At 41.1% G+C, this 142634-nt stretch overlaps 6 protein-coding genes and 3 long non-coding RNA genes across 23 annotated transcripts in view; 4 read left to right on the top strand and 5 right to left on the bottom strand.

Moving 5' to 3' along the window:
- Positions 1 to 33, bottom strand: part of bcar3 (BCAR3 adaptor protein, NSP family member) — a 79784-nt gene extending 79751 nt beyond the window's left edge. The window contains exon 1 of the mRNA XM_076875674.1: positions 1 to 33. This exon is cut by the window's left edge and continues 122 nt beyond it. The gene's annotated coding sequence lies outside the window, so the exon portion shown is untranslated.
- A 2558-nt stretch (positions 34 to 2591) lies between these two features.
- hps3 (HPS3 biogenesis of lysosomal organelles complex 2 subunit 1) lies at positions 2592 to 20464 on the top strand. 5 transcript variants are annotated; one of them, XM_076875486.1, is made up of 25 exons: positions 2592 to 2924; positions 3510 to 3587; positions 3680 to 3751; positions 4072 to 4165; positions 4356 to 4429; positions 5335 to 5547; positions 6256 to 6316; positions 6536 to 6624; positions 6847 to 6961; positions 7287 to 7440; positions 7521 to 7603; positions 8051 to 8225; positions 8478 to 8559; positions 8815 to 8972; positions 9161 to 9262; positions 11607 to 11715; positions 11827 to 12035; positions 12207 to 12384; positions 12650 to 12883; positions 13075 to 13272; positions 13406 to 13594; positions 13720 to 13824; positions 17321 to 17527; positions 17641 to 17728; positions 18624 to 20464. In XM_076875486.1, the coding sequence occupies exons 2-25, from the start codon at positions 3537 to 3539 to the stop codon at positions 18749 to 18751; spliced, it is 3168 nt and encodes a 1055-aa protein (XP_076731601.1). In that variant the 5' UTR covers positions 2592 to 2924; positions 3510 to 3536; the 3' UTR covers positions 18752 to 20464. The 5 variants fall into 5 exon arrangements, with proteins under 5 accessions (XP_076731601.1, XP_076731600.1, XP_004562118.3 ...); XM_076875485.1 differs by having other exon boundaries at positions 5335 to 5548; positions 6245 to 6316; positions 7290 to 7440; XM_004562061.5 differs by having other exon boundaries at positions 2593 to 2924; positions 6247 to 6316.
- A 6031-nt stretch (positions 20465 to 26495) lies between these two features.
- LOC101482349 (uncharacterized) lies at positions 26496 to 34649 on the top strand. 6 transcript variants are annotated; one of them, XM_004562067.4, is made up of 16 exons: positions 26497 to 26671; positions 26815 to 26871; positions 28663 to 28821; positions 29029 to 29070; positions 29803 to 29921; positions 30119 to 30293; positions 30383 to 30508; positions 30831 to 30874; positions 30999 to 31068; positions 31216 to 31430; positions 32027 to 32207; positions 32377 to 32460; positions 33174 to 33319; positions 33441 to 33682; positions 33768 to 33877; positions 34075 to 34649. In XM_004562067.4, the coding sequence occupies exons 3-16, from the start codon at positions 28669 to 28671 to the stop codon at positions 34222 to 34224; spliced, it is 1857 nt and encodes a 618-aa protein (XP_004562124.3). In that variant the 5' UTR covers positions 26497 to 26671; positions 26815 to 26871; positions 28663 to 28668; the 3' UTR covers positions 34225 to 34649. The 6 variants fall into 6 exon arrangements, 4 of the variants coding, with proteins under 4 accessions (XP_004562123.3, XP_004562124.3, XP_004562122.3 ...); XM_004562065.4 differs by having other exon boundaries at positions 26738 to 26871; XR_013093824.1 differs by lacking the exon at positions 33768 to 33877 and adding an exon at positions 33878 to 33965 and having other exon boundaries at positions 26496 to 26871; positions 34075 to 34213.
- A 329-nt stretch (positions 34650 to 34978) lies between these two features.
- Positions 34979 to 41190, bottom strand: LOC112432714 (uncharacterized). Of its 2 annotated transcripts, XM_076875925.1 has the most exons (4): positions 41065 to 41190; positions 36599 to 37495; positions 35955 to 36049; positions 34979 to 35838 (listed from the first exon to the last, which is right to left on the bottom strand). In XM_076875925.1, exons 1-4 carry the CDS (start codon positions 41126 to 41128, stop codon positions 35767 to 35769), a joined length of 1128 nt encoding a protein of 375 aa, XP_076732040.1. In that variant the 5' UTR covers positions 41129 to 41190; the 3' UTR covers positions 34979 to 35766. The 2 variants fall into 2 exon arrangements, with proteins under 2 accessions (XP_076732040.1, XP_076732041.1); XM_076875926.1 differs by lacking the exon at positions 34979 to 35838.
- Positions 41191 to 68150: 26960 nt separating this feature from the next.
- Positions 68151 to 73146, bottom strand: LOC143413289 (uncharacterized). Its single transcript, XR_013093919.1, has 3 exons — positions 72866 to 73146; positions 69474 to 69559; positions 68151 to 69338 (listed from the first exon to the last, which is right to left on the bottom strand). It is a non-coding gene; the product is annotated as an uncharacterized LOC143413289 (long non-coding RNA).
- Positions 73147 to 83565: 10419 nt separating this feature from the next.
- Positions 83566 to 88774, bottom strand: LOC143413365 (uncharacterized). The gene is made up of 3 exons (XR_013093999.1): positions 88546 to 88774; positions 83786 to 84067; positions 83566 to 83700 (listed from the first exon to the last, which is right to left on the bottom strand). It is a non-coding gene; the product is annotated as an uncharacterized LOC143413365 (long non-coding RNA).
- Positions 88775 to 96047: 7273 nt separating this feature from the next.
- Positions 96048 to 118729, top strand: LOC143413186 (uncharacterized). Its single transcript, XR_013093805.1, has 4 exons — positions 96048 to 96057; positions 99834 to 99878; positions 116138 to 116227; positions 117714 to 118729. It is a non-coding gene; the product is annotated as an uncharacterized LOC143413186 (long non-coding RNA).
- Positions 101278 to 107423, bottom strand: LOC112436293 (uncharacterized). Its single transcript, XM_076876131.1, has 6 exons — positions 107406 to 107423; positions 106996 to 107254; positions 106112 to 106907; positions 104500 to 104551; positions 101977 to 102238; positions 101278 to 101288 (listed from the first exon to the last, which is right to left on the bottom strand). Exons 1-6 carry the CDS (start codon positions 107421 to 107423, stop codon positions 101278 to 101280), a joined length of 1398 nt encoding a protein of 465 aa, XP_076732246.1.
- A 2764-nt stretch (positions 118730 to 121493) lies between the features above and the next one.
- On the top strand, positions 121494 to 136053 carry ttc14 (tetratricopeptide repeat domain 14). 5 transcript variants are annotated; one of them, XM_014408540.4, is made up of 12 exons: positions 121494 to 121693; positions 125182 to 125309; positions 125438 to 125637; positions 126181 to 126265; positions 126641 to 126770; positions 127142 to 127297; positions 127438 to 127509; positions 127645 to 127764; positions 128169 to 128291; positions 130145 to 130262; positions 134142 to 134248; positions 134375 to 136053. In XM_014408540.4, the coding sequence occupies exons 3-12, from the start codon at positions 125452 to 125454 to the stop codon at positions 135345 to 135347; spliced, it is 2070 nt and encodes a 689-aa protein (XP_014264026.2). In that variant the 5' UTR covers positions 121494 to 121693; positions 125182 to 125309; positions 125438 to 125451; the 3' UTR covers positions 135348 to 136053. The 5 variants fall into 5 exon arrangements, 4 of the variants coding, with proteins under 4 accessions (XP_014264026.2, XP_076731597.1, XP_076731596.1 ...); XM_076875482.1 differs by having other exon boundaries at positions 121494 to 121835; XM_076875481.1 differs by having other exon boundaries at positions 121494 to 122076; positions 125185 to 125309.
- Positions 136054 to 142634: the final 6581 nt, after the last annotated feature.

Below are 142634 nucleotides of genomic sequence, written 5' to 3'. Positions count from 1 at the left end.
TGCTCTGTCAGAAAAGGTACCCGTGTGCGTGTTATCCGCTGTGAAGGCTAGAGGCGTTTCTGTTTCTCTGCACCGTCATTTCTTTTAAATTATGATCTAAATAAACCCCCGATTAAAATATCATCAAACGTTTAGGTTACACGAGACTTTTCGGGGTTTTGAGTGTAAGTTAAATCTAATTATGGCCATTGGGTTGCAGACTTGATTACTGAGTCACTTGCAGGTGGTACAGTTAGCACCATTTGCGATGTATTTATTTTCAAGAGCAAAGGTAAGCAAAATTAAAAGTAAAATATTTAAACGGATACAAAACTTTCGAACGCAGTAGCTAGTTAGCATTCCGGCTTAGACATCCTGATAATTTACATGCTAATCAACCGGGCGCCTTTTCAAATTAAGTTTAAACCAATGACTGTAGAAAACTGTTTTCTATAGTCATTGGTTTAAACCTGGACAAAAAAGGTGAAACAAAATCAACCCACAAATAGTCATTAGCCAACTCTAAAGTTGTATATACCTTGTTCACATTGTAGACTTTATTTTTTTTTAAGAAAAATAGAATTAATAACTTAATTAAATGTACGTTTCCACCTGGTCTCCCTAACTTTCATGTTTCGTCTGCTACTTTCTGGCGAAATCGTCTTCCTTTCAAAATAAAAGACTTCCGTCTTCAAAATAAAGACTGAACTAAAACCTAAAACCACTTAACTTTATACGTGAGTTTTTGTTCTGCGTTGTTGTTTGTTTGTTGTATTTGTCACCTCACGTTACACTTTTTGATTGAAACTAAATCTGACGGTTTTTAAGTTACAAAATATAGCAAATCAATTCATCAAGAAACGTAAGCGAATCAGCAACAATCCCTCAAGAGGGGCTGATCCCAAAACGCATACGGCTCTTTGCATCACAATATCTAAGTACTGGTATTACTGGGCAACAACTGGGAATAATCGTGTAGTATTTAAGAAGGGACGATGCCATCTTGTGGAGGAAAATGGAAAGCCACAAATTGAAATGGTTCTTTCCAAAGTAGCACTACCTTTACTCCACTAACGTTGAGCTTTGAAAGTCATATATTTAAATGGCTATAGAAACATTATTGGTATACAGTCCTAATCTGCACTGTATGTTATGTATTTCATCTGGAAAACTGCTTTTCCAAATATGTGGAAATTATTTTGTTCTGAGTCTTTTGAACTGATGAAATTTGAATAAATAGTTAATAGTGTACCACGAGTAGTTCTCAAGAGTAGGCAGAGAGGAAATAGAAAAATGTATGTATTATCAGGTAAAATGGTGCCAAAAGACTTCTGAAATATTTTCAGCTGTCCCTTTAGAGATACAGTCACTATTTCACAGAGGTAATCAATCACTGATTCACTATATCTGGTGCCCCTTTGTAGGTTATCTACAGATACAGAGGTTAGAGGGCAGATATGATGGTAGCCCCCCTTTGGATATCTGCTGTCATGTTCAAATCTGTTAAATGTTTTCTTTTATTTAATTTTCATCCTTTGGAAGTTGATTATTGATTCTATAAAATATAACATCACCTTATTCTTTCCATTCACCTAAAACGGCAACATAAAACTGATCTGATCTGACAAGTTACAAAATAAATACATAATAAAATAATTCTGTCACCAATGTAAAAATAAATCCTTGATAATTACAAAGTGTGTCATTTGTAATGTTCTTTCAACCAGTGGTCTGAGTTACAATTTCACATAAATCAGCCCCAGTGTTGCTTCACATTTGACTGATGGGTGAATTGGTGCTGATGTGACATTCACAGTATAATTAGACTCTCTTTAGACAGCGACATTCCAGCTTTGGTGAAGGTGCTGTATTTGATACGTTAAAATAGTAGGGATCACTTGTGAAGACTAATCTGCAGTGTTAAAGTTTAATTTTAATTTTTAATTTGTTATTTTACTTTAATCGTTTAGTTGTTACTTTTATTGAAGTAAGATGTCTCTCTCAGCAGGGCAGCCTCCAGATTTTTTTTAATGGGGTGGCCATATGGGGGGTCACTAAAAATATTGGGTTGGCACACCAAAAACAGAAGAGTGCAGGGGTGCAGCAGAGGGGAGGGGGTGACGCCTGGAAATTGTGAGGAACATGCAAAGTGACACAATCCGAATGACAAAAATTGTATAATCAGGAATAAATAACAAGTTAATGTTTCAACTCATTGCAGGGTGCCTTCCTCTCTCTTGTGCTCACGTTTATTAAAATTATTACCAACATAAGACAATCTTACCGGGGCGACCTTCAAATTTTGAGGGGTGGCCAGTGGCCCCCCCTGGCCCTCCTTAGTGGTGCCCTGTCTCTCAGGACTCATACTGTAAGCTGGATGGAGGAGGCAAACTGCTCTGCGATACTATGATATATCATACTATCTGCAAAATGGTAATGGGTTACAAGAAGTCACGAAAGTATATGAAAAATGTCAACAAATATTTAAGACAAAAGACAAAACAGAACCAGCCCTTTACTTTATGACAGCTCGATAACCAATAAAAAAGTTGAACGCAATACAAGCAGGCTCGTAAGCCAATCAAAACCAGAAAAGGGCGGGCGCTGGATTGTTGTGGTTGACGTTTTACTTCCTCTTTCTTTGCGACGTGAAATCAATAAACTGCAGCAGCGAAGCTCAAGTAGGAAGAGAGGAGAATCCGCGAGAAAAGCGACTTCACGAAGGAAAACGTCTGTCGCATGTTTTATGTAGAAAGTCAAAAAAGTAAGAAGAACGAAAATAGTCGGTCGAAGAGCTCATGTGATGTGAAGTGAGACAATCGGGGGCTGCTGCTGCTCACAAGACTGCTGCATGTGATATCGATTACAGAAATAAGACACAGGGATGACCACAGCCCTGCTTCGGGCCCACATGGACGGCTAGAAATTCAGGCTTGAATGCAGAGGTTTGTAGTGTGTTTTTTCTTTTTCTTTTTACCTTTATTACAACCGTGTTGTTCCCGCAGGTCTCTGAGATTTAATTGCGATAGTTTCGCCTTCCCCCCCCTGACTGATGTTAAAGTTTGAGAGAAAGTCTGCAGAAAGAGTTTTTAGCCTAATTCACTGGTCAAAAGTAAGTTGAATTGTGACGCAGACCTGCAGATCAGTAAAAAAAGAACAACTTTTCCTAGTAAACGCCAAAAAATATCTACCAAAGAAATGGAGGAAGTACACTTTCGTGTGAAATTCATGTGTGTGTGATATGATGTTTATGTGTAAAAAGTAAAAAAAAAAAAAAACTGCACGAGAATTATATGTGCAAGTATGCAAATTAGTCCAATGTGTCAAATAAAGGAAAACTTTCCAGATGTCATCAGTCCTCATCGATAAACAATCCAGCGCCTGAGACTAAGTGCATCCCTTTTCTTGTAGTAGTCCTGTTTACCCTGATGGATGAAGCCTCTGAGAAACACAGATAAAGTAAGAATGAAGCACCTTAACTAATGTTTTGGGGGTTTTTTTTTCTTGTTTTAAATTTCCACCTTGTACAGAGTCCTCTTGCCAGAAGAAGACCAAACATGGTGCACGTCTACAACTGCCATCCTTTCTCCGCTCAGCAGATTGTGCAGGTAAAGTGAAACCTGACTGACGCTGATCCCGTGTCAGCCGTGTTTTATTACCTACGCTCTCGTCTTCACTGCTTTCCCACTCTGTGGCTCAGGTGGAGAAGGAACCCGGACTGGTCTGCTGTGGAGGTGGAGCTATTTTTGTGGTGGCGACTGGAGGATGCAAGGTTGCTTTAATGTGCTTATGTTTACAGTTTGTGACCTTTTTAAAAATGTATTTATTTTAGTAATGACTTTGGTGGTAGCGAGGCAAAATAAGATAAAATAGTCAGCTTTGTGTTAAGCCTCTCCCACCAGATGTGCAAAGGTATTTGAGGGCATATCAGTCCCGTTAACTCCACTGGGACGAGTTAATTTCGCTCCAGACCACTTGAATTACATCATGCTCAAAGGTTATTATTGATGTTTTGTCTTCCTCATCTTACTTAAGCATTTAGTAACTAACCCTTTGTAGTAGCCTGACACTGTTGTGCTGAACTGAATCCAGGTGGAGGCGTACAATGTGGAGGTGGAGGGCTGCCCCCTCATCTGCCGCTTTTCCACCATGGGCGCTGTGAGGAGCATCCAGCATAGCAAGATAGGTAAAGACATTTCCTGTCTTCCTCTACCCTCTGTACTGACATTCACTTTTTTGCTGTCTGTCTCCCATATGTGAGCAAAATGGCTTCAAGTGATGACAGTGTAAACTGGAAAGGCATCAAAAATAAAGACTCTAGACACTGAAAAATCTTGGGTTTTATCACTGCCTCCTCTGTGCTCACTCACTTCTAGGAGACTACCTGGTGACCATTGAGGAAAAGAACAATGCCACCTACCTGAGAGCCTACACCAACTGGCGTTACCAGGTACACAAGAACCATCTCGAGTCCAAATCACCCAAGAGTAAAAATAGGACAGAAACCTCCTTGTGGTTAGGGGAAAAAGTGGTTGCGAGGTGATTTTTCATTCGGCGGCAGATTGCAAGTAGTTGCAGTGACCAACTGGTTGGCCAGAGGTTGAATGCACACCACCTTTAACTAGGATTACCTCACTCTGGTGGTATGCAACCTGTCTCCAAGCAGTTGCAGTCCACCTAGAAATGACTGCGGTCAGTCTCACAAAGCGTAGCTCACAAAGGTTTGTAAATAACTAGCATCTAGATTACGAATGCAGATAGATGCTAACACATAATCAGTCAGTCAGTCTATCAGTCTGCTCTAATGGATGCAGATCATCTCCAATGTGTTTCATTGGAATGGCAAACTTGACTCGGCTCATTGTGAATTAGTTTAATTATGGTTCTATGCATAAATCTTATGTTGCTTTAATGTGATTAAACTAAGGAATATAATAAGCTTTTGTAAGAAAAAACTATCTCTCAGATTTAAACTGTGAATTTTTTGAAACTGGTAGTCAGATGTTGTTGTCAGATTGTTCTAGCTCTCTAGCTAGCTGTCTTAATTTGAACTGTACATCCTGTTATCTTCATATCACGGTATACTATACCAAACCTTCAAATTGAGGTCACGAGCACCCTCAATTAGTCTCAATGGTCATATGTCCAAGCTTACCTATGTTAGAGACAGACTGTCAAAGCAAATGGTATAAAGGGCGTTTAAACATGTGCATAGTTATGGATAAATTATGCTGAGAGCAAGAAGAAATAAGCAAATTATATTCCACCAAAGGCAGTCTGCAGCTGTCATGTATATTGCTGTTTTCTAATTACACACTGGGAAATATGTTAATGCCTTATTTGCTCTCTGTTCAGGCAGAGGAGAAAGCCCGCGTTGGGGTTCGTTTGTTGGGCCACTTGCTGGGTGGAGCATCTGTGTGGGGTGGAGTGCAGATGGAGATTATTGAGATCCCTCTGTCAGAGCGGCCCATTGCCGTGTCTTGCTGCCCGGTTAGAGGAGACCTGCTGGTTGGCTCTGAGAACACTCTGGTTCTCTTTACGTTGAGACAACACAACCAGCAGAACCTGGTAAGAACTCAATTCTTAATCAAAGTTTACCTGCTTTATTGACGTTATGGAGTTTATCTGCATTTAAATTTACAATTCAATAATGTCTTTAATTTGTTAAAGACTGTTTATTTAAGTTTTTGTTACTTTTTTGCGCAAACCGGTGTAGCTTCTCTCTGATAAGGGTCGATTTCAAGGTGCTTCAACCTTTGTCTGCTGCTCCACAATACCTCCCACATTAATTTCAGTGCTTCTTAAGCATCTCCGTTGGGCTTTGGTCTTCCTCTCATGCTGGACTCAGGACAGAATGGATGCTGCATTTATTCAATACACCATTTTGTGGTACTGATTTGTGATATGGTGCTTTGTGTGCCAGATGGGAGTCTTTAATGGGCCAATTCAGGCCCCCACGCCTTATGTTTAACATCCCTGCTTTAAATAATATCTCTTCAATATAATATGACGTCTTGGACATAAAGATTTTTTTCCCGCACATACTGTTGGTAACTTGCACTCTTTTTTAGAAGATTTTAAAGTATTTTCCAAATATGATGAGTACCTTTACAAGGTTTTGTTAAGGTGGCAGCTTAACACCATTTATTTTAATAGCTGGCTGTAAAAAGATCAAATGTTGTGGTAACGTCTCTCATCGAAAATGAGCAGACTCACTGATAACCTACACACTATGTTACACTGGAATAATGTTTGTTTCTTTGGGAGGAAAATCAGGAGAATCGGAGTCTTCAGAGCAGCTGGCCAAACACTCGGCAGCGCTGCGGTCAGAGTCAAGGTAACTAAAAAAACACACATTTATTAATTTATTAAGATATTTTCAGTCAAACACTCATTTTGTATCACAACTATCTATAAATCATCATCTGATCATTGATCAGAGAAGGATGTCTTACAATGAGCCGTGTGTATTTTATTTCATATGGCAAAGAGTTTACATTAGATGTGAATTAGGACTAAAAAGCTTCTGTTCAATAGGCCTGTTTTCTACCAACAGCTCAGTCTTCAAGTTCCAGCCAGAATCTTTCCGTCCTGGATTTTGAACGCTCCGTCATCCTGCACCTTCCAAAAATCACACCTAAGCAGGTGCTTTTCTTCACTTATTTTTATCTGTGACTGTGTCAAACTGTTATATCAACCATGTTCACTGCACCTATTTATATTTAAAAATGTAAGCCTTTTCTGAGTGGATAGCTTGCATTTACATAATGAGAGAAAGAGAACAATTTCTGTCGTACTGGGAAATTTCTAACTTAAGCATTTTTCCTTGTTTTTTTTTTTTTTTTTCCTAAATATTTTGACCGCTAGGTGGCACTGTGCGACACATATGTGGCTGTGCAAGGAGAGCTGGAAGTCTTGATATTAAAACTGGATGAAACCTCTGAACCCCAAACCCTGGAGGAACCACTGGACACAAATAACGGTAACGGCACACATGTAAATGCTCTATAATGTGTTTTAAGTCGTGGCTTTGGGGTGATTTTTTTTTCTATTTAACTAGAAAGGGATGAGTACAGAGACCTTTATGAATATGAATTACATTACTGAAGCTGTCAATTAGACATTTTTACAGAGTTCTCAAGCATTCTTTTTGGTTTTATTCTACAGATTTAATACTAAGAAAACAACATAAAAAATGCATTCAAGCTCATACTTTGAAATTGTCCACATGCAGCAGAGCATGAGACATTTTATCAAATGTAGGAGTGACCTGTGATATGCAATCTGTGATCTTTCTGCATGCACAGCAGAATATCTGGAAGACCAGGCTGACTTTCTGGTTGTTCCGAGACACCAGGAGTTACTTGGCGATCGAGCTAAAGACTGCGACATCCCAGTTAGCATTGAAAAAACCGGGCTGGAAGAAGGAAGGCAGTATGCACTTTCTTACGTTCTTTTCAGGTGTGTCTGCACTTCTGAGTTTGTTCCTTAAGAATATTTCTCCCAGCTGAGGTTTGACTGAACTCCCTCCGGTCCTGCAGGCACTTTTCTCCAGAGTTCTTCCAAGGATGCAGCATGGATGAGATGCAGCTTCACTCCCTGCAGCTTTACCCGTTCTTCACTGGTGAGTACAACATCAGTGTCGAGTTAACAGTGGAAGATGATCTGTTTTGAAATGAGGAGAAATGGAATTTTTTTTTTCTGAGACATTGTAGTATGTTCAGGAGTTTACATTCAGTCATCACAGGCATGAATCTCATGGTAATTTTGGACTTTTAATGATGTTTTGAACTCTTTGTTTTGCTCTAGTGTGAAATGATTGCACAGCACGCATCCTTAATGACTTTAAAAAACCATTGCATTTCAGTGAAGTGTCATACCATGACATTCATGCCCGTGATGAGTGCATGTAAAGCTTCATTGCTATAGAGATATCTCTGTGGTATTTCTACAGCACCTTCACATTTCGGTGCAGTTTGCTCATGTTGTAAAAAATAATCCTTTTTCTTTTTGTCCTTGTGTGCGTTTTTGCCCAATCATTGTTTTTGAGGGATTGTTACTCTCTCCCCAGGTAACCAGTCAGTGTCTCCCGATGAAGCGACATGTGTGTTCTGCTTCTTCTCCCTCCCCACCACGGGCTACCTGTACAGTCTGAAGGGTGGAGTTGAGCTCCTGTCAGCATATCAGTATCCAGAGAAGGTCCTGGAGGCGGCGCTAACAGACCACCTGTTGCACGTTATAACAAAGTATGTCTGCAGCCTTGAAGGAGCCTGCATTCTGTGTGTATTTACATTTTACACGGGTTTAAAAAAAATAGGGCTCTAAATTCAACAGTTCACCAAACATCAGATAGATTACCTTTTTCATCAAACCCATCAAGCCTTATTTCCATGATATTCCAATTATACCCAAATACAGAAAAGTTGGTGTGTATTTTTTAATCTGTGGTTCTTACTTTCTTTGTGGATTACAAGTACATTTCTCTGTGTGGCTGGTAGGAGTGCATTGCAGTGTTTTACAGTACGATGTGCAGCTCTAGCAGCCAGGATTGAAGACCCCTACATCGATACGACCATGAAGGTATGAGCCTGGCATTTACAATAAGCGAAGCTAATTTAAAAGAAAGTTCAGCCTCAGTGCTCCCCTCACTGCAGAGATCCAGTTGGTGGCGCTAATATCTGTATGGATTGTTATTACATGTCTGTAAATGAGAACACATTTAACATTTGTGTGTGTGTGTGTGTGTGTGTGTGTGTGTGTGTGTGTGTGTGTGTGTGTGTGTGTGTGTGTGTGTGTGTGTGTGTGTGTGTGTGTGTGTGTGTGTGTGTGTGTAAGGCCTGCCCACCCTGCAGCCTGGAGGTCTGTGCGCTCAGGATGCAGCTCTTCATCGGCCTGCGGTCGATGTGCGTGTACGGGCGCCATGTCATCCTGCTCTCTGCCGCCGACGCAGAGACACCGGAGGAGACCGAACGCGGCACACAGCGCAGGGGCCTGTAAGTTGTACGCACAAACACGCCGCCATGTTGATTTGTACACCTTTTGATTTTTAAAGGCTTTTTCAGGTTTGACCTCAGATACTTCCCTGCAGTTACTTGCATGTGCATGCATGTACGCACAAACATTTGAACATTTATGAGCCTGTTTACTGTATGTGTGTACGTGTGTGTTGTTGTTATTATAGCGAGTTGAAAGAACACAACATGCTGACTGGTATTTTCCTGGCGGTGGGAATTGATCCCGCAACCACGCCAGCTCTGGAGAGCCTTCTATCACGCCCCTTACTGTAAGACAAACCCAAAACCCATCCAACCCCCGTCCTTGTTGTCACTTTCAGGCCAAGCTGCAATGATGAGACCCTCAAAACACTCTCGTTCTCAAATGAAATCTTTATAAAGTCCCCTTCTGTAACCCTTGTTAATCTTATGTTACAAGACTAAATGATTCTTCTTTGCTTCTGTGTAGAGGTTAGAGGAACTCCATTAAAAACATTTTAAAAAACTAAAAGGACTCCAAGAACACAAACCTCCACCAAGGGAGGTCACTTTCTAAGCAGTATTTACTCTTTAAGGTAATAGTGTTGTATTTTCGGTACATTTGTATATCTCTGTTCTTTTTAAACGTACTTTAAGGAGTTTGCAGTGCAGCAAAAATAAGCAAAGCGTGAAGGTGTTTGTTATTTGCCCTGCTGAAACCTATTTTTTTATGTTAATATAGGACATGTGTGGGATTCAATTCATTTTTTAGTAAAATTAATTTTTGATCACAAGTTTATTTAAGAAACATAGTTTTTTAAAGCCGTGCAACCTTCAGATCAATCTATTGATTGAAGAGAGGTCAAATTTTACATATTTTAAATACTTATACGGTACTTTCTTTATGTTGACAATACACACCACACTTGTAAGAATCATAGTTTCTTAGTTATAAGCTTTTTGTCAACCAATAAATCATGGTGTTGATTTTAAGGACCTTGGTGGATGTAAGGCAGAATTTGAACGTATTGTTAACATGACCCGACTCTACTAACTTTTATCAGCATCCATTCAAAACTTGTCCAGCTATCGTGTTGACAGACAGAAAGAAATGCAAATATACCAAAAGCATAACCTAAAATCACAGACAACATATTATTTCATTGATAAGAACTTAGTGATCATGCCGTTTGATATAGAAAATAAAGAAAGGCAAATATAAAATTATATAAAAATTTAAAATCGCTTTTTTTTGGATTCATAAGAAATAAAGAACTAGCAGAAAAGGTCTTAAGCAAGTAAGTTGCATGTTTTGTGAAGAAGTTCAGAAACCCTGTGACAGTATGCAGTCATTTCTGTTTAAAAAATGGTAAATGGTCTGTATTTGTATAGCGCTTTACTTGGTCCTAAGGACCCTAAAGCGCTTTACACTATCACAATCATCCACCCATTCACACACTGGTGATGGCAAACTACATTGTAGCCACAGCCGCCCTGGGGCGCACTGACAGAGGCGAGGCTGCCGGACACTGACGCCACCGGGCCCTCTGACCACCACCAGTAGGCAACGGGTGAAATGTCTCGCCCAAGGACACAACGACCGAGACTGTCGGAGCTGGGGCTCGAACCGGCAACCTTCCGATTACAAGACGAACGCCCAACTCTTGAGCCACGATCGCCCCAAAAAACCAAATGATTAAAGTGTTTGTGTGAGTTTTGCAGCTTGGTCTAAAAGAGACAGCACTTCCTGTTTTAGTTTCTAAACCTAGCCATGGTAACCTGCCTAACTGCCCTCGGTGTGTGTTTGTGTCTTTTTTTTCTCACAAACTAATCGTGTTAGAATTGACCTAAAAAGACAATTTTATCACTGAGGTTCCTGGATTCCTGTAACTCTTTCTCTTTGACTGACACGGATGCACACACACAAGCCCCTCACCGTGTAACAAACACCTCAACATACCCTTGGTATGAAGCTCCTGTTACCCTGTTCACTAACTGTTTGTTAAAGCTGGGCAGACACTTAACAAACAGCTGAATTATGCTGTGAAGTGTTAGCCACTGATGTAGCACAGCGCATGTAGAGAGCTAAACGATCATAGTTGTCTATCTGTAGCTTCACGTGATCTAAATGTGCCAAAAAATTAGGTATAATCTGCAGTTTACCAGATGGCAGGGGAGGAAGACAGGACAAAAACATCATTAATAACTAATAATTAAATGGAAAGTGGTGTATCAATCTAGACCTACTGCAGTGTTACTAAGCGAGGAGCCAGGGGCACTTACAGTCTCACAGGCTACCATTGTACTCGTTGGTGTCAAATGATAAACCTGTTTAAAGATGAACAGGCAATAATTGGTTCTAAAAACTGAGAGCAAATGAAGCAGATCTTGTAGGCTAGATTATGTCCTCATGATCATTCTGACAGTTGTTTAGTGTGTGCCCAGTTTAACAGTTTGTTTGAATTTGTAAAATTGTGTCTGTACTGTCTTGTTGATGTCCTGTAAAGGCAATTTTTTTTTTAATAGTTAAAATATCTACAACAGATCACAACAAAGGTGGGTATAAGTACAGGATTCTTCCTGTGTATGTTGTGACTCAATGGTCAAAATCTTTGCTAATTTTTCTATATGTTGCTGTGTAATGTTTGATCTCAGGAGCAGGAGGTGGACAGTGTCTTCTACCAAAGAAAGCAGTGCAGCGGGACATGGATGGAACCTCTATGTTGTGGACACCGTCCCCCCCTTTACTCTCTACCAGGAGATGGTAACTCTCATTTGCCCAAATTGTGTGTTGCGCAACTGTTGATGATGAATATGAAAAAGTAAACAAATACAGATCTGCTGTGCAATCACTTGTGATTTGTGTGTTTTTCAGGTTGAGTACAGTCAGCGTTATGCAGAGACCAACCCACAGGCCCAGAGTCTGCGACACCTCCTCAGCGAAGCTCACCTCCTCCTGCGTGCTGCTCTACTACACGCATCAGACGAGCAACAGACGGGCCCAGCAGATCACAGGACAGATCGACAAGTGCTGGAGGAGGCGCTGAGGGAGAACTGTGCCCAGCTGGGAGACAGTTTCAGCAGGTAACACACAACCAACATTCTGTATTGATAATAACATTTTATGGGTTTTTAAATGTGTTCAGTCAATGAGATTTTACTCTGTTGGACACCTTTACCTTCAGTTTTTGTATTTTCTGGCTATTTTATTAAAATTTGTTTCAGCAAAACTTTTAATCTCTTCTTTTCTCTAAGGGGCGGTCAGAGGGAGTGTCACCTTGCTCTGCCGTACTACAGGATGTCTGGTCTGTCACTCACAGAGGTCATGTCCAGGAATCGGCCATTTCCGGGCAGCCCTTCCTCCTATGGCCCTGGCTTCCTGTTTTACCTGAAACATTTCCTGTTAGAAGACTCAGAGCAGACCCTCAGTCAGGTACACAAGATCTAAATGAGCATGATTTAACAAGTTGAGGAGATTACTTTTTCACACAGCTGGTCAGCTTTTTTCCCTTAATAATTTAAATAATGATTTTAAACCATTTTGTAATTACTTAGAATGTCTTTGTCAAATATTAAAATTTGTTTTAAACATGACAAATATGCACAACAAACCTTAAGAAATTAGTAAGGGAACAAAAAAATACAAAATATTGAATCAAAAGAGACGGGGAACCTTTTTAATCTTTCTTTCCCTGCAGGAAGCAGCTGATCAGGTCATTGACATTTTCAGCCAATCAGAGCCTGTAATGCTCATAAGCATGTGCACCAGCCCCTGCATGATAAATGTCAGTCCTGCTCGGACGCTGCAAATTTTACAAAATCTGGAGGACTCGGTGGGCGTGTCGGTTTCACTGACAATCACCATGGCTACCATGATGCTGCGTTTGGGTGACCTGCAGCAGTACACACAGCTGATGGAGAGACACGCTGAGGTCAGGATTTCACTTGTTTTCTTTGGTGTACTAACTGCTCAAGGTGCAGTGCAAGGTCAAAGTTTGCTACATGATATTGCTTCTTTTTTTTTTTTAAATTGTATGTCCATATTTTTTTTTTATATTATATACTTTTCCACACAAAATGGACCAAAATAAAGAAAGTTGGTCCCTTTCCATTCTGTGCGTAGATGCTGCTAGTGTACGGGTTTATCGAGGAGCCGAGGCTGCTGCTCTATGGTGGATGTGCAAACCAGCATAGACGTGTTTATCCCACAGCTTTAACCCGCCAGATGGCCGACTCTCAGCCTGGACTGCTGGTGGCTGCCATGGTGGCTTTACATGAGAACAGCAAAGTTAAGCTGGAAGAGGCTGATCACATATTCAAGGTACTATTGGCACCTGGAAGTGCAGTGCCTGGAGGATAGTATATCAACCCGCTGATTTGTATTACTGCCTTTCTACACTTGGATGTAGAATTAATTTCAGTTTTGCAGAATCTGATGCTTTCTACGCTTTTAGGAGCTGCGTTGTGAAAACAGCCTGCAGGTCGACTTCTGGGAGGCGATGCTCATGGCATCATCAAATGACGCTGTCATTCAGGAGCTTCTGTTTCGGCTGGCTTCTGTCTACATCGACCGTCTAACAAATACAAAGTCAGAAAAGCACACAGCTCCAAAGCGCAAGTCCCTGAAAAGTGCTGATGACCTGGTACGGCTACTTGGTGGTCTCTGTTTAGTAACCCCCCCCCCAATTCTTTTAATTTGTTCAATAACCAGATTATAAAGACACGAGTTTCATGCAATCAGCTGCTCCCATGTTTGTGTCTGTTCCAGGTCAACTCGTGCTCTCATTACGGTGCTTTGTATCCATGGCTCATTCTTCTAAGTCCAACAGACATTACCAGTTCCCAACACTTGGAGGCGCTGCACAAACTGCAGGTATTTTCTAAAGTCTGCTTTGACTGCATGGATTCAATACAGTTAAGTCCATAAATTTTTAGACAGAGGCAACTTTTTTTCTAATTTTGCTTCTATGTTACAACAATATATTTTAAATGAAACAACTCAGATGCAGCTGGAGTGCAGACTCTCAGCTTTAATTCAGTGGGTTGAACAAAAAGATTGTATAAAAATGTGAGGAACTAAAGTGTTTTTTAACACAATCCCTTCATTTCAGGTGCTCAAAGGTTACTGAAAATAAAATGTTAATTTCTAATACTTGGTTGAAAACCTTTTGAAAACCCTTTGCTGTCAATGACAGTCTTGAATTCATGGACTTCACCAGATGCTGGGTTTCCTCCTTTTTAATGCTCTTCCAGGCCTTCCCTGCAGCTGCTGTTTGTTTGTGGGATTTCTGTCCCAAGTTTAGTCTTCAAGAAGTAAAATGCATGATCACTTGGGTTAAGTAACTGACTTTTCCATTCAAGAATATTCCACTTCTTTGCTTTAATGAACTCCTGGGTTGCTTTGGCTGTATTTTTTTTTTTTGGATTGGAGCAGACAGTGTGTATCTGAATACCTCAGAATTCATTTGGCTGTTTCTGTCCTTTGCCACATCATCAATAAACACCAGTGTCACAGTCCCATTAACACCCATGCATGTCCAAGCCATCACACTACCTCGGATGATGAGCTGTTTCACACCTTCTCCATACATTTTTCTTTCCATCATTTTGGTAGAGGTTAATCTTGGTTTCAGTTTTCCAAACAGTGTTTTTCCTGAACTGGGCTGGCTTTTCTAGATGTTTTTTTTTTTTAAATCAAAGTCCAATGTAGCCTTTCTATTTTTGAGGATTATGAGTGGCTTGCACCTCGCAGTGAATCCTCTGTATTTACTTTCATGCAGTCTTCTCTTTACTGTAGACTTGGACATCGATACGCCGACCTCCTGGAGAGTGTTGTTCACTTGGTTGGCTGTTGTGAAAGGGTTTTCTCATCACCATGGAAATGATTCTGTGATCATCCACTACTGTTGTCTCCTGTGGGTGTTCAGGTCTTTTAGCGTTGCTGAGTTCAGCAGTGCTTTCTTTCTCCAAAAGTTGATTCTGTTCATCTGGATGTAGCGTTTTCAGTGGGAGGAACATTTCGTCACTCATCCAAGTGACTTCTTCAGTCTCAGTTAACTGCAGGTTTCCCCAATCTTATAAATAGTACGTTTGCATAATGACTGAAACTAGCACCACTGTAGGAACAATGGGCTGTGAGGTCAGTTCCTTCATCATAATTATGCAAATTCTCATGATCATTGATCAACAACTACTGATCAAGGCCCGCTGATCAAAGACCACCAATGGCCATGAGTACCATTCACCATCTTTCACCATCTTACAATGCTATGATTGCAGCCATTCCCCAACTCTCTGTGAATGGTACTCATGGCCATTGACAGCTCACTCGGCACTGCCGAGTAAAGGGGACGTGTCCAAATGAAGCCCATGTCAAGGCCTGTATGGTTCTTCAGAATATCACGTGACGAATGACCAATGACTCTCTGAAATGATGTGTCCGGTTATGTGATTGGAGCTGCTGAAAAGATGTGAAAATTAGTTTTTTGCATGAACTGGATCTGAGGTGATTCCGAGGATCATCACGAGAGCGCACGGAGATTGTTAGCGAATTATGGAGCAACCGAAAAGGTCGAATAATATTAGCAGTTAGGGGGCATTTTGACATGCTATAGCCCAATAATAAGTCTTAAATCAGTCTCAGAGAGGATGGTTAGTAAGAGGTGTGTGTGTGTGTGTGTGTGTGTGTGTGTGTGTGTGTGTGTGTGTGTGTGTGTGTGTGTGTGTGTGTGTGTGTGTGTGTGTGTGTGTGTGTGTGTGTGTATATTATACAGGACCTCATATCGGTATTCTCCAATTGATACATCTTTACATTTATATATCGACTGTTATGTCAGCCCCTTGCATTATCACAGTAGGGCTGCTGTACATGGAATGACCAGCAGATGTCAGCACATCCAAATGAGCTGTTAAACGTTGCTTTGTGTGATCTGCCTTTTGGTGAACCGATTGGCCGGAAAGATTTGACACATTCACGGGGCTTCATCACACCATCACTACTATAGTACCACTTTCTCAGATGGGTTTTTTCTGTTTACGCAGCTTAAGGATGGTTTGTTTCACCTGCACAGAGAGCTCCTTTGACTGCATGTTGTCGGTTTACAGCAAAAAAACAGGTCTATCAACTCCAGGCCTTTGATCTGCTTAATTGATAATGACATAACAAAGAAAATGCCCACACCTGCCCATGAAATGGCATTTGAGTTAACTGTCCGATTACTTTAAAAAGAGGGTGGAACATGTTAACAAGCTAAAACTCCTTAACCACCCTTCATCCAATCTTAATGTGGATATCCTCAAATGCAATCCATTGATCTCCATTATATAACTATAATTGGAAGATATTTCAGTAAACAGGTAAAATAAGAAAAAACACTTTGTCATTGTCCAAATATAGTTGGACCTTAGTGTATAACAGACTAATGCAGCCACTGAGACATCACTGAATTGCTGCCCAACCTGTGCAGGAAACACAATTTCTTCTACTCGGTTGTGAAGAGACCCCTTTTTTTCCTGTTCACAATAAAACCCTTAAATGCTTTTACAATAAAACCCTCAGTACTCCTACAGCAGTAAATGAAACTCCTGTTGAGAAAGTGCTGATAGTTGTGGTTTATGCCTTTTTATAAAACAAAACAAATATCCCCAGTGCATTCATTATGAAGAGGGAAATCTATTTTGTTTGTTGCTGTAAATGTTTCCTTCTGCTATAAATTTGGGAGCTGTTTTTTGGAGCCATCTTCAACTGGCCATTGAAGTAACTGCTCTTTTCAGCCCCCGGGGACTTTCAGTGTGTGACAATTTTGACAGTTTAATGGTTTTCAGTATCTTTATTACTAACACACACGGTTGCTGTTCTGAAACACACACAGCTGCAGCTTTTCAGCCACCAGCCAACTACATACCGACTACAACAAGACAGTCAGGAACTGCTTTTATGCCGGCGAGGCATGATTGCCAATGCCGCGTAGGTGTGTCCATCTCACCTGCAGAGGCACTGCAGACAACACCCCGCCACAGTGACAAATACATTTTGTTTGTGACAAACGTTTGACTTGTCTCAGCTGGCAAAGCACAGGTGTACAATTGATGGCTGCATTCCACGTAGGGTGATGCCCTATTCACGGTCATTACTGGAACTTATAGTAATACGGGGCCATCATGCATTCCATGGCTTGTGAACTTGTTGCAATAAATATGTAGGTCAGTGACATTTGAAGAGAAAACATTTTATCTGTGCTATCAGTAGTGGACTTGGTGACATATAGCAGTTTATTTATGTTTCTTTTTCTTCTCGTGGACTTTAATTTAAAATCTAGCTGCTGTTATTCTGTAATTGTATTTTTAAGTGTTCCTGTTTGTGTGTGCAGTCTCTGCTGTGTGGTCCATCTCTGTCTGTGGGCTCCGTCGTGCCTTTGTTGGAGCGCCTGTCAGACGAAACCTTATGGGGCTTCAGCCTGCACCTCCTTTGCGCTACCAGAAGGGGGCAGTATGATAGGAGCATTGAGAAGTTGCTGGACAGATGTCCTCAAGCGATCATACCCTACGCCAATCACCAGTTACAGGAGAAAAACATGGTCTGTACTGATCACGGGGCTTACATTTGAAGTCTGTAGCTACACTTTTTAGTTTATTTTTAATTTCGCACCTAATTCAACTCCCGTCTCAATCACATGTCTAATCTCCGCAGGCACTTTGGTGGCAAAAGCTCCTCCCAGAGCTTTGTGATCGCACAAGAGCAGCCTCAGACAACAGCATCCTCCTGGCTGCTCTCAAAGGTAGAGGTATTTTTCCAAAGAGCTTTCACTTTCGTTTAAAACAATTAGGATTTGCTGTGCTTTCGTCAGTCATGACTCACTAATGACCTTGTATTGTTCAGACTTATAATTTTATTACGCGGCAAAGCCGTCTGGCAGGTTTGAAAAATTTTTTGACATGAAATGAATTCACATTAAATCCCTACTTTAAGTCACATCCTCAGCTATTCAGAACCCTGTAATTAATAATGGATTCCGTGCTCAGGGAACAGATTTGAATCATTTAAACTGTAGAATACAATATTAAAATGACAAGCAATGAAGTCATCTTAGTCCAGATCTTCAAACAGTTTCAACAGTTTAATCAGTTTAATGGTCTAAAACTTAAACTGGTTCTTAAAAAAATAGCTGGATGTAATTTTATTTTACCATTTGGTCTTTGTTTTTGTGTGCCAAGCGACTTCATTCAGTCATTCATCTTGGTTGAAAAAGTGGTTCTCAAGAAAGCCCAAACCCCCTGTCTGTCTGTTCTGTGTAGTCATGTTTTGAACAGACACCGTCAATCGTCCTCTTTTCAAAAGCAAAATTGACTGCCTGCATGAAATGTGTTCAGGGAACATCAGTAAATTGTAACTTCAGCAACTAAATTGCTGTCATTGGGAAAGTGTTGGATATCTGTGCTGGGGAATGAATAGCAATTCATTACAATATGATTAAACAAAGTGAACTCTGAGGGTGTAGCAGGGTTGGGTAGACTGGGCACACCCCAAGCCACTTCTGTAAGTGGATATGATGGGAATTAAAGAAATATCAGGAAATTACTTACTGATACTGGCAAAGAAACTAGAAGTATGAGGAAGTAACATCTCCTGTGTGTGTGTACTTGAGTTTAATGAGACTTGTTTTTTGTCAACAGAGACGCTTGTCGTAGTTGCTATGGAGATGAGCCCCGCAGAATTCCTGGAGCTCATCCCTGATGATGGCACAGCATCATACTTCTTGCCACACCTGTTGACGTGCAGCCAGAGACAAGTGCTGGCCTGAAGTGTGCATACACACACACACACTGAATACTGAGAAAACATTTCAGAAGAGTCCTCAGAGTTGTGTTTTTTGGCCAGCCACTGTGGATGACTCAACTTGCAGTATTTAAACTATTTGTTTGATATCAAGCAATCATGTATTATAAGCACTGTGCAACTAAACTCAAAGGCTTTAGAGTACTATGGTGGACATATCTCCTATTTGATGTGATTGAACAAATACAGGAACAGGCCTGCCGGGGGTGTACTATGTGAGATTAATGGCTTAGTGAGGTGTGTTTAGAGTTTAGGTTTAAAACCACTTCCATTATCATAAATTCTGTTAATGAAAGCACGCACCATGGTTAGATCACTACCCAAGAGAACTTTATATATGCAGACCTGTTGGTTGGTACGTTAGTAACGCCACTTAACCTAAACCATGCAGTTAGGTTACTCATGCTTTCTCTCTCACATTGTCACTGGAATTTACAGGTGTTTGGTTACTGATGCAGCAAATGTTCACATACGGTATTCTTTTATGTTTGGTCACTTACCAGTTGTTTTTTTTAATTGCCGTTAATCAGTTATAAATTCACAAGAAAAGAACACTTTTCTGCACTCTGCAAAAGTTGATTCTGTTCGTTTTCAGTGGGAGAAACGTTTCGTCAGGCTTCTTCAACAACCACTGATCAAAGGCCATGAGTACAATTCAGATTTGGGGAATGGGTGCAATCACAGCATTTGTAAGATGTACCCTTCCTCGATTCAGAGATGGTCTTTCCCTTTTCACGTAAATGGCCTCCTTGACTCCCCGTTCAAACCAGCATCCCTTCCTCATCAGGATGTGTACATCCTCATCATGGAAAGAGTATCCACTGGCCTGTAGGTATAAAAAGACTGCACAGTCCTGGTATGAGTGGCGAAACGTTTCTCCCACTGAAAATGCTACGTCCAGATGAACAGAATCAACTTTTGGAGATTTACGTACCTGGATGATTGAGCAGGCATTAAGACACTTTCCTGCACGGTTTCTCTTTTGCTGGATTTGTTCCACCTCACTCATTTTGCTTTTTGGCATGATATTTTCTTGTATGTTATTAAAGTTTCTCAACCCTGAAGTGGAAAGCCCAGATTACTAGTGAAGCTGCGCTAGGTTTTCTACATCAAGCTCTGTTGGTAACAGAGGTTATCAACAATCTCATATGTCTGAGCGATGCAAAGAAAGCCTTCCTACACTGAAGTTGCTTCATAGTATCCCCTTTAGGTCATGGAGAGCTTTTAGCAATGTCCCTCCTCAGGGCTGAAGCCTGTTTATCTGGTTTTATGGAGTCGGGGTGGGGTTGTTTGCAGAACTGTCGATATGTAGATATCGTTTTGTTTTCCCGTTCATAATCTACTATCACTGGCCCCGTTGTTAGGTACACCTTGCTAGTACTGAGTTGGAGCTACTTCTCTCATCAGAGTGTACTTAGCATTGAACAGGTGTACCTAACAAAGTGGCTGTTGAGTCTATGTGTTTATGAAACACTTTAAAATACTGTTAGAACTGCAGAGGAACATTCAATTTATTTATTTATTTTTAACTAAAGTTCTTAAGTGTGGAGATTTAGAAGTGAGTGACCTTTGAGCACTGATTTGTCCACTGATTATTATTATTTTTTTAAACAATTGCATGGATGTCTGTTAAGTGATAATGCTGTTCAGATAAACGGTAAATACATACCTCAACACATACCGGCGTCTTCTTCCTGCTGTATTTACTGTGTATCTGGTTGTTCAGTGATGACGCGACGAATCCTACTTCCGGGCCTAAAGTAGTCTGCGTTTAATATGGCTTTTGTGTTGTTAACATGTTTAATGTTATGTATTTTCTTCTATTTAATCTCAAAAAGCTCCTAAAACAGTCAGTGATCACTGTTGACCTCCCTCGGCTTTTATTACCGCTAATCATTTATTTAAGCTCAGTTTTTAAAACCTTAGGATGTAACTACAGCCCAGCCCATGCAGCAGTATATGAATGACTAACCTCGTATTGTGGATGGATTATCTCAGTTGTTCTCCTGGCTGAAGTTTGGTCCTTTTACAGCATCTTGCCATGCGATTACATTTGTTCCTGACCACCGAGAACACTCACGTTAACTTTTATCGAGTGGAAAAAAAGTTAGCTTGTTTATATTATGCTAACATAGCTGTGTCGCTAGCGGTCACGTAGCACATCATTATATACCAGCTAGCCCAACTTCAGTAACCCTACAAACGTCACTGCTGTTTAGTTTTCTGTCTTCATTTATGCTGGAAGTGATAGCAGAGCTGTACGTTTTAATTTGTTTCCAAAACCCCGCAGTCAGGACATGTTATATTGTATTTAGATAGAAGCTAGCGAGCTAACTTCCTGGTAACTTCTAACTCCGTTAAATGTCATAAATTCAGTTTTCATGGATGCCTGGATGTTAAACTCAATTGTTACACCTGGTAGAGCAGAACGCTGATCATTTTATTAAAGATGAAAGACTTTAGACAGTTTTTCAACTCTCAGTAATGCCATAGTGATCGTTTGATATATGGACCTGCAGCGGAGTTTAGACCCAGACAGGCTAGTGACGTCAGACTGAACAATCGGATTGTCACAGAGTGTGAAAGTTTAGTTTTGGCCACAGAAAGTTTAAACCTGTTTGTCACAAACAAGTGTTACATATCATCTGAGTATGTAGCAGATATAGAGATACTGTATCCAAGCAGCTGCCAACCAGTCTACCATTGCAGCAGCTAACTTTCCATGAACAGCTGAAGCGGCCAGAAAGTGTTTGTGAAGTAGTTGGGTTCTGCAAACACTTTAGGATTCAGGTAAACAATAAGCACAGTAGAACAAATATTGGTTTCATGTGTCTTTGTGAACAAAATCATTTATCATAATCAATTACATCTTCTCCATTTAAAGCCTTTTAAAACTTATTTGAATATTTCATCGTGTAAATCAACAACTAAGACCCGAACTCCTTCATGGCATGCATTTTTAATTTTTCTTTGCTATTTGGGTTGATTGGGACCTAAAGAATGTAAAAACAAAGAATTACCAGATTTTTTTTTTTTTTTTTTTTTTTTTTTTACCTAATTTTTGTTTTTGAGAAAAATGAGATCCACATATGAGGACATTTGTATCAAATTTTGATAGAACAGTGGCAGTATAATGTCCTCGTAAGTGAATATCAGACCCTTGTAGAAAAAAAATTAAAAAAAATTAAGTATTTTGGTCTAGACGTCCCAAAATGTGATGTCCACATATGTGGACACCAGGTCCTAGGAGGTTAAGGAAGAGGAAATGTTGAGCAGAGGAATGCAGTCAAGTGAGGGTTATGAGGAATCTGTCTTCACACAGCTGATTCCTCATAACCCGGGGCGATCGTTATCGGTTACAGTTCGTCTTGTGTCCGGAAGGTTGCCGGTTCGAGCCCCGGCTCGGACAGTCTCGGTCGTTGTGTCCTTGGGCAAGACACTTCACCTACTGGCCTTCAGCTGATGGCCAGAGGGGCCGATGGCGCGATATGGCAGCCTCGCTTCTGCCCCAGGGCAGCTGTGGCTACAACTGTAGCTTGCCTCCACCAGTGTGTGAATGTGAGAATGAATGACTAGTGGAATTGTAAAGCGCTTTGAGGGCCCCGAAAAGCAATCCATTATTATTATTATCATAACCCTGGTAAGTAAATCCCCCAAAAAGTTGATTCTGTTCATCTGGATGTAGTGTTTTCAGTGGGAGAAACATTTCGTCACTCATCCAAGTGATTTCTTCAGTCTCAGCTGACTGCAGGTTTCCCCAATCTTATAAACAGTACTTTTGCAGAATGGCTGAAACCAGCACCACTGAGGGAACACTGGGATAGGAGGTCTTCGATCCTCAACCCGTCGGTAGACAGCTCTGAACACTGCATCCAGAACACCCTGGATTTTGTTGAGAAAGTGAGAGATGTCATTATGGAGGCAGATGAAACCGTGGTCTTGTACGATGTTACATCTCTCTTCACTTGCATCCCAGTCACAGAAGCGTTGGAGGTAGTCCTTAAGAGATTACAGGATGACCCCAACCTCAGCAACAAGACCACTCTCAGCATCGACCAAGTGTGTTTGCTGTTGGAACTGTGTCTTCATTCCACCTACTTCACATTCAAGGGTCATTTCTACAGGCAGAAACATGGGTGTGCCATGGGCTCCCCAGTTTCACCCACCGTGTCCAATTTGTACATGGAAGAAGTGGAAAAGAGGGCTTGCTATCCTACCCTGGAACACCACCAAGCCATTGGTTCAGGTATGTGGATGACACCTGTGTGAAAGTCAAATCTCAGGACGTACCACATTTCACGGATCACATTAACTCGGTGGACCAATACATCAAATTCACCAGGGAGGATATGAAAAGTGGCAGGTTAGCCTTCTTAGACTGTGAGATTTCCATCAGTAATGGGGGACATCTAAAAGCTGACGTGTACTGTAAACCTACGCATACACATCAGACACAACGGTTCGGGAGGCAGAAGAACATCGCATCAAGAAAGCCCTGAGTAAATGTGGTTATCCCATCTGGACATTTGTCAAAGCTGGAAAGGCACCTAAAGAAAGCTCCAGCCGATCCAGGAGAGAAGGACAACCGCTGACTAAGCAAAAACCTGTAGTGATCCTGTATGTATCAGGAGTATCAGAGCAGTTGAGACACATTTTTTCTAAACACCGTGTCTTTGTAGCCTTTAAACCCCAAAACACACTGCACCAAAAATTGGTCCACCCCAAGGATCGGGTCCCCTGACACAAACAGAGTAATATAGTGTACGCTGTTAAGTGCATGGGGATTGCCAGGATTTATACATCAGGGAAACCAAACAACCTCTGGCGAAGCGGATGGCACAACACAGAAGAGCTACCTCGTCAGGCCAGGACTCTGCAGTCTATTTACACCTACAGGCCAGTGGACACTCTTTCCATGATGAGGATGTACACATCCTGGACAGGGAGGAACGCTGGTTTGAATGGGGAGTCAAGGAGGCCATTTATGTGAAAAGGGAAAGACCATCTCTGGCAATCGAGGAGGGGGCCAAAGGGTCCATCTTTTGCCATCTTACAAGGCTGTGATTGCAGCCATTCCCCAACTCTCTGTGAATTGTACTCATGGCCATTGATCAGTAGTTGTTGCTCAATGGTCATGACAATTTGCATCAAGGGAACTGACCTCACAGCCCATTGTTCATTCAGTGGTGCTAGTTTCAGTCATTATGCAAATGTACTGTTTATAAGAAAAACCTGCAGTTAACTGAGACTGAAGAACTTGGAAAAGTTACGAAACGTTTCTCCGACTGAAAATGCTACGTCCAGATGAACAGAATCAATTTTTTGGGACAAACTTGTGACACACATCAGCCTCCAGTCATCTCAGGGAAAACGATGGTGCATGAAGCAGTATGCATTCCATGACAGTGAAAAGGAAATGCACAAGACTTCTTGGAAGTTAGATAATGTGATAAACAAAGGTAACATTAGAAATACCAAGTCATAGCTCACACCCAGCTTCTCAGAATCTTGTCCAAGACATTTGGAGTGACTGCCGCGAATCACCATTATCAGGAAACACAGGACCACCATCATAATTTCTGTTCCCTTCTCTCCTGATTGCAAGTGGCAGTAAACAAAGTGGATAGCTTGCAGTCATAGTTAAAAGTTTTCTTTTAATATCAGAACATGGTTTTTAAAAATAATCTGGTCTTTAGCAGCTTCTAAAATAATTTAAATATAACCTCAGGTGTAAAATTGCACACAACAGATTCCACTGTTTAATTGTTTATTTAACAAAAATGCAAAATAAAATAAACATTTAACATGTTTAGCTGGTTGAGTCTAATGATGATCTACTCCAGAGAGGACTAGCAAGTCTTTCCACTAATGAATCTCACTACACAAGCATGGACTTTAAATAGTTAGAAAATTAGTCGGTTAACCAAAAGCATTCGAATAGAAGCACCTGGCTGCTGCTTTCCTTTTTAATGGCAGCAGTAAGGTGTTTTTAGCGATTCACTTACACCTTCTGCATTTGGCTTAGCTTTTCTTAAATAATGACAGCGCATTAATTCATATGTTGTTCACCTGAGGTTATATCTACCCAATTGTTTAAAAAAAAAAAAAGACCAGACAATTTTTATTATATTTTTATATGTAAAACCTTAGAATTGAAAGGTGATGATGGGACAAAGCAGTGTCAATAGGAAGAAATGCTAATGGCAGAACACTTGATCACAGCATGGACCCAAAGGCCACATTAAGACAGTAGAACCTAGTGAATATGTAAAATGTTGTCTGGGATGCCACTGCACAGATTTCCCCTGGGGGGCAGGCACACGTGCTGCTTCATACTCTTGTTTTATTGTGTCACCAAGCCAGTGAGAAAGTCACTGTCTGAACAGAGCCTTATCCCTTGTACTTTCAGATGCAATGACTGGAGTGGATATAGCAAATCCAAATCACAGTTTCTGTACTGCAAAGATAATGCAGCCCAGAGCCTCTGACATGGTCTCCTTGTTGGAGAAGAACTTAAATTCTGCATGGTATGATAAACTAAGGGCTTGAGGTCAGTCAAGAATGACAGATTCCCTTCAAGTGCATTTGTAAGGCTGGAAAAATCCTGGAGATGAATGCCATACCAATATTTCTACAGCTAAGGTCCATTCTCCTTTTGAGCTGCCACAGGTCCCTGTTCAAGACCCTGCAGGGAGTAGGGAACCAGACTGTTGATGGACACTTGGGTGCCACCAAGAGGACCCTGAGCTCTGACTGTCTGACCCTGTGAAACATTATTGAAGGAATCAGGGGGAAAGCGTAAAGAAGGTGGTGTTGGTGAAAGCATCCAACACCAGGTCTTTCCATGTAAAAATAAATTTCCTGATTTAAGTTTTAAGAAATACACAAAGATACTAACTCGATTTATCCATGTGACATTTCATCGGATCCATTTGAACCTCATGAAGGATATTAAATGGTAAATTTTCAGTTTTTGATCCTGCTGATTAAAGACTGTTCAGTGTGGGGTTTTATTATTCGCCACAGTCTCAGTGAAATGAATAAACATAATTAGATATGGAATCATTGTTTCCTAGTACCTGCTACCAAAGCTCACGCTTAAGCCTAAGTCATTTCTTTATCATTTTTTAGCTGTTATTTTACATTGTTTCAAATCAAAGGTCCTGAAATGTCTTCCTTGTAAACTTACATGTTGTAACAATTAATTTTTGCAGTACTTTTAACAGGAAAGTTGAAGTGAATGAAAATTAAGCCTGAATAATAATTTTAAAGAAGGAAATAAAAATATGGATTCTGAAATAATGTGTTACAGACTTTCTCCTTGCAGTCCATATTTTAATAAGGTAAATGAATGTTTTTGTTAATAATGGTATGATAGCTTTAAGAGCAGTATTTTAATAATCAGCCTTATGATGAAAGAAATTCTTAGGATAGCATGATTAGTGACCTTTTCTCATGACAGTGTCTATAACTTGAGGACAAGTCTCCTTCAAGCTCTACAGAGACAAAGTTGCATTGATTGGGCCACATGTTGTACTTCTAAAGCTACTTTTGAATCAGGCAGAGCTTTTTTTCATTTCATTTTTTATTTTGTTTCACACGTGGTACAGCAGTAATTCATTTCCTATACACAAACCGTCCTTTCAAAAGTCACACTGTTTTTGAACAGAACTCCCACAAATATCAGCTTCTAGATTATCCACACAACCAATCACAGCCTGAGAACACAACTGTGAGCCAACTACAGCTTTAGACTGATAGGTTGCAGCTTGAGGTAATGAAACTTCACCTGTTTAGATGTTTGGTGGTTCCCTCTCAGCTAAGCAAGAGAACACTTAATTAGCATGAAATCAGCTTTGAGTCACAAGAAGCCTGCAAAAAAGAGGTAATAAGAATAAGGACAAAATAAAGAACAAGCAAAGGTTAGATACCGTAAACGGTGTCATTTTAGGAAGGATGGCGTGTGGGAAGAAACCAGTGTCACTGGTCATTAAAGAAAACATTGAAATGAAAGTGTTTTCTTCCAAGGAGCCCTGTAAGGTCTTGATAACACAGGAGGAAGAGGAGGAATACAGCGTTCACCAGGTGTGTCTTTTTAAATACTTCACTACAAGACATTATGTGTGATTTATAAATAGTGCTGACCCCATCAGGAAACTTTTTGAAGCTCATATGATGAGCAGAGTGGTGGTATATCATAATCAGATCCAATATCTTTTGACTAACCTCAGAACTAACATATAAATACACCTTAAAGGGTTGATGTCCTACTTCTAGACAGTACAGAGAGGTATTGCTTTAGATACTCACCAAACCTGTTTGGTTTTACTTTGTATGTAGAACTGTAGATGTATAGATATTGTTCTGCGTTTCCATTCAGACTTTACTTTCACTTGCACCTTGCTGGTACTGGGATGGAAACCCTTTTTCAATTTAGAACTGCTTTCATGGCATTTTTCAACAACATAATTGCTGCAGATTTGTCAGCTACACTCTCTTGTTCTACCACATCCCAGTTGGTGGCATTTTCTCAGTTGGTACCAAGTGCACCAAATGTGTTAGAAGATGTCTCCTACATCATACATGCATACATTTTTCCAATCTTCTGTTCCTGAATCTTTCTGGGACCATGGAAATTGTGGCCTCAGTTTCCTGGTCTTAGCTGATAAGAGTGGCACCTGGTGTGGACTTTTGCTCCTGTAGCCCATGTGCTTTCTCACCTCTAGCATCAACAAGACATCTTCATCTTCAATTTTATTTATACAGAGCAAAATCACTCTTAACAAACTGAAGACTTTCATTGAACTGCCAAATAAACAAATTGGTACTGTCTTTCTGGCCAGACACATGGCAGCACTTCTGCTATAACTTTGTTTGAATCTATCAAAATAATAATGCAGACATTAGTTATTGACTGCAAGTGAAAATTGTTTTCTTTGCGAATAACTCTCACTGAACTAACACAGACAATCACTCGACGCGTTTGCCATCATTAAATAATTTCTTTGCTTTTTAAAGAACTTATTTTAATGTTGCATTCAACAACAAAGAAATCCTCTTGAACAAAAAAAACAAAAACTTAAAGAGCCAAACAGCATTATATTTCTTTACGCCGATATAGGGATGACGTGAGACGCAAGTGGCCCTCTGGCCTAAAGGAAACATGTATAATGTAAATGGAATGAACAAATTTGAGTTTGTTAGAAAGATATGATTCCACTGCAGTGCAGTACCTTTAATACCCACTGCATGTTCTCATTGGTGTAATAAAATCTTATGGTCAACAGTATCAATCTGTTCTAGCCGGACAAGCACAGAGATGAGGCCACTGTCAGAGGCCACCATTTGTAACCATTGCTTAGGCTGTTTCTGTACTCTGAGCTCTGAAACCTGACCGAAACTCTTCAGATAAGTCATTTCTCTGTAGATGATTAGCTTTACTACTACTCTCTCAAGAATTTCTGATATAAAATTGATGAAATTCTGTTGGTACAGCTAAATAACAATCTGCTGTCAAGCAAAAAGCACCAAGTTAAACTACAAGCCACAACAAGATCTAATTGTTGGAATAACAACAATCAGTGTTGCTTCAGATACATCACTGAAACTGTTCAATCAAGCAAAAGGACAACTGAACCAGAGCCAAAGCCATAATTTCAAAACACTGTGATTAATCAGCTCTCATCATTGCGGTGAGTAGAATTGTTCTGATGTTGTAGTGGCTCCACAATGTTGAAACTACAACTCATGTATTCAAAACAACAATGGTGTTTTGCTGCCTGATGGTTAATGATGTGGACTCACATATTCTTTTGTTGCATCATTCGCGTGCTCATACATAACAAGCCAGCTCCTTGTCCTCCTCTTGTACCACAGCGATACATGGCGAGTCCTCTGTTCTCCAACTCCGAGGAAGCCCCTGAGCAGCAGGTCCAAACTCAACCCAGACACCAGGCTGAAACAGATTCCCCAGACCAGGAAGAACCTCACTGCTCTGCTGTGGTGTGCAAACAAGAAGTAGAGATAGAGCTGGAGGTTAGTAATAAGGCAGAAGTTATAAACCACTTGGTAAGAAAGTAAGAAATTTGTAGTAGAAAAAAAGACATCCCATGCTAAATAGCTGGTCAGGACCTCCAGGAATGGGTTTTTACTTTACTTTATTGCTTCATCTTATTTGTATTCCTTTTTTTTTAGTTCACATTTCTTGTTTTTATTCACCCTTCTTGTTTTTCCTTCCTGTAGGTGATTCCTTCTATCAGAAAGTCAAAGAGTCATCCAGCAATGGTAAAGTCAGGGAATCCTTTATTCATTACTGATATGTCATGACTCTTCATAACATATCACCGACTCAGGCATTTGATTTGCAGCCTGGACTCTAGAGCAGGGATGCTGCATACAAACAGTGAGAGCAGTGCAAACAGTATATAACTATATGGTGCAGTGGTCCAGTTCCCCTACTGGAATTAGAACAAAGCACAGCAATGTTAATTCAAATCAGTTCATACCAAATCAGAACAACAGTCGCCTCAAGGAGCTTAAATTGCCTCCCTAACATTGGTTAACGTGTGTATTATATGAAATTGGTTCTTCATCCCAAACCAGGCGGACAATAAAAAATGAAAAATGAATTAGACATCATAAGATTTAAATAAAATTTCCTTCAGAAAATATTCACAATTCACACTTTCAAGTGTATTAAAAAAGAACTTTTTCTTTCTACATTACTACTACTACTTTATATTTTTATTGTAGGCTTGACCTTAATATTGATGAATCTGATCATCTTTCTTCCACAGTGTCAGAAAAATGTTGACTTCAGTCTCCAGCACATTATTTATCATCAACGATTTAAGCTTTTTAATCAAAGTTCAATCAGTTTTTTCAAACTTTATTTTCTGCCAAAATGGAAACCATATTTCCCATTTCCTGCACAGTTTTGCCCCATTGTAACTTTAGGATATTCTCCTGTTCGTGAATCCAACATGTAACACTGAGGGTTTATTCTGTGTATTTCAGCCATATTCTAACAAAGCTGGTCATCTCAAATGGAAGAGACTGATTCCTCAGAAGAAAAGCCTGGTGGTTAAAGACGTGGTCTGTTTACCCAGAGGACACTCTATGTCACAGCTGGACAGGTGAGTGTTTATGTAGGAAAGAATACCATAAAATCTTATTCAAAATGCCATTTTAGGTCAGTGAATGTTTGAGTAGCTCCCACTGTTTCTAAAGTGATGATTGTGGCAATAAAAGGTGTTTACATAGCTCTGTTTGAATCTACTCTACTGTTCATAACATTTTTCAGTGAAGTAAATGTTATTTTCTGTTCTTCCAGACAAATAGTTCCAAAGAATAAAGACCAAGCAGCTCTGGAAGCCATGATGATGACTGCTCGCATCACCATTGACCGCAGCTGGTCAGCCACTCAGGTGAAGGGTCGACTGGCGATGCTCTTTCAGGGGCACTTTGTAAAACAGGCAGGACAAAAGTTTTCATTTACATATCTGCAGGTGGGTGTGAGATGTGTTCTGCCTGAGGTGTCTTAAAGTCTGTTCATTTTAGTACACAGAACATTGCTGAATGTGGTGGTTGTTTCCAGTGTGTGCAGAGCTCCAGAGTGCTGTTTGTCCCTGACACCCCTTCAGAGGGCTGGACTGGAGAGCAAGTCCTCAGGATCTCTGAACATGGTGCTTTATATATCCTGAGCCACCACGACTACTCAGAGGTAACTACTGCTGCTTCATTACTAATACCCTGATGTGATCATTATAAAAGTAGGACTTGGATCTGATACATTTTTTATATTTCAAAAGCCATAAAGACAACTTTGTGTGTTAAGATTCAGTTTAAAGATAATTTGGCTTCTGTGAAAAAACAGAAACGACAGCAAGTGTTTAAAATGGCTCATGGACCCCTGGACGCCTTGTTCCTGTGAACCGGGGAACACGGGATCTTTAATTATTTCGTTTATTTCTCCAATCTGCTTTAGCTTTGCTCAGTCTGCCTCCATTTTGTCTGTAGTTTATAAAGTTCTCTTCTCCTTACAGACAGAATCTGAAGGGTCAGCAAGTGAGACACTTGTGGTAAAAAGGCAAGAAAACATTTCCTGTGAATACACATTTAGAAATGATTAGTGACAAACTAAATAGCTGCATTATCTGAATTTGTGTGGGTTTTTTTTTTTTTTTTTTTTTTTTTTTGGGGGGGGGGAGCAGCACAGACAGCTGCCAAGATGGTAAAAGTGAGCTAATAATCAAGCCTAGCATCTGCAGGGATACAAAGAAGGTGAGTTTGGAGGATAAAAGATAAAAAAAGTCAATCCTAAATTCAGTTTGTTGTATTATTATTATTATTATTATTATTATTATTATTATTATTATTATTATCATCATCATCTTTGTCTCCTGTTAAACTTGCATCTTTTGTGCGCAGTCCACTGTTGACCTGGACACCATCCTGAGAGCGTTCAGACAGGAGAACGTAGATCCAGGATTGAAAACTCACATCCAGGTGAGGCGGACAGATCTACTCCACGGCGCTCTGGAGGTGGTGAGGAGGCCCGACTTCTGCTTCAGGGCGACGCCTGTTATCTCCTTCAGTGGAGAAGAGCCCGACAGCCACGAGGCCCCTGTCAGGGAGTTTTTCAGGTCCTCATCATTTCCCTGAAATTATTGCTGGAGCTGATGGCTTCAGGCATAAAATAAGTTGTATGGTTTTCTATACTGAAGCTAATTTATTCAAACTCTGATCCAACATGACTGTATGAATTTCATCAAGATTTAATATTCACTTTTTTTTGTAATTGGAAAACTGGCTCACAAAAAGATTTCCACATGGTAGCATGTAGTCTATAATAGGATCATATTCTATACATTTTGGGGCTGCAGTAAACAATGTGAAAATTGTGTCAAATGCTCATCATGATAGTTCAGGATCCCAGAAGACGGTGTGGTAATAAAACTGATTGTGTTGTTTGATCAACCGTCCAAAACCCCAAATATGTGAACAGATGGTATTTACAGCAATACAAAATGGAAAGGTAGCAGCTGATTTTTCTTTTTTTCTTTGATGAATGACATAATAATGGCATCTAGGTTTCGTTTTCGTTTTGTTTTGTTTTGTTTGTTTTGGTGCTCCACCATTCTGAGAGAAATGTTCAGTTCTTCTGAAAGAGGTTTCTGCCAAAACACCAAAGCATAAAGGTGTCATTTGTTAATTCATGTCTACATTTCTTCTCATGCAGGCTGATGCTGCTGGAGCTGCAGCACAGCTGTGTGTTTGAGGGTCTTCCAGGAAGTCTGTTCATGACCTGCAACTTCACAGCTCTTGAGGAGAGGAAGTACTATGAAGCTGGGGTTCTCATTGGCTGGTCGCTGGCTCAGGGTGGGCCTGGACTTTGTTGCCTTCACCCTGCATTGTATCAGGTAGAGTCCTTAACTGAATGTGTGCTAGTGTAGGCACTACAAGAATTTGTCATACAGTATTGCCTATTCTTTGCGAATGTGATATTAGATTACTTTTTCTGATGCCCTGTAGCTGTGTCAGGTATTACCAGCACAATCTTTGTCTGTATGGCTTATTTTACTGTCACAGGTGATGTGTTGCCACAGTATAACATTAGAAGACTTCAACTGGCGGGACATTATTGATACCGAAGTCCAAATCCAACTGAAAGAGGTAGCACACAAGAAGAAAACTCACAACTCTAATTGTAACATATTTAAAAACTTGATATACTGCTGTACCTGTGTTATTATACATGGTTAGTTTGGATAACGGTGATCTTAATATAAACCAGTTATTTTATTGATGGATCGGTCACACTGGAGTAAAAATAGGATGGTAACCTCATAGCTGCACCAACCCACTGGTTGCCCAGAAGTTGGTTGTGCAACAACTTGTGAAGGAATTTCTTTTTCATATTTGTGAGGTTCTGCTTGGACACTAAAAATAACTGGGAACTGTGAGTTTCTGTGTAGTAGAGAAAGCAACGGATGACAAAAGACTTTGTAACTGCCAAATGACCCTATTCAATACAGTCTGATAGCAGACTGCATCTTACTGCCATTCAATCACCCTCCTGATGTGTGATAGTCCCTTTGAACACAGGTCACAGACCTGGTCCCTGTCTTAAGTAACCATTTCGATGAGATTGTGAGATCACTGCATATACCATGGCAATTGTAGTGGTTTCCTAATGTGACTGTAGCATAATTACAGTGCTGAATAACATCATCTTGTTTCTGCCTTCAGCTGTAGAATGATGAACTGTTTGTATGGCAGTTTTTCCCCCCTCACCTTTAAACTCTTCTCTGTATTAAACCCTCAGTCCTGTGTACATAATTGCCTTCTGTGTGCCGCACACAAATGATGTTCCTCTGCTCTCACAGCTACATAGTTGTACTGATGTAAAGCTGCTGTCTCCCAGTCTGTGCGACTGGGTGTCACGCTGTGGGATCCCTGAGATCTGTTCAGCCAACTCTGATGAAATGCCAGCCATTTATAGTCGCCTGGTAAAACACTACATCTACGACAGGTAGTGCACACACAGAAGCATACGTCATACACATGGTGTCGACAGTTTCAACTTGAGCTACATGCAAATGTTGCCCTTTCTAAATACAAAAGTTAAATTTAATCCACTTGCTGTCCTTCAGGGTGACTAAAATGATCTCCCAGTTTACTGAGGGGCTGAATAGCTGTGGTGGGCTGTGGGACATGGTTCAGTCCCACTGGGAAATTTTTGCCCCAGTTATGACGAGTGCACCGCAGCAGCCTCTGAGTCTGGAAGAGTTCAAGCAGCTTTTTACCATCAGCTTTAGCACTTCAGATGCCCAACTGAGGGCAGATGAGGAGGCCACAGCTGGACACTGGGAAACAATCCTCACTTTAGTGCGTGGTAAGGTTGGAGGGTGTGGTGGAAAGAATAAAGATGCTTCTAGTGTTTCAGGTTAGATAAAATATGTCTCTGTTTGCACAATCAGACGGCAAGGCAGAGTTTTCCTTTGAAGACCTCCTCACCTTCATCACAGGAGCTGACCGTTTGCCTCCTCTTGGCTTCCCCAGATTCATTTCTCTGTGTTTTTACTCTCAGGTTGGTGTTTAACATAAAAATCCTTAAAATCCTGCCTTTAATTGTGATTCAAATTCACAAGAATCACCACCAGCATCAACTATCCAAGGTGATAAAATATAGCTCCTTTTCCTTTGTCAAGAGATGAATCTTTGTCACATTTCCCTCACTATTCCTTTTTTTTTTTTTTTTTTTTTTTTTTTTTTTTCCCCTCTCAGGATGCCAGCATGCAAGATTTGCGCCTGCCTCATGCCGCCTCCTCTTCTCTGGAGCTCTACCTGCCAAGGGGAGTGGCTGGGGCTGTGGACCTGCTGGCCCTGTTAAACAGAGCTGTGCACAAGGTGCTGCGAGACGGAGAGGACAACTGAAGAGAAGTGATGATGAGATTATGAAGAGAATTCCCTCTCACTGGAGATTAAACGTTTCTGTGTGATGTTAACAACATGACTAAAAGGACGCAATTTGCTCTGTGTGCACTTTGGTGCTGGTGACACGATGCTGTAGATTAGACCAGTGTTTGTATTTTGTAAAGACCTCAGTCTGATGGTTTTAAACCGTGTAGTGTTTATAATAGAACCTGTGCGCATTTTTTGATAAGTAGAATCATGTATTTTAAAAGAACGGGAAGGAATGGTACTCAACACACAAGGTCTTAGATGTTTTTGGCAGGGCCAAGTCAGAGTTGATGGATCCATGTTGAGTTTATTTGTTGATGCAGATAAGGTGTGTGTTTTCTTTCATTAATTATTAAAATGGCACGAAGAGCACATTTAACATTGAATAGCAATCTATGTTTTCACTTTCTCTTGTATTTTCTAACAGCTGTTGTTCTTGATATTCTGTATATGGGTATAAATCTGCTTTAAATTCACAAGTTGAATAAAGTTTCATTTAAAAAGAATTCTGAAAGAATAAATGATACAAAGAATGGCCATTACAAATGGTTATCTCTTTATTCAGAATAATCAGAATCAGATATATTTCTGTGTATATGAGACTTTAGTAGCAGGAGTGACAAGTTTGTAAAATTTAGTCACAGTTTAAAGTACAGTACAAATCAGCAGACATACAAAAACAAATTCTGAAAAACAGATTTGATTCTAATACCACAAAGGGGGAAAAAGTGTGTTGTTGGTCAGTAATATCTGAAAACTGATTTATTTTCTTCATTAGGGTGCAGTATTTATGCACCAACAGTAATAATTTTCCTTGTTTTCCATGTGGAAAAGCCGAGTTAACAAGAATCTGTTACGGAAATTTAATTAAAATCTATTGACACGGTGAGCAGTAAGCTAACACCTGTGGAATTCTCACCCACTGAGTGTCACCCACTTTCTCAGAGGCCTAGCTGTGTGTGCAGTACAACTAATGCTTTTCCGGATCTGTACTTTTAAATGACTCAAAAGTGATATTACTAAAACACGTAACCAATAAATAAAATATTTTTTTTGTTTCAAAGCATATAAATTATTTGATTTCCTAGTCACCATTTTGTCAGAGTGAGTAAGTATTGACATTATTAGCCAGCTGCCTGGTTTGAGATGCCTATTGTACTTTTCAAGATGATAAACCAAAAGCGCATTTGTAATTCATGGGAACTACAGCATTGTGTTTCTGCAGTTTGATTTAATTTCAGAAATGATCATGTAAGGGGATTGATATTTAAATATGATCTGCTTTCACCCAGGTTTAGGTTTCATACATTCACAGAGCAATCCAAGCCCATCTGGCTGTCGACCACTGCAGCACAGCTGATGTCTCCTTCTCACACCAACGTACTAATCATTCAGGATATGATGAAGCGACTGAGGCAAACTGCCGCTCCGGATCATGTTGAAACAAATCTACTAACTCACTGTTAAATTCTTGCCTTTATATTTTTATTTTTGACTTGTGTCCACATTCAATTTTTATGCTTCAACTTTTTTAATGTTTGTCACAGAGAGAATGTGGGGTATTCCATTCAGGACCTTGGTGTTAAACTAAATGGAAAGAAAACACAGAGATTAAACATTTGAATTTTTAAGACATGATTTGTGTGTGTGAAATTACTGATAAGTCAAGAATGTACGAAGCAAACTTTAAGATATAGCTATACCTGTTCAAGAAGGGCAATGATGGTTGCATTGCTAACCTGCCCGTATGTAGTCATCTTTATCTTTAGATGTGCAAGTGCTTGTGGGCCTGTTGGAACTGAAAAAAAGAATTATAAAAGTATAATTGGTAAGTGTAAAGTAATTATACATCATAAAATGCATTTGATTATTGCTATAAGGCACATTTCCCTCAATACTGAAACAATTACACTATAACATTTTTAGATTTTTAGATGAAACCAGGAGTCACAACAGCATTTGAGGCTTTATGGCTTTTCCTATAGTACTTTGTGGGCTGATCTCTAGTCAAAATGCTTAGGCCGTTTTTTTGTCCCAGTCCAACCCTGGGTGGGGGAACTCCAGGCCTCAAGTGCTGGTGTCCTGCGGGTTTTAGAACCACCGCAGCTAATTTAAATGGCTAAATTACCTCCTCACCATGTCTTGAAATTCTGCAGTGGCCTGGTAATGAACTAATCATTTGATTCCAGTGTGTTGACCCAGGGTGAGATCTAAAACCTGCAGGACTTCAACCCTTGAGGCCTGGAGTTTCCCACCCTAGTATTAGAGTGTGAATGTTGGAAGGACAACAGAAGGTAGGAAGAGAAACTGTTGCACACATTAAGTACTTTTAATTTAAATCACATACTTTGAATGGTGGTTGACCCTTCTGTAGGGGTTGTGGTGCTTTGTGCTGCAGTTTTAGTTGTAGTTGTAGTAGTTGGCGCTGCAGTTGTGGTTGTTGGTGCTGTAGTTGTAGTGGTTTGTGCTGCAGTTATGGTTGGTGTTGTAGTTGTGTTGGTTGGTGCTGTAGTTGTAGTGGTGGTTGGTAGTGCAGTTGTGGTTGTTGCTGTAGTTGTATTCGTTGGTGCTGCAGTTGTGGTTGCCGGTGCTGCAGTTGTGGTTGGTGTTATAGTTGTAGTGGTGGTTGGTGCTGCAGTTGTAGTGGTGGTTAGTGTTGTGGTTGTTGGTGCAGTAGTTGTGGTTACTGTTGCAGTTATGGTTGCCGGTGCTGCAGCTGTAGTGGTTGTTGTTGGTGGTGCAGTTGTAGTGAATGGCGCTGCAGTTATGGTTGCTGGTGCTGCAGTTGTAGTGGTTGTTGGTGCTGCAGTGGTTGTTGGTGATGCAGGTGTGGTTGGTGCTGCAGTTGCGGTTAGTGTTGCAGTTGTAGTGGTTGTTGGTGCAGTTGTAGTGGTTGGTGCTGCAGTTATGGTTGCTGGTGCTGCAGTTGTAGTGGTTGTTGGTGCTGCAGTGGTTGTTGGTGACGCAGGTGTGGTTGGTGCTGCAGTTGCGGTTAGCGTTGCAGTTGTAGTGGTTGTTGGTGCAGTTGTAGTGGTTGGCGCTGCAGTTATAGTTGCTGGTGCTGCAGTTGTAGTGGTTGTTGGTGCTGCAGTGGTTGTTGGTGACGCAGGTGTGGTTGGTGCTGCAGTTGCGGTTAGCGTTGCAGTTGTAGTGGTTGTTGGTGCAGTTGTAGTGGTTGGCGCTGCAGTTATGGTTGCTGGTGCTGCAGTTGTAGTTGTTGTGGTTGGTGCTGCAGTTGTGGTTGCTTAAAGACAGTGAGTTAAGCGCAGATTAGAATGACTTAACACGATGAAACTTTCATTCATAATTTCAGTAACAGCCACAGACTGCTGGCCCCTCTCCAAATAACTCGACAGAAAATAATCTGTCTACTAATCTTAGTAGCAACTCAAAGTCATTCCATGCAATCATTTGATATTGACAGGAGTTTCAAGTACAGTGGGGCAAAAAAGTATTTAGTCAGCCACCGATTGTGCAAGTTCCCCCACCTAAAATGATGACAGAGGTCAGTAATTTGCACCAGAGGTACACTTCAACTGTGAGAGACAGAATGTGAAAAAAAAATCCATGAATTCACATGGTAGGATTTGTAAAGAATTTATTCGTAAATTAGGGTGGAAAATAAGTATTTGGTCACCTCAAACAAGGAAAATCTCTGGCTCTCACAGACCTGTAACGTCTTCTGTAAGAAGCTTTTCTGTCCCCCACTCGTTACCTGTATGAATGGCACCTGTTTGAACTCATCATCTGTATAAAAGACACCTGTCCACAGCCTCAAACAGTCGGACTCCAAACTCCGCCATGGCCAAGACCAAAGAGCTTTCGAAGGACACCAGGAAAAGTATTGTAGACCTGCACCAGACTGGGAAGAGTGAATCTACAATAGGCAAGCAGCTTGGTGTGAAAAAAATCAACTGTGGGAGCAATCATCAGAAAATGGAAGACATACAAGACCACTGATAATCTCCCTCGGTCTGGGGCTCCACGCAAGATCTCATCCCGTGGGGTCAAAATGATCATGAGAACGGTGAGCAAAGATCCCAGAACCACAGGGGGGGACCTGGTGAATGACCTGCAGAGAGCTGGGACCAAAGTAACAAAGGTCACCATCAGTAACACACTACAACGGCAGGGAATCAAATCCCGCAGTGCCAGATGTGTTCCGCTGCTGAAGCCAGTGCATGTCCAGGCCCGTCTGAAGTTTGCCAGAGAGCACATGGATGATACAGCAGAGGATTGGGAGAATGTCATGTGGTCAGATGAAACCAAAGTAGAACTTTTTGGTATAAACTCAACTCGTCGTGTTTGGAGGAAAAAGAATACTGAGTTGCATCCCAAGAACACCATACCTACTGTGAAGCATGGGGGTGGAAACATCATGCTATGGGGCTGTTTTTCTGCCAAGGGGACAGGACGACTGATCCGTGTTAAGGACAGAATGAATGGGGCCATGTATCGTGAGATTTTGAGCCAAAACCTCCTACCATCAGTGAGAACTGAAGATGAAACGAGGCTGGGTCTTCCAACATGACCATCCATCCATCTTCTTCCGCTTTGTCCGGGGCCGGGTCGCGGGGGCAGCAGCCTAAGCAAAGAGGCCCAGACCTCCCTCTCCCCAGCCACCTCCTCCAGCTTGTCCGGGGGAATACCAAGGCGTTCCCAGGCCAGCCGAGAGATATAATCTCTCCAGCGTGTCCTGGGTCTGCCCCGGGGCCTCCTCCCGGTGGGACATGCCTGGAACACCTCACCCAGGAGGCGCCCAGGGGGCATCCTTGTCAGATGCCCGAACCACCTCAGCTGGCTCCTTTCGATGTGGAGCAGCAGCTGCTCTACTCTGAGCCCCTCCCGGATGGCCGAACCTCTCACCCTATCTCTAAGGGAGAGGCCAGCCACCCTTCGGAGGAAGCTCATTTCTGCCGCTTGTATCCGCGATCTCGTTCTTTCGGTCACTACCCACAGCTCGTGGCCATAGGTGAGGGTAGGGACGTAGATCGACCAGTAAATTGAGAGCTTCGCTTTTACACTCAGCTCCCTCTTCACCACGACGGACCGGTGCAGCGTCTGCATTACTGCAGCTGCAGCCCCAATCCGTCTGTCGATCTCCGGCTCCCTTCTCCCATCACTCGCGAACAAGACCCCGAGATACTTGAACTCCTCCACTTGGGGCAGGAACTCATCCCCGACCCGAAGTGGCCACTCCACCCTTTTCCGGCTGAGAACCATGGCCTCAGATTTGGAGGTGCTGATCCTCATTCCCGCTGCTTCACACTCGGCTGCGAACCGTTCCAGTGCGAGCTGGAGGCCTTCACCCGATGAAGCCAACAGAACCACATCATCTGCAAAAATCAGAGATGAGATTCTGAGGCCACCAAAGCGAAAGCCCTCCGCCACTTGGCTGCGCCTAGAAATCCTGTCCATAAAAATTATGAACAGAACCGGAGACAAAGGGCAGCCCTGGCGAAGCCCATCACCCACCGGGAACGAGTCCGACTTATTGCCGGCAATGCGAACCAAGCTCTTGCAACGGTTGTATAGGGATCGAATGGCCCGTAGCAATGGGCCAGACACCCCATATTCCCGCAACACCTCCCACAGGACACCCCGAGGGACACGGTCGAATGCCTTCTCCAAGTCCACAAAACACATGTAGACTGGTTGGGCAAACTCCCATGCACCCTCTTCCAACATGACAATGATCCAAAACACACCGCCCGGGCAACAAAGGAGTGGCTCCGTAAGAAGCATTTGAAAGTCCTGGAGTGGCCTAGCCAGTCTCCAGACCTCAACCCCATAGAAAATCTGTGGCGGGAGTTGAAAGTCCGTGTTGCTCGGCGACAGCCCCAAAACATCACTGCTCTCGAGAAGATCTGCATGGAGGAATGGGCCAAAATACCAGCTACTGTGTGTGCAAACCTGGTAAAGACCTATAGTAAACGTTTGACCTCTGTTATTGCCAACAAAGGTTATGTTACAAAGTACTGAGTTGTATTTTTGTTATTGACCAAATACTTATTTTCCACCCTGATTTACGAATAAATTCTTTACAAATCCTACCATGTGGATTCATGGATTTTTTTTTTCACATTCTGTCTCTCACAGTTGAAGTGTACCTCTGGTGCAAATTACTGACTTCTGTCATCATTTTAGGTGGGGGAACTTGCACAATCGGTGGCTGACTAAATACTTTTTTGACCCACTGTATAAGCTTAGAAGCACTAACTTAAGGTAAGCTTTATTGAACATGTTAAGCTTTATCTTGAATATGTGCTGTGTGGTCAGCAGAGCATGAAAATATTCAACTTCACTTAGTTTCAAAGAAGCCATCTGTAGACAGAAAATTTGAAACATGAACTGAAAATGGGTTTTATATGCCATATCATTACATATATCATACACCCAATCCAATGTTACAGTTTAATAAACTGTCATTAAACCTACTCATCCAAGGTGCTCTAGTCATATTGTTACAATTTAATAAACACAAATTCCCCAACTTATTTGTGTTTATTAAATTGTAACAATATGACTAGAGCACATTGGATGCTCTAGTCATATTGTTACATGGGATCACTGAAGTCTTCATTCTCCAGGAGTTTGTGCATTCCAGTGATCCCAGGATGTATGTTCTTGGAGGTAACCAAAATTTTGCTCACAGTACTACAGTTTAAAAAAAGCTGATTATTAATATTTTGTGGAGTCTGTGCTATTATCATTTTGTTTTAGTATTGTACTACATTTGTTGTAGTTGAATCACTCTAAAGCTGTCTAATATAAAAAGTGCAAACAATGCTATAACTTGCAATAAACACTTACTTTGTGCCAAAGATGTCTGAAAATATGCCAGCAGACATATCCAGCAAAGTATTCTTTTATCCATGATGAACTCTGCTACTACTCACTACTCCCAGATTGTCTCAGACTCTGACTGTTTGTTTTCTGTGTCTGCACACTTTACTTAGATGACATGATTTGCTCCTCCCTCCAATATTAAAGAGTGTCACATGACCTGAAAAACCACAAACCAAAGGTATGTGCACTGAAACTTACATCTTTATATAATGCAGGTCAAGTTAAATAGTAAAAATGCTCCACAAAGTTCAAAATGAGTAAATGTCACTAAATGTTTAATTGCATGATAGGAGTACTGGTACATATACTGAGAGCTTTTCCTCATTAAAAGTATGTTAAGTGTAGTAACAGGGGAAGCATAGATGAAATTAGTTTTACTTCAAGTTAATATTGGAAGTGCTTGAGAACTGAAGTATTCTTTTTTTTAATATTCTACTATAGATTTGCTGTGAAATTCTCTTCAGCTTTGCCAATCTCCAAATCTGAGTGACTGAGTTATGACAATACTGATGCAGTATGTAAGGACTAACACTTTAAAGCTTCAAAGGAACTACAAATCATCATAATAGAACAAATAGCCAGATCCTTGATTGCACCCTGATGGTTAACTGCTCAGTATGAACTTATTTTCCTTCCTGTGGAATTAACTGAAATACATTGGGTTTTCAAAAAGATATTTATATATATTTACTCAGTACTTGCCATTCATTTGTTTTCAACAGGTGTAGCTTGCACTTTCTTTTTATTGTTTAACAATTGTAGAAAAACAGCACACACAAACAACACAGTGGATATAAAAGCAACTTTCCGAGGTCAAGAGGGAAGTACAGTGCTTTCAGCCATGTGAGTTCACCTAAACTAAAAAACGTCAACCTATGTCATAGTATGACTTACTGGAAATCGTCACAGAAGTTGGCAAACCAGTTTTTCATAAAATGTAGCTCACCTTTTATTCTGGTCATCCTGCTTTTCACCTTAGCCACCACTAATCTCTGTAATTACTGAACACTTTACAGTTTAATTCATTCAGTCACTTTGTTTTTCCTGGCAGAGCAGTTGCCAGGTTCAAAGCATTTGTAATTATATTAAAATGCTATTACTCTTCCTATGAGATGTATGGCAATCTTACACTCTTATTTAAGTTTTCCTGTGTGCTGCTTATCACTTGGTATAATAAACTTCATATATATCGCTTGACATATTTGTTTGTTTGTAGGGGCTGCCACTTGTATGTATTTATTGACTAAATTTATGCATAGTGCCAGTCTCAAATTTATTTACTTGAATTGCATGTGAAGTATGTGCTATTGACTTGTGCTGAGTTTCTGGTACGCCAGGTGCTGATAATCAGGTGCCTGACTGTTGTCTGATTAGCAGCATCTGTAAGCATGGACCCTGCTACAGCTGTCAGTTGGTGTCTGCACCAAGCGTGCCACATTTGACAGATGGCATAGAACATCTTCAAGCTGGTGTTCTACAAAATCAAGTTGCAGCGATATTAAGGAATAAGACTCAAGTTCTATTCCAAAATTAAAGGCCAAGTTCCATATAACAGGGCATGTCAGACACAGTATGATGAAGGCGAAGCTGGCATCCCAACAGGACAACATCAGAAGACTTTCCTTACCATGTCAGCACTTTTACGGGATGATATGACCAATGGTTCTCTACCAGGCAATCTGGAAAAGATCAAGCATGTCAATCTATGGTCTCATAAAGCTGCCAGGATGTCTGCCATGACTCCAATTCACCATCATCACCACCAGAGATGGGCATTAACGCGTTACTGTAATCCGATTACTTTTTTCAAGTAACGAGTAAAGTAAGGGATTACTATTGCAAAAACAGTAATTAGATTACCATTACTTTCCTGTAGGAACGCTGCGTTACTGCGTTACTAAAACCGTGATTTTTTTTGCGAGAATGTCTCACGACAGTGACGTAAGCAAGTGCGACGTTCATGACAACAGCTGTGTGCAGATCAACAATGGATCACATATCGAGTGCGGGAGAGAGTATGAGCGTGCAGCGAACATTTTTCTTTAAAACAAAGGGGGCCCAGCAAAAAAGTTTGGGAACCACTGTTCTAGAGGATCTTTTTGAGTTAATTTATTTTAATTGGATCTAAAAACAAGTTGATCTCCACATTGTTGCTGGAATAATGTTATCATGTAGGCTTCAAAGATCCGTGTCTATAAGCGTTCATGTGCGTCATCTGTTATTATGAGCTTCCTACCATCGTTAAACTTTGCTCTGCTATGATGCCTCATCTAAGTCTTATCACCAAAAAGTTTGAGTAACAACTCTGTATTCAAGTGATGCAAGTTCAGTTCTTTCTAATGTTAGTTAGCCTGCTTAGCAAAATGCACCAGTAAACTGTGAGAGTGAGTAACACAGGCACAGATATCTTGGCTAAAATGTTTAGTCATGTTAAGGCACCCACCTTTGATTAAAAGAGCTTTTAATAGTTTAATTGAGAAAAGTACAAAAGCAAGCAGCGATGAAAATGTATTTGTTATGAAAGTGTAATTACTAGACAAATGTAGTCTTTTAGTATGAGCATGCACTGAATAAAGCAGAAATGCACCCAGTCTGCTGCTAAATGAATGAAATAATAATAATAAAAAACATTAAACATAGGAGTTTGTGTTAGTTATTAATTTAGCTTTTGAAAAGTTAAAAAAAACTTGTTGATGTTTGACAAAAATATAATTTTAGTTTATTTTTATTTAGTCATTGTTCTGTAAATGGTTTTGCTCCTGGTCCTGTGTGCAGTCTCTGCTGTCAGCTCCATCTGTCGTGTTTTTTTTTTTTGGAGCCTCTGTCCAAAGAAACCTTCCAGGGCTTCAGCCTGCGCCTCCTCAGCTCCATCAGGAGGTGGCAGCATTGAGAAGGATACACACCTGGACTGGATTCATTGCTCTTGTGCTTTGTCATTACTGTTCCTACAGTCATGTGACAACTGTGGTAAAGATTAAGATTTATTTACTCATGTATCAAATTGTGGACAAAAATCACAAATTCTCATCGACTTTCCTAAAAATATGCAATTGTTGCTCCATTTTCCCAAACTGCATGACATTTTTTTATTTTGCTCTATGCCAGAACAATTAAAATAATTTATACTATAAAACTAGGGAACTTTGAAACATGAATAAATATTTCAACAATAACTTCAAAGTGTGAAAAATGCTATACTTGCATTTTTCTTTATTTTTTGTGTGTTTGTTTTTTGTGTGCCAGATTTAAATTGTCATATGGATATCTGTGCCAGTGTATCTACAAATGTAAATAAGAATTATAATTATAACTAATGATGCATAATAAAAGGTTCCCCTGCACACACAATGTCTTGGACCAGCTCTAAATTTAGTTATAGTGTTTCAAAGCACAATACAAACAGTACACAATAACAAACAGGGAGAGCTTTAAAGTTCATCAAGTGAACTGGAAAGATGAATAGTAGAATAATAGTTCAGGATGAAATTTCCAGAGGCCTTTTGTCGTACAACAGGTACAAGATACAACACTCAAACACTTGGTATGCTCCCCACACTAAAATTACAGCCGTCAATTTCCTTGTTTAGACGAGGAGTGAGTGAGAAGTTTATTTTCCTAGTCGACAGGCTTCTCAGAGTGAGATGTGCGTTTACAGCAGTAAAACAATGGTATTAATGACACCTCTTTCAAATGGTCTTTGATCAGATTGTCTGGTTTAATATCCTTGATGTACTGTGCAAGCTGACACTTAAATGACAAACAACCATAATAAGCCAACATAAGTTAATTTCACAAAATGATCATAAAACTTATCAGATCATCTAATGTTTGTGTAGTCGGAATACTTTCTTACACTTGGAAACTAAGTCTACCAATCTGGTGTGTTGTGGATGTTACTTTGTGATCCCTGCAACACAGCTGATGTCTTGTATTGCCACAACATGAAACATATATGTCATGATGTGATAAAGTGAGCGGGTGCTCTGCATTTGCTAAAACAAATCCACCAACACACTCATGAATTGTTGCTTTCATACTTTTACTTTAGTCTTCTGTGCACATGAGGTTTTATGGACCAACAATTATAGTTATTGTAAATATTATTTTATGTATGCTTGTAACATGTTGTCACTTCTAGTGTGTTTTAGTATTTTGCATTTATTTATTAATATATTTTGTGATTATTAATTCTGATCTACAATTCCGACACTTTACTGGACTTTGAGCCCTGGCTTAAGCTGAGCAAATCGATCCAAATATCAATGATATCGACATTATACTAGCACAATAGGGTTGATACTTTGTTTCTCTCTTCTACGTTCAATATTGAATTGTGTTGAATCACTTTTTTGAACCTCAAACATGCACAATGAAAAATCTTTTTGTCAGCTTTTTGTGTTGACTGTCACATCAATGTTATTTATAACATATTAAAAGAACAGGAGCTGACCAAAAGAGCTTCAGAGACAGACACATTTATTTTCCAGGTCTTCAAAAAAGCCAGTTTCAAATTACGCGAAAAGCTGAAAGGTGTGTTTTGTTTAATTAACAGTGATTTAGTTATTGTGTTAGAAATTTGTAAATTAATAATTAATCTCATGAGTCATGATACACGGCTCTTCCCTACATAAATTTATTACATAAAAGTATTGGCATTGTCATTACTGTTCCTGTATTTACTTGGTATCAGATCGATACCAAAATAATACAATATATAATTGTATTATGTAATTGTCATAATAATATAATAATATAGCTTCATAATGATTACAGGACATCAGACGACTTGTTCTTATTGCTTAATAATGCAGAATAATCATATAGAATAAAAACTCCTGAAGTTGAAGCATGTTGCCTGCCGCACTGAAGGACTCTGCAAGAGACGTCTCTCTCCCCCTAGCAGCACCTGTCCCTCTCCTCCTCTTCAGTTCGCCTCAACATACGCTCGTCATATTCTGTGATATGACTTACTCTGAGGTTTTTGACGAGGTTAGTGGTGTTGCCACAACACCTCACTGTCTTGCCACATGTATCGCAAACCATGTCTTGGGTGTTTGTGGAGGTGAAATACCTCCACACACGACTCCACACACAGTTACACACTGGTGATGGCAAGCTACATTGTAGCCACAGCCACCCTGGGGCGCACTGACAGAGGCGAGGCTGCCGGACACTGGTGCCACCGGGCCCTCTGACCACCACCAGTAGGCAACGGGTGAAGTGTCTTGCCCAAGGACACAACGACCGAGACTGTCCAAGCCGGGGCTCGAACCGGCAACCTTCCGATTACAAGGCAAACTCCCATCTCTTGAGCCACGATCGCCCCATAAAACATAAATCTATCGTGGGTTGTGTGAAGAAGGGCATTTGGTGTCACCACATCAACTGTGGTGTGATCCCATGTGAAAAAGAAAGTAGCCGAAAGTAGCCACTTGGTGGCTCAAATAAAAGCACATGTGAGGCTTGCCCAGTCGGGCCCAGGTGGGCTGGCCACAGTGGCCCAAATGACATGTTGAAGAGGACATTTTTAGTGAATGTTGCTACTATAATCCCAAAATTGTTATACAAAAGTGCATTATACATTATATTATACAGTATATATTACACCACAAAGTGCAAAAATATTTAGAAACAAATTTCGTTTGGTATTTAGTTTTGGGGGCAGGGATAGCTCAGTAGGTAGAGTGGTGGTCCCATGAGACTTATAGTTAATATCTACCTGACATTTCAATAGCAAGAGACGCTTCCTGAGACTTCTTCTGCACACACAATGTTTTGGACTTCCTCCAAATTTTATTTATACTTTAAAGTAAAAATACACAACCTTCAGCAAACAAGGGGTGATTTCAAATTCTTTCTTGCCAATGAACTGGAAAGGTGACCTTGAGTATAACAGAATCAGTCACAATAACAGTAATACCTAACAGACAATTGATTTTCCCATTTTGAGGTTCAGTATTCGTTCACTTGGCATGCTTCACTCACTGTAATTTTACTTATTTTTAATATAGAAAGGAGGAGGAAGCAAGAAGCCAACTTTAACGTTTTCTGGTTACCAGGGTTGTCAGAGGGACCTCTGCTTCTCAAGCTGGAGAACTGAAAAAAAAAAAACGCCTCTTACAAATCTCTGACAGATCAAAGCACATTTCCAGTTCTCACATTTATGTAAAATACAACCAAAAGTCTGTAATTACAAAACTGTTTGTTATTTCTTTTCATTCAGAAATTACTGTCTTGACTTGTAAATCTGATGGCTTGTGGAAACAGCCGGTGTCTACAACTGTCTTGTTTCAAGATTTGATAAAACAGCTGAGGCATACTGCTGCTTCACATTATGTTAAAACAAAGACATCCTTGAATTGTTGTCTTCATTCAGACACTTTTGACTTCTGTCCACGTGGAGCTTTTATGGGCCAACTCTCTTTCGTTGAATGTTTGTCACAGAGAGACTGTGGGCTGTTCCATTCATGATCTGGTTCCTAAAAAACTAAACAGAGAGAAAACACAAAGACTAAACATCTAAATGTTTATCTCACTTTCTTATTATTCAAAGTAAGTTTAAAGAATCCACAAAGCAAACTTATTTTAAATGAGATATAATTTTATATAGGCATACCTTTTCAAGAACTTTGATGATGGTTGCATTGATGACCTCTCCATAGGTAGTTATCCTCATCTCTATGTGGGCTAGTGCTTGCAGGGCTTTAGATTTTAAAAACATTACAATCAGAAGTGAATAAAAGAGCATAAGATTTTAAAACTGAATTTTGTTGTTAGTCTTCCATGTGAAAAGTGTTACATGTCTTTCAAAACTACAGAAGTTTGCATTTGAGCTCTCCAATATTTTTATATGCGGCTGCTACTTCTATTTGGAGAGGCGCTGAGCCTTCTGGTGGCAGCGAGGGGCCAACTTTGGCTTGTTCCAGAGGACCACTGCTGCTTTTTTCAGATCAGGTTGGAATGGCCCTTTGCCTTCGCTAGTCAAGCAGTAGGAGTATGCGGTTTGTGGGTCAGCTACAGAGGAGGTGGTGCATTGTGTTCAGGTGACAGTGCCAGGGGAGGCTGAGAAACACAGCCTGAGATCATCATTGGTTTACTCCTCCCCTACTGGAGCAGCACATTGGGACAAGAGGTGAAAGAGGAACAGAGGGCAGAACTGTTCCCAACAGGTCAGTTTGGTTGCCGGAGTGACCACAGGGAAGTGCTACATGAACTCCTAAACTGTACAAATAAAAAAACCTTACTGGAGGGTTAATGGTACAATGCATCAATCTATGATGAAGACTCAGGCTCAGATGAGAAAAAGCATGTAGTGTCCGACAACAGAGCTTAGCTAAACACTCCTGCCAGTGGACAGTTGGACTAGCTAGCCATATCTGGCTGAGAAATGCCCCCAAGTGAGACGAGGTGTGTGAATAATGACTGCATAGTAGTACAAACTGCTTCTAAGGAATACACAGGGGGTCGATAAATATAAGAAAAAGCAAAGTAATTGGTGTAATTTTGGATTAAACAACACCCATGACAGAATCTTTTATTCATTTTTATTTTACACAGTCAGCTGCAGCACCAGTTTCTACTATTTAAAAGATTTCTGACTCCGGGTGAATTTTAGATTTACTTGTGTTGACCCACCGAAGAATCTATTCAGATTTAAGGCATCTTTTTAAGTCTCTGTAGTTAATCATTAGCTATATGTTTTTCAAATAATTTATAATCACCTTCTGTGGTTGTTGTTGTTGTTATAGCGGTTGGAACTGCTGTTGTTGTGGTTGGTGCTGCAGTTATTGTGATTGGTGCTGCAGTTGTTGTGGTTGGTCCTGCAGTAGTTGTGGTTGGTGCTGCGGTAGTTGTGGTTGGTGCTGCAGTTGTTGTGGTTGGTGCTGCAGTAGTTGTGGTTGGTGCTGCGGTAGTTGTGGTTGGTGCTGCAGTAGTTGTGGTTGGTGCTGCAGTAGTTGTGATTGGTGCTGCAGTAGTTGTGGTTGGTGCTGCAGTAGTTGTGGTTGGTGCTGCAGTTGTTGTGGTTGGTGCTGCAGTAGTTGTGGTTGGTCCTGCAGTAGTTGTGGTTGGTGCTGCAGTAGTTGTGGTTGGTGCTGCGGTAGTTGTGGTTGGTGCTGCAGTTGTTGTGGTTGGTGCTGCAGTAGTTGTGGTTGGTGCTGCGGTAGTTGTGGTTGGTGCTGCAGTTGTTGTGATTGGTGCTGCAGTTGTTGTGGTTGGTGCTGCAGTAGTTGTGGTTGGTGCTGCAGTTGTTGTGGTTGGTGCTGCAGTAGTTGTGGTTGGTGCTGCAGTTGTTGTGGTTGGTGCTGCGGTAGTTGTGGTTGGTGCTGCGGTAGTTGTGGTTGGTGCTGCGGTAGTTGGGGCTATAGAACAGGTTGGGCCGCTCGTTATGGTACCAACAGTGTTGGGTTAGTTACTTTAAAATAGTAACTTAGTTACATTACTAGTTACTTCTCTCAAAAGTAACTCAGTTACTTCAAGTTACTCGTTACTTTCAAAGTAACTAGTTACTAGGGAAAGTAACTTTGGTTTTACTCAGAATTCTCTTGTTAATGTGTTTCTTCCATAACTTTGCCAGTCTTCTAGCTTGCTTACTTGCCACAAGTGCACTGTGCCACCTACCAATAGAAAGGAAAAGATAATGTGCATATTTTCACGAGAGAAATCCTACGCCTGGACCGTCATTGACTGCTGCCATGATTCTAGCCTACGTCACAGCGTCATGTGTGCCTTTTACATCCAACACAAAAACTGCAGTCGTGGTGCTTTCGATTGTACTCAGAACTCGGAAATTCTGCCTTTTGAATAGGAAGATGTAGGCAACACCAGACTGCAGATGAGCTGCATACAGGGCTGGACTGGGATGAAAAATCGTCCCGGGCATTTTGACTAGAGACCGGCCCACCATTATAGGAAAAATCATAAAGCCTTTGAATGAAAATAAACACTGTTGTGACAGTGATGTACACTGTTTTGATGGTATATATGCATCAATCTATCAATCGTTTGTTGTAAGATTCAGATAATTATTTTTTAAAAGCTAGACATTTTAAATGAGAATAAGAAAGAAAAGTATTTCTTTGTGCCCCCCTTTCCCTGTTAATGACCTACCTGCCCCCTGGCAACACTTTGCTAGACCCGCCCCTGCACAGTTACCAGCTGTCAGCTACCTAAAAAAGGATCCTGGGGTTATTTGTCTCTCAGAAACAGTTCATAACTTCCCTTCAACTCATTCATGTCACCTAAAAGGTAAACCTGTTTCTCCATCACCTGTTCAGCTCTGATGATTCAGTAAGGACATCTCCTGGTTTCATCTTCATGTTTCCCTCTCACCAGCAGTGGCGTGTCTAGAAAATCTTTGTTGGGGGGGCCAGGTAGGGGCACAGATTTGGAGAAGGGTGGCAGATGTAATTGGCAGATAATGTTTAAAAAAAAATTCTACCAACCGTTAACCATAATTCAATAATCCTATAAACCTAATAACCGAATGCGCTTTTAACTCTTATTAGAATGAGATTTTAACCGCTACGGTGCAAAGTTTTTAGATACTGCGTTGATAAAGTACAAGAGATACAATCAGTGCTTTGTCAGTGTTTTCTCAGCATTCAAGGACAGCAATATTTGCATAGTATTTTTACTGACATATAGTGCACATATGTTTTGGGCAAAAGCATTTTTGAATATTAAAATACGAACATTTGTAACAAACAATTGACAAATTAGCCAGTTCCAATGTAAAACTTTATCTGCCTGTTAAAAAAAGAAGATAATCTTCTCACAAACTGGTGTTTGATTTTGAAACAGGAAAAAAGTGGGGAAACAACTGAAAAGACTAACATTTGAATAAAACCTGAAAGCAAGTAAATACTTTCTATGCTGACTTATGGTAAACTTTGGTAATATTGATAAAGAACAACACTGGCTGATGATGAAATACAGTCAGCTGGCATGGTGACACTGCCAGTATTAACCTGCAGGGCTGGACTGGGACAGAAAATCGGGCATTTTGACTACAGACCGGCCCACCAGGTATTAAAGCCATAAAGCCTTTGAATGAAAACAAATGCTGTTGTGACAGTGCCCATATGGAAAAGAAATAGTAAAAACTTATATGATTTACTCATGAAAGTGGCCACTTTCTCATTACTTTCATATATTCAATTCAATTCAATTCTTTATTTATTTGTCACATGTAGTTATAACTAGTACAACACACAGTGAAATGTTTTTTCCGGCTAAAAAGTACTCCCCCCCCCGACTGTGCATCTTACTAAACTTATAATAAAAAATATCTATATAAAAGTATAAAAATGTATAATATCGTGCAAAATATTACGCTGTAATAGTTAAGAGCTATAGTGTACGTATTTACATAAATACAGATGTATATGATAAAATACAAATAAAAATAAGGATAAAACTCAAAGGAAAATTATATACTGTGTATGGAATTGTCCATCATGTTGTCCGATTTGTGTTTTGATTGAGGAGTCTCACTGTTTGTGGGTAAAAACTCCTCCTGAACCTTTCAGTTCTTGTTTTCAGGCTACAGAGGCGTTTCCCTGACCTCAGTGGCCTGAACAGTTTGTAAGCGGGATGGCTGGAGTCGTTAGTGATCCTGATGGCCCGGGATCTGCACCTTTCAGCGTAGATGTCCTGCAGTGTTGGTAAAGATGTTCCCATAGTGCGTTCAGCTGTGCGCACGACCCTCTGCAGGGCTTTCTGTTGCTGTACTGTGCAGTTCCCGTACCACACCGTGATGTTATTACACAGGATGCTCTCAATGACCCCGGTGTAGAATCTCCTCTGGATGTTCTTGGAGATCTTAAACCTCTTTAAACGCCTCAGATGATAGAGGCGCTGTCTGCCTTTGCTGATGAGGAAGTCCGTATGTGTGTTCCAAATAAGGTCCTCGTTGATATAAACACCGAGGTATTTAAAATTAGAGACTTTCTCCACAGGGTTTCCATTGATCTGAATTGGGGTGTGAGTTTTCTCGCCTCTCTGTCTCCTAAAATCAATCACCATCTCCTTTGTTTTGCTGATATTCATGGAGAGGTGGTTTGCCACACACCACTTTGCTAATCCGTCCACCTCGCTTCGGTAGGCCCTCTCGTCATTCCCGGAGATGAGTCCTACCACCACTGTGTCGTCAGCGAACTTCACAATGGAGTTAGTGGGGTATCTGGCCGTGCAGTCCGCGGTGTAGAGGGAATAAAGAAGAGGGCTAAGCACACATCCCTGGGGGGCCCCTATGTTCAGTGAAAGGGTATGAGAGTACACATCCCCTATTCTCACCGACTGTGGTCTCGCAGTCAAAAAGCTGTGAATCCACCTGCACAAGGATGTGCTGAATCCCAGATCCCGGAGCTTATCCGTAAGGATGTGGGGCACTATGGTGTTGAACGCTGAGCTGTAGTCTATAAACAGCATTCTCACATAGTTCCCACGTCCCTCATCTAGATGGCTCAGTGTGGTGTGCAGGACCTGTGCTACAGCATCTCCAGTGGATCTATTTGTCCGGTATGCAAACTGCAATGAGTCCAAGTCGGGAGGGAGGAAAGAACTAATAAAGGGTTTCATGAGCCTCTCAAAACATTTCATCACTACAGATGTTAGGGCCACTGGGCGATAATCATTTAGGCTGGCTGGGCGGGTGTTCTTAGGGATCGGAACAATCACTGATGTTTTAAAGCAGGTGGGGACTACCTGCTGGGCCAGGGAGGCATTGAAGATGTTAGTGAAAACTGTAGTTAGCTGATCTGCACATACTCTTAGCACACGTCCCGGTATGCTATCTGGTCCCGCTGCCTTCCTGCAGTTGGTTGCCCTCAGAGCTTTCCTCACATCATGCTCAGAGAGTATCAGTGGTGCTGGTTCAGCAGCGGGGGCGGGTGCAGGGCTCTGAGATTGAAACTGAGGCGCCTCAAAACGCGCAAAAAAAGCATTGAGTTCGTCAGCTAATTCCGGTTTCGTACATCTCACAGTGCTGGGTTTATAATCTGTGATTGTTCGTAGCCCGTCCCATATATGTCGGGAGTCGCCATATTGGAAATGCGACTCCACCTTGTCCTTGTAACGCCTTTTAGCCGCTTTCACAGTCTTCCTTAAACCATAAGAAGCTGCTTTATAGTTGGTCATATCGCCCGATGTGAGCCCCATATTGTAGGCCGTGGTCCGTGCTTTGAGAGCTCTCCTGACAGTAGAGTCAACCCAAGGTTTTTGATTGGGAAAGGTCCGAATTGTAGTCGAGGGGATATATTGTTTTAGTAAGTATCCAAAACATACAAGTTTCATTATATAATTTTTCCAAGGGATCTTATATCTGTTTTTACTCTTGTATGCTTTTCATACAAGTTTCACACAAGACAGATACAAACTTTATAAGATTTATATATATCTTTTCCATATGTACACAGTCTTGTTGGTATATGTATGATTTCTATACATTTTACGTCAGATAAAAACTTTGGTTGTAAGATTTAGATAATTATTTAATAAAAGCTAGATATTTTAAATGAGAATAAGAAAGAAAAGTATGTCTTTGTGCCCCACCTTTCCCTGTTAATGCCCTACCTGCCCCCCTGGCAAAACTTTCCTAGATCCACCCCTGCACAGTTACCAGCTGTCAGCTACTTAGAAAAGGATCCTGGTGTTATTTGTCTCTCAGAAACAGTTCATAACTTCCCTTCAACTCATTCATGTCACCTAAAAGGTAAACCTGTTTCTCCATCAACTGTTCAGCTCTGATGATTCAGTAAGGACGTCTCCTGGTTTCATCTTCATGTTTCCCTCTCACCACATATCCAAACCGACATCAAGACCAGCAGGTTTACAGCTGTGGCTCCAGCAAACATCAGCTGATACTAGAAATTAATATTAAATAAATTCTAACAACAGCTGATCAAGCTTAAACATGCTGCTGTTGTTTAGCGCGACTGGTTTCCTCTTTCTGGCGCAAAGTGGGCGATAAACAAACAAGAGAGAAAAGCCGATCAGCTGATCATTGATCAGTTTAATGATTGAAGTAGAAACAGGAGAGAGAGGGGGAGAGAATGAGAGGAGAAGAGGCAGCTGTGCAGCGTGAACACAGAATAACTCCAGCTTTGTGTCTTTTTCATTGTAGCTGAACAAACTGTGTTCCTTTTCACCTCAATACGAAAAGCGAAATATTTTCTTTGAATACGAGACGATTCCGTTTTTTACGGGACGGTTGGCAACACTAATAATTAACCTTATGAACAAAATAAAGTTCAACATCAGTAACATAGCACCCACCCAACTGTATAGAAACTCCGTTATGCTAGCTAGTACGCAGTACGAAAAAGTCAGAACAACGAAAATAAACTCCACCTAAACTTGGTTTATAACTGACCCAGATAGACTGCAGGTCATAACTTATTACCTGAAGTTCAGTTCACCTGACACTTGGACCTGCGGCCGCCTCGGGTCTCTCCCCCTCCTGCCTCCCCTTTCCCTCATCCACCTGCTGGCCTCCACCACTTGCTAATGTTATTGAATCTGTGGAAGCTCCGCGATAGCCACCACACAAAGTAACGAATAACAATGTAAATCCCAGTAACGAGTAACGCGTTCCTGGTTTTCGCATAATAACTAGTTACCGTGATCGTTACCATAATAATAACGTAGTTACTGTACTTAATAACGCGTCAGTCCCAACACTGCTTAAAGGTCATGGTACCTAGTAAAAAGCCTTTAACAGAAAGCCACTTAGTGAAGTCGCCAAACAGTTTTTCAAACATGTAGTTCACAACAAACTCAGATTATACACTATATTCCTTCATTTCCATCTGGCTGTCACGGTTCTGGCTCATCTTGACCCAGCTTTTTCTGTTTCTGTTTTGGTGTTTTTCTAAATTATGATTTGTTTGGGGTTTGAGTTGTGCTGTTTTGATTTTGTATTAAGGGTTATTCTTGGTTTTGTTCTCTTTACGTTAAGTCACTGTCTTCTCTGTTTTATGTGTTATATTCTTTCTGTCTGTCTCTCAGTGTCGAGTTTGCATTTTTGTGATTTGTTTCTTATTTCCTGTTTTATTTTGATAGTCCTAGTCCTATGTCAGTGTATTCAGTTTTACCTGCCCCTGTCTCGTTAGTCCTAATCTCTCCCAGCTGTGTCTCCCTCCTGTTTCCCATTCCCTGATTACTCCCCTGTGTATATAAGCCCTGTGTTTGCCTTTACCCTCTGTTGTGTTGTATCCTCAACATGCTGTGTGTTTGTTATGTCCAGTCTTCCAGCACCTCTGTTCTGAGTTTTGCTTTTGTGAAAAAGTTTTGCCAGCAATAAAGCTGTGTTTTGAGTTCCAGTCCCATTTTGAAACTTCTATCGATGCACCATTGAGAGTATTCTGACTGGCTGCATTACCACCTGGTACAGCAGCTGTAATGTTCTGGACCGCAAAGCTCTTCAGAGGGTGGGGAGATCAGAACAGCGTGTCACCAGGACCGAACTACCAGCCATGCAGGATCTCTACAGACAGCACTGTGTGAGAAAGACGCAGCGGATCCTCTTTGATCCCAGCCACAGACTTTTCACACTCCTGCCATCTGGCAGGCAGTTCAGGAGCATTAAACCCTGCACTACCAGACACAGAGACAGTTTTTACCCACAAGCCATCAGGCTTTTGAATTGCTGACATTCCATACACACTATTACACACTCATTACAATTACAGGACTCACTCAACAGATGCCACTTAAGTGCTCATTGCACACGTCTTGCACAACTTGTCTTAAATTCTCTAAATATTTATTTATTTTTCTCTTTTATCATTATTATTACTGCTATTTTCTTCTTAATATATCTTCACACTTTCAGTATGCTCATGTAAAACTGAGGAGCACGAGCCAAAGAATTAAAATGTGGCTACACTGTTTATCTGTACATGACAATAAAACTTGAAACTTTAAATCAGCTGCTCTATAAATTTAACTAAATAAATCTAGGCCAACTGAACTGATATGAGGTGATTTCAGGGACACAGATATTACTCCAATTAAACAGAATAGAAAGTATTAAAATGAGCTCGACCTTAATCCATTTAACACTTAGAGAGAACATTTTTCTGCAGAATATTAATTTTTTATGTGGGCTGAGGTGTTGTCTCTGGTTCAGGAGTTGCTTGGTCTTAGGATTGTGACAGTTGTAGGTCCTTTCCTGGTGGCATCTATGTTCAGTGGCACTGACATGGGTGGGCCTCAGATCCACTTCTTGAATGGATTTTTCTTGACAATCCTCTCCAGACTGCAGCCATTGTTGATGTCAAGGTTCCATATTCTTTGATACAGCACTCTGTGAACAGGCATCTTTCCTAAAAATGACCTTCTGTGGCTTACTCTCTTTGAGGAGATGTCAGTGGCTGTCATCTCATTATACCTTCAGCCACATTAACTGACATCAGGTGACGGCAGTGCAAGTGCACAGGAAGAAAAAGCCATGTTTGATGCTTTCTATTTATATGTCCTTCAAGCAGACAATGGAAGAACCTTTGCAGCACAAATAATGGCACAATTGTAACTGTGATTATTGAATTTAGCACAGTAACACATTGTATGACCATGTTACTGAAAAGTGTAATGTGATTACAGTAAAACATTACTTGGGAACATGTTAAAGACAGTTTTGGGTTACTTACACTAAACCATAAAATCTTCTTCCATAAATTATTAGGAATAAAAGTAATTTGGTTAAATAGAAAATATATACATTGCATAGGCTTATAGCTATAAAACAAGAAGAACAACAAATCAAATCAAATCAAATCACTTTTATTGTCACATCACATGTGCAGGCACACTGGCACAGCACATGCGAGTGAAATTCTTGTGTGCGAGCCCCACAAGCAACAGAGATGTGCAAACACAACAACACAAACGAGCAAAATACAAGAATGGCCAACCTGAAACTAATAAATATATGTACAATATATAATAGTGTATGCATTTCTGGATGTGTATACTAAATATTTTCCTACGTGTGTGTGTGTGTGTGTGTGTGTGTGTGTGTGTGTGTGTGTATACACATTTTTACAAATTAAATAGTAAAAAAAAAAAAAAAAAAAAAAAAAAAAAAATAATAATAATAATAAAATATATAAAATATACAGAGTTGAATATGTGCAAAACAAGTGGCATTTATATACAGTGTGGAGTGCATAATGTTGAAGTTCCAGTAGTGAAGCTGAGGTGTCTATGACGTGTTCAGCAGTCTGATGGCCTGATGGAAAAAGCTGTCTCTCAGTCTGCTGGTACGGGACCGGATGCTGCAGAACCTCCTTCCTGATGGAAGCAGTCTGAACAGTTTATGGCTGGGGTGACTGGAGTCCTTGATGATCCTCCCCGCTTTCCTCAGGCAGCGCTTCCTGTAGATGTCTTGGAGGGAGGGAAGCTCACCTCCAATTATCCGTTCAGAGCACCGCACTACTCTCTGGAGAGCTTTGCAGTTGTAGGCGGTGCTGTTGCCATACCAGGTGGTGATGCATCCAGTGAGGATGCTCTCAATGGCACAGCGATAGAAGGTCCTGAGGATGCGAGGGCTCATGCCGAATCTTTTCAGTCTCCTGAGAAAGAAGAGGCGCTGCTGCGCCTTCTTCACTGTTTTGTTTGTGTGTACTGACCACGTAAGATCCTCAGCCAGATGTATTCCAAGGAACCGGAAGCTGCTCACTCTCTCCACAGCAGCGCCGTTGATGGTGATGGGGGTGTGTACTTCTCTGCACCTCCGGAAGTCCACTTTGTCTTTGCGACGTTTAGGGTGAGATGGTTGTCTTGACACCAGTGGGTCAGGGCGCTGACCTCCTCCCTGTAAGCCGTCTCATCACCGTTGGTGATAAGACCCACCACTGTAGTGTCGTCCGCAAACTTCACAATGATGTTGGAGCTGTTAGTGGCTGTGCAGTCGTAGGTGTAGAGTGAGTACAGGAGAGGGCTCAGTACACACCCCTGTGGAGCACCAGTGTTCAGTGTGATGGGGGATGAGGTGATGCTGCCCAGTCTGACCACCTGGCGTCTGTCAGACAGGAAGCTAAGGATCCAGCTGCAGAGGGAGCTGTTTTCCCAACATAAATATGTAATTGATATTTGAATAGCAAGATAGGCAAGTTTGAAAAAGGATGTTTAAACAATCATGACAGAAACTTCCTCCAAGTTCTTCTGCACACACAGTGTGTTGGACCTCATCCAAATTTTAGTTATACATGTACTTTAAAGTAATGTCTTGCTAATGAGTACAACAGAATCACTCATAATAACAGGTTTTGTCAGTGATACCTTACAGACAATTGTTTTCCCCAATTTGAGGGACAATATTCATGCAGTTGGTACACTTCACTCACTGTGATTTCCATGTTTATACAAAAAGAAGAGGGAGCAAGAAGCATGCTTTTCTCGAGCTGAAGAACCAAAAACACCTTTTTACAAATCTGTGACAGATCTAATTTCCTGGTCTTAGATCCAAAACCAAACCAAAAAGCACATTTTATTTATGTATTTATTTTATTTATTTAGCAAAAAATCACAACAAAAGATGTCTCAAAGCGTTTTAAATTGTTAGGTAAGGTAAAGGTAATAACTAATAATAAAATGCAGAGAGGTGTATGAACACATATGTTACCAAACAAAAAATGTGAGTGGAAAAGGTGACTGAATGTTTAATATTTAGTATTTACTGTTATATTTCCATAGATCATCGTGATGTTGTTTATTATATTGCTCTCTTTTTCTTCTGCTTGTTTTCTCTTTTTTTCTTTCTCAACAGGTGATCCAGGTGATTGATATATGTATTTTTTGTCTGCTTATTTTGTTGGTTTTTGTTTTTTGCCCCTTATCCCTGTCCCTCTTCTCCGCTGTTTTTCTTTCCCTCTTTCTTTCTCCCCTTTCTTTTCCCCAGTCAAGTCTGTCCCGTATTTAGCAAGTGAAAATAAAATACAATAAAAAATAAATGGTGAATCAAATAGACCATTATGGCAAGGCTGGGATGATCCATTTGGTAAAGTAAATCCGTTGGGCATCTTTCTTCGCCTTTAGACAATAATTCTGATGGCAAAAGAGCCAAACGGGACACGCAACAAAAAGAAAAAAGAAACAAAAGAAAAGGTGACTGAAAAAGAAACACTCAATGCATCATGGGAATCCCCAAGTAGCCTCGGGCTATTGCAGCATAACTAAGGGTCACCTGATTGAGTCCTAACTGTATGCTTACTCAAAAAGGAAAGTTTTAAGCCTAATCTTAGAAGCAGAGAGGGTGTCTGTCTCCCGAATCCAAACTGAAGGCTCTGCCTCCCATTCTACTTTTATACTCTGCAAACCATAATTAAGCCAGCAGTCTGAGAGTATTGTAATGGAGTGATACGGTAGATAAGATGGCCCTGATTATTAAAGACCTTGTATGTGAGGACCAGTATTTTAAATGCGATTCTGGATTGAGCTAATGAAGGGAAACCAGTATGGGAGAAATATGCTTTCTCTTTCTAGTCTCTGACAGTACTGTAGCTGCAGCATTTTGGATCAGCTGATGGCTTTTCAGTGGAACATCATAATAAGCCTTAGAGTGTGAAGAGGACTCTCCATTTACATGAACAAATTGGAATCTCTAGGATAGATACGATTCAAATCACTGCAGTGCAGTACCTGTAATAACTAAAGCATGTTCTAATCATTCTAATAGTATAATATAATGGTCAACAGTATCGAACGCTGCACTGAGGTCTAGCAGGATAAACACAGAGATGAGATGAGTCCACATTTTTGATATGAAAGGAATGTTGGAGACTGGCCTATAATTAGCTAAGACCACTGGGTGTAGAGATGGCTTTAGTAAAGGTTTAACTACAGCCAGCTTGAAGGCCTGTGGTACATAGCCGATTATTAGAGATAGGTTGATAACATTTACAACTGAAGCATTAATTAATGGCAGGACTTCTTTGTGCAGTTTTGTAGGAATGGGGTCTAAAAGACACGTTGATGGTTTGGAGGAAGTAATTAGTAAGTCAGAAATATCAGTTGGAATATTAATGTTACTGAAAGTAACTGAACATAATGTTACGCCTGTTTATGAGTAATTGTTGCTCTAATAGTTAAAATTTTATTTGTGAAGAAATTCATGAATAAATAGTAAGATGTTCTAGCTTCACCAAAGGCCTTATTTTCATAAAGCAGCAAACTATTTTTCCAAGGTAAATGATGATCTTCTAGATTAGTGAGACGATTGTTAGCACACACACCCTCGGCCTGTACTTCGGGGATTTTGTATTTTGAGGTGTTGATTCATTTACACTAATATAATTATCCTGCTGTTATCAGGTATTTGTAGGTTTCCTGTAGAGTAAAGCAGTTTGTTGAATTATTAATTCATGTACTAACTGGGACTTATAAGACAGAGACCTAAAGTTTAATAATCTACATTTTGCTGTTTTACTATTTGGTGCAGATGTGGATACTGTGATGTTCTTTCTTTGTGATTCTTTTATGTTTAAGTCATTTTTTGCAGATTTTTACTTTATTTTTGTCTATTTGGGAGCTGGCATAGTTTCTAAGAGGCTATGGTTTTGGGGGAATAATGGGAGGAGAGAAGCTGCAATGAGGTGTGTAAGACTGCAACTCTGCTTTCTGGTCCCAACTCTGGATAGTCACGTTTTGAGGGTTTATTAAATTTTGCCAGATTTATAGAAATGAGAGCTGCTCCATGCAAAGTGAGATGGATACCATCTCTTTTAACAAGACCCATTTTCCCCCAGAAAGTTTACCAAGCATCTATAAAGCCCACATTGTTCTTTGGACTCCACTCAGACAGCCAACAATTTAGTAAGAAAGGTCAGCTAAACGTGCTATGGAACATGCAGCTAAACATGTTATGTCTTCATATGGACTTTGATCCATGCAAGGCATTTATGGGCCAACTCTCACTTGTTGAATGTTTGTCACAGAGAGACTGTGGGCTGTTCCATGCAGGATCTGGTTGCTAAAAAACTGAAGAGAAAGAAAATACAAATAATTTTTTATCTTAAAAGTAAGTTTAAAGAATCCAGAAACCAAACTCATTGTAAATAAGAGATAATTCTATATAGTTATACCTTTTCAAGAAGTTTAATGATTGTTGCATTGCTGACCTCTCCATAGGAAGTTATCCTCATCTTCATATGTGCTAGTGCTTGCAGGGCTTTAGGATTTAAAACACTACAATTAGGAGTGAATAAAAGAACATATAATTGTGGAACTTTTAATTGATATGTAACCCTTTTCACATATGAAAAGACAACAAAATCTACGAGTGAAAACTTCTATCAATTTGAGGTTTGCCTTTGTATTTGAGCCCTGCACTTTAAAAACTACAACAACATGTGGCCAAATTATCTATATAATATATTGTAAATGCAATTTAGTCTCCCTTTGTCACATACTTATGGTTATTTTTCAGTTTGCAACTGAAACTGATGAATATTTCTTTTGATTTTCAAGAACAAACTTGTTGCTAGTGGCAATAGGACAACTTAAAGATAAAAATGTTTTTGTAAAAATTTCATTTTAAAAATCCTCATTCAACCAATTGCTAACACAAATGCAAAGTTTAGGTTACCTACGTAACCCCAGTTCTCAGAGTAACATGCCTGAGATGTCTCACTATGGGATGTGCCTCCATCCATTTTGTAGGATGTAGGAGATGCAAATTGCCACAGGTGTGTCTACTAAAAGTCTCATGAGTATAAATCTCAGTTACCTCAACCTCAAGGTTAGAGTTCAGAGGTCAAGTTTTCTAAAAACCTTGTCAATCCATTAACGCGAGAACAAGAAAATGTAGGATTTTGAAATTAATGTCATAGTTGCATCTGCTAGGCTGAGGCGTACTACTGGCTGCTGCTAGTAATTTTCTAATTAATATGTATATTAATATATAAATATGCTCTCTATAGTTTTTTCAAATATATTGGAATCACCTTCTGTGGCTGTTGTTTTTGTTGGTGGTGCTGAAGTTGTGATAACTGAAGTTGATGCTGTAATGAGTGTTATTGCAGTTGTATTGGTTGGTGCTGCAGTTGTGGTGGTCGGAGGTGTCACGATCTGAGGGGACAGACCTTGTGGGGGTGTGTGTGGTGGACCCAGCTGCGAACACAAGGGAGTAGACCGGAGTAAACTTAAACTGAAAGCGAGCCTTTATTGTGGCTGATGACAGGTCTCAACACAAAGCAGAAACACCGTGACTAAACTGAACCTAAACTAAACTGGGAAACAGATACTGATAAACTAAGGAGACTCAGAAAACCATGACGATGATGTACAGACTGACCGGGAGATGGACATGGAGGGTAGGAACACAGACGACGCAACACAGACTACATGAAACACAGAGGCTGTATCCCAATTCAGGGTCTGCAGCCTTAAAGTACACAGCCTCAACGATCCTCAAGGGCCGCGTACTCAAAGACCGCTAAGGCCGGAAGTGCGAGGCTTGTGTAATGGGACGGTCTAGCCTCCGTTGCGCTGATACTGTTGTTTGTCAATAAAGTTAAAAAGCAGTTGTGGTGGTTGGAGCTGCAGTTGTGATGGTTGGAGCTGCTGTTGTGATGGACGGAGGTGTTGTTGTAATAAATGGTACTGCAGTTTTGGTGGTTGGTGCTGCGGTCACGTTATTTGGTGTTGCTGTAGCTATTGTTGGTGCTGCTGATGTGGTAGTCGCAGCTGCATTAGTTGTTGTTGGAGGTGCAGTTGTGGTGGTTGATGCTCCACTTGTGCTTTGTGCTGTTGTCATGACTGTTGATACAGTTTTGAAGATAACTATTAAGCAGTTTGACTTTCCAACCCTTACATGATTATTTATTGTATCATTCTCACTTTGCCTACAAGTTTCTCTTGTACTGTAAATATGCATTTTGTTAGTATATAACAGTGTTAAATATTTTCTCCTATAATGTTTGTAGCAAAGGTCATGTTGATTGTGGTTGGTATAGTTATTGCACTTGTGGTGGTCGGAACTGCTGTTGTATGGAACGTAAAATAATCTTTTAAAAGATAGCAGTATCTAAAAAGGAAACTAAAGCGCAGTTCAATTTGAAAGAGCTGTGTTTTTTATCTTTTGAATATTTATTCTTGCTCATTATTAATCCCACATTGTAATAAATACTTACTCTGTGCTGCATGAAAATGTCCAAGCAGTATTATCCAGCAAATCATTTTTCTTTCCATGGTGGTTGTAGTTACTTGTCACTGCTCTCAGCGCAGACTGTTTTTAGGTGTGACTGTGCATTGTACTTAGATCATGAAATGCTCCACCCTCCACTATTCAAAGGGAGAGTTAAACAATTATTATCAGAGACCAGTTTCATTTAGATTGAAACAACTAAGCATGTGCACGGGAAAATACATGTATTTGTAATGTACAACAAATAATTTTTTGTTTTTTGTTATTAATAGTAAAATGCATCACACTTTAGAAACATTGGCATCCTTTCACTTTTAACAGTTAATATCACTACACTCTCTACAAGTTTAACTTAGTTTAGCGTATCTGGTAGTGTCTGATTTGTAATGTCTTTGTGATCTTAATAAGTAAAATTCTTATTCTCATTGCAGGCTATGAATGGAAGCACTCTGTAGGAGTGCATCACTTAGTGTTTATGAGTCATAGGAAAAGGGTTGTATTTGAATTTAACAAAGACACAATTAGTAACACAAAACATAGAATATAAATTGTGAATTGTAGATTAGATTTAAGAAATCCCAACAGTTTGTGTACATACAGTCAAATTAGTTGTTTTATTTTGACCTTACTGCTGGTGGGTGGGTATAAAATGAAACTGAAAGTATGCAGCTAAAGCTAATTCCTAAACCCAGAATTTTGAAAGCACAACTGGGTTGATGTGCTAGTGCTGTCAGCCAACTAAAATGCCATTGCAGTTAGCAACTAAAGCTATTCGTGTGGCAGTCAAACAGGTTTTTCATTGTGTGCTGAAGTTTCTCCCTTCATAATAATTTTTACTCAAATAGAAAGTTTGTTACAATCAACTTTGTTAATTCTATCTGTTTTCTTTTATTTATAGCTACATTCATTCCGTGATGTGCCAAGTGTGTTCAGTTGGTGAACCAGTTTAGCACCCAGACTCTTCAACTACAAACAATGATCAAATCACCTCAATTATACTTATCTAACTAACCTACTCTGAGTTAATGCTGATTTTGTTCTCATCTTTGGTAAGGAGAGGTCGGAGGAAGGATGACCACAACTGGATCAGAAGATGCACTTATCCCCATGTACTGTGTTGATTACAATCACAGAACAGGAAAGCAGCATCCCCTGGGCATTCAGTGAAAGTACAATGTAAATCTTTCTGAGTTAACCCCATCTAACATGGCAAAAATGAGCAGGGAGGACAATGAAAAACATGCAACCAATTTGCAGGTTCACAGGTCAGGCTGGGTCAGTCCATCTAGTGTCTCTGGAACCTTCAATGTCTTGAGTCCAAGCTTCAGAACTGCTGATTTCACAGAAGACAAAAGGGAAGAGAAAGCTTTTTTCCACATACGTGATTTAAAACAGAGTTTAAACCTTGAACTCTTCTCTTCCTTGAATCTTTCCTGTGGACCACTGGAACCCCTGGCTTTCCCCCACCTATGTTCTGCACCTGGTGTTTTTGTGTAAATAAAAGGACTTTTAACTTGTGATTCTAGTCTGTGCCTGAGTCTGATCCACTTGCCATAACAATTCAAGTAATAGACTGTATGTCATGGTTACATCATATTGTAAATATGTTAAAATAAATAAGAAGCCATACTGGCTTGGACGTCACCTGGATTAACAAGGTCCACGTCAGGTGTTGAGGAACCAAGGCACCCTGATTAGAAGTGGACTACTGGAACAAGATGGGGAAGAATTCCAGAAGACCTGGAACAATCAAACTGTCGTGAAACACATCAAGGATAGCTTTGCTGAACCCATTCCAGAGGATGTCAAGCAAAATACTATTGTTTATTGATACTGTGTGTATTCGTGTAATGAGTGTTACAAAATGAAGAAGCCAAAGATATAAATCATTATTATTTAAAACATGAAATACACCAGTAGCGTTTTAAGGTCTGTGATACACTGAACAGAAGAAGTCACGTTAAAGGTGACGACCCTGGCACAAGCAGTGATGAATAAAATGATACTGGCAACAAGTGGATTGCCAGGAGTGTTGGTAAAAGGTGAAGAGCAAAGCAAGGAAGTGATGGGAGCAGCATTTGTGATCAAGCCTACATAGCAAGAAGTGATTACATCCCTACCATGTGTGTTAATGATGAAGATTACTCTTCATATTTAACTCTAATGGCATCTCTTTCTGGCAGTTCTTCAGATGATAAGCATTTTAATCAAGCTATTATTGTGAGCTTGGAGAGTCACATGTGAGCAGCAAACCCACAGAATTTGAGTTTGATTATAGCTTTCCAGAAATGTCAAATCAACATAAAACTTTGGCTTTAAACCTCTGTGATGAGTATGACACATAAATTGCATTAACTGGTTATCCATGACCGGTTTCTCAAATTCTGTAACATGATTACGTGGTTGATGTATTTAATTTTGTGTTTTATTTTCAGGTTTTAGTGCAGAAAAAGTGCAAGTTCAACAGATACTGCTGGAGCAAAATTAGCAAAAAAACAGCAGTGCAAATTTAATACAGGAAGTGCAGAATTATTAGGCAAATGAGTATTTTGTCCACATCATCCTCTTCATGCATGTTGTCTTACTCCAAGCTGTATAGGCTCGAAAGCCTACTACCAATTAAGCATATTAGGTGATGTGCATCTCTGTAATGAGAAGGGGTGTGGTCTAATGACATCAACACCCTATATCAGGTGTGCATAATTTTTAGGCAACTTCCTTTCCCTTGGCAAAATGGGTCAAAAGAAGGACTTGACAGGCACAGAAAAGTCAAAAATAGTGAGATATCTTGCAGAGGGATGCAGCAGTCTCAAAATTGCAAAGCTTCTGAAGCGTGATCATCGAACAATCAAGCGTTTCATTCAAAATAGTCAACAGGGTCGCAGGAAGCGTGTGGAAAAACCAAGGTGCAAAATAACTGCCCATGAACTGAGAAAAGTCAAGCGTGCAGCTGCCAAGATGCCACTTGCCACCAGTTTGGCCATATTTCAGAGCTGCAACATCACTGGAGTGCCCAAAAGCACAAGGTGTGCAATACTCAGAGACATGGCCAAGGTAAGAAAGGCTGAAAGACGACCACCACTGAACAAGACACACAAGCTGAAACGTCAAGACTGGGCCAAGAAATATCTCAAGACTGGTTTTTCTAAGGTTTTATGGACTGATGAAATGAGAGTGAGTCTTGATGGGCCAGATGGATGGGCCCGTGGCTGGATTGGTAAAGGCAGAGAGCTCCAGTCCGACTCAGACGCCAGCAAGGTGGAGGTGGAGTACTGGTTTGGGCTGGTATCATCAAAGATGAGCTTGTTGGGCCTTTTCGGGTTGAGGATGGAGTCAAGTTCAACTCCCAGTCCTACTGCCAGTTTCTGGAAGACACCTTCTGTTAGGTTTTGTATTGTCGATTGTCATTTATGCTTAGAAATATCTACTTATATATGCTTAGAGTTTTATAATTAGTTTTAGATTGGTAGAGGTTTGATCCTTAATAGTCTGCAAACTTTGTGTGCATTCCACTCTGGAATGCACACCTACACCCTGGGAGCATGGGAAAAGGTCGTACCTTGTTTTATTGTTTTACGGTAGGATTAACGTAGCTATGTCAGTTTTAGTCTAAGCGCCTTTTTACATATAGATGAACTGTTGGATTTTCCAGACCAGCAGGTTAAGGGAAGTCGTTTATGGGGCCACACTCTGACCCCCCCCCCCCCCCCCCCCCCACACACACACACACACACACACACAGTATTCTTTGTTCACATGTATACCTATGTAAGATGTTATATGTTAATGACCCTATGCATATTCATGTAACCACAATAAAAGGAGGTCAAGTCACGTTAAAGGTGGTCAACGATCACCATCGTTCACTGACAGATGGTGATCACTGACAGAATCCATGGATGGCAGGCTTTTGAGTGTCCTTGCAAAGAAAGGTGGCTATATTGGTCGCTGATTTGTTTTATTTTTGAATGTCAGAAATGTATATTTGTGAATGTGGAGATGTTATATTGGTGTCACTGGTAAAAATAAATAATTGAAATGGGTATATATTTGTTTTTTGTTAAGTTGCCTAATAATTATGCAGAGTAATAGTCACCTGCACACACAGATATCCCCCTAAAATAGCTAAAACTAAAAACAAACTAAAAACTACTTCCAAAAACATTCAGCTTTGATATTAATGAGTTTTTTGGGTTCATTGAGAACATGGTTGTTGTTCAATAATAAAATTATTCCTCAAAAATACAACTTGCCTAATAATTCTGCACTCCCTGTATAAAACACGCTGCTGTGCAGAAGGAAGCCTTGCATGTCTCCAAAGGATATCTTATGATCACAACTTGATGATCTGTATACAATTCTCAGGTAAATTAGGCAAAAATGAGGAAGATGTTGATTTAGGTGGATGATCTTTTCATCTATCTCATCTAGCAACAGAAGAGCTGCTGAGCAGATGGTTGTTACCTTCTGGAGAGATTTTTTTTCCAAGATGCAGAAAGTAATTGGCAATTTAGTTTACAATAAACACATTTCTGAATTTTTTATATTACATAACATACTTGTATAACAGTGACTACACAGCTTCCATTGCTCCTTAAGTATCCTCTCAGTTGTAATAACATTTTTACATAGTTCCTTGAGACTGTTGAAAGATGAAACGCATGAGTTACTAAAGTGAAAGGAAGAAGCAATTGTGTTGACGGGTATCTTTTGTAACTGAGAGGTTGAGGATCAGACGTCTTGGAGTTGCCTGCTACCACTAACGTTCTGAAGTTTCAATTGTCTTTATTTGCAAATCATTCACTATAAATAAACACAATGAACTTAGACATCGTGTCTGCATTTTGTGTCCATTCAGGAAAACAACTCAGACATGACACATTGGCAATTTATTTAGGCCAAATGAGATAATATAAAGATACCTTAAAGCATATTGTTTTCATTTTCTGTTTTGCAGAATAAGAAGGACTTTCCAAATTACAGAAGATATTGGCCTTTGCAACAAGAGCAACTATGGTGCCACCTACTGACTTTTTCCCAGCACGCTCCATTGAGTTATTCACAGAGGAGATGACTGCTTTGTGTCGCCAAGCGAGTAGTTTCCCTCTTGGCGACACGTTTGTTAACTGCATTAGGTTGCCAGCACTTTGTATCCTGAATACCCAGAGTGAACCTCTCATAAGTTATACTAAACGTGAGGTTTTGTAGCTAAGAGGAGTTACTCACACGTATAGGCATTAGTTCATTTTTATTCAAATTTATCCTATATCAAAAGAAGGATGGATTTTTCTTGACCATTCTCTCCAGACTGCAGTGATCCCTGATGCTTGTGACAGAAACTTTCTCAGAGTTTCTCTGAACACACAGTATGTTGTACATCCTCCAAATTTTAGTTATTCTTTAAAGTAAAATACAAAGGAATGCTTTCAAATTCTGTCTTGCCAATGAACTGGAAAGGTGACCTTGAGTACAACAGAATCACTCATAATAACAAGTTCTGCCAGTAATATCTGACAGACAATTGATTTTCCCGATTTGAGGGACAGTATTCATGCACTTGGTATGCTTCACTCACTTTTCTTTGTCTATATAAGCAAGAAGCCAGCTTTACAGTTTTTGGTTACCAGGCTTGTCAGAGTGACCTCTGCTTCTCGAGCTGAAGAACTGATAACGCCTCTTACAAATCTGTGACAGATCAAATTTCCTGGTTTGAGATTTCTATTATACTTTTCAAGTTGACACTCACACCAAGAGCACATTTCCAATTCTCATATTTATGTAAAATACAGGCAAAGGTGTGGAATTACAAAGCTGGTTGTAATTTAATCTTCTTTTTTACTCAGAAATTCTTTTCTTGAATTGTAAATTGATGGCTTGCTTTATTTCAAGACATGTGAAGAGGCAGTATGACAGTTCAGTCATACTGCTGCTTCACATTATGTTAAACCAAATACATCCTTGAATTGTTGTCTTTATTCAGTCACTTTTGACTTCTGTCCATGCAAAGCTTTTATGGGCCAACTCTCACTTGTTGAATATTTGTCACAGAGAGACTGTGGGCTGTTCCATTCAGGATCTGGTTGCTAAAAAACTAAAAAGAGAGAAAACACAAAGACTAAACATCTAAATATTTACTTCAGTTTCAAAAGCAAGTTTAAATAATCCACAAAGAAAACAAATTTTAAATATATTATATGAATATAATAATATAATTTTATAGGCATACCTCTTCAATAAGTTTAATGATGGTTGCATTGCTGACCTCTCCGTAGGTAGTTATCCTCATCTTCATATGTGCCAGTGCTTGCAGGGCTTTAGAGTTTGAAAACATTGCATTTAGAAGTCAATAATAAAATAATATAAAGAATATACATTTTTAAAATGCAATTCAGTCTCACTTTGTGACACACTTCTGGTTCTTTTAGGACAATATGATTAATTAATAACCTGAAAGTACTGATTTAATTTACAGCTGAAACCCATATATATTTTTGTATTTTAAGAAACAAATGTGTTGCCATTGGCAAAAGGACAATGTAAAGATAAAGTATTTTTTTGTAACAATTTCATTTTAAAAATCTCATTCAATCTGTTGCTGAAACCGGTAAAAACTTTATGTTACTTGCATAACCTCAGTTCTCAGAGTAGCATAAGTGAGACGTCTCACTATGGGATGCACCTCCCTGTGTTTTCCTCACAAACATTTGTCTCATTCCACCAATTCTAACTAGCTGGTGAGTGGAACGACCTTAGCAGAACAACACACCTTAAGTAGCTTGTGTACTGTAAGCCTGGTTACCAATATAACAGTAATACAACAGAAAAATAGACCAGCAGCTGCATTATAGTCACCAGAGATGGGCAGTAATGCGTTACTTGTTACTGTAATCTGATTACTTTTTTCAAGTAACGAGTAAAGTAAGGGATTACTATTGCAACAACGGTAATTAGATTACTGTTACTTTCCCATAGGAACGCTGCGTTACTGCGTTACTAAAACCGTGACTTTTTTGCGAGAATGTCTCATGACAGTGACGTAAGCGAGTGCAACGTTCGTGATCCATTGTTGATCAGCTGTGTGCAGATCAACAATGGATAATATATCAGTGCGGGAGAGAGTATAAGCGTGCAGCGTTTAAAGTGTGGAAGTACTGACCTTACTTTGAGTTTGATTCCATAAAAAGTGACAAAAACATTAATGTTCGTTGTGCGTGGGAAGAAAACTTATTTTTACAGCGAAAAAAAACCCCCTAAACAAGCACCGCGTGCGCTACGCCGTAATGGGAAATTCACAGAGAAACTCGCGGATTCTTCCACTGACCGCTGCAGCACACCTGCACCAGGGTAAACCTCCGCCTACCCCACTCCTGCTTTACAAGTGAAAATAGAGCAAAAGGACCGTTAGTCTTTGACTTTATTTATTTTCTGCTGTGTTATACTTGCATCTATTTGAAAGACTGAGTGAAAACACAAAAAATATTTTATTTTATGGGCTGGAATGTGCAGAAAATAGGTTTAAATGTTAAACTAATTTATTCAAGTCAAAGAATGGTGCATATAATTTAATTTTTGCTTGATGCATAAAGTTAAAAGATTAAAACTGATAAAACAAGTTAAAAAAAGATGCTTTTCCATTTGGTTACATTTTGTATAATGGATTATGCAGAAAAAGTAGAATTGGGCTGAAAGATCTACCACTTTATCACCTCTTCAGGTTGTAAATCGTGTTTTTAAAAAGTAACTAACTAAGTAATTAATTACTTTTGAAAATAAGTAATCAGTAATTAGTTACTGATTACTTTATAGCAGCGAACATGAAGTAAACACATTAATGCCCTTACCACTACAGCTGCCACTTCATAGTGACTTTCAGTTACGGCAGTCTGAAAGTGGTCTGCCTCTGACACGAGTGTGGTAGCTATAGATTGAGGTAGGCTGCAACTAACAGCTTTCTTTGGACATGTGAAGTAAGCAGTGCTTCTCCATGTTTCTCAGTCCCCCTCAAAATCCAGGGAGACAATGAAGGCTTTTACAGACAAAAACATGGCTGTGCCATGGACTCCCCCGTGTCACCTATTGTAGCCAACCTTTACATGGAGGTGGTGGACAGGAAGGCTCTTGGCTCTTTCAAAGGAAGAGTACCCAGCCACTGGTACAGATATGTAGACGACACCTGGGTCAAAATCAAGACGCAAGAAGTGGAATCCTTCATTGCGCACATTAACGCTGTGGATAAAAACATCAAGTTCACCAGGGAAGACACAAAGGACAACTGTTTGCCTTTCCTGGACTGCGCCGTGCACATTGAAGAGAATGGCAACCTCAACATCGAAGTTTACCGGAAGCCCACACACACGGACCAGTACCTCCTGTTTGACTCCCATCACCCTCTGGAACACAAACTTGGAGTAATTAGGACCCTACACCACCGGGCAGAACATGTTCCCTCTAAGCCTGAAGGAAAAAAAGAAGGAACACACACATGTAAAGGAAGCACTCAAAACTTGCGGCTATCCTAAATGGGCGTTCTTAAAGTCAGCAAAGAGGCACAGAAAAGAAGATCAGACACCAGCGAGGGAGGATAAGAAGGACAGACGCAACAACATTGTCATCCCCTATGTAGCCGGTGTATCAGAAAAACTCAGGAGGGTTTTCTCCAAGCATGACATCCCTGTGCATTTCAGACCCAGCAACACGCTCAGACAAAAACTGGTTCACCCAAAAGACAAAACGCCAAAACACAGACTTAACAATGTGGTGTATGCTGTACAGTGCAGCGAGGAATGCCCAGACCTCTACATTGGAGAGACCAAACAGGCACTTCACAAGCGCATGGCACAACATAGAAGAAGAGCCACCTCCACAGGACAAGACTCAGCTGTCCATCTGCATCTTAAGGATAAAGGACACTCTTTCGAGGATGCCAATGTTCACATTTTGGACAGAGAGGACAGATGGTTTGAAAGAGGAGTGAAAGAAGCCATCTATGTCCGCTGTGAGCGACCATCTTTGAACAGAGGCGGTGGTTTACGACACCAACTCTCTGCCATCTATAATCCAGTTTTGAGTTCCCTTCCCAGACGCCTGAACGCCCACTCACATCCTGGGCCATCTGATCTCAGGAATTCGCATGATAAGGTGGGGCCAGGTTTCACAATGAACTCACCCGAAACTCTGGCTGATTGGGACCCACACCCAGTTTCACACCTTGGCTCAGGCGATTAGAGGATCATCAGGGGGTCCTTTTGTCCCTCTGTGGGGGGATACTCCCACTAGGTTTATATCTGGGACTCTCCACCATTTGACCTTAGAACTGAAGAAGCTTCTAGGATAAGAGGTGAAACGTCTTCAAGTAACTTAAAGAAGTCCAGATGCTTTTCTTTGCAAGCTCCTTTGATTATGGATCGAAATTCTAATAATGATAATAATGTATACTTTATTGATCCCCGTGGGGAAATTCCTCTCTGCATTTAACCCATTCACTCTGTGTGGTATGTTAGACATTTATTTAACAAGCATGGTGTTAACACACATTAGGATCTATTCAGCCATATGGTATCTGTTTAAGTCTCAGTGTATTATCATATGCTATATATTTTTCCAAGAAATTAGACTCACCTTTCGCTGTTGTAATGGTTGATGGTGCTGTTGTAGTGCTTGGTGGTGTTGTTGTAGCGGTGGTTGGAGGTGCTGTTGTAGTGGTTGGTGTTGTTGTTGTCGTGGTCGGAGGTGCTGTTGTAGCGGTTGTTGGAGTTGTTGTATTGGTGGTTGGTGTTGTTGTAGTGGTTGGTGTTGTTGTCGTGGTCGGAGGTGCTGTTGTAGCGGTTGGTGGTGGTGTTATAGTGGTGGTTGGTGGTGGTGTTCTATTGGTTGGTGGTGTTGTTGTAGTGGTGGTTGGACGTGCTGTTGTAGTTGTTGGTGTTGTTGTTGTCGGGGTCGGAGGTGCTGTTGTAGTGGTTGGTGGTGTTGTCGTAATGGTTGGTGGTGTTGTTATAGTGGTGGTTGGAGGTGCTGGTGTAGTGGTTGGTGATGTTGTCGTAGTGGTTGTTGGAGTTGTTGTAATGGTGGTTGGTGTTGTTGTAGTGGTTGGTGGTGGTGTTGTAGTGGTTGGTGGTGTTGTTATAGTGGTGGTTGGTGGTGGTGTTGTAGTGGTTGGTGGTTTTGTTGTGGTTGGAGGTACTGTTATAATGGTTTGTGTTGTTGTTGTTGTGGTCGAAGGAGCTGTTGTAGTGGTTGGTGGTACAGGTGTTGTGGTTGGGGGTGTTGTTGTAGTGGTGGTTGGAGGTGCTGTTGTAGTGGTTGTTGGTGTTGTTGTAGCGGTTGGTGGTTGTGTTGTAGTGGTGGTTGGACGTGCTGTTGTAGTGGTTGTTGGTGGTGTTGTAGTGGTTGGTGGTGTTCTTGTAATGGTGGTTGGAGGTGCTGTTGTTGTGGTTGGTGGTGTTGTTATAGTGGTGGTTGGTAATTTTGTAGTAGTTGGTGGTGTTGTTGTAGCGGTTGGTGGAGCTGTTGTCTTGGTTGTTGTAATGGTGGTTGGTGTTGTTGTAGTGGTTGGTGGTGTTGTTGTGGCTGGAGGTGCTGTTCTATTGGTTGTTGGTGTTGTTATAGTGGTGGTTGGTAATGTTGTAGTGGTTGGGGGTGTTGATGTGGCTGGGGGTGCTGTTGTAGTGGTCAGAGGTGTTATGGTAGTGGTTTGTGTTGTCATCAAAGGTGCTGTTGCAGTGGGTGGTGTTGTCATTGTCATGGTTGGAAGTTCTGTTGTAGTGGTCGGTGGTGGTGTAGCGGTTGGTGGTGTTGTTGTAGTGCTTGGTGGTGGTGTTGTAGTGGTGGTTGGAGTTGCTGTTGTAGTGGTTGTTGGTGTTGTTGTAACGGTAGTTGGTAATGTTGTAAGGGTAGGTGTTGTTGTAGTGGTGGTTAGTGTTGTTGTAGTGGTGGTTGTTGTGGTGGTTGAAGGTGTTGTTGTAGTTGTTGTTGGTGTTGTTGTAACTGTGGTTGGTGTTGTTGTAGTGGTTGGTGGTGGTGTTGTGGCTGGAGGTGCTGTTGTAGATGTTAGTGTTGTCGGTGTTGTTGTCGAAGGTGCTGTTGTAGTGGTTGGTGGTGTTCTAGTGGTTGGTGGTGTTGTTGTAGTGGTGGTTGAAGGTGTTGTTGTAGTTGTTGTTGGTGTTGTTGTGGTGGTTGGTGGTGGTGTTGTGGCTGGAGGTGCTGTTGTAGATGTTAGTGTTGTTGGTGTTGTTGTCGAAGGTGCTGTTGTAGTGGTTGGTGGTGTTCTAGTGGTTGGTGGTGTTGTTGTAGCGGTGGTTGGTGTTGTTGTAGTAGTTGGTGGTGTTGTTATAGTGGTGGTTGGTAATGTTGTAGTGGTTGGTGTTGTTGTAGTGGTTGGTGTTGTTGTTGTAGTGGTGGTGGTAGTGGTTGTTGGTGGTGTTGTTGTAGTGGTGGTTGGAGGTGCTGTTGTAGTGGTGGTTGTAGTGGTTGTTGGAGGTAATGTTGTAGTGGTTGTTGGTGTTGTTGTAATGGTTGTTGGTGTTGGTGTTGTTGTTGTGGCTGGAGGTGCTGTTGTAGTGGTGATTGGGGGTGCTGTTGTAATGGTTAGTGATGTCGTTGTCGTGGTCAAAGGTGCTGTTGTAGTGGTTGGAGATGCTGTTGCAGTGGTTGGTGGAGCTATTGTCATTGTCGGTGGTGCTGTTGTAGTGGTTGGTAGTGCTGTTGTAGTGGCCGGAGGTACTGTAGTAGTGGTTGAAGGTACAGTTGTTGTGGTTGGGGTTGTTGTTGTGGTGGTTTGTGGTGCCACTATGGTAGTCAGAGGTGCTTTTGTGCTGGTCAAAGGTGCTGTTGTAGTGGTTGGTGTTGTGAGTGTGGTTGTTGGTGGTGCTGTTGTAGTGGTCGGAGGTGCTGTTGTGGTGGTTGGAGATTCTGTTGCAGTGGTTGGTGGAGCTGTTGTCGTTGTCGGTGGTGCTGTTGTAGTGGTTGGTAGTGCTGTTGTAGTGGCTGGAGGTACTGTAGTAGTGGTTGGAGGTACAGTTGTTGTGGTTGTTGTTGTGGTGGTTTGTGGTGCCACTGTGGTAGTCGGAGGTGCTGTTGTAGTGGTTATTGGTGCTGTTGTGCTGGTCAAAGGTGCTGTTGTGGTAGTTTGTGCTGTGGTTGTGGTGGTCGGTGGTGCTGTTGTAGTGCTTGTTGGTGGTGCTGTAGTGGTGGCCGGAACTGCTGTTGTAGTGTTTGGTGTTGTGAGTGTGGTTGTCAGTGGTGCTGTTGTTGTGGTTGGTGGAGCTGTTGTGGTGGTCGGAGGTGCTGTTGTAGTTGGTGGTGGTGTCGTGGCGGTTGGAGCTGTTGTTGTAGTGGTTGGTGTTGTGAATGTGGTTGTCTGTGGTGCTGTTGTAATGGTCAGAGGTGCTGTTGTAGTGGTTGGAGGTACAGTTGTAGTGGTTGGGGTAGTCATTGTGGTTGTCAGAGGTACTGTTATGGTTATTTGTGGTGCCGCTGTGGTAGTCGCAGGTGCCGTTGTAGTGGTTGGTGGTGTTGTTGTGCTGGTCATAGGTCCTGTTGTGGTAGTTGGTGCTTTGGTTGTAGTGGTTGGTGGTGCTGATGTAGTGGTTGGTGGTGCTGTTGTTGTGGTCAGAGGCTCTGTGTTTGTAGTTGGTTCTGCCGTTGTCGTGGTCGGTGATGCTGTTGTAGTGCTTGTTGGTGCTTTTGTGGTGGTTGGAGGTGCTGTTGTAGTGGTTGGTGTTGTGAGTGTGGTTGTTGGTGGTGCTGTTGTAGTGGTCGGAGGTGCTGTTGTGGTGGTTGGAGATGCTGTTGCAGTGGTTGGTGGAGCTGTTGTCGTTGTCGGTGGTGCTGTTGTAGTGGTTGGTAGTGCTGTTGTAGTGGCTGGAGGTACTGTAGTAGTGGTTGGAGGTACAGTTGTTGTGGTTGTTGTTGTGGTGGTTTGTGGTGCCACTGTGGTAGTCGGAGGTGCTGTTGTAGTGGTTATTGGTGCTGTTGTGCTGGTCAAAGGTGCTGTTGTGGTAGTTTGTGCTGTGGTTGTGGTGGTCGGTGGTGCTGTTGTAGTGCTTGTTGGTGGTGCTGTTGTGGTGGCCGGAACTGCTGTTGTAGTGTTTGGTGTTGTGAGTGTGGTTGTCAGTGGTGCTGTTGTTGTGGTTGGTGGAGCTGTTGTGGTGGTCGGAGGTGCTGTTGTAGTTGGTGGTGGTGTCGTGGCGGTTGGAGCTGTTGTTGTAGTGGTTGGTGTTGTGAATGTGGTTGTCTGTGGTGCTGTTGTAATGGTCAGAGGTGCTGTTGTAGTGGTTGGAGGTACAGTTGTAGTGGTTGGGGTTGTCATTGTGGTTGTCAGAGGTGTTATTATGGTTATTTGTGGTGCCGCTGTGGTAGTCGCAGGTGCCGTTGTAGTGGTTGGTGGTGTTGTTGTACTGGTCATAGGTCCTGTTGTGGTAGTTGGTGCTTTGGTTGTAGTGGTTGGTGGTGCTGATGTAGTGGTTGGTGGTGCTGTTGTGGTGGTTTGTGGGGCTGTTGTGGTGGTTTGTGGTGTGGTTGTGGTCGTCGAAGGTTCTGTTGTAGTGGTTGGTGGTGTTGTTGTGGTGGTCGGCGATGCTGTTGTAGTGGTTGGTAGTTCTGTTGTCATAGTTGGAGGTGTTGTTGTTGTGGATGTCGGATGTCCACTTGCAGTTGTTGGTAGTGCCGTTGTGGTGTTTGTTGCTCCTGTTGTAGTGGTGGTTGCTGGCGTTGTGCTTTGTGCTGTCGTCATGACTGTTGATGCAAAAGTTTATTCTTATTTTTTAAATAGTTTTGAAGAGCGCCATAAATTAGTTTGACTTCCCAGCCCTAACACAAACTTTTACTTCATCACTACAGTTTTCATGTTGTACTGTGCGTATTATAGTAGACTAAAGCAATGGAACCGCTTTACTAATTATCCCTTTCATGCATTAATTCTGACAACCTCCATATATGTATATTAAGGATTGCACATACATATAAAATATATTTTACTGTAAAAACCTTGGTTGGAACCATACTGAATTTAACTAGATAAACATAAATACACACACACACACACACACATATATATATATACATATATATTACGGGTGCAACGATATTCGTATCGATATTGAACCGTTCGATACAGTGCTTTCGGTTCGGTACGCATATGTATCGAACAATACAACATTTGTAATTTATTTTATCAACTTTCCTTCTGACGATGCTGTCTGTGTGGAGCGCTCAGTGAATCTGCATTCGACTACTCCGCCTAGGCTGCACTGTCGAGCGCAGATCCACTGAGCGCTCCACACAGACAGCATAGTCAGAAGGAAGAGCGCAGGGCAAGCTAGCGAGACAGAAGTTAAGCTCTCCTTGCAACATGGCAAATTGAACCTCCCCCACCCTCATTCAGATGTGGCGTTTGGAATTATTTTGGTTTTCATGTGACGTATGACCCTGAAGGTAAGCGCGTCATGGACTAAAGTAAAACAGTATGTTGGATGTGCCACGCAATGCTCAATTACATGGGTGGGAGCTAGTGTGTTAGCGCAGTTAGCTCGTTAACGTGTTGGCCGTCTAGCCCCATGCACGGGGCTATCAGGGGTAGCTCGTTAACGGAGATTTGCCGTGTTGTGGCGTTAAGGTCATTTTAACGAGGTGAACCTGAAAGCACTAGTGAGAACACAACGAATATGACTGCACATTTACGCCGACATCATCCTAGTGCAAAGACAAAAACAACAAGCAAGCATGCTACAAACTTTACCCGAGTCATTTAGACAGCCGTTAGCACATGATTCTCCTTATGGGGACCTGATATGTTTAATATGCTGCTGAGAATATAGCCCAGAAGAAGCGGATAGTATAGCTTTTATTTTAGAAAGAGCCATTTCTCTGTAATAAACTCTCTTTTCCAAAGATGAGTGATTCCTCAATCAGATACAGGGCTCGCAATATCGCTAGCCCGACGTCCAGGGGCTAGCGATTTTTTCCAGTCGGGTACCAAAATCTATCTCTGCCCTGCCCGTCGGGCTATTGTAGGAAGGAAAAATATATGTCAATGCTTTTGCATTCTTTCAGAAATGCAGCTGGGTAATTATGTCATTGGCATCGGTGAGCCACTGTCAATATGTGACATATAGAAATCGCGTTTGAATTTGCACTTGTTTTTTTGCTTTCACTTTGCAATCGCGTGAACTGTGTATAGAGAGCGACAGCACTGATTGGTAAGTGATGATAATTTGTGCACCAATTCCTCTGACATCATCTTATTAATCGTTAGCTTACTATGCAAATATGACAAGTGAAATCTCCCGCAGCAAGCTTAAACATGTGAGAGGTTGATCGCGCAGAGAATCGCTGAGCTTATGTGAGTGCGTGTGTAAAAGCAGCAGGATATATATTTCAGTTCTGCTGAGCCAAATAAGACAGGTCAGGGTGAAGAAGTGACAGCCAAAGAAAAGCTTACCACAAAACGGAAAAGTTATGACAAATCAGACTATAAGGCAAAAAGAAAGTGCAGCTTTATGGTTTCATGGACAAAAGAATTTCTGTGGCTGCGATATGATGAGCTAAATAACCAGGGGTGCACATAAGTGGTCCGCAGGTGCGCATTCGCTGTCAAAATAAAAAACACGCACAAGGGTTAGGGTTAAATTTAAAAACTGTACTTTTGAGCTAAAATATATATTTATAATTTTAATAAATGACAAATTAAAAAGGCATGAACATTTTATTTTGTATCGAAAAAATATCGAACCGTGACACCAAAGTATCGAACCGAACCAAACCGTGAATTTTGTGTATCGTTGCACCCCTAATATATATATATATATATATATATATATATATATATATTAGGGGTGCAACGATACACAAAATTCATATGAAGAGAGAGAGTATGCATAGTATGCCGCTGGGACTGGATCACCGAAGGCTCGTTGCACCCCACAGTCAGGCAGCAGTTCCTCCAACTGTGGACTAAGCAGACAATTGTAGGCACCTGTGAGGTGTGGGCTTACACACGTTTCTTTTTCTCCTGCTCACCTTTTGTGCGTCGTTCTTTTGTCTCTGCACTCACTATCCCCTTTAACAGGTAAGCCTGGCGGCTGATAGGCCACCTCGGGGAACGCCCCCACCTCACAGGTGCCTACAATTGTCTGCTTAGTCCACAGTGGATTAGAAGAATATTGTGCAACAACACTAAAATACATAATATAAATATGAGGATAAAACCATGCAATATAAATATCACAATCAAATCATGCAAATGAAATCAACACTATGTACCAGTACACAGATTGATAAAACATAAAAACACAGATTTCCACTGTGTGACATTTACTCGCACTGTTATAACTGGAGCCTCGTCGTCTTGTCTCTCTTTATACTGTACTGTTTATAGCGGAGATGACAATAAAGTTTACTTTGACTTCAGCACAGCAGCAAGCAGGCGCACCGAGGGCTCTCGCGCTCACTTTGTAGAGTTTCGAAAAAACATCGGTGCAAATTATAAGTCTGTATCATAATGTCTGGTGTTTTCGTGTTTGTTGGTTTGTTTTTATTTTGTTTTATTTTGCGAGTTGGTTATTAGATGCTGCTCCAGCCAGCCAGTAAATCCCCTGCCAACCCGCTACTGGAGGTTGTCATAATTCATCCATGACAGGGTTAAATAACAATAATTGCAATGAAAATAACGTTGAAAGACCAGTGGGTGGCAGGGTATAGAGTGACACATGAGTGTCCAATGTAGTAGTTTATGTGCATGTATACATTCAACACTAACACAAATACAAGGAAACAGTCTTTGAATAGCTGTTCACGGTAGTGACCACTATGCGTGAAAGGGTTAATAATACCCTCTATATTATAATTTGATATGTTTGCTCCATGTATAATTTTAACTACTTCCTTTATTTTATTTTAATGTATAAATGCCACAAGAATTGTCTACCAGTCATATTAAACAATGCTGATCAGTCTTTTTACCATTTCATTTATATGGAATCTTTTGGTTTTCTTTGCACTTCCCTTTCGTCTCCATGGATATTGTCCAAAATGTATTATCCAGAATGCAATCTAGAGCTGTTGATCCATCCATCTCCGACCCAATTTACTAAGGTACTGTATTATTTTATACATGTAACCTAAATGTGCATTGGGAATGATACTTTCTTCTAGCTCTAGTGCATGTACTTACCCTGTCGTTACTCAGTACTTTGAAATGGCTAACAGCTAAACAACAATTCAGTCCAGGTTTGAGCTTATTTGTGGAAATATGGAATAAATATGGAAGTCGTCTGGACAGTTGACATTTTGTTTTTATGAGAATATTAATTATTTTTTGAGGATGCACTGAAAGCATGCAGTTATCCTGGAACATTTATTTACTTTAAAATAAATATAATTTAGTTCTTACTATCCCACAAACAATGATACAGATATGACTTGTAATAACTACTTACTCTGTGCTGCATGAAAATGTCCAAGCAGTATTATCCAGCAAATAATTTTTCTTTCCATGATGGTTGTAGTTACTTCTCACTGCTCTCAGCACAGACTGTTTTTATGTCTGATTGTGCATTGTACTTAGATCATGAAATGCTCCTCCCTCCACTATTCAAAGGAATGTTTAAGGATTTGTGACAGAGACAACGTTCATAGAAACCGAAAACAATAGGTATGTGCACGGGAAAATACATATCTGTGTAATGTAGGACAAATTCATTTTTACTTTTTAATTATTTATTAATATTATCACACACTTACACTATAGGCCTTGCAGCATCACAGGGTGGCAGTCCAGTTTCAACAGTAAATGTCACTACAATCTCTACAAGTTTAACTTAGTTTGCCGTATCTGGTAGTGTCTGATTTGTAGCGTCTTCATGATCTTATTAAGTAAAATTCTCATTCTTATTGTAGGCTATGAATGGAAGCACTCTGTAGGAGTACATCACTTAGTGTTTATGAGTCATAGGCAAAGGGTTGTATTTGAATTTAACAAAGACACAATTAGTAACACAAAACATAGAATATAAATTGTGAATTGTAGATTAGATTTAAGAAATCCCAACAGTTTGTGTACATGCAGTCAAATTAGTTGTTTTATTTTGACCTTACTGCTGGTGGGTGGGTATAAAATGAAACTGAAAGTACGCAGCTAAAGCTAATTCCTAAACCCAGAATTTTGAAAGCACAACTGGGTTAATGTGTTAGTGCTGTCAGCCAACTAAAATGCCATTGCAGTTAGCAACTAAAGCTATTCGTGTGGCAGTCAAACAGGTTTTTCATTGTGTGCTGGGATTTTTCCTTTCATAATGACTTTTAATCAAATAGAAAGTTTGTTACAATCAACTTTGTTAATTCTATCTGTTTTCTTTTATTTATAGCTACATTCATTCCGTGATGTGCCAAGTGTGTTCAGTTGGTGAACCAGTTTAGCACCCAGACTCTTCAACTACAAACAATGATCAAATCACCTCAATTATACTTATCTAACTAACCTACTCTGAGTTAATGCTGATTTTGTTCTCATCTTTGGTAAGGAGAGGTCGGAGGAAGGATGACCACAACTGGATCAGAAGATGCACTTATCCCCATGTACTGTGTTGATTACAATCACAGAACAGGAAAGCAGCATCCCCTGGGCATTCAGTGAAAGTACAATGTAAATCTTTCTGAGTTAACCCCATCTAACATGGCAAAAATGAGCAGAGAGGACAATGAAAAACATGCAACCAATTTGCAGGTTCAAAGGTCAGGCTGGGTCAGTCCGTCTAGTGTCTCTGGAACCTTCAATGTCTTGAGTCCAAGCTTCAGAACTGCTGATTTCACAGAAGACAAAAGGGAAGAGAAAGCTTTTTTCCACATACGTGATTTAAAGAATCAGAATCAGAATCAGAAACTTTATTGTCATTGTCATGAGAACAACGAAATTAAGAATGGTCCCCGATCATTGCATCATCCCTAGCAATATCAAAATATAAATAAAACAATAAAATTCAATAAATAAAATTAAATTTAAAACAGAGTTTAAACCTTGAACTTTAAAATCACTTCACTTTTTAAAGTTGCATCTTTTCTATAACAGAGAGAAAATTCCACCACATTTAAACATTTGGTCAGACGTGATAATAATTTACTACATGTTTCATTTAGTTTAAATACTCTTACTTCAGTTACACATACACGTTTCATTAAGAATAAAAATGCTTTATTATTGGAAAATAGGGAAAATCTCTGTTTTAACACTTTGATCATTTTTATTCACATAAGGCTCTCAGCTATGATGAGAAAGGTCAGACAGGGACAACTACAGTCTTATCAAACTCGCGTTTGATCCACGATGTGAAGTTGAAACAAAGTTGGTGAACTGGTGTGCTTATTTCTCAAATTATATGAATGTTTCTAAACTTGTTTTTCTAATACTCATTTTATTAATTTACTGTAAGTAAATAATAAATTGGACTGATAATTCATGTTAGAACATATATTAATATTTAGGATACAGTGTAGATTTATAGGCTGAAATCAAAATGGTGGAACATGTGTTGACGGTAAAGAAAAAGTAAACATATGTTTTATGTCATGGCCCCCGTGTCTACCCGGGTGGCTCTGCAAGGCTACATGTTTTGTTTTGGTTTTGCTCTCTCTCTCTCATTGCTCTGCCTGGGTGGTGCTCACTGTTATCTTCTGCTTCTTTGGCCCATGCTCCTGCTCATAATCACACACCGGTGATACATCATGTTCTCGGGCAACTTCTTAAGGCACTGGCTCTGAGCTGGACTTTGAGTTTTGATACGTTAGTGTAAATCCAGCTTGGTGAATTCTAGTATGTTCATGTGTGTACCTATTCATGACTCTGTGCTTAGACTCCCCGAACCTTGGAACCTTAAGCGTGGATTTGGGCAGTTTGAAGTGGCATGTGTGGGATCTCTCAAACAGAGCGAACGAGTGAGAAGGATCGGTTTCTCTTCCTCGAATCTTTCCTGTGGACCACTGGAACCCCTGGCTTTCCCCCACCTATGTTCTGCACCTGGTGTTTTTGTGTAAATAAAAGAACTTTTAACTTGTGATTCTAGTCTGTGCCTGAGTCTGATCCGCTTGCCGCAACAATTCAAGTAATAGACTGTATGTCATGGTTACATCATATAGTAAATATGTTAAAATAAATAAGAAGCCATACTGGCTCGGACGTCACCCGGATTAACAAGGTTCATGTCAGGTGTTGAGGAACCAAGGCACCCTGATGAGAAGTGGACTACTGGAACAAGATGGGGAAGAGTGTCACAGAACACGGAGTGTTCAGGTAACAGGACCCCAAAAGCGGACTCAGCACACCGCAGCTCAGAACTATGTACAAGTTTTATTTAACTGAGGAATATTTTTAACATAGCTAAGGAAATGAAAAACTAAGGCTCATGCCACGGGGGTAAACGAGGAGCGTGGAGCCCAGGAGCGCCGTAATCGGGACTGTGGGGAAACTGCAACAGAAAGGGGAGACACAGTTAACAGCACGCAGGTTGTCAAGAAATGAACAGCTAGACTTCATAAGTTGCCGAGGCTTACAGGTAGAGCAGGACCGTGGAGCTTGGAGGGGAGAGGCGCCCGTGAAGGGAATCCTAGGGAGGGAGGCAGTCAGGCAGGAGGACAGGCAGGCCACAGGCTTCCACGCCGAATGCTGGTCACACTGGGAGGAGACTTACGGACTGGCGAGGAGAAGCCGTCAGAGCTGGCTGAAGTAGTCCTCCGGTGATTGCCTCAGATGAGACGCAGGTGGTTAGGAGGCGGCCCAGCCCAAGGGTGTGGCCACCGCAGCCTCCCACGGCTCCCTGGATGCCGAGCCACGGGCTGTGACAAAGGGACGAAAATAGGGTGCTGTTGGAATGCTACTAGGCAAGTAGCCCCAGCAGAACAGGTTACATGAATTGGAGCACTAGGTGGAGTGACTCCCAAGCTAGGCAAGTAGCTGCAGCACATCCCGGAAACAACATCTGAGCTGTCAGTCCAGAAAAGTGCAGTCCTAGGAACAGTAAAGATAGTGTGCAGGACGCTCAAGCTCCCAGGCCTCTGATAGAGGACCTGAGCCTGAAGGATAGACTGCCCGCAGGGGTAAGAGGGGAATATATCTTCCATCCATCCATCCATCCATCCATTTGGTTCCGCTTATCCTTTTCAGGGTCGCGGGGGGCGCTGGAGCCTATCTCAGCTGTCATAGGGCGAGAGGCGGGGTACACCCTGGACAGGTCGGCAGTCTGTCGCAGGGCTAACACACAGAGACAGACAACCATTCGCACTCACATTCACTCCCGCATTCACACCTATGGGCAATTTAGATTGTTCAATTAACCTATCCCCACAAAGTGCATGTCTTTGGACTGTGGGAGGAATCTTTTTTTAATTATATACATAAATGACCCCTTCTGTTTACCTAACTAACAATTTGGTCTATGGAAGTGTTGCATGCAGAGGGTTGGATAGTGTTCTGCTGTCTGCATTTCAGCATTATTAGTTGACACTTGGTGTTGTTTATGATATCTAATAGTTATATTTCAGAACTAGGGAACAGCAGCATGACCATTTCAACAAGAATGCTTACTTACAACACTATTTCCAAATCAATCATGGGAAGTAGTGTGCAAACAAGGTTCAAAATCATGGTTACACAAACATGGGCACATCCTCAGTGCTTTTGAATTCCATAAGACCTGGGACAACCAAACTGTCGTGAAACACATCAAAGATAGCTTTGCTAAACCCATTTGAGAGGATGTCAAGCAAAATACTATTGTTTATTGATACTGTGTGTATTCGTGTAATGAGTGTTACAAAATGAAGAAGCCAAAGATATAAATCATTATTATTTAAAACATGAAATACACCAGTAGCGTTTTAAGGTCTGTGATACACTGAACAGAAGAAGTCACGTTAAAGGTGACGACCCTGGCACAAGCAGTGATGAATAAAATGATACTGGCAACAAGTGGATTGCCAGGAGTGTTGGTAAAAGGTGAAGAGCAAAGCAAGGAAGTGATGGGAGCAGCATTTGTGATCAAGCCTACATGGCAAGAAGTGATTACATCCCTACCATGTGTGTATGTGTTATGTGTTAGTCCCCATAGTGAAATAGTTTCTCTGCATTTAACCCATTCACCCAGTGAAGCAGTGGGCAACCACCAGTGCAGCGCCCGAGGAGCAGTGTGTAGGGACGGTACCTTGCTCAGGGGTACCTCAGGGTAGCCGTTCAGTGGAGTCGAAACCCTGACCTTTCGATCATGGGGCCACCACTCTACCTACTGAGCTATCCCTGCCCTTTAACCCTTTAGAGCCGGTCGGAGCGGGCACGCTCTGTTTTGCGTAACTATTTTTAAATCCCGGTAGCTCTGCAACCACGTAAGCTAGCGCAATAATTTCTTTTGCATATGAAACCGGAGGAGTTGTACTTACATCTTATGCCATCAGCTTGTCCTCGGTCACGGTTTCCTTCCACTTAAAGCTTTGCATAAACTGCATAAAAAGCACTTGCAGCAACAAAAACATAATATTCCAGAAACACGCTTTGCCGATCCGATCAGCTGTTCATAACACTTCCTACGTTGGAATAGACGTCAGCGCGAACTTTTGCATGTCCGCCATTACCTGCCCGAAACCGGAAGTGACATCATTTTCGCGGAAATGTAGTTCGTTTTACCATCAGGGCCTGAGGGCCTATACTGGTCTTTTTAAGAGTTATCTTTGACTTTATGACTTTCTGTGTCGTTTCTGGGATGCTTAGGACTCATATTGCACTGCTAGAAATAGTTTATTTTGATGCATATGCTGCTTTTTTTGCAAATTTGCAGTATAATATTTATTTTCGTTTTTCCTGCAGTATATAAAAATTGGTATATTTCAAAAATAGAACTATGAAGACACTCAAAATAAATTTCCTGTGGTAGGAAACTATTTTGTGCAACTTTCTTGTATTTACAGTTTTGAGGGATAAGCCTCTTAAATTTCTCTAACTAGAAATATATGTTAAAAAAGCAAAAACGATTTTCAGTTTTTTTGTAGTTTATTGCACTTTTTTGCAATTTATGTAATTACTATGCACTTAATGAATACATATTATTAAAATCTGGGCTATAATTGTTGTATTGATGTATAGCAACTTCAAATGCTCCCAAAAATGGCACCACACCATGTAAAAATATAATATAAGCTCTGGCGGACTTGGTTCTATGGTAGGTCTTAAAGGGTTAACCATGAGTGTTAATGATGAAGATTACTCTTCATATTTAACTCTAATGGCATCTCTTTCTGGCAGTTCTTCAGATGATAAGCATTTTAATCAAGCTATTATTGTGAGCTTGGAGAGTCACATGTGAGCAGCAAACCCACAGAATTTGAGTTTGATTATAGCTTTCCAGAAATGTCAAATCAACATAAAACTTTGGCTTTAAACCTCTGTGATGAGTATGACACATAAATTGCATTAACTGGTTATCCATGACCGGTTTCTCAAATTCTGTAACATGATTACGTGGTTGATGTATTTAATTTTGTGTTTTATTTTCAGTTTTTAGTGCAGAAAAAGTGCAAGTTCAACAGATACTGCCGGAGCAAAATTAGCAAAAAAAAAACAGCAGTGCAAATTTAATATAAAAGACGCTGCTGTGCAGAAGGAAGCCTTGCATGTCTCCAAAGGATATCTTATGATCACAACTTGATGATCTGTATACAATTCTCAGGTAAATTAGGCAAAAATGAGGAAGATGTTGATTTAGGTGGATGATCTTTTCATCTATCTCATCTAGCAACAGAAGAGCTGCTGAGCAGATGGTTGTTACCTTCTGGAGAGATTTTTTTTCCAGGATGCAGAAAGTAATTGGCAATTTAGTTTACAATAAACACATTTCTGAAATTTTTATATTACATAACATACTTGTATAACGGTGACTCCACAGCTTCCATTGCCCCTTAAGTATCCTCTCAGTTGTAATAACATTTTTACATAGTTCCTTGAGACTGTTGAAAGATGAAACGCATGAGTTACTAAAGTGAAAGGAAGAAGCAATTGTGTTGACGGGTATCTTTTGTAACTGGGAGGTTGAGGATCAGACGTCTTGGAGTTGCCTGCTACCACTAACGTTCTGAAGTTTCAATTGTCTTTATTTGCAAATCATTCACTATAAATAAACACAATGAACTTAGACATCGTGTCTGCATTTTGTGTCCATTCAGGAAAACAACTCAGACATGACACATTGGCAATTTATTTAGGCCAAGTGAGATAATATAAAGATACCTTAAAGCATATTGTTTTCATTTTCTGTTTTGCAGAATAAGAAGGACTTTCCAAATTACGGAAGATATTGGCCTTTGCAACAAGAGCAACTATGGTGCCACCTACTGACTTTTTCCCAGCACGCTCCATTGAGTTATTCATAGAGGAGATGACTGCTTTTCTACAGTAGTTTCCCTCTTGGCGACACGTTTGTTAACTGCATTAGGTTGCCAGTGACCTTTCATTATTGCATTACGTAACACTTCCAGGTCTGACAGAGTATGAACACATTATGCTGTATGAGTTTTTCGTGTTTCTCTTTTGTCTTAGTCTCGCTTGGAAAAATAAAAATGCATGACCATACTTTTCCTTACTGTGTATTGCTGCCTGAAATTGCGCATTAACTTGTCAAGGTTTTAATATTTCCAAATTCGCCTGCCTCAGTCAAGTTCCTTGTCAAATAAACATAATGTATAATCTATAATGTAGCTCATTCAGTGAATCCAAAAAGTTAAAAATATTTATGTGTCTTCATACAACTCTGAGTTTAGTCTTTCAAGTAAGTATATAATAGTTTGGCTGAAGCCATCAACACAGCAATGCAGGTCCAAGCGCCACCTAATCAACTTGCAGTTGCCATCAAAATGAATCTTAAGAGATCAGAAAGCGTTACAGTCCAGCATGTTTATTCACATTATTTAGTAGCAAATTATAGTGACCTCTATTTAAACACAAATTTGATTGATGAAAATTATGTGCATGTACTTCAACAACACCACACCTCAGTGGCATAAATGATATTTTTCCACACTACATTTACCATGCACAATTGATGTTATAGATTACAATTACGATGCAAAATAATAGATTAAACAACTCAGCAGTATATACATTAGAAGACATGTAAATTAATGTACTATGAATCAGAAATATACTTAAACAAGGCAATTTCTGTTTTTTGTTGTTCATTTACCTTATGTTAATCATACATATTACCTTCAGTAATGCTTTGAATGAAGGGCCTTTAATTATACTCGAGTCTTTTTATATGTTATGTTATTACCTTTAATCGCAAGGTGACCATTTCCTTCAAACCAGTTTGTCATGTAGCGCGGTATGGCAGGAGGGATTGGTCCCAAACAAAGGAATGAACCAAGGGAGACATCCTTACTGCAGTATCAAAATATCTAAACATAAAACTAAAAAAAATAGAAACACATAACTCAAACTAGGAAACTATGCCAGGAACAGAGAACTAGAAATTACCAGAAGCACGGAGGAAAAACAAGCAATGTGGGGTAACGACGCAACAGCAGACGGAGAAAAACAAAGGCCCTAAATACAGAGGAGGAACGAGGGAATGAGACAAGAGGAGAGCACAGCTGGGAGTAATCACACATAACAAGACAGGGAAGAAGGAAAACTGAAAACACTGAACATGGGACAAGGAACTATCAAAATAAAACAGGAAACACACAGACCGAAACACGCAATGGATGATTTAGGAAGAAACACAGGGAGATTTTGAAATAAATATAACCACTTAGGCAAAATTATCATCTTTATAGCATAAACTCTACCAATGTGCATCAGGCACGTGCAGAGGTGGGGCTTGAGCACCCGCCCCTTCCCTGATGGGTGCCCAAAGTGCCCTTTTGATAAGGCAACTTTTAAAAAAAAATTATTATTTTTTTTTATGTGTGTGTGCGTGTGGAGTCTTGTCTGTGCCCCTCAACAATAATATTTAACTATTAATCACAGTTTTGCTAAATAAAAGGATCTGGCTTGCATCAGTCACATGATCACATTTAACCAATGATCGCCCTTGACGGCAGAACGCGCTGGTTACGAGACGAGAACGAGCTCACAAAGAGCACGCGCATTTTTAGCGGTCCGGAGCTGTAGGAGAAACACAAGTTAACTCAGAGACACAGACTGATGCGACAAAACCAGTAAGTAGGTGTACAGCGTACACTGTAGTGTGTAGCACACAGGAGTATTAGCTTATTACGTACACGTTGGCAAGCTGTCTTGTTGCAACTGACGAACTGAAACAAACGAGCGTGCTGTGTGTGCAACAGCGTGACAAACATTACCTGTCCTTTTATTAACTGCACAAGTAGTGCTGGTCATAGCTGCTGGCTACCTGTGTAAGGCTGTCATGGGTCTGTAGCTCTGTCACCGTTTTAGGGAACATATTTAGTTTTAAAGCAAGTTACAGGGCTTTTCCTGCCTTTCTGGAGGGATTATATTTCACTAAAAAACGATCTAATATGCATGTCCACATAATTATGCATTATTGTAATTATAATATATTAAAAAACACACACTGTATTTTAAAGAACATACATTAAGAAGCAGATTATATTAGATTTATATTTTAAATAAGCCAAAATTTGGATTTTACAGCAGTAAAATGATTGTATCTCTACAGTTTAAAAATGTAATAAGCTTTGCCCCTGCACAGAGTGGATAGTGAAACAAATGGAATCATCATAAATACATTATTTCATATTTATTACTCCCCCCTCCCCATTGCTTTATTATTGTAGCTCTAGTAATAAATAATAATGTAAGGATTCTGGATCAGCACCGTGATGCCCATAGTATATACAGTATTCTGAAGAAGGTCTAAAATGTCACTGTGTGCGCGTGCATGTGTGTGTTTTATGTATATAGATTTTTTAAAAATTATTACTCATGATATAACATTGTCCAGACATGCCTGGTAAGGACATGAGGAGGAAACAGCAGGAGCTGTGTGAGGCTACTAAAGGCAGTGCTATAACATTTTTCTGTCATCATTTTATTTTAGATTAAGTGCAAGAGTTGTTAGGTGTGGATAATTAGATTATAGTTTATTGCAATAACAAGTTGTGCCTTGTTCTCAGATAGACAGCAAGTGGAGAGTGATATATGAAATGATGGGATGGAAGGAAGAAGAGAAGCAAAGAGTGATTCACAGGCAGAGCCTAAATTATTTCTCACAGTTTTTTGTTGCCTTATGGTTCCAAGCGCTGTCACCAATCTTTGCATTTTGTTATTATCTCATGACACTTGTTTAATCAGCTACCATCTCTCCTATGGACTTTTTAATGTCTACAGTCTCAGATCAACACAGCCCTGCCCTTCCCATATTAGATTCTTGATGAATGTGTGTTGTTGTTATTCAACCTGGTTCAATGTGCCCCTTTTTAACTTTGAGCACCCGCCCCTTTAAACCTCTCTGCACGGCCCTGATGTGCATGTTCCAAAACTGTATACTTGACTGAAGCTCAGATATTAAGGGAGAGAAGTTAGAATTTAATAATAGAGAGGAATAGCACTTTGTAACCTGAATACCTCTTTATACTAAACGGGAGGTTTTTTTAGCCATGAGGAGTTACTCACACGTATAGGCATTAGTTCATTTTTATTCAAATTTATCCTATATCAAAAGAAGGATGGATTTTTCTTGACCATTCTCTCCAGACTGCAATGATCCCTGATGCTTGTGTACTTTTTCCCACCATATTTTTCCATTTCAGTTTATTTGGTATGCTTTGATACAGCACTATGTAAACAGGCAGCTTTTCTGCAATGACCTTCTGCGGCTTACACTCTCTGAGGGGATTGTCAATGGTTGTCATCTCAATAACTATCAACCACCTCTTTTCTTTTGTTAAGTTTGACTATCAAGGCAAGCAACCAATAAATCCTGCCTGATTCTTAACTGTTCTGTTGTCTTCCTCCTTCATTGATTGTGGTTGTCCAGTGTTGCTGTCTCCTTCCTACCTTTGCCTCCACCATGGTGGGGGGGACGTAACACAAGTGGGGGCTCGTCCGGTATCTTAATTAGCCCTGCTACAACTGAGGTACCTTCTCAGGACCCCTTAGCTTCCCCTGGACCCTCTGCTAATCCAGCTTCTCCAGAGAGAACTGAAGAGCAAGCTCTACTTGCTACACCTCCGGCTGCCCAAGTTAAATCAGATGTGGCTCCCCAAACTCTGCCTCGCTTTAAGCCTTTCACTCCAGAATCCCAAACATCTAGCAGGGATGCAAAGCTTAAGGTTCGCTTATTATGTTTACAGTTGGAGGCACAGGAGAAGTTGAAGGTGCGTAAAGCAGATTATGATCTCCGGCTGGAGATCCGTAGGCTTGCGATAGAAGCTGAAAAAGAAATCAGGTTAAAGCAGCTTGAAGTAGAAGCACTGAAGGTGTCATCAGGGCAGAAAACACATGCCACTAAAGAAATCCCAAAAGTGTCCCCAGAAAGTTTTGATATGAGCAAAAATATTGCTCTGGTACCTACCTTTCGTGAGACTGAGGTAGATTCATATTTCAATGCTTTTGAAAAGGTAGCTACTGCTCTGAACTGGCCAAGAGACATGGCCTATTTTACTTCAGTGTAAATTAGTGGGCAAAGCTCAGGAGGTAGTAGCTTCACTTTCGCTAGAGCAGAGCATGAAATATGAAGTGTTGAAGGAAACAATTGTACGTGCCTATGAACTGGTACCTGAGGCCTACAGGCAGAAATTTAGGAACCACAAGAAGACCAGCAGTCAAACATATGTGGAGTTTGCACATGAAAAAGGGGCTCTTTTTGATAAATGATGTGCTGCTAACGGAGTTGGGGATGATTATGAGTCTCTGCGCGAGTTAATGCTACTGGAGGATTTTAAAAATTCATTACCTGAGAGACTCATAATGTTCTTAAATGAACAGAAGGTGACATCAATGTCAAAAGCAGCCGTGTTGGCCGATGAGTTTGTGTTAACACATAAGAATGTTTTTACCCCTATTTCCCATCCAGATAGGCCCACAGCCTTGCGCTCAGCCAGTCTACTGTCATTGTCCAGGGAGTAGAACTTGGATTTGTATCTGCCCCTTTGCACACTATTCACATTCAGTCTTCCTTAGTCAGTGGGATTGTTAAAGTGGCTATTCGTTCTGCATTACCTATCCCAGGTATTGACTTCATCCTAGGTAATGACCTTGCTGGAGGCAAAGTCATTACCTAGGATGCTTGTCTAACACTTCCGTTCCTGAAGTGTTAGACAGACCCGAGCTGAGTCTGGACTCTGACTCAGCCAAAGACCAGCCTGCCATTTTTCCAGCTTGTATAGTTACGAGGGCCCAGACAAAAAAGTATGGCCCTGACTTGGCCGATTCCTTTATGACGTCAGATCCCTTTGGTGACGTGATCACATTTACCTCTGGATCTAAGGTTCAGGCCAAAGTTCCACCTGCTGACAAAACACAACCAATCCTGAATTTGCCAATCTCCTGAGAGGAGTTCATTACTGCACAGAAAAATGATGTAACCCTGTCCAAGTGTCATTCTTCTATCCTCAGTCAACAGGATGCCAAGAAGAAAAAGCTTGCTTACTTTTCAGATGAAGGTCTACTGATGCGCAGATTTACGAGTGAGGTCTCAGAAGACGCAGACTGGTCTGCAGTTTATCAGGTGGTTGTACCTACTGCCTATCGTACCCAGGTATTGTCCTTAGCACATGGCCATTCATGGTCAGGACATTTGGGGGTTAACAAGACATACAGCAGAATTCTGAAACATTTCTTCTGGCCAGGACTGAAATCTGATGTTGTTCAATACTGCCATACTTGCCATGTATGCCAAATGACTGGCAAGCCAAACCAAATAATCCCACCAGCTCCTCTCTGTCCTATCCCAGTAGTAGAGAAGCCATTTCAAAAAGTGATTGTTGACTGTGTGGGGCCTCTACCTAAATCTAAAATTGGAAACCAGTTTCTGTTGACGGTCATGTGCGTTTCAACTAGGTTTCCTGAAGCAATCCCACTACGGAGGATTACAGCTCAGATTGTTGTCAAAGCGCTGTTGAGATTCTTTTCAACCTTTGGTCTGCCTAAGGTTGTGCAAACAGACCAAGGCACTAACTTTAAGTCTAGAGTATTTGCCCAAGCCCGGAAAACATTAGGCATTGAACACATAACCTCGAGTTCTTACCATCCTGAAAGTCAGGGGGCGCTAGAGAGGTTTCATCAGACTTTGAAGTCCATGTTAAGGAAACACTGTTATAGTTCTCAACGAGACTGGGATGAAAGTGTTCCTCTTGTTTTATTTGCCTGTCGTGAAGCAACCCAAGAATCTCTGGGATTTAGTCCCAGTGAACTTGTGTTTAGGCGTGAGATGAGGGGTCCTTTAAAGGTTTTTAAAGAGGCTGGCTAATCTGGTGGATAACACCAAAAGCCTTCCAGAGTATGTCAAAACACTAAATGACAGGTTAAAGAGGGCTTATTCCTTAACAAGGAATGTACTAGCCACTTCACAAGCGAAAATGAAGAGACACTTTGATCAGCGGGCTGTTGACCGTTCATCCCAGCCAGGTGACAGAGTGCTCCTTCTCCTTCCGGTGCCCGGCTCCTCTCTTTCCGTTAAATTCTCTGGTCCTTATGTTGTAGAGAGAAAATTCAACAAGACCAACTACATTATTCATAACCCGGATCGCAGACGTCCTACTCGGGTGTGTCATGTCAACATGATGAAGCTGTACAACTCTCGTGAACCTTCCACAGATGGCACTGTGGTCCAAGAGCAAGTGGTTACATCCCCGATGGTTTCTGTGTCCAAGGTGGAGATTACTTCAGATGAAGATGGGTTGGTGTTACGGGGTGCTGAGCCTCAAAGTGCTCGATTAGGTAATTCTGTGATATTGTCAACACTATCACAATACCTGTCCCACCTTCCTGCTGAACAGAGCAATGATATCATAACACTCATATTGGGATTCCCATCTCTGTTCGATGACATCCCGTCCCAAACCACTGTCATAAATGGTAAATAGTAAATGGCCTGTATTTATATAGCGCTTTACTAGTCCCTAAGGACCCCAAAGCGCTTTACATATCCAGTCATCCACCCATTCACACACACATTCACACACTGGTGATGGCAAGCTACATTGTAGCCACAGCCACCTTGGGGCGCATTGACAGAGGCGAGGCTGCCGGACACTGGCGCCACCGGGCCCTCTGACCATAAAACATGATGTGGTGCTAACTAACCCTACACCAATCAAACATTGTGCTTATCGGGTTAGTCCAGCAAAGAGGGAAATCATAAAACAGGAAGTTGAGTATCTCTCTTCAGAATGGATTCGCAGTTCCAAGCTCCAGCTCTTGGAGTTCACCATGTCTCCTAGACACGAAGTCAGATGGAAACCCAAGATTCTGTACTGACTTCTGAAAGGTGAACTCTGTCACTGTCCCAGATGCACATCACTTACCTCAATCGATGACTGCATTGATGAAATTGGGCCTGCAAAATACATCACTAAACTTGATATGTTAAAAGGGTATTGGCAAGTGCCTTTGACACAGCAAGCATCTGACATTTCAGCTTTTGTCACTCCTGACCACTTCCTGCAGTACACAGTTATGTCTTTTGGTATGTGCAATGCCCCTGCAACATTTCACAGAGTGGTCAATAAAGTGTTGGGAAGCATCCCCAACTGCAGAGCATACTTGGATACATCGTTGTGTATAGCAGTGACTGGTCAACCCACATGGCTACATTGAAAGAAGTCTTTATTAGCCTGGAAAATGCATCTCTCACTTTGAACCTTGCCAAATGTGATTTTGCTAGAGGCAGTGTCCTCTACCTTGGCCAGCAAGTTGGTCTAGGAAAAGTGTGCCTTGCAGATGCCAAAGTCACTGCGATTAGGGAGTTCCCCCAACCAACCACCAGGAGAGAACTGTGGCGTTTCCTTGGGATGACAGGATATTACCGACGATTTTGTAAGAATTTCTCTTCTGTTTCTGCCCCTCTCACTGACTTAACCAGTCCCTCAAAGCCGTTTATTTGGCCTGAGAGTTGCCAGCAGGCTTTCGAAAGCCTTAAGGGCTTACTTTGTTGCACCCCCGTTTTGTCTGCTCCTAACTTCTCTTTACCATTCAAACTGGAAATAGATGCCAGCACAGTTAGTGCATGAGCGGTGCTTCTCCAGGAGGATACCCAGGGCATTGACCATCCTGTGAGTTACTTCTCTCGGAAGTTTGATAAACATCAGCTCAGGTATTCTACCATTGAAAAGGAGACACTTGCTTTGTTGTGGGCCTTGCAACATTTTGAAGTTTATATAGAGTCATGTCAGAGTTCAGTTCAAGTATTCACAGATCAAAACCCTTTAGTTTTCCTCTCTAGAATGTATAATCGCAACCAGCGGCTTATGCGTTGGTCACTGATTATTCAGAATTATCCCCTCAATATCCATCACAATAAAGGGTCAGAAAACATTGTAGCAGACGCTGTCTCCCGTGCCGTTTAGAGATGTCACCAAACCCTGAGTTTAGTTCTTAAAGGGTGGGGGTGTTACGTGCCAAGAGATGTGGCTTTACTTTTGGTGTTCTTTTTATCTTTAAGGTGTCAAGTCTCCACCTATTGGCCAGTTCAAAGTTGATTGGCATGTTTCTATTGGCTGGTCTGGGCACAGTTGGCCAATCACTCTCTGAGGATCACTACAAATGAGCAGCTCCCTGGCCAGCTGCTGGCTGCTGCTTTATGACAAACATTTGCGAACAGGCTTCTTTGTATTGTGTGTGGTGGGAGGCTGGACAGGTAAGCTGGGGTACCCTATACACTGGTTGCAGGTTTTAAACTGTTAGTCACACTAGGTTATGATTGATTGTGGTTGTCCAGTGTTGCTGTCTCCTTCCTACCTTTGCCTCCACCATGGTGGGGGGGACGTAACACATTTGTTATTGCACATTATACTTCTCAGCTGGAGCATTTAACGCCAAACATTAACTGACATCAGCTGATGGTAGTGCCAGTGCACCGGAAGAAAAATACATATTTGATGCTTTCTATCTATCTGTCCCTGCAAACGACCAAAAACCCTTTGCAAAGTAAGTAATAACCCAAAATTAGCTGTAATGTGATTATTTAATTTAGCACAGTAACACATTGTATTGCCATGTGACTAAAAAGTGCAATATGATTAGAGTAACACATTACTCAGGAATGCATTACAGCTAATTTTGGGTTACTTATAAAGACAAGTTTACATTACACTACAGAATTTTAGTGCAAAAATAATAGTATAATATAACATGCATATGTTGCATAGATTTATTGCTATAAAACAAAAACAAAACAAAACATTTTCTCCCAACATTAAAATGCACCTGACATTTGAATGGCAAGAGAGGGAGTTTGCCAAATAAGACATTTAAACAATCACTCAACAATGTTGGCTTGCATGAAAGAAACTTTCTCAGAGTTTCTCTGAACACACAGTATGTTGTACATCCTCCAAATTTTAGTTATTCTTTAAAGTAAAATACAAAGGAATGCTTTCAAATTCTGTCTTGCCAATGAACTGGAAAGGTGACCTTGAGTACAACAGAATCACTCATAATAACAAGTTCTGCCAGTAATATCTGACAGACAATTGATTTTCCCGATTTGAGGGACAGTATTCATGCACTTGGTATGCTTCACTCACTTTTCTTTGTCTATATAAGCAAGAAGCCAGCTTTACAGTTTTTGGTTACCAGGCTTGTCAGAGTGACCTCTGCTTCTCGAGCTGAAGAACTGATAACGCCTCTTACAAATCTGTGACAGATCAAATTTCCTGGTTTGAGATTTCTATTATACTTTTCAAGTTGACACTCACACCAAGAGCACATTTCCAATTCTCATATTTATGTAAAATACAGGCAAAGGTGTGGAATTACAAAGCTGGTTGTAATTTAATCTTCTTTTTTACTCAGAAATTCTTTTCTTGAATTGTAAATTGATGGCTTGCTTTATTTCAAGACATGTGAAGAGGCAGTATGACAGTTCAGTCATACTGCTGCTTCACATTATGTTAAACCAAGTACATCCTTGAATTGTTGTCTTTATTCAGTCACTTTTGACTTCTGTCCATGCAAAGCTTTTATGGGCCAACTCTCACTTGTTGAATATTTGTCACAGAGAGACTGTGGGCTGTTCCATTCAGGATCTGGTTGCTAAAAAACTAAAAAGAGAGAAAACACAAAGACTAAACATCTAAATATTTACTTCAGTTTCAAAAGCAAGTTTAAATAATCCACAAAGAAAACAAATTTTAAATATATTATATGAATATAATAATATAATTTTATAGGCATACCTCTTCAATAAGTTTAATGATGGTTGCATTGCTGACCTCTCCGTAGGTAGTTATCCTCATCTTCATATGTGCCAGTGCTTGCAGGGCTTTAGAGTTTGAAAACATTGCATTTAGAAGTCAATAATAAAATAATATAAAGAATATACATTTTTTTAAATGCAATTCAGTCTCACTTTGTGAGACACTTCTGGTTCTTTTAGGACAATATGATTAATTAATAACCTGAAAGTACTGATTTAATTTACAGCTGAAACCCATATATATTTTTGTATTTTAAGAAACAAATGTGTTGCCATTGGCAAAAGGACAATGTAAAGATAAAGTATTTTTTTGTAACAATTTCATTTTAAAAATCTCATTCAATCTGTTGCTGAAACCGGTAAAAACTTTATGTTACTTGCATAACCTCAGTTCTCAGAGTAGCATAAGTGAGACGTCTCACTATGGGATGCACCTCCCTGTGTTTTCCTCACAAACATTTGTCTCATTCCACCAATTCTAACTAGCTGGTGAGTGGAACGACCTTAGCAGAACAACACACCTTAAGTAGCTTGTGTACTGTAAGCCTGGTTACCAATATAACAGTAATACAACAGAAGAATAGACCTTGCAGAAAAAGAAGGTTGCCATCTCCAGTTCATGCAAATGCATATGTGCACTGGTGTTAATATCATCTTCACATAACAATGCAAATTATGGTGATTAAAAATATTTTAAGTAAAGTTAAAATAGAAAAACAGCCCTCTGGCTGAACTATTTTCCGTGTTTCTCTGTGACGTAATTCTAGCTAATATTCTCTTTCTAACACCACTGAGCAGCTCAATGGCAACTGGAGTTTAACTTTATCTGCATACAGGCACTTTTTAACACCTGCTGCTGATTTTTAAAAACACACCCATGTTACCTGGTGATATTCACAGTTTAATTGCCTGCTCAGTTATATGTATGATTTCCTCAGACAGCTGACCTGCTTCTGTTTACCATAGAGCACTTGGAGATGATCAGTGACTTTAAATGGAGCTCCAGGTTGGGGAGGAGGGGAGGAGGGGGGGGCAGCGGCTGCATTATAGTCACCAGTTTATTTCTTCAAAAGAAGAAAAAGGGGGCAGGGAGAATGCTTTTAAGGTAATAGATCAGATGATGCAAACACCTTGGGCACATAGGGTTTTAGCAAAGTGAGTGCACAAGGGCATGAATGTCAATTGATGGCTATCAAGTTAATGATTTGTTTTTCACAGAAACCATCATTTGTAATTATTAGCAGGCAGCTACCTAAACTAAACTGTGACTATCCTCCTGAGAGGATCTTTTTATGTATGTCCTCTGTGGTTGACACACAAATCACAAAAAATACCCCCAAAAAGATACTTTTTCCCCCTCCATTCTCAGAAGTGTATCACCGGTTAATATAGGTGTGCTTTCTAAATCAGCAGCAGGTGTTAAACAGACAAAGTGACCAAGATGTATGCGGGAAAACCTTTACAGCTTTACCTGCTCGGTGTTGTTAGAAGAAAAAAAAGCCCACTTGTTATTTATGTCACACAAATACGGGTATGAGTCCAGCCAGAGGGCTGTTTTACTATTTTAACTTTATTAAAAATATGTCTAATCAATATAATTTGCAATGTTTTCTGAATATAATACCAATACCTATGCAAGAATGAATATGCATGAACTGGAGATGGTGACGTCTTTCTTCTGGTCAAATCATGTGATATGCACACAGAAATTGATACATTTGGAAAATGAAGACTGGAATATATGAGCAAAGCCAGTTAATGAATTAACCAGTTCAACTAGAACATCGTTTTCCTTTCTTTGAAGAGGCAGGAACTGTTTATTATTTTTCTTTGTCATAATTCTTTTGCTGTAAATGATTTGTTTTCTTCATGCTCTGTTGTGCAGCCCATGTTTTTTCATCAAAAGAGCTATCTGCATGTCGGACAAGGCCTGGGTTAACCCCAGTCCTTTCTCTTTTTGAATGTGTGATGGCTGCAGATAACATTCACACACACAATATCGGATGGCAAGCCTGGCCCATCAGACTCAAACTGGAAGACTCTACAGCAACTGGATCAGGATCAGCAAACTGATATTGCTCATAAAAAGACACATAATCTATCTCTGATGGGTTTAATAGCAACACCATCATCCCCATAGATTTACCTATGGTTTGGACGGCACAGTGCTACGCATGGAGGCAAATATCAGTAAACTCAGTGATTTCTTCCTACAGATTCCAGTCAGGTTTGGATGCCATGTCCTTGGATAGCTCTGCTAGGTAAGCAGCGAACATGAAGTAAACACATTAATGCCCTTACCACTTCAGCTGCCACTTCATAGTGACTTTCAGTTACGGCAGTCTGAAAGTGGTCTGCCTCTGACACGAGTGTGGTAGCTATAGATTGAGGTAGGCTGCAACTAACAGCTTTCTTTGGACATGTGAAGTAAGCAGTGCTTCTCCATGTTTCTCAGTCCCCCTCAAAATCCAGGGAAAAAGCTTCTTGTATTTGGCTACTGCCATAAGACTGTCCTTCCATGAGAAACTGGGATTAGCTGTTTTGCTGCCCTGGTGGCTTGGGGCATTTTTTCCCCTCATAACATGATGTAGTGGATATGATGGCCCACAAAATATCAGTCTGGTTATTCTGAATATCCATTCTGTGAGTAGGGGAGGCTACTTGACATGTTATCTCCACAAACGCACAGTCGAGAATCTCCATTTGCTATGTTGTGAGATAAGGTTGAATTTATATTCACTGACTGAAATTCTCACAGTGAGAATAGTGTATGTTAATTTCATTGCTAACTATACCCGAAAAGGACAACGTTGTTGGCTGGCCAGGGAGGCGCATCCCATTGTCATGTACTGTGTGACGCAGGCAAAGTAAGGGCACAAAATGCAGACACACAGGCAAAAGTAAACTTAAATGCAGCTTTATTGCTGAATTACCAAACATGTTAACCAAGGAATTCCCAAGGTAACTAAAGTTAGTGTTGAGATTTGAAATATATATTTTGAAGCTTATCTGCTGATTATATTGTTTTATATATAAGAGAGCTTTGAGTTTGAGTTAAAAGTACTGACAGGAAACGACATGCTTTTGCAAAACTAGGACCTGCAGCCAGAAAGTGAAACTAAGCAGAGTCTTTGTGTAACAGAGTTAGAAAATAGCTTAATGAATTTCCTCAAAATTGATGTGCTTTGTGAATAGTTGGAGCCACCTGGTGGACAAACACAGCAACTGCAACTGTTAAGGTTCCAAATTGCTGCACAGCGCATGCCTCAGCAAAGGAAAAAGAAACTCCAAGTTATACTAAGTAGATGGCAGATGTGCACACAGAACCGACAGATGAGCTTACAGTAATTGTTTTACTTAGTGCACATCCTGTGATATTCACAGTTTATATTAAATAAAAGACTGTTTTCAAAACAGTTGGCTGTGAATAATAGCTCATAATAGATAATAGCGAAAATCAAGGTTTCTCATGCAAGAGACTGTTATTTAAAGTCCTTAGCATTTCAAATCATTGGGGAGAGTCTGCCTTCAAGTTATAAAACTGGTCTGCTTCAGACAGATGCCTTTTTTCTATAATGCGGAAGTCTTAAAAAATACCCTAATCAAAAAGAAATGCTACTGTTACTAAAAAAAGAAATATCTGTGATGATGCTCCCCTTGTCACACCAACTCTGTAAAATGTATTAAAAATTTGACCAAAATTTGACCAAAACATTATGGATTGAAATTCTAATAATTATAATAATGTATACTTTATTGATCCCCGTGGGGAAATTCCTCTCTGCATTTAACCCATTCACTCTGTGTGGTATGTTAGACAGTTATTTAACAAGCATGGTGTTAACACACTATAGGATCTATTCAGCCATATGGTATCTGTTTAAGTCTCGGTGTATTATCATATGCTATATAATTTTCCAGGGAATTAGACTCACCTTTCGCTGTTGTAATGGTTGATGGTGCTGTTGTAGGGCTTGGTGGTGGTGTTGTAGTGGTGGTTGGAGGTGCTGTTGTAGTGGTTAATGTTGTTGTAGTGGTGTTCGGACGTGCTGTTGTAGTGGTTGGTGGTGATGTTTTAGTGGTTGGTGGGATTGTTGTAGTGGTGGTTGGAGGTGCTGTTGTAGTGGTTGGTGGTGTTGTTGTATTGGTTGGTGTTGTTGTTTTATTGGTTGGTGTTGTTGTTGTTGTGGTGGTTGGAGGTGATGTTGTAGTGGTTGGTGGTGTTGTTGTAGTGGTTGGTGTTGTTGTTGTTGTAGTGGTTGGTGGTGTTGTTGTGGTGGTTGGTGGTGTTGTTGTTGTGGTGGTTGGTGGTGTTGTTGTGGTGGTTGGTGGTGTTGGTGTAGTGGTGGTTGGAGTTGCTGGTGTAGTGGTTGGTGATGTTGTTGTAGTGGTTGGTGATGTTGTTGTAGTGGTGGTTGGTGTTGTAGTTAGAGGTGCTGTTGTAGTGGTTGGTGTAGTTGTTGTCATTGTGGTCGAAGGAGCTGTTGTAGTGGTTGGTGGTGGTGTTGTAGTGGTTGGAGGTGTTGTTGTAGTGGTCATTGGAGCTGCTGTTGTAGTTGTTGGTGGTTGTGTTGTAGTGGTTGTTGGTGTTGTTGTAGTAGTGGTTGGAGGTGCTGTTGTACTGGTTGGTGGTGCTGTTGTAGTGGTTGGTGGTGTTGTTGTAGTGGTGGTTGGAGTTGCTGTTGTAGTGGTTGGAGTTGCTGTTGTAGTGGTTGGAGTTGCTGTTGTAGTGGTTGGTGGTGTTGTTGTAGTGGTGGTTGGAGGTGTTGTTGTAGTGGTTGGTGGTGTTGTTGTACTGGTGGTTGGAGGTGCTGTTGTAGTTGTTGGTGGTGTTGTTGTAGTGGTGGTTGGAGCTGCTGTTGTAGTTGTTGGTGGTTGTGTTGTAGTGGTTTTTGGTGTTGCTGTAGTGGTGGTTGGAGGTGCTGTTGTACTGGTTGGTGGTGGTGTTGTAGTGATTGGTGGTGTTGTAGTGGTGGTTGGAGGTGATGTTGTAGTGGTGGTTGGTGGTGGTGTTGTAGTGGTGGTTGGTGGTGGTGTTGTAGTGGTGGTTGGAGTTGCTGTTGTAGTGGTTGGTGATGTCGTTGTAGTGGTTGGTGGTGGTGTTGTAGTGGTGGTTGGAGGTGCTGTTGTAGTGGTTGTTGTTGTCATTGTCATGGTCGTAGGTGCTGTTGTAGTGGTTAGTGTTGTTGTTGTTGTGGTCAAAGGAGCTGTTGTAGTGGTTGGTGGTGGCGTTGTAGTGGTGGTTGGAGGTGCTGTTGTAGTGGTTGGTGGTGCTGTTGTAGTGGTTGGCGGTGGTGTTGTAGTGGTGGTTGTAGTTGCTGTTGTAGTGGTTGGTGATGTTGTTGTAGTGGTTGGTGGTGTTGTTGTAGTGGTGGTTGGAGTTGCTGTTGTAGTGGTTGGTGGTGGTGTTGTAGTGGTTGGTTGTGTTGTTGTAGTGGTGGTTGGAGGTGCCGTTGTAGTGGTTGGAGGTGCTGTTGTAGTGGTTGTTGTTGTCATTGTCATGGTCGTAGGTGCTGTTGTAGTTGTTAGTGTTTTTGTTGTTGTGGTCAAAGGAGCTGTTGTAGTGGTTGGTGGTGGCGTTGTAGTGGTGGTTGGAGGTGCTGTTGTAGTGGTTGGTGGTGGTGTTGTAGTGGTTGGTGGTGTTGTAGTGGTGGTTGGAGGTGCTGTTGTAGTGGTTGGTGGTGGTGTTGTGGTGGTTGGTGGTGGTGTTGTGGTGGTTGGTGGTGGTGTTGTAGTGGTGGTTGTAGTTGCTGTTGTAGTGGTTGTTGATGTTGTTGTAGTGGTTGGTGGTGTTGTTGTAGTGGTGGTTGGAGGTGCTGTTGTAGTGGTTGGTGGTGGTGTTGTAGTGGTTGGTGGTGGTGTTGTTGTAGTGGTTGGTGGTGTTGTAGTGGTGGTTGGAGGTGCTGTTGTAGTGGTTGGTGGTGGTGTTGTAGTGGTTGGTGGTGGTGTTGTAGTGGTGGTTGGAGTTGCTGTTGTAGTGGTTGGTGATGTTGTTGTAGTGCTTGGTGGTGTTGTATTGGTGGTTGGAGGTTCTGTTGTAGTGGTTGGTGGTGTTGTTGTAGTGGTGGTTGGAGGTTCTGTTGTAGTGGTTGTTGTTGTCATTGTCATGGTCATAGGTGCTGTTGTAGTGGTTGGTGTTGTCGATGTCGTGGTCGAACGTGCTGTTGTAGTGATTGGTAATGTTGTTGTAGTGGTGGTTGGAGGTGCTGTTGTCGTGGTTGGTGGTGGTGTTGTACTGGTTGGTGGTGGTGTTGTAGTGGTTGGTGATGTTGTTGTGGTGGTGGTTGGAGGTGCCGTTGTAGTGGTTGGTGATGGTGTTGTAGTGGTTGGTGGTGTTGTTGTAGTGGTGATTGGAGGTGTTGTTGTAGTGGTTGGTTGTGTTGTTGTAGTGGTGGTTGGAGGTGCTGTTGTAGTGGTTGTTGATGGTGTTGTAGTGGTGGTCGGAGGTGTTGTTGTAGTGGTTGGTGGTGATGTCTTGGTTGGAGGTACTGTTGTAGTGGCTAGTGTTGTCGTTGTTGTCGTCGAAGGAGCTGTTGTAGTGGTTGGTGGTGGTGTTGTAGTGCTTGCTGGTGTTGTAGTGGTGGTTGGAGGTGCTGTTGTAGTGGTTGGTGGTGTTGTTGTAGTGGTGGTTGGAGTTTCTGTTGTAGTGGTTGGTGGTGTTGTTGTCGTGGTGGTTGGAGTTGCTGTTGTAGTGGTTGGTGTTGTTGTAGTGGTGGTTGGAGGTGCTGTTGTAGTGGTGGTTGGAGTTTCTGTTGTAGTGGTTGGTGGTGTTGTTGTAGTGGTGGATGGTGTTGTTGTTGTTGGTGGTGGTGTTGTTGTAGTGGTGGTTGGAGGTGCTGTTGTAGTGGTTGGTGGTGTTGTTGTAGTGGTGGTTGGAGGTGCTGTTGTTGTGGTTGGTGGTGGTGTTGTGGTTGGAGGTACTGTTGTAGTGGTTAGTGTTGTCGTTGTTGTGGTCGAAGGAGCTGTTGTAGTGGTTGGTGTTGGTGTTGTAGTGGTTGCTGGTGTTGTTGTAGTGGTGGTTGGAGGTGCTGTTGTAGTGGTTGGTGGTGGTGTTGTAGTGGTATGTGCTGTTGTTGTAGAGGTGGTTGGAGGTGCTGTTGTAGTAGTTGGTGGTGTTGTTGTAGTGGTGGTTAGAGTTTCTGTTGTAGTAATTGGTGGTGGTGTTGTAGTGGTATGTGCTGTTGTTGTAGTGGTGGTTGGAGGTGCTGTTGTAGTGGTTGGTGGTGGTGTTGTAGTGGTATGTGCTGTTGTTGTAGAGGTGGTTGGAGGTGCTGTTGTAGTAGTTGGTGGTGTTGTTGTAGTGGTGGTTAGAGTTTCTGTTGTAGTAATTGGTGGTGGTGTTGTAGTGGTATGTGCTGTTGTTGTAGTGGTGGTTGGAGGTGCTGTTGTAGCGGAGGTTGCTGTTGTTGTAATGGTGGTTGTCGTTGTTGTGGTTGGTGGTGTTGTTGTTGTGGTCGGAGGTGCTGTTGTAGCGGTTGTTGGTGTAATGGTGGTTTGTGTTGTTGTAGTGGTTGGTGGTGTTGTTGTAGTGGTGGTTGGAGGTGCTGTTGTAGTGGTTGGTGGTGTTGTTGTAGTGGTGGTTGGAGTTTCTGTTGTAGTGGTTGGTGGTCTTGTTGTAGTGGTGGTTGGAGTTGCTGTTGTAGTGGTTGGTGTTGTTGTAGTGGTGGTTGGAGGTGCTGTTGTAGTGGTGGTTGGAGTTTCTGTTGTAGTGGTTGGTGGTGTTGTTGTAGTGGTGGATGGTGTTGTTGTTGTTGTTGGTGGTGTTGTTGTAGTGGTGGTTGGAGGTGCTGTTGTAGTGGTTGGTGGTGTTGTTGTAGTGGTGGTTGGAGTTTCTGTTGTAGTAGTTGGTGATGGTGTTGTAGTGGTTGGTGGTGTTGTTGTAGTTGTGGTTGGAGGTGCTGTTGTAGTGGTTGGTGGTGGTGTTGTGGTTGGAGGTACTGTTGTAGTGGTTAGTGTTGTCGTTGTTGTGGTCGAAGGAGCTGTTGTAGTGGTTGGTGTTGGTGTTGTAGTGGTTGCTGGTGTTGTTGTAGTGGTGGTTGGAGGTGCTGTTGTAGTGGTTGGTGGTGGTGTTGTAGTGGTATGTGCTGTTGTTGTAGAGGTGGTTGGAGGTGCTGTTGTAGTAGTTGGTGGTGTTGTTGTAGTGGTGGTTAGAGTTTCTGTTGTAGTAATTGGTGGTGGTGTTGTAGTGGTATGTGCTGTTGTTGTAGTGGTGGTTGGAGTTTCTGTTGTAGTAATTGGTGGTGGTGTTGTAGTGGTATGTGCTGTTGTTGTAGTGGTGGTTGGAGGTGCTGTTGTAGCGGAGGTTGCTGTTGTTGTAATGGTGGTTGTCGTTGTTGTGATTGGTGGTGTTGTTGTTGTGGTCGGAGGTGCTGTTGTAGCGGTTGTTGGTGTAATGGTGGTTTGTGTTGTTGTAGTGGTTGGTGGTGTTGTTGTAGTGGTGGTTGGAGGTGCTGTTGTAGTGGTTGGTGGTGTTGTTGTAGTGGTGGTTGGAGTTTCTGTTGTAGTGGTTGGTGGTCTTGTTGTAGTGGTGGTTGGAGTTGCTGTTGTAGTGGTTGGTGTTGTTGTAGTGGTGGTTGGAGGTGCTGTTGTAGTGGTGGTTGGAGTTTCTGTTGTAGTGGTTGGTGGTGTTGTTGTAGTGGTGGATGGTGTTGTTGTTGTTGTTGGTGGTGTTGTTGTAGTGGTGGTTGGAGGTGCTGTTGTAGTGGTTGGTGGTGTTGTTGTAGTGGTGGTTGGAGTTTCTGTTGTAGTAGTTGGTGATGGTGTTGTAGTGGTTGGTGGTGTTGTTGTAGTTGTGGTTGGAGGTGCTGTTGTAGTGGTTGGTGGTGGTGTTGTGGTTGGAGGTACTGTTGTAGTGGTTAGTGTTGTCGTTGTTGTGGTCGAAGGAGCTGTTGTAGTGGTTGGTGTTGGTGTTGTAGTGGTTGCTGGTGTTGTTGTAGTGGTGGTTGGAGGTGCTGTTGTAGTGGTTGGTGGTGGTGTTGTAGTGGTATGTGCTGTTGTTTTAGAGGTGGTTGGAGGTGCTGTTGTAGTAGTTGGTGGTGTTGTTGTAGTGGTGGTTAGAGTTTCTGTTGTAGTAATTGGTGGTGGTGTTGTAGTGGTATGTGCTGTTGTTGTAGTGGTGGTTGGAGGTGCTGTTGTAGCGGAGGTTGCTGTTGTTGTAATGGTGGTTGTCGTTGTTGTGGTTGGTGGTGTTGTTGTTGTGGTCGGAGGTGCTGTTGTAGCGGTTGTTGGTGTAATGGTGGTTTGTGTTGTTGTAGTGGTTGGTGGTGTTGTTGTAGTGGTGGTTGGAGGTGCTGTTGTAGTGGTTGGTGTTGGTGTTGTAGTGGTTGGTGTTGGTGTTGTAGTGGTGGTTGGATGTGCTGTTGTAGTGGTTGGTGGTACAGTCGTAGTGGTTGGGGTTGTCCTTGTTGTGGTCAGAGACACTGTTGTCGTAGTTGGTTCTGCGGTTGTTGTGGTCGGTGATGCTGTTGTAGTGCTTGTCGGTGCTGTTGTGGTGGTCGGAGGTGCTGTTGTCGTGGTTGGTGGTGTCGTGGCGGTTGGAGGTGCTGTTGTAGTGGTTGGTGTTGTTAGTGTGGTTTTCAGTGGTGCTGTTGTAGTGGTTGGTAGTGCTGTTGTAGTGGCCGTAGGTGCTGTTGTAGTGCTTGGATATACAGTTGTTGTGGTGGTTTGTTGTGCCACTGTGCTAGTCGCAGGTTCTGTTGTAGTGGTTGGAGGTACAGTTGTAGTTGTTGGTGGTGCTGTGTTGGTAGTTGATGGTGTTGTTGTGGTGGTCAGAGGTGATGTTGTAGTGCTTGGTGGAATTGTTGCATTAGTTGGTGGTGCTGTTGTGGTGGTCAGTGGTCCTGTTGTGGTGGTCCGGGGTCCTGTTGTAGTGGTTTGTGGTGTGGTTGTGGTGGTCGGAGGTGCTGTTGTAGTGGTTGGTAGTTCTGTTGTCGTAGTTGGAGGTGTTGTTGTGGATGTTGGATGTCCATCTGCAGTTGTTGTTGGTGTCATTACGGTGGTTGCTGTCATCATGACTGTTGATGCAAAAGTTCATTCTTATGTTTTAAATAGTTTTGAAGAGCGCCATAAATTGGTTTGACTTCCCAGCCCTACCATAAACTTTTACTTCATCACTCTCATTTTTCCTACAGTTTTCATGTTGCGCTGTGCGTATTATAGTAGATTAAAGCAGTGGAACATATATACACATATGTATATACACACACATATGTATATACACACACACACACACACACACACACACACACACACACACATATATATATATATATATATATATATATATATATATATATATATATATATATATATATATATATATATATATATATATATATATATATATATATATATATATATATATACTCTCTTTCTTCTCTAAATGAAGAAAGAGAGAGAGAGAGTATGCATAGTATGCAAATGGCTAACAAACAGCCATCATAATTCATTATACAATGAGAATAGGACAAATCAACAACTGACGATGACTAATTAATATTGTGCCGTACACAGTCCAAAAGATTTAGTAAGTGATAGGTTTTTAGCTTGAACCCATCCGCTGGAACGTTGAAGGCAATATAATTACACTGCAAAGCAAGACACAAGTAGGCAAAGTTCTTCATGTTTCTCGTGCACGGGAGAGAACCGGACAGGCGCCGTTCCCTCGCCTGACCCCAGTTGCTCTCGTCCGTTCTCCCGTACCACTGTTCTTTTATTGAGGTTACATGAATATGCATAAGTTCATTAACATATGACGTCTACATACACACAAAGAGTACCTTGCCTGTGTGTGTGTGTGTGTGTGTGTGTGTGTGTGTGTGTGTGTGTGTGTGTGGACTGCTGATCAAAGGGTCAAACATCCTTGGTCAGGAAGAGGGTAGCCTCCCCCTCACCCTAGATGGTTCACCCTAGATAACACGGTGAGGAAGTCCTGCAGTTCATCTAAACAAAGAGCACTTAGACTAGAACAGACGCAACTACGTTAATCCTACCATAAAACAATAAGACACGGTACGACCTCTTCCCATGCTCCCAGGATGTAGGTGTGCATTCTAGTGTGGAATACACACCAAGCCTTTGCAGCCTGTTAAAGATCACACAACCTATCACTACACAATTGATTATACACCTCTAAGAATATATGGTTAAATATTTCTAAGCATAAATGACAATCAACAATACAAAACCTAACAGTAAGCTACATCAGTGTCTGTTTCCTATCATAGCCAAGTAGTTAACAAACGTAAATGGACATTTTATATATTCCTACTAATGTTAACTTGTTGTATCTCTGTTGTGGCCAGTGCTATCCTCCATGCTCTTACATGTTGGGGCAGCAGGTTGAGGGTCACAGATGCCAACAGACTAAATAAACTGATCCACAAGGCCAGTAATGTTGTGGGGATGGAGCTGGCCTCTTTTAGGGTGGTGTCTGAGAGGCAGATGTTCTCCAAGATAAGGACAATCATGGATAATACCTCCCACCCACTCCTTGACATGCTGGTCAGTCACAGGAGTACGTTCAGTAAGAGACTGAGATTACCAAAAAGCACCACGGAACGACACAGGAGGAAATCATTCCTGCCCGTGGCCCTCTCCTTGTACAATTCCTCCATCTAATACACTGTAATTGGAAGGTTGCCGGTTCGAGCCCCGGCTCGGACAGTCCCGGTCGTTGTGTCCTTGGGCAAGACACTTCACCTGTTGCCTACTGGTGGTGGTCAGAGGGCACGGTGGCGCCAGTGTCTGGCAGCCTCGCCTCTGTCAGTGCGCCCCAGGGTGGCTGTGGCTACACTGTAGCTTGCCATCACCAGTGTGTGAATGTGTATGTGAATGGGTGGATGACTGAATGTGTAAAGCGCTTTGGGGTCCTTAGGGACTAATAAAGTGCTATACAAATACAGGCCATTTACTGTAAACACTGCAATACTTACACCCTTTTTACACACGCTCTTCTCTACTTTGTAATATTCTTGTCAATTTTCTTTATATTTATTTCACCTCTGTTAATTCTTGATATTTATAATTGAGTGATCTGTATATATTAATGCTATTTCTTAAATGTGTAAAATCTGTAACAATGTATTGTTTGGAGTTTAGTCTGTTACTACTTTTAAATTTTTTTCTTGGACCAACTGTAACCCACATAATTTCCTTGGGGATTAATAAAGTGTTCTAAATATGATTCTGATTGTTTCAGGATACATGACCGGCCATTATCCAATGACACATCTGCTTTCCGGTATCTTATGCTCGTTTGTCCTCCTCTTCTTTTCTCTTTTTTCTAAACTGAGCACCTGATGGCTTTGAACGTTTCTTGTTCATCTTCCATTGTTTTTAATTTTGCACTCCTGAACACCCATCCCCTAACATGGGTTCACCACAACATTACCTAATAGACCTACACTTAGCTTACAGATTCGCTTTGTTTATTTCTGGGACTTCGCACAACCTAGGAACAAATCATGAATACATAATGGGCTTGGATTTACAACATTATGAATGAAATGTGCTCTATTTGGAAGCAGCCTGCCCCCCTCCTCTGTCGACAGGTTGTGTGTGAGACTTTAAATCAACAAACTGTAAATTATACATTTTAAATTTTTATTGATCCCCTTACCCCTAATCCTAAAGTGTATATTTATTTTCTTACTTTTTTTTTTTTTTTTTTTTTTTTTGCCTGTCCCGTTTGGCTCTTTTGCCATCAGAATTGTTGTCTAAAGGCAAAGAAAGATTCCCAACGGATTTACTTTACCAAATTGACCATCCCAGCCTTGCCGCAATGGTCCATTTGATTCACCTTTTATTGTTTATTTTATTTTCACTTACTGAATACGGGACAGACTGGACTGGGGAAAAGAAGGGGAGAAAGAAAGAGGGAAAGAGAAACAGCTGAGAAGAGGGACGGGGGAGAAGGGCAAAAAACAAAAACCAACAGAACGGGCAGAAAAAAAAATGCATATATCAATCACCTGGATCACCTGCTGAGAAAAATAAAATAAAACAAGCAGAAGAGAACAAGAGTAATAGAATAAACAACATCACAATGATATATGGGAATATGACAGTAAATACTAAATATTAAACATTATTGTGCAGCACATAAGATCAACAGAACACAGTGTGCTTTGAGGTAGGAGCCAAAAAGGGTGTAGTTTGTGGGTGTGATCACCCATGTGTACACCTGTGAGCATGGACGCGCTTGTTTTTTTAAAAGGTTCCTTCATGTAATGATCTGCTAGAGGGTGTGGGGGGGCCACAGCCCCGTCCTCCAGGGCATGAAGCAGGTATGGAGGTGATTAAAACTCCAGACATCCAGAGGCCCCCAGAACACAAGAGACCAAGGAAGACCAACAGAGGGGCAGCCGTGCCACTGTCCCAGAAAGAGCTGAGGAGAGTCCCAGATGAGGGCTCACTCAGCAGCCGCGGAGCAGAAGCCAGGGGGAGTTGCAGTGACGCGCCCGTGAGCTCCGCCGGCAGCCAACCGTGCCTGAGTGACCGAGCCCCAGGCCGAGAGGCCGGGGGCACCCCACCTCCGAAGTGGCCCGAGCGAGCCCCAGGCTGCAGGCCCCGATAAGCGGCCGCCAAGGAGTGAGCCGGTGTGTACCTGGACGCCCATCCCCGGACACAAAGAACCACCAACGCACCGATTTCTGAGGGAGTCCGCCACTGGCAGGGGGAGTGGTGGTAGGGGGAGATAGGCCTCCAAACCTTGGAGGGCCTGAGATGTCCCCAGAGAGGTGGCGCCTGACACCCAACCTGACATATAGACACAGACATACAGGCACACACAGACACAAACATCCATTCCCACCCTCATGCTCTCATATGCACTTACTCCACACTCAACCAACGTGGAGACAGACATAAAGAGACGCTGTACACACGATCACACTCCCCAAGTGTACTCTACAAACCGGGTCTAGGTACCCTTGCCCCTGGAGGGGGGGAACTGCACCCAGACCCAGGTGGTGTTACCCTTTTCCCTGCGGTGGGGGGAGGCAGACCGCCCCGACTCCGCAGCAGCAGGGAGGCCCCACACTCCAGACCACAGTCGGACGGCCAACTCCTCCTCCTAGCCCCCCCGCTCCAGCAGGTCGCAGAGAACGGGGGTGAGAGAAGACTCCAAACCTCCCTCCACCCGCTCATTGTAGTGTTGATGCATGTGTGTTCTAATTTTCTTACTCTTCTTATATTTATTGTTTATGTAGCCGCTAAGACTGGTGGACCTAAATCTTCACCTCCAAGTCCGTTCACATACAGAAGGAAGGGGAGTGAGTGGGTCAGCGCTCAGGGCAAAGAAACTAAGCTGGCTTTGAACACACACCATTTATTTCCATAAAAAACAACCACAGCCAGAATCACAAATACAAGTTAAAATCCCCCGTATATACAATAAAAAGAGTGTTCTCAATACGCTAAAAACCCTGCCGGCAGAAATGGCTATACACTATTAAAATAAAGCTAAACAAATGTCTCCCATATGCTAAAATCCCCCCCACAGTCCCATAGTCCCACAGTCCAGCCACATGTGGGCAAATTTTCCTTATCTGAAACAGGAGAGGAATTTCTCTTCCGGGATGGAAACCACACCGGCCAGAAGACCAAGGAGGGGGCTCCTGTCGCAGACCTGTCTCGTCCTGACAGCGCGTCACCGCATAGTCCCGCCTCACTCCACACCTGAACACGGCCTCCCTCGTAGCACCGCCAGATGCAGGCAGAGGGGCACCCCTGCCCTGCTGTGAATTGCGGCCATCGCCACCCACTGTTGCTGTTCCTGCCGTTAGGACTGGATCACCGAACGGCTTGTGGCACCCCACAGTCAGGCAGCAGTTCCTCTAACACATGTGCGGGCTTGCACGCCTTTCTTTTTCTCCTGCTCGCCTTTCGTGCGTCGCTCCTTTGTCTCTTCTTCTTCTTCTTCTTCTTCTTCTTTGTGTTTAACGGCGGTTGGCAACCAACGTAAAGGAGCATTACCGCCTCCTACCGTTCCGGAGTATGTGTCATGAAACGCTGTGTGGCAGGCAGGGATTGGACCCAAACGCAAACTCACGGGGACAGAACTTGAACTCAAAAGCACAGTTTTATTGCTGGAAAATAGAACACAAGCAATACAAAACTACACTGGGAAACGCTAATTATAACACATACCAGAAGACACGGGGAGAATCACACACAGCATGAGGGACGACGCGACACTGACTCAGAGAAACACAGGGTTTAAATACAATGGGAAGTAACGAGGGGAATGAGACACAGAAGGAGAGCACAGCTGGGAGAAATCAGAACTGACGAGACAAGGGAGCAAAGTAGGATACACTCACATGAGACACAGAACTTCAAAGTAAAACAGGAATTAGCAAAGATGCAAACTAGACTAGGGGAGACAGCAACTAAGAAACACAGAGGGCAGCTACCAAATACTCAGAGAACTAAACAGAATACAAGAACACCAAACTAAGACACTACACTAAAGAACAAGCTAGGACAACAACGAGAACTAAGAACATAATACAGAAAACTCAGAGGCACAAGAAACTCAAAACACTGGGTCACTGACCCAGGACCGTGACAGTATGGGTCAGACAGTGAGTTTACAAGCTGTATCAAAAACAAAACAAAACAACAACAAAAAATAAAAAATAAATAAAAAATAAAAAAAACCCTACACTCTTTCATAAACACCTATAGCCTTCAGAAACCCCACCAGTTCCCTCACCTGTGCCCTACTACCCTCCAACACACTCTTCAGATTAAAGACCCCAACACCCCGCTCCTTCAATCTATTCTGCAGAACTGACCTCTCCACATCATAACCCTTGCACCGCAGTATTACATGCTCTACTGTCTCCTCCTCCTCCTCAGGGCACACTCCACAAAGCCCCGTCTCATGTTCTCCTATCATCTGTAGTGTTTTATTTAATGCACAATGTCCCAGTCTAAGCCTGGTAATGACCACCTCATCTCTCCTACTACCCCTATACAACCTACTCTCTGCCACCTCCTTCTTAAGATGATACAATTGCCTGCCCTTACTCCCTGAATCCCACCGCTTCTGCCACTCCTGAACAACCAGCCTCCAAACAATACCTTTTGCTTCAGATCCACTGCTTGTAATCGCCATCTCAGTCCTATTTTTAGTCAACGCTCTTTTTGCCAACCTATCCACCTTTTCATTTCCACTGATCCCCACATGAGCTGACACCCAAAGAAAGTGAATATTGCCACCACAACACCTTATCCTGCTTATAGTCTCCAGAATAGTGCACAGCATGCCCTGCCTTGTCTTCGAACAAAATGATTGTAGACTTGAAAGAACAGCTGCCGAGTCAGAACATACTACCACCTGCCTGATTTTTGAACACTCTACCCACTTCAATGCCACCAAAATTGCTACCATTTCAACCGTGTACACTGCCAGTCCATCCGAAGTGCGTCTGTTTATTCCAATATTTTTTGACGGAACTGCTATTCCAAACCCTGTACTTCCAGTAACTGGACTTTTAGCACCATCCGTGAACACATGAACACACTCAGGGTAGTCAGTCAAGCTGTGAAAACGAAATGCTGAAACAAGATCGACTCTGCCTTTCAATTTCCTCTTCAGATCCAACAAGTACCAGTCCACAGGAGGGGTCTCCAATAACCATGGGGGAACCACAGAGAACACCACTGCAGGACATGTTTTAAGTCCATACACCTGACACTCCTCAGCCCACTGATTCCCCACCTTTCCAAAATGATCCTTCTGACTTCTTCCATACTCCCAGCATTCCAAAAGCACCTCCTTTGTGGGATGTGCGTCACCATGACCACCAAGATGAACCCAGTAATTCACCGACACTTGCTTCCTCCTAAGATCTAGGGGCATTTCTCCCATCTCCACCTGTAGGGAACTGACTGAAGACGTTTTAAAAGCTCCACAGCACACTCTAAGGGCTTCCGATTGCAGAACATCCAAACGTCTCAACACAGAAGGAGCTGCTGAACCATATGCCACACACCCATAATCAAAGACCGACCTAATTAACGCCTGGTAAAGTCCTTTCAAAGCAGAAGAGCTCGCTCCCCAACCCCTCCCAGCTACACACCTCATAACATTAATAACTTTTTTGCATTTGGTTTCAATCCGGTCAATATGCTCAGGCCATGTCAGTCTCGAATCAAACACAACACCTAAGTACTTAAAAGAGCTCACTTTCCCAATCACCTTGTCATACAGTTTCAATGTCAAAGTCTCACTCACTTTTCTTTTGGTAAAGAACATCATTTTTGTTTTTTCCACGGAAAACCTGAATCCCCAGTCAAATCCCCACTCAACCACCATATTTACAGCCTCCTGAACCTTGCCCACTAGGTGCTCAATATTTCTTCCTTTTTTCCATAACACACCATCATCAGCGAACAAAGACCTCCCAATTCCCTCAGGAACACCAGAAAAAACATCATTGATCATTATAACAAAAAGCAGAGGACTAATTGCACTGCCCTGTGGCGTTCCATTCTCAACCATGCACTGACTAGAAATTGTAGACCCAATTCGCACTTGGATCTTCCTACCAGATAAAAAGTCTTGGACCCAATTGAATGTCCTGCCACCAATACCCAACTTATGCAACTTGATTAAAAGCCCATCCCTCCACAACATATCATATGCCTTTTCTATGTCAAAAAACACTGCCAAAACAGACTCTTTATTGGCCTGCGCTTTCCTAACAACATTCTCAAGTCTAACAATAGCATCAGTTGTGTTCCGAGCTGTCCTGAAACCACTTTGGTAATCGGCTAAAGCCCCTTTTCTTTCCAGCTCAAAAGACAGTCTTGCCATTATCATACGTTCCATTAACTTGCACACATTTGACGTAAGAGCAATCGGTCTGTAGCTATCTGGTTTAGATGGATCCTTCCCGGGTTTTCTTATTGGCACAATAACAGCCTCCTTCCAAGTACTTGGGAGCTCACCCTTAATCCAAACTGTGTTAACCAAACACAGCAGTTTAGTAAGCGCTTTCGTACCAAGGTTCTTCAACATCAAATAACAAATTTGATCCTTTCCCGGGGCTGTGGGCTTTGTTTTTTGAAGTGCTCTCACCAGTTCCTCCCGAGAAAACACCACATCCAAACTACTACCCATGTGCGCCTTTCTTACTAGAGCCTCTGAATACTGTGTTTTAGTTTGGCACATGCTGTCTTTTCCCAACACGGATATGTTATCAGAGCTATGAATCTTAGCAAAAGTTTTCACCATAACCTCCACTTTTTCCTGAGCCGTGACAAAGTTCTGTTGTCATGGCTGGGTAATCCCATTCCCGCCGATCACCTCCCATTCTTCTGACCATGCCCCAGACCTCCCCCACTGGAGTGGTTCTCCCTATTTTAGAACAGAACAACCTCCAACTGCTCCGCTTTGCTTGTCTCACTGTTCTCCTGACCACTGCCACTGCTTTTCTGTACGCAAACAGAGCTTGTACATTAAGGGTTCTTTGGAGAAATTTAAACGCCTTGTTTCTTTCCTTTACAGCAATTCGACAGCCCTCTGTCCACCACGGCACCAAAGTCCTATTTACATTGCCTGTACTGGTCGGGATTGAGGCCTTGGCGGCTACCACAAGTACGTCAACAAACTGATTATTCATATGATCAATGCTACCAGACTCATCAACCTTGTCAATCGATTCCTCACATAATTTTTGGACTTTCGTCCAGTCAGCCCTATGAAAACTCCACTTCTTATGCACCTCTCTTAGAGATACCTGTATCTTCCCTCCAACATCACAGAAAACAGGATAATGGTCACTGCCGATAGTAGTGTCTGTTCTGATGGTCCACTGACTTATGCCTGCAAGGACAGTTGAGACTAGAGTTAAATCCAAAACGGACTCTGTTCCATTAACAACATTACATCTGGTCCCCCTACCATCATTCAGGCACACCAAATTGCATGTATCCATCAATTCCTCAATTACCTTACCATTTTTATCTGTGTGTGTGCCACCCCACACTCTGCTATGGGCATTAAAATCCCCACACCAAATAACTCTACGACAGTAACTGCCTTCAATTGAACGAAGATGCGGCAGCTCCAGTCTGGCGCAAGGATTGTAGAAATTCACAATAACAACAGGTTCATCCCTGTCCCAAACCTCAACAGCAATATACTCCAAATCATCGCCTTTACCCAGGAGTCTATATAGAATGTCTTGTTTGACAAACGTTGCACACCCTCCCCCTCCACCACGGTCCCTGTCATTTCTTATTATTTTGTACCCATACAACACAAAATCCAAAGAAGACTTAAGCCAAGATTCCTGTACACAAATGACATCCAGTTTGACACCAAGTAGTTTGACGAAATGCTTCAACTCTTGGCCATTGACCAACAGACTCCTTGCATTCCATTGAAGAATAAGTACCATGAGTACACAAAAGAACATCACGTTTCCTGACTTGACTGAAAATTGAGGTTGTCCCTCACGTCTTCCCATGTCAGTCCTACTAACCCCAAGTGGTTAATTGCTGCCTTAACAATGAGCTGAATTTTCTCCTGCTTAGATCTCACATCAGCTGGCTCCTTTGTCTCTGCGCTCACTATCCCCTTTAACAGGTCAGCCTGGCGGCTGATAGGCCACCTCGGGGAACGCCCCCACCTCACAGGTGCCTACAGTCCACAGTGGATTAGAAGAATTTTGTGCAACAACACTAAAATACATAATATAAATATGAGGATAAAACCATGCAATATAAATATCAATAAACAAACATGCAATATAAATATCACAATCAAATCATGCAAATAAAATCAACACTATGTACCAATACACAGGTTGATAAAACATAAAAACACAAATTTCCACTGTGTGACATTTACTCACGCTGTTATAACTGGAGCCTCGTCGTCTCGTCTCTCTTTATACTGTACTGTTTATAGCGGAGATGACAATAAAGTTTACTTTGACTTCAGCACAGCAGCAAGCAGGCACACCGAGGGCTCTCGCGCTCACTTTAAAGAATTTCGAAAAAACATTGGTAAGTCTGTATCATAATGTCTGGTGTTTTCGTGTTTGTTGGTTTGTTTTTATTTTGTTTTATTTTGTGAGTTGGTTATCAGATGCTGCTCCAGCCAGCCAGTAAATCCCCTGCCAACCCGCCCTCTCCTTCCTGTGCTGCAAGCAGCAGGCGCACCTCGCAGACAGAGAGCACCCTTACTCCCAGCAAATGGACGGCAGGAAACCGATCGGTGCCTATGCCATCTCCAAAATGCGCTGGCTGATGTTGGGGCAGCAGGAGTACGAGCAACTCTTTTGGCGGAGATGCCCGTGATGCCGCCCCCACCACGATACCGCCCTGGGCAACCGCCCATTATCAAAAACCGCTACTGGAGGTTGTCATAATTCATCCATGACAGGGTTAAATAACAATAATTGCAATGAAAATAACGTTGAAAGACCAGTGGGTGGCAGGGTATAGAGTGACACATGAGTGTCCAATGTAGTAGTTTATGTGCAAGTATACATTCAACACTAACACAAATACAAGGAAACAGTCTTTGAATAGCTGTTCACGGTAGTGACCACTATGCGTGAAAGGGTTAATAATACCCTCTATATTATAATTTGATATGTTTGCTCCATGTATAATTTTAACTACTTCCTTTATTTTATTTTAATGTATAAATGCCACAAGAAATTGTCTACCAGTCATATTAAACAATGCTGATCAGTCTTTTTACCATTTCATTTATATGGAATCTTTTGGTTTTCTTTGCACTTCCCTTTCGTCTCCATGGATATTGTCCAAAATGTATTATCCAGAATGCAATCTAGAGCTGTTGATCCATCCATCTCCGACCCAATTTACTAAGGTACTGTATTATTTTATACATGTAACCTGAATGTGCATTGGGTATGATACTTTCTTCTAGCTCTAGTGCATGTACTTACCCTGTCGTTACTCAGTACTTTGAAATGGCTAACAGCTAAACAACAATTCAGTCCAGGTTTGAGCTTATTTGTGGAAATATGGAATAAATATGGAAGTCGTCTGGACAGTTGACATTTTGTTTTTATGAGAATATTAATTATTTTTTGAGGATGCACTGAAAGCATGCAGTTATCCTGGAACATTTATTTACTTTAAAATAAATATAATTTAGTTCTTACTATCCCACAAACAATGATACAGATATGACTTGTAATAACTACTTACTCTGTGCTGCATGAAAATGTCCAAGCAGTATTATCCAGCAAATAATTTTTCTTTCCATGATGGTTGTAGTTACTTCTCACTGCTCTCAGCACAGACTGTTTTTATGTCTGATTGTGCATTGTACTTAGATCATGAAATGCTCCTCCCTCCACTATTCAAAGGAATGTTTAAGGATTTGTGACAGAGACAACGTTCATAGAAACTGAAAAAAATAGGTATGTGCACGGGAAAATACATATCTGTGTAATGTAGGACAAATTCATTTTTACTTTTTAATTATTTATTAATATTATCACACACTTACACTATGGGCCTTGCAGCATCACAGGGTGGCAGTCCAGTTTCAACAGTTAATGTCACTACAATCTCTACAAGTTTAACTTAGTTTGTCGTATCTGGTAGTGTCTGATTTGTAGTGTCTTCGTGATCTTATTAAGTAAAATTCTCATTGTAGGCTATGAATGGAAGCACTCTGTAGGAGTACATCACTTAGTGTTTATGAGTCATAAGCAAAGCATTTCATTTGATTTTAATAAAGAGACAATTAATAACACAAAACAACAAATATAAATTGTTAACTGTAGATTAGAATTGTTCTTGTTGTCCACTGCACATTTTTTAATACACTTAGCTGACGGTTTTTTTTTCCTTTTAAGAAATATAAATAGCTCGTGTACATAAAGTGACTTACATTGCATGTAGTAACTAAAACTTCATGAGGTAGGCAAACAAGTTTTTCATTATGTGTTGGACTTCCTCCTCAGAATAATTTTTTGTGTGTGTGTGTGTGTGTGTGTGTGTGTGTGTGTGTGTGTGTGTGTGTGTGTGTGTGTGTGTGTGTGTGTGGCTGTTTTAGGGTTACAAGGTTATATAGGTTTAAGGTAAGTATGAAGGTTAGGCAATAATTTCTGATGGTTAATGTTATTGTAAGGGGCTAGGGAAAGCATTATGCCCATTCAATGTCCTGACTAAGGTGTGAAAATGAGAGCTGGTATGCTTTTCCAATGTGGAGGCACGTAAAGACGACAGGAGAGGTCTCAGTGTCTCACTCCAACTTTATTACTGGATTCACCAGAACTCCACATCCAAAAAGCGCCCAAATCTGTGAGTGGAGTCACCTGGTGGTCCGCCACAATATATACTGGTCAAAAGTTTTAGAACACCCTAATCTTTCCAGTTATTTATTGCAATTTAAGTAATCCAAGTCCAATGAATAGCTTGAAATGGTACAAGGTTAAGTAGTTAACTGCCAGAGATTAAAAAAATGTTAGGTTACCCAAAACTGAAAAATAATGTACATTTTAAAATTATACAAAAAGACCTTTTACAGGTAAAACAAAATGGGCTAACAATTTCAAGGTTTTATGCAGCAATGAAGGTTGAATAGTACTGTACTGCACAAAGTAGTGTGTCGCTACAAAAATGGTGGGAAAAGGGCAGTTAATAATGGAAGAGAGACAGACTATCATGACACTTAAAAATGTAGGTCTTTCCTACAGAGAAATTTCAAAGAAACTCAGGGTGTCAGTGACTACAGTTTCCTTCACCATCAAAAGGCACTCCGAAACTGGGGAAAACTCTGACAGGAAGAGGTCTGGAAGACCCAAAGCCGCAACTGATTCGAGGACAATTTTCTGAGAGGTAACAGCTTGCATGATAGGCTGCTCACAGGACAACAGCTTCAGGCACAGCTTAATAGTGGTTGTAGTAAGCAAGTCTCAGTTTCAACTGTGAAGAGAGTGAAGACTTTGAGCTGCAGGTTTGATAGGGCGAGTTGCAGCAAAAAAGCCATTGCTAAGATGTCACAATAAGACAATGGCCATGAAACACCGCCACTGGACTACTGAAGGCTGGAAAAAGGTATTATTATTGATGAATCAAAATTTGAAATTTTTGGTTCATCGCGCTGGATCTCTGTACTCCGCCAAGCAGGCGAAAGGATGATTCTACAATGTGTGGCATCAACTGTCAAACATAGAGGAGAGAGTGTGATGGTCTGTGGCTGTTTTACTGGATCCAGGATCAGTTTACCAGTCACTGAGTACAGGTCAGTTTTCAATTTTACATTAGTCCATTTTAAATGACCTTTGAATGCAACAGAGAATGCATAGAATGCAACAGCATTTCTGGATAATGTTAACCTGTTCTATTGTTTTGCACATGGTAGACATTTAACATACATTCACAGACATGGGGAACTGTGCTCACAGACAGGGATTTCTGAAAGTCTTTCATTCCTCAGGGGTCCTGTTATTCTCCAACATTCTGTTCAGCAATTCACAGCTAAGACACCTCTGTTCCTATATATGTCATTGGGGAACACAGAAATTTTTCCATGCTGGGTATAGTTACTTTATTTATTTTGAAAACCCTGTATACACCAAACTCTTTAGAAGTTAGTGAAATTTAAAAAAAAAATGGATTGGGCAATAAAATCAACCTTTTCTTGCTTGAAGTACACAAGGCTCACATTAAATCAGGGGTCAAATGAATTATTCTGCATAAGAAATCAAAATATCCATAAAAAAGAAAGCTGAATGTTCAAAGACTATTACAAATAGGGGCAAAATAAAATTTGCGTTAAGCGGTAAATATAAACACGAACTAAATAGCAGTTATCGCCATCGTTCCCATGTGGTTCTTGTTTCTCCCGACTGTTTCAGTGTGACACACACGGCGCATGCTCATTTGTCCATGACTCCTGGCTTACTAGTGAATTTTTTTCAGCATTAGCTAAACTTTGAATAGCTAAAACAACAATTTTCCTTGTGTTGCATGAACACCTAGTCCGTGTATGTGCAGTGCCGCAATATTGGGGCTTTTTATGAAGACAAACAAACTGCGGAAACAGTGTTAGTGCGGCTTTTTGCTGGTGGGTTTGCTAGCTAGCTAAACAACAGAGATTGGTTGTTATCTAACTTACATACATTAAAGTGGACTTCTCAGTCTTTTTTGCAAATAATTAAGCGTTTTTTAATCTTGGAAAAAAATTGCAGTACTGTCTCAACCTCAAGGTAAGCTCTAAATTGTGCTGGCATGGGCATCGCTAAAAGAGTGCTCGGCCGCTTCGGTATTTTTTGACTCGTACAATAATGTGAGTTCAGTCCCGTAAAAGCAGAGAATGGACAGAGACTTGTTGAGGCAATGTCTGACGTATCATGGACAATCCCTGTTCAATACGCTGAAATGTGAACAAACGGAAAATCCAGACTTCCAAGCGGTGGTGTCTGACCTCTGCAAAGCCACGTATGAGAGGTATGTCTGAGTTTATGAGTACCACGGCAGGCAGCTGCAGAATGCCAAAAGTCATAAGTACAGACAAAATGCTAGCGCATCATTATTTTCTCTTAAAGTGTTAGACAAAGATGATATTGCATATAGGTTGTGAATTAAACGCTCTGAAAACAAAGATGAGTGAATATCACAGTCTTATCGCCAGTATAATTTTACTGTTTAAATCTCCTATTGCTCGTCCAGCAGATTTTCAGTTCATAAGCTGACATCTGCCTAGAAATGGTGACGCTAATGAGGAATTTGCAACTTTTGCTCGAAAATTCTCTGGATTTAAAATGACTTATAATTAAATTGCACAAGAAATATGCAGAAAAGGACTTCACCACACCTAACAGCTTTTGAATTTAGGTATTTTCAGTTCCATTGCCAGAGATGTCTAAAATCAAGCACCTAGACATGCAGTCTGACTTTACAGACATTTGTGAAAGAATGAGTCATTATAGGGAGCTCACTGAACACATGTGGGGTACTGCAAGACCATGCCACTCCTGCAGCAAATCAGTTTATAAAATGTTTTCACTCCCAGGTTAGGTAGGAAGCAGACCATATGAACTAGACAGGCAACAAACTTTGACAGGCAGCCATCGAGTCAAGTCACTTTGCAATTGCAATAAAAAACACACTATCAATATTTAGAACTATACATGCAATGTACACTAATAAAGAAATGCAGCCACAGATATAAAATTGCAAAAATACGTGCTATAAATGTAGCTGCACAAAGTGATGAATGACCTCTTTTACATTTCAAATCAAGAAAGTCTGACCTGCAGCAGCCCCTCCACTCTGTTTGCAGTTGTGCTGGGTGCAGTGATTGATGCAGAAGAACTAAATTCATGTGAAACCATTAATTAAACTGGGCATGCAGTGCAGTAACACTTACCAGCGATGTGGAACTTTGTGGAAGTTTGTTAATAACAAATTGTATGACTTACTAAAACTTATAGTTGAAGTATATCAGTATAATTCAGCTTAGGGGGCACAGGGACTTTACTGGATGAGCTGTGAGCCCCACACTGCTCCTGAGTATTCTGTGATCAGCTGCTCATCAATTGCTGAGGCACACTGTGTCAAAAAAAAAAAAATCCCCAACACTCTGCTGACCTGATTACTGCAGGGTTCCAAGTCTCTGACATTAACATCAGTACATGAAAGGCACACCATGAGCTTCATGGCATGGGTTTCCATGGCCGAGCAACACCTGTAGGTGTAATGTGTCAGTGGCGCACTACTTTTGTCCATGTAAGCATATGTTGTTTCCACACATGTTTTTCCCCCCAATCATTTGTGAATGGTGTAGTTAAACTAAAATACCATTGTATGAAAAGAGGTGCAAAAAGTACGCATCGGTTTTTGATAGGGCTGAACGATTATGGAAAATAATCTAATTGCGATTTTTTGCCCCAATATTGCGATTGCGATGCGATATGCGATTATTTTTTAAGGTCTTTGTCTTCTGTATTATTAAACAAAGACAAGCAATACATCATATAGTATGGCCAATACTATATTACATTAATTTTAAACTGTTCTTTCCTGGAAGACAGACCTCTGTTATGATGACATGAGGTGATGCATGAATTGATGACTGACATTTTTATTTAACTTCTTCAATCACAACAGTATATTTGAACATACACAATAGTTTATTTTTAGCTTACAAACATCTGAGCATAAAGTGCTGGCAAGGAACCCTGGTGTAAACATTAAAATGAAAGTCAGTACAATGTGCAGATTGCAGAAATATACATAAAAAAAATCAGTGGCTTTACCACACTCAGTTTTTCGACATCTGTGAACTACTAGACAGTCATTCAATTAAAAAATAATATTAAATAAATAAAACTAATAAATAAAAAATACACACAGCTTACTGATCTCTGCAGTCAGTAACATTACACATAAAGTGCAAACATAATAGCAATTGTATAAACACACAAACACGCCTTTAAAGTTTAAAGGCGTGAAATTGGACGGTCTAGCCTTCTGAATCAGAAGGCTAGTTCTGATTAGCGTCACCGCTGTCTCGGTGGAGTTTAATAAACTCGGCCGTCTGCTTCTTGCTATCTAAAATATAACCAGACACTGGTGTAAATTCTCGACTGTCTCATACTTCTGTTTAATAAGTTTTCTGTTTGACGTTTAGTCAGCTGTGTGAAAACCAAGGAGGAACCCACCCGGGGGATTAATAAAGTTTTATTTTATCTAATCTAATAACTTTAATCTCAGCCAAACCGATTTACTCACGAACAAACAAAACACTGAAAAAAGCCCAACAATAACATTTTTAGGTTGTCTAAGTGACTTATATATTACGTTTAACCCGAGCAGCGAAACTCCGCGGTGATCTGAAAATGATGTGCCGGGAGTTGTGCCGTTCTCGGCCGCATCAGTAACCCTCGAGCTCCCGGCTAGCTGTCGAGCTGGTGGGTAGCAGACGCCTCTGAAAACGTCGAAGCACTTTTGCAAATATGGGATATCTTGATAAACCGAGCAGATATTTGATGTTTACACAACTACTTTCTCGCCTGAAAATATGTTAAAAGTTTATTTTGTGACCCAGAAAGATTAGTATGAGTAATTTTAAAACTTAGTAGCGGCCGCCATTGCTGGAAACTGGAGTTTGGCTGGGCCGCGCTATGAATTCTGGGATATGGTAGTAATTTGGACAGCCTTCGGCGCGTCGCTGTGACGTAATCGGTCTACAAATGCGGCCTCAGGAGGATGCAGCCCATGAATTTGGACATGTCCAGAGTATAATCGCAGCCTTTGCGGTTAGAAAATTGCACTTGATCATGTCGCGATATTATCGCAAATGCGATATATCGTTCAGCCCTAGTTTTTGACTAGCTACTGCAGCTGTCATTGTAGAATAAAAATCAGTAGTGTAATACAATAACTCTCAATGAAGGTCTGTGAACAAAGAGCAGGAGTGTGTATTAATTCAACCTTTTTCTGTTGCATTACTTCATTTTCCTTTGCACCATTATACAAGAATTAGTTTGTCATAGGTGAATTCAGTCCAGCTGATCTTACTGATCTTTCTTTTGTTGTTGTTCTGTGCAGTAGGTGTGAAGAGCAGAGCAACCCACTTGTGGAGCAGTTCATTGCCAGGAAGGCTGACATCCTGTTCAGTCCAGTATGGAGAACCGCTGGTCTTCGAGGAGAGGAGCACGAGGAGGAGGAGGCTGTAGGTGTGTGTTGTTCATTCTTGTGCGTGTAAATGAAGATGAGTATGACTTGCACATAGGCCCTATCTGATGTTGAGAAAAGTGTCTGTATTTTGTGACACACTGCATCAGATCTGTCTTCGCTCTTTCAGAGCCCTATGCAGTCATGCCACCGATGGAGGTATTCATGGAGGTGTCGTATGAGGAGAGGCGATCCATGATTTACCGGGATTTGGAAAGAGGAGACATTGTGGTGGGGAGGATCAACAACATTAGAGAATACGGCTTCTTTCTCACTCTGTTTTGCACAGCAGGAGGTCTGAAAAGAGACATTGAGGACTTAGAGTTGTCGGTAGGTCAACAAGTTCAGTTCAGTTCCTTTTGAATGTCATTGAGTTATGTCATAAATCATCACTGTAGAAGCTGAAAATTTGGGACTGTTGGCTAGTTGTTGATGAAAAACCGGCTGTGTAGCTCTGGGAATACCCGAGTGACTGCCAGTTCTTTCTTTGCGTGGAGTTTACATAAGAATACAGTCATGCTTAAAATTCATGTTATGAGTCCATGTGATGATATCTGTGCTGTAATCGTCATTTAGTCTTGTGCTTTACGGGACGTACAGGAGTGGCAGTTCCAAAAGAGTTCTGCTTTTCATCTTCATGTCTGTTGTAAAAAAAAAACACCTGCATATTTGTCATCAAGCCACCTCAACTGAGGTATTACAAGTGAAAAAATTCCTCAACAGAAAGCTTCTTGGAGAGTTTCTGTTGTCAGACTGTAAATGGTGCAAATGTTGTGTAATTAAATTTGCTGTTCTGTCCACCTGAACTAAATCGGCCATCCACCTTGCATTTTACTATTGTTTCATAAAGGCACATCTTTCTTCACCCTTCAGGCTCTGTGTCATGTCAGAGAAATTCCCTCCACTGGCAGCCATGATGATCCCCTGGCGTACTACCAGATTGGGGACTTCATCAGAGGTTTGTGTCTAACACAACCAGAACACTGAGGTCCAGAATCATATACTGCAGTTCTTTTCAGGAGCCTTTAAAACATTTTATAACAATAGATTTATCAGACAGACAAAACCTGCATAAAGTATATTAATCTAGCTAATACCTTCATTCCACGGAAAATTGGCCTATGATAGTATCTTTTTCCATTTGAGGCTTTTTTGTGTCTCAACACAACCTATATCTTAAAGTTTTAGTCTTTTATCCTATTTTAATTTTCAGGTTTGCAGTGCAGTTATAATCATAGAAATGCTTGCTGCTTTTTGAACTCCATAGTGCTGCTTCGCAGTACTGTAATGGGATATGTAAAGAATGATGGTCTGATCTTTTCTTATTCTGTAGCTGGAGTGAAAGATATTGATCGCTACCAGGAGAAAATCACAGTGTCGCTCCATCAGGCCTGTCTTTCTCCGAGCTTGGAGCACATCAAACTTGGTGTCATTACCAAGGAGGAGCTGCCTGTTCATTACAGGTAAAGAAACACAACACGGATTGCTGAAAGAAGAAAAACAAACCTGCTTAGCTAGTTCGAGTGAATACTGTTGCATAGCATTGCATTAAGAAATGTCACACAAGCATTTGAACTAGTGTTTCATATCAAGCTTCAGTTGATTGTAACTGCAGCAGACCATCTGTATTCGCAGTCACTGCTCATGTAAAATGTAAAGTTTGGTGATTGAATTTTTCTTTTTTATATTCATGCTTTTTTTCAAGAATATGATGTATTTTGTTACACAAATGAGCGGGCTGATATGTAGCCTGAGCTTTTATATAAAAGCTTAATCTGATATAAATATGTATTAATGCATTAACGTGTGGTTGCAGTGACTGCTCTCTCCTTAGTCGTAGTGTTCAGGCAGCCACTGACTCCAGTGAGACATATGAGCGTATACTGACAGGTTGTCATGGATACCACAACCCCTCTGTAGTGGACTACTTGCTGGAAAAGGTGGGAATTAGTGATACCCACCCACCGTCAATGATGCGAGGACTGCAGAGGTAAACATTTAGTTGGTGCGATTACACAGTAATTCCCCTAATTTCATACAAATTTGCAAGAAGATTCATGCAATAATGGAAGTTTGGACATCTAGCAAGGCTGTTGAATAGTGTGGTGTCTGTGGTTCTTTTCTCCACAGTAAACTTTTCCAAGCAGAGGATTTTGCTTCTGCAATCAGGAAGAAACAGTCTGCATCCTGGGCCTTAAAGTGGTAATGTATTAGCTATCAACTTTGACCACAGAAAATGGATGGGATGTTGCATCATTTTGTTTTTGGACCACTTATTCCCCCTGGCTTAGACTTCACAATAATACAAACCTGACTTTTGCTTGTGTGTTTTTCAAGTGTCCGTGCAGGGGTGGACCACTTCAAACATGGTCGCCATGTGGAAGCCATGAATGAATACAACAAAGCCTTGGAAATAGACATTAGTAATGTAGAAGCACTGGTGGCACGTGGAGCTCTGTGAGTCTGCTTTCAGTTCAAATGATGAGAACTGTTGTTTGTATAATTCTGTCCTTGTTTGAGATATTCCCTCGTCTTTCATGACCCTGTAAACACCTAACTGGTTTAAATTACAAGAAATATATACAGTGTTTACAATAGTTTATTTATTGGATGCATCAAGACATTTTAAACGACTTTGGTAAGTTTCCTCATACCATTTCCCATACCAGAATGGAATGAGGAACAGTAATTAAGACACCACACATGGTCCTGTACTATTGTCGTAGCTCTTTGGAATGAAAAGTTGCTTTTGGCTTAGTACCTGGTAAACACACATGACACTTGTTACCGAAACCTGGCATAGTCCTGAAAATGAGATCAATCTTATCGTCTTTTTTGTGCTTCTTTCACTTTGTACACAGGTATGCTAACAAAGGCAGCATCATGAAGGCAATAACAGATTTTGAACGAGCTCTGGAGAACTGTCCTGATCACCGCAACGCCAAGAAGTATCTGTGTCAGACACTAGTGGAGAGAGGAAAACAGTAAGTACTGCTTCACTTAGTAGGCAGATGTGAAATGAGAGCTTACAGTTCAGTCGTGATCTACTAGTTGAAAGACTCAGATCAGAGAGAAGTTTAAGAATGTTAATGAGAAGCTGCCAGCTCCACCACATTTTTCTTGTTACAGTGCACAATGGGCCTGATATGTCAGTATGCAAATACTATTGATTTTAAATCCAGGTATGAAGAGCAATGTGCAAGGTAACTACAGACAGAACAACTTTGATTTTTCCCAAGGAGGAAACGAAGCTTTCTCTGGCCTGCTCCTTTTTCCCTGTTTAACCATTTCACAGCCTGATTATGGTGCACTGCTAGTGTTTATGAATAGAAGCTGCATAGAAGGACGAAGTTAGAAAAAGGTTCACAGGCTATTCTGAAACAGGTGAGCGAGCATCAGCTCAGCTGCTTTGTTCCCGTGAAAAAGGGAGAAACATGTAAATAACATGTATTATTTTTCTTTGGCTCTCGGAGGAGGCGGACGCACTTTTTCTCCTCTCCCTTATCTTCCCTGCTAGTTCTTATGTCCTTGTCTAGTCTCGTGTCTTTTTTGTATTACTTTCCCTGGAACACTCTCTCACAGTCTGTGTCTAAAACCTAAAAGAGAATTATGGATTTGATCAACTGGTCTCTGAATGCTATTGACACCCTTTAACGAGAGGCTCGGGAGAACCCGAGTGCCCTGGAGGGACTTTCCCTGCCGGATACACGATGGACGGGTGGCAGAGGATCGTGTGCCTGGCGGGACTGTCGATCGAGGACGCTGAAGATATCTACCTATTCAGAACCATGATAACAGGCTTCTTGCTGATCGGAGCTGGCTTGGCCCGGGCTTATCGGAGAATTAAGAGAGCGGAACCGGCTGTTCAAACCTCCACAAGGCTGCCCGCTGGGATTGGAACGACAGGTGCGACTTCTCAGAAAGGGCTCACTGAAGGCAGCATGGTTAAGAGCTCGGAGGCGCTTACGACTGCAGTGAATGCTCAGAATAACACCTTTGAGCGTATGTATGTTGGATTACATCAGGAAAGAATCAACTCAGAACAACATCTCTGGGCGGAGCTGGATTACACCTCGGATCAGTTGGCTGCGCTCGTGAGGTCTCAGAATCTGCTATGTGAGCAAAAAGAGTGACAAGACCACAGAATCGACGGCTAATAACATCACGGAGAAGCTCGCAGCTATTAACGGGAGATTGAGGGACCAGTGTCGGAGTGTTAAAAAACAGCTTGAAATTCTCAATTACCATCATAACCCGGCTACCCCACAACTCCCTGATAACGACTGTGTTGAGTCTGTTCCTTCCCATTCCCTACAAGGCCACCTGGGTTGACTGGAAGACTGTTTACTTAGCCTGGCAGGGCGAAGGACACTGTCTCAGCTGAACTATTGACATGCACACATACATATACTGATACTGATAAGCACTCACTGACGCATCACCCTCCCTACCCCGGATCCAACGCCACCTCCAACGCTTACCTCCCCCATGATGTGGACATCGGGTCAGCTGGAGGCGCAGTCGAAAGATTGTAGCGGTCCCAGATCAGATGTACACACTGGAACTCTTTCCCATGTTGCTTGTCTGTGTTTATTGTGTTATGGTGTGTTGATACCTGTGCATTCCTGTATTATCCTTTTGTGTTGCACATTTCAATGTTTTTTTTCCTCGCTACCTGGCCTGACCTGTCTCCCCAATGTGATGTTTGTATTGTATGTATGGTCGGCAAGGTCTGTCATCTTGGTTGTGGGCAAAAGACCATCTCAAGGCTATCTCATCTCATCTCATCTCATCTCTCATTATCATTTACTCAAAGGATGTTTGTTTGTGCTTGCAGGCTTGAGGAACAGGAAAAGCTAGTAACAGCTGAGGGATTGTACAGAAGAGCTCTAGCTTTAGATGGCTCAAATCCTGAGGCACAGGAAGCCCTGCACAAGATCACAGACACTATACAGGTGAGCGGACACAACATACACACACACATGCATACACACACACACATGCACGCGTGCCTGAGGGGTTCAAAAAAGTTGTCAGGTATGCAGTGTGTGTATTTTAGGCTTAACTATTAAAGCAGATACAGAAATAATGGTCCCATCAAAGTTTAATTTTAAAATGGTGTTATTTCTGTGTGACTTCAGAAAAATTAATAAAAAAGGTGGAAAAAATGAGCAGCTGCTTGTTGCTCTGACAACACAGAGAAAGGGATGGTATGAGGACAGATTAGTTTCTTGTAAAATTAGTTGACAAGTTCCCAGAACTGTATTTATGTGTGCTCTGCTTACATATGTTTAACATGTTTTTTTTAACAAATATGTGTGGCTCTGTGTACTGACCACGAGAAAACAGGCACACTAAAGTTAGCAGCTAACCGGTGACCACTGGGGACTAAGCAGCTACAGATCCAGATATTTCTGATAGCAGTAAGAATTTTTCCTTGCTCAAAAGAGGCCTTTTGGAGTGTTTACGCACATGATCACAGTAGAATTCAGTTAAAAAAAGAGTCAGTTTTAAGCCCTCGGTATACCTGCTGCATTGGTTGCTTTGTCCTACGCTGGGAATGCCACTGACAGCCACATCCCTTTCTGTTTGCTGTGGCAGTGCACGTAGCTGCTAGTATTAAATGATATCCTGAACAATAGGTGAAAAAACCTCTATATCCGCACTGACAAGGGAAGAGAAGAAGTGAAAACTGGAAGCAAAAGAATTGCTGAGGTTGTTTTTACACAAATAACTTTACATAGAAAAATGTGAGGGAAATCTGTTTGTTTTATGTAACTGAAAAAACAAAAAAACTGTCCAATATATTAGATTTTTAAATCCCCAAATATTAGTCTGGAAAATCCTCTATTGGTTGGGCTGTGCTTTTCACTCCCATCAACTTTATGAAAATGTATTACATTCAAAGACTGAAGAAAGAACTGTGAATATTACAGCATTAGTGGAAACTTGACAGGTCAATTTGAAGTAGTTGGTAAAAACGGGTGTTTGTAGTAATATTAATGAAGGCTGTGTTATATGCAGGTATTTCCCCTAATCATTGTTACTCCCCCTGTGTCCTTGTGTTAGAATGGCTGCTGTGAAAAGACTGTTGTTGACAGATTATCATAAGATTGTCTTACATGAAGCAGTGGATTTCGTGGTTAATCTGAGGCTTGTTAATTAAACACTAAACATTTGCACAACTTTAGCAGCTCAATAAATAAGGAACACCTCCTGTACCACGACAGTGTTAATTTTATACATGCAGGCCTTTGACACTCGTTCAGTGTTGACCTCTGTAACTTTTAATATAGGACATGAATTTAAAAAGGTTTACTAGTTATTAACTTGATTATCAGCAGTTTTAACTTAAGCCTTTTGTATGTAAGGTGTAGTATGCCACAACACTGAAAGGGCTAAGGTAAGTCTTTGGTAAGAAATGCATTAATAAAGGTGATTTATAATAGATTGCCTTATAAAATGTTTAATAGTGAAATGGCTCATTATAAAAGACTAACTTGTCAGTTTGTTGACAATCATAGCAAGTCATTTAATTTGCATAGCAAGACAATGAACTTTGATGGTAAAGGTAAAAATAACCTTAAATTTAGGGATAAAAATGAGGGTGAGGCATGTTGTGTGACTTTTGTTTTTTTTTTTTTTTTATTTGGGTGGGGGGGGACTAAAGAATGGTAAATGGCCTGTATTTGTATAGCGCTTTACTTGGTCCTAAGGATCCCAAAGCGCTTTACACTAGGGGTGGGCGATATAAACGATATATACGATAGAAAATACGATATAAATTTGACCAACGATAGAGATTTTGACTATACCGCTCTATCGCGATAGCGCATGTTGATGACGTCATCAAGCTGCGCCTGTTTTGGTCGAAAGCATTGCAGCCATTACAACCATTATCATCTGCAAATTATGCCCGGCGACAGTCATAGCAAAGAGATGAAGCACTTTTGAAATATGGGGAAAGCCAAAAACTGCGCTTCCTCCACTTCCGTAACATTGATCCATTAATGTTGAATTCTCTCGCAGCTGTTCTATTCCCATGTTGTTGCAGTATATTAATAACTAACCTCGTATTGTGGATGAATAATCTCAGTTGTTCTGACTGAAGTTTGGCCCGTGTATAGCATCCTGCTATGCGATTGCATTTGTCCCTGACCACCAGAATCCCTCACATTAACTTTTATCGAGCGGAAAAAAAAGTTGGCGTTCATCCTCCAGCTTCACTGTGCTAATGTTATGCTAACATAGCTGTGTCGCTAGCAATCAGGTAGCACAACATTATATACCAGGTAGTCCAACTTCAGTAACCCTGCAAACACCACTGCTGTTTAGTTTTCTTTCTTCATTTATGTTGGAAGTGGTAGCAGAGCTGTACGTTTGAATTAGTTTCAGAACATGGTATGTCATGTTTAGGTGGAAACTAGCGAGCTAACTTCCTGTTAACTTCTAACTCCGTTGAATTTAATAACTTCTGTTTTCATGGATGCCTGGATGTTAAACTTAATTGTTACACCTGGTAAAGCAGCAACGCTGATGATTTTATTAAAGATGAAAGAGTTTAGACTGTTTTTAACTCTGTGTTCGTTTGACTTTGGGACCTGAAGCGGACGGAGTTTTGGACCCAGATTACTCCGCAAAGCTCCTCACTACGGTAGCCGTAATGCTCTTGACAATCCATCAAGCAGTGCGGCTTACCAAAGTTGTACTAAAACATTTTTTAACAGATTTCTGCAGCCAAAATCGGTTCGAGGTCAGTAGGTCATACATAAGGCACACTCTCGATTTTTGAGAAAATTAAAGGATTTTATGTGTGCCTTATAGTGTGGAAAATACGGTATACAGAAGAAAAGAATATATCGCGATATATATCGTTATCGCACGTGCTTCAAATTATACCGCGATATGGATTTTAGGCCATATCGCCCAGCCCTACTTTACACTATACAAAGTCATCCACCCATTCACACACACATTCGCACACAGAAGGAGAGAGTGAGACAGCAAAGAGTATAACAATAAACAGTAAATGTGTGTGGGTACGCCTGGGTGCTGAAGAAAGACATGAGCTGCTGTCCATGGCGTTGAAACCAGTTTGAGCACATTTCTAAAGTGCATATTATTCATGTAGGAATGTTTTCTTTAAAAAAAAACAAAAAAATGCTATATTTAAAAAAGAAAAAATGCTTTTCTACTTTGCTCCGAGCACTGTGGTTTGTAATACTGATGAACTGTTTTGGTGTGTATGTGTGTGTTCGCAACCCTTGGACTCTGACCCTCTGCCCTCTGACCTTCTGACTGCTGCGGTCTTGTCACCTGCCTCGTGGGGGGGGGGGAATAATCTGCACAATGGCAACAATGACTCCTCTTCTCCTGGATACTTGTGTTCCGTGTCCCGGGTTCAAATACGGTAATGTTGAAACCTTCTCCACATAATTCTGGGACTAATACCGTTTCTTTGCACATCTCTGCTTGCACCTCTGTCCTTCCATCAATCTAAAAAAAAAATTTAAATCTACCCCCACTCTGGGATCATACCACATCATTCTCTATGGTAAATCTGTAACTCATCACACATTTCTCTTCCTGCGATCTGTTTGGTTTGTGACGGTTATGTATGCTCTACAAACCTCTTGATTTTTTTTCTTTCCCTCTCCATACATACTTGCTCTGATGCAAATGGCTGAATAAATGAATGAATGAATGATTGTTGTTTCGGGATTTTTGTGTGGTTTTGGGTCATGGCGTGTATGTCTTTGAATATGTTTCTGTGGACTTTTGGCTGCCTGCCATTGTCATGTCTCGTCTTGCCTCGCCTCACCCGGCGACTAAAGAAATCGATTCGCCTGCGAGAGGAAGCACTGGCTAAGGAACAGGTCAAAACTAAGAGTGGCCAGAGCAGTGCTGAAAAATTACGTAAGATCTTAAAAGAGGAGAAGAGGTAAGCTGACCGATTGATTTATTTACTTAAAGCTAAAAGAAAAGCCACTTCTGTTAAGGACAGCCTCATAATACCCTGTCTGTTTTAGCAGAAAAATATTATCAGTACATGTCTTCTATTTTTCAGGATGAAGAAAAAACGGAAGAGATCATCCTCCTCCTCATCCTCCACTTCTTCAAGGACATCCTCCTCCTCCACATCATCATCGTCCTCTCGCAGGCAGTCTAAAAAGAAGAAAAAGAAAAGGAGGAAATCAGAGCGTGGAAGCAAGCGCCATCGCAGGATCTCCTCAAAGGAGAGCAGGAGAAGCAACGAGGGTAAGAAAGATAGGAATGAGAAAGAGGAGGATGACGAGGTGGAGTGGTATCCCGCACCTTCCAATACCTCAGCTACTTTTCTCAACCAGGTGGGAGGCCTGGGGTTTGGATTGAGGGACGAGGAGCAGGTAGAAGGGAAGGATGCAGATGATAGAAAGAGTTTCAAGCTGTACTCGCTGTCAGCAGCTTCAGAAGAGGAAGAGTCTGACTCCTCACAGAGAGAAAGAAAGGGAAGGGACAGGGAGGAGAGCAGGACGAAGAAAACAAAGAGCAGCCTGAGCAGAAGCCCAGATAGAGAGAAGATTAGGAGCAGGAGTAGAGAAAGGAGGAATAGAAGTAGGGATGGTGACAGGAAGAAAGACAGAAGAAGCAGTGACTCCAAAAGGAGAAGTAGTTTAGATGAAAATTCCAAGCGGAAATTATCCTGCTCGTCAGGAGAGTTGGAGTATTCGGGTCGTAAATCTAGTTACCGACCTGAGCATTCTGGAAATTCCACTTCCAAACACCCAGAGAACAGGAATGACTCATCATCCAGGAACCTCTTTGAAGAGAATAGAGGCAGGCTGGAAGTTCACGGAGCAGATCAGGTGAAAAGAGAGAAGGAAAGTCGAATGGAAGAAGGTACCATTCCAGATCAAGGACACAGTAAAAAAGGAAGTGCTGGAAATCAAAATGAGCAGTGCAGCATGGGGGCCAAAAAGGACCTCCCTGCAAACCTGTTGGATATTTTTAACCAGATTGCTCAGTTTGAGAAGGAAAAAGGAGTGAAACCAAAAAAATAACAAGAGGGTATGATATCCATACAGGTGTTCGGAAAAAAGGTGAAAGTAATATTAGTACCATGAAACTACTCTCTGGACTGCATCAATACTCCTGATCTATGGCCAAATCTGTTGCTCATTGAATGTCACCAGCTATTTTTTTTTTTTTTTTTTTAAAGTTTGTCTTTTTGCAGAAAATGAGCCGTTTTACTTTGAAAGGTTGTTATTCTCTATGTCAGACTGGAATCCTATAATAATTTCCTAGTAACTGTTTGTCAAAATGTCCTGAAATGTTCACCTTGATGGGTTCAAACAGGTTTAACACTTTAAAATAATGCTACAGTAAATTCATATTTTTAAACTGGCAAACAGTACATGTCATATCTAAGCATGAGAATATCAAATTCAGTCCATATTATTACATTATCTTCAGAAGCATCGCCTTTAGAGAATAGTGAACATTTTGACAAGCTGTTGCATAACTTTGCTCTGTAAGCTTGATGATCTGTTCTGTGACGTTCTTTTTGCTGTCAAAGAAGTTGACTGCCTTATATTTACTGCTGTGTGCCATGTTGTACATTCTTTCTGTGGCTTGTTAAACCTCTGTCCAAACAATCCTTAAGACTATACTTAGTGCAGAACTTCCAGCTGTATTCTGACTAATTGTCTCCTGTAATAAAACAAAGTCAGTTGAGTCAGTAAAGCATTTCAAATATCAAACCTGCAAGTCGTTGAAGTCCTTTTCTTCTTCTTCTTCTTCTTTTTTTTTTTTATAGTTGTAATCCAATACATGTCTGCATGTTATCTACAGTGATGAGCACTGTGTTACAGAAATTAGATCAGGTGCAGATATAATCAATTAGATGCAGTGTTGTGGAAAAGTATTTGCCCCCTTCATGGTTTTTTTTCCTTCTACATTTATTGCACTGTAATGTTTCAGATCACCAAACAAATTTTAATATTGGACAAAGATGACCCAGGCCCATTGAATTAAGAAATCACTCAAATAGAACCTCTGACATATGCTTAAAAAATCTCAGAAAATGCAACACATCACACCACTATCTAAAGTCATTCAAGAGCATTTAAGAATCAAAGTCACTGACATTTAAAGGATTACAGACCATTGCTAAGACTTTGTTACTCAAGTGGTGAACAGTAGTGAATCTTTCCAGGAGTGGCCAGCCTACCAAAATTACAACATCAACAGCATACCCAGAACAACATCTAAAGAGATGCAGTTGTCACTTGCCTCAATTAAGGTCAGAGTTCATGATTAAACTATAAAAAAGAGGCTGGACAAAAGCCGAAGACTAAAATCACTGCTGAACAAACAGAACACAAAGGTTGATCTCACATTTGCCAGAAGACATCAAGACCTATAGGAAAACATTCTGTGGACTGATGAGACAAAAGCTGAACCTTTTAGAAGGTCTGAGTCCCGTTACAGCTGGCTCGAAAAATACGTTGGTGGTAGTGTGATGGTCTGGGGTTGCTTTGCTTCTTCAGGGTCTGGATGACTTGCTGCAATTCTGCTCTCTACCAGAAAATCTTGAAGGAGAATCTCCTACCATGAGTATGTGCCCTGGGCCTCAGGCTCACTTGGGTTAAGCAGCTGGATAATGATCTGAAACACAACAGCAAGTCCAGCAATTTAAAAAAAATAAGAATGTTTTGGCTTAGTCCAAGTTTAGTATGATTGATATGCTTTGTGACATTAAACAGCCCATTCATGCTGGAAAACCCTCCAGTGTCGCTGAATTAAAACAATTTCCAATTATCACAAACATTTGATTGCATTTCTTCCTGCCAGTGGTAGCACAACCAGTTTATTAGGTCTTGGAGGAATTAATTTTTTGCATAAGGTCAAATAGATTTGGAAAGAAAAATTTTGCATTTGCTCAGGATATCTTTGTCTTATATTTTACGTTCATGATCTGAAACATCAGATCAACAAATAAGTGTGGAAAAACAAAGGGAAAAAGTAAGAAATTCTGTAGGGGGAAATACTTTTTCAGAGCACTGTAAATGTATAAGCATCACCTGATCTCACTGTTAGATGAAACCTTGAAAGGTCTCATCCTCACAAAAAAAAAAGTCAATGACTTTCAAAATGTTCCACTGGGCTTTGTCTTCCACAGGACTCCCAAAACATTGAGAACTCATCAATTCAATACAACGATTTTAAATCGAGGTCAAATCAGACTTGGGGAGGCTGTGTTTGGGGATAAATTTAAAAAGCCACTTTATAATCACACAGTCAAGGGTATCCATATCACTGTAATGTTAGAACTGTTGATATATTGAGAGTATCAAAGAGCTTATTAAAATCTGAATCAGCTTTATTGACCAGGTATGTATATACATACATTACTATTGCTTTGCTTTTTCTGCCTATTTTCATGATGTAAATGCAGCGGTGCAGAAAACCTTTAAACTTGGTGAAAATATTCAGCTGTGGGGTTCTTTCAAGTGAGTTGCACTTCTCTCTTCCACAGAGAGAAATACCACTGTATTTGCAGACACATTGCTAACCTCTCCTGGCTCCATAATATGTGTGGAAGAGGATTCATTTTCCACCAACGTATTGATCCTCTACATGCATGGAGGCTACTGTATATGGGCCTGTTTGAAGTTCTGGGAGAGTGTCAGTACTGCAGGCCTGTGTAGCTTTCCATCGACATTCGTGAAACCTCAACTTCATTCAAAAGAATCAGGATAAATCCAAAGGTTGGGAACACATGGCAACATCACAAGAAGCTGATTTAGGATAGAGTCAGAGGGTTTGTTCACCCAAAATCAAAGAGTACAAACTGTGACTCTATTCTTACAATCTTAGTAATATCAAAGACCTTCCTCATGGTCATAAAACATTGTATTCATCGGCATTTAAAGTTTGTGCGTTAAACCAAAGTGATCAAAGTCATGGAAAGCTTCCTAATAAGTAATTAAGTGGGCCTTGAGTGGAGATTTATGTGGAATCACATTTTTAATGATTTGGGCAAAGTTCATACTAAGCTAGAATACCATTGAAAGCATGATAAAGACATGCAAGATCTCAAATATTAAAACACTTTAACTTGTAGGTTTTAAAACAGTAAGATGTTCCATGTAATATTTTACAGTTTTCATCAAGCATTAACAGTAAAGCAACAAATTTTTGGCTGGTTTTGGCTCCATAATTTTCCTCTGGTCATCGAGTGGATCAATAGCCCACACCTTGAGAACGACTAACATGTACTAAAACATCTGATGTGTTCTAGTTATTGAGGTTTGGTTTGGGGTTTGTTTGTTTTTTACTTAACACATTATTACTTCTGTGGTTTTGTCATACAATCTTTAAATTGAGGCAACACTTCCCTAAAAGTCATGCCATGTAACTCACATGAGATTTCATCCTTGAACAAATTAAAGCCAAAGTGGCCTTGTGGCTTATTGGTGCTTTAAGCTACTTGGTGTCACATATTTGATTTAATAACTGGACACACACGCACACTCTTTGGTGGCTGTGGGACCAGCCGTGCTTCACCCCGTGCCAAAGTAGCTTACTTCGGGCTTAGCTGCCAGCCTCCTGCTTCCCTCCTCCATCATTACTGGTCCCATCATCAGTGATGCAGTGGAGAATGCTGTACACCCCAGTCTATCTTGTTAGGGCAGATTAGCCACTAATATACAGGCAGAAAAGAAGCCTCTTCATTTAATGCTGTTCACCACACACTCCTGATCCTGTCCTTCCTCCCCTCAGATGCCTGACATCTTAATATTATAAATACTGAATACAGGAGATCTCGCTAAGTGCTCACTCGGTGGGTCATTAGACCCGTAAAGAGCCACTGGAGAGGAGTTTTTGGTCTCCGCCAAGACGCCTCACTGAACACATGGATTATTCCATCCTAAAAAATTGTGATAAATGGATTCTCTGGCAGATTATGCTCTTCACTTTCAAATATAACACTGAATGAGGGAGAGCAGATGTCTTTTCAGAACAGCAAAAACATTTAGATTATTTATTTATTTGTTGTTTGGCCAATGAATCCCCGCAATCGTTTCCTTCATCTTGCACACCTTCACTTAATAACATGAATATTTAACACGAGCAAATGGGAAGAGAAAACCTTGTTTATCTTTAGTGAAGACACACTATGTACATGTCTTTCCTCTGCTTTTTACAGCATCATGGAAAAAGAGTAAAACAGATGGTAAAATATTATTAAAATGTCTTTACTACCAGATAGAATGTGACCCTACTTTTCTCATTTTTTTTATTTATTTATTCTATTTATTTCAAGATTTAAGGAGCTTTATTGTCATTCGCATCACATGTTAACATGAGGTGGAACATAATTATGTACACACGGTCCCGGAGTGAAAAGAAACTAAATAATGAAGAAACAGAATTTTTTTTTTAAGTAATAAAGAAATGGTTGTTTTTGTTTGTTTGTTTGTTTGTTTGTTTTTTAACAAACAGGAATGACAAGTAATAAAACAATACAATAAATAATACTATAAGTAGAGTGAAACAACCTGAGTACCAGTATGGAGTATGGGTTTAGAGTGTAGGTATAAATATAGGTGTAAATACTTTAGCAGCAAAGGGCATGATGACCAGCACTGATAAAGTGACAGTGTCATTAAGTGTCAGCAGTTAAGGGGCTACGATAGCAGTTCTTGTCCATTTATGTATTGCGAAAGTCTCACAGCTTCTGGAATGAAGCTGTTTCTCAGTCTGGTGGTTTTGCATTTGATGTTCCCCAATCTCTTGCCTGAGGGGAGCGGGACAAAGAGTGGGTGTGCTGGGTGAGTGGGGCCCTTCATGATACAGGTGGCCCTCTTCCTGCATCTGGAGGTGTATATGTCTGTGACGGTTGGGAGGCTGCCTCCGACAACTCTCTGTGCAGCCTTCACCACCCTCTGTAGAGCTTTCTCTCTGCACAGTTATTTATTTTCAACATAAGTAAACAACATATTGCATGTCTTTAAATAATATTTCAATAATTCCCGGCTGGTTAATGCATCCTAAGATGGCAAATTATCCACCAGTCAAAATGCACATGAGATTACTTTCAATTATAATCTCAGTTCTTAATAAAAATACTTAAAGAAGGCATCGACCTACTGATTCCTCCTGGAATGTCTCTCTTTTAAAAGGGGACTTGTTTTTTTTACTCTTTAACTCTTAAAGCCTACTTTGAGTAAAGACTGTGTGTGCATCAGAAGTTAGTGAGGGTGGTCTCTGCCTACGCAGCTACCCTCAGATAAGCCCAGAAACTATTTTAATGGTCTGCCTATGTTGTTAATGGTATATACTAAGGTGTCTTTATGGTTAGTCATTAGATTTACATTTTGAATAGAAAAAAAAAGTTCTTTATTCATACTTTAAACATTAAACAGTTTAACTGCAGTTCTGCATGTTTCCACTGGAGGGCAGTGGAACACCGCGTTTGTCCACACCAGAGGTTGAATATTTGGAAAGTGCAGGCCGCTGAGCTCTCCATCCATACCGCTGGAAATGCCTGACTTTGTTTGAGTCAAGAATGGCATTTCAAGTAGGACGAATGTGATTTTTGTCTATTGATGTGAGCAAACCTGAAACAAACATTTGCACTTTATAAACAATGTTTCACTTGTTTTTAAAAAACAAACAAACATGTTTTGATTGACATTCATGAAAACCACAAAATATCTAGGTCTTTAAGACATATTTCAGTTGAAGTTTTCTATTTATTTAAATTGTTCCTCTCTGCTTAATTTGATTTTTATGAATTGTAATCCATTTTTAAGAAGACTCGCATTAAATAGATAAATACATAGATTTCTGTTTAAAAGAAAACTTATTTTATTGTTATCTAAGGCTAAAAAATAGTGAAAATTTGGTGTTTGTGAAGCCACAGAATGGCTCAGTTCAGGTATTTAGCAATAAAATGTCTCAATAATGTATCATCTGGTGCTCTGTTTAGGAAATGTGCTTTCCATCCATCCGACTCCATCATCCGTCAGCCATCAGTAAAGGGAACAGATTCACAGCTGATTCTGTGAGACAAACACATGGAGGTCTGCTGTGTTTCAGGCCCAGAGACACCACATCACTGTACTTTTTTTCCCCCCTTTGCAGACCTGAAGGACTTTGTTTCTCCAGGTCATGTCCTGATCCTGCAGTGTTGCAATAAGAGAAAAAGTGTGAAAGAAAAAGAATAGCAGTGGGAGGGGGAGAGGGAGGAAGGCTGCTAGAGGGAAAAGAAAAAGAAGACCTTTAGTCCTTGAAGGTGCGGGTCTCTCACTAGTTCGTGAGGTCAACGGCAGCAGCTGTCCTGCTTGACCGACTCTGATGAAGCTGCAGATTTCTCGCCTTCATGAATCATCCCACTCCCCATTCTCCTCCTCCTCCTCTTCCTCCTGCTCTGCTTTCACCTGGACTTCTTTTCACAAAGAGGGGATTCCTCCTCTTAGGCCTCTTTCTTCAGCACTGAGGCAATCAGACTGTTGAACACGCGGAGGGAGATGAGACATTTTAAATTAGTGTTAGGAGAGGGGGAGACAGAGAGAGGGAGAAGAGGAAAATGACATTTTTCATTTTCTACAATAAAAGGTACTACATTGAATTCTTGGAGCATGACAATACAGAGGAGTAAGTAATGGAATAGGAGCAGACGTGGTGCCTGTGTGTTAGTGGATAATGAGGAATTTAAAGATGTATAGTCCTCTGCTGCCATTCAATCACACTCTCACCCGCTGCTGTCACTGGCCCTCGTCTCAGTGCTGTCACAATACTCCACAGGGACTCAAACTTCTTCTGCTGGAAGACACATTTGTAAAATAATTTCTGGGGCCATTCAACACTGGTCTTTAGGGGGTTTGGGTTATCAGCTAATCAAGAAAATTGGACCCTTGTACTACACTTCTAATGTCCTCCAAGCACTGTATTTATCTGCAGTTTTGACTTTTACAGGAACCGCAGTGGCAGAGTAGACCAGTGCCCTGCAGCCTCCTAACGGGGAGGGTCCTTAAAGAAACTACAAATAAGGGTCATTAAAGGACTGCATGGAAATCAAAAACCACCACAGAAAATCTTTCTCACGGCTCCCCCGTGATGGAAGAGTGTTTGAAAGTGACTGATGATGAGGACTTGGTTCTCCTGTTAGTGATAATATCTTGTGGAATCTTGGAGAAAAGATACAGAAGTATTTTACCATCAAAGAAGTACTGAAAGAGGGCGGTCCTTTGCTTGGGATTCTCCAAAAACATTATGCAAAATATATCAAGTTGGGACTGTCTATCTCTTGAGTTATTGCTACCTAAGACAAAATAGCC

This window comes from Maylandia zebra, linkage group LG17 (assembly GCF_041146795.1).
Source record: "Maylandia zebra isolate NMK-2024a linkage group LG17, Mzebra_GT3a, whole genome shotgun sequence".
NCBI lineage: Eukaryota > Metazoa > Chordata > Actinopteri > Cichliformes > Cichlidae > Maylandia > Maylandia zebra.
This window is presented reverse-complemented; position numbering and strand designations above follow the sequence as displayed.

Coding starts and splice junctions, on each gene's coding strand:
- hps3 (XM_076875485.1), top strand. CDS start 3,537: ATGGTGCACGTCTACAACTGCCATCCTTTCTCCGCTCAGCAGATTGTG. Junction 3,588..3,679: donor CCGCTCAGCAGATTGTGCAG/GTAAAGTGAAAC, acceptor TCTGTGGCTCAG/GTGGAGAAGGAACCCGGACT. Junction 9,263..11,606: donor CTTCTATCACGCCCCTTACT/GTAAGACAAACC, acceptor GTTTGATCTCAG/GAGCAGGAGGTGGACAGTGT.
- LOC101482349 (XM_004562065.4), top strand. CDS start 26,743: ATGGCGTGTGGGAAGAAACCAGTGTCACTGGTCATTAAAGAAAACATT. Junction 28,822..29,028: donor AAGTAGAGATAGAGCTGGAG/GTTAGTAATAAG, acceptor TCCTTCCTGTAG/GTGATTCCTTCTATCAGAAA. Junction 31,431..32,026: donor CCTGTCAGGGAGTTTTTCAG/GTCCTCATCATT, acceptor CTTCTCATGCAG/GCTGATGCTGCTGGAGCTGC.
- LOC112432714 (XM_076875925.1), bottom strand. CDS start 41,128: ATGGATAAAAGAATACTTTGCTGGATATGTCTGCTGGCATATTTTCAG. Junction 36,050..36,598: donor AGGGTCAACCACCATTCAAA/GTATGTGATTTA, acceptor TCTTTTTTTCAG/TTCCAACAGGCCCACAAGCA. Junction 35,839..35,954: donor TCATTGCCCTTCTTGAACAG/GTATAGCTATAT, acceptor CTTTCCATTTAG/TTTAACACCAAGGTCCTGAA.
- LOC112436293 (XM_076876131.1), bottom strand. Junction 106,908..106,995: donor CAACCCCAACCACTACGACT/GTACCACCAACC, acceptor CCACTACAACAG/CACCTCCAACCACCACTACA. Junction 104,552..106,111: donor CCACCAACCACTACAACAGA/AACTCCAACCAC, acceptor AACGACAACACT/AACCACTACAACAGTACCTC.
- ttc14 (XM_014408539.4), top strand. CDS start 121,943: ATGGACAGAGACTTGTTGAGGCAATGTCTGACGTATCATGGACAATCC. Junction 126,266..126,640: donor GATTGGGGACTTCATCAGAG/GTTTGTGTCTAA, acceptor CTTATTCTGTAG/CTGGAGTGAAAGATATTGAT. Junction 127,765..128,168: donor CTGGTGGCACGTGGAGCTCT/GTGAGTCTGCTT, acceptor CTTTGTACACAG/GTATGCTAACAAAGGCAGCA.